General features: G+C 32.2%; 1 protein-coding gene and 2 long non-coding RNA genes across 4 annotated transcripts; 1 reads left to right on the top strand and 2 right to left on the bottom strand.

The window, feature by feature from the left end:
- The first annotated feature begins 70,040 nt into the window (after positions 1-70,040).
- Positions 70,041-131,325, top strand: LOC121130598 (sodium/hydrogen exchanger 3). 2 transcript variants are annotated; one of them, XM_040726339.2, is made up of 15 exons: positions 70,041-70,110; positions 70,193-71,291; positions 104,077-104,340; positions 116,813-117,012; positions 121,951-122,207; positions 124,226-124,443; positions 124,511-124,644; positions 124,702-124,919; positions 127,359-127,568; positions 127,647-127,788; positions 128,789-128,929; positions 129,025-129,187; positions 129,255-129,470; positions 129,765-129,812; positions 130,797-131,325. In XM_040726339.2, exons 2-15 carry the CDS (start codon positions 70,991-70,993, stop codon positions 131,006-131,008), a joined length of 2,724 nt encoding a protein of 907 aa, XP_040582273.1. In that variant the 5' UTR covers positions 70,041-70,110; positions 70,193-70,990; the 3' UTR covers positions 131,009-131,325. The 2 variants fall into 2 exon arrangements, with proteins under 2 accessions (XP_040582273.1, XP_071749910.1); XM_071893809.1 differs by lacking the exons at positions 70,041-70,110; positions 129,765-129,812 and having other exon boundaries at positions 70,190-71,291.
- LOC139907320 (uncharacterized) lies at positions 120,020-120,543 on the bottom strand. The gene is made up of 2 exons (XR_011783838.1): positions 120,189-120,543; positions 120,020-120,129 (listed from the first exon to the last, which is right to left on the bottom strand). It is a non-coding gene; the product is annotated as an uncharacterized lncRNA (long non-coding RNA).
- An 8,561-nt stretch (positions 131,326-139,886) lies between the features above and the next one.
- On the bottom strand, positions 139,887-141,523 carry LOC139907323 (uncharacterized). The gene is made up of 3 exons (XR_011783855.1): positions 140,855-141,523; positions 140,663-140,802; positions 139,887-140,600 (listed from the first exon to the last, which is right to left on the bottom strand). It is a non-coding gene; the product is annotated as an uncharacterized lncRNA (long non-coding RNA).
- Between the last annotated feature and the right edge of the window lie 2,656 nt (positions 141,524-144,179).

Below are 144,179 nucleotides of genomic sequence, written 5' to 3'. Positions count from 1 at the left end.
GTTTAAAAATTAGTTTGCGTATTTATGCAACTACCGGTATGCCAGTTTGATTTCATAGTGTTTTGGAGCTTCAGTAAATTAATTACCTTGGATTGGAGTTCACAATAAAAATCTGTTTGTAAGTGTAAATATTAAATCATATGTAATATCTTGCAAAAATAGAGCAAATAAAGATACAAAATCCCGATTTACGGAGAAAAAAAAACTTGGAGGAGGCGTACACGGAATTATAGAAGTATTTTCGGAATCCCGATAGAAATACCGGATTTTCATTACTCAGATTCATGTCATTTATATTTAATGTAGATAAATTCTGAATATGTCACCCAGTTTAAATTTTTTTTCAATCCATTATCTTGTTTAATTGCACAATTTGCTGAAAAAAAAGTCATTTTAAGATAGCCTTCAAAACTACAAATAAAGTGTAATGGATCAAATATAAACTATAATGGACTTAACAACATTTATTTATTTATCATCTTATCAAGTTTCCATGTAATTTGTTAATAAGACATACATCAATTTTAACTCGACATTAGCACGTTTAATCTTTATTTCCGTACAATATTAATGTACTTTGTCAAATTTTTAACCCCTCTTTTTTTTTTTAATAATTCTCATTTATTGACTGGAGAACGTGGGAAGACATTCATATACACTAATTTCCTACCCCAAAATCTGTGATTTAATAAAACATGATATTTCAATTAAACAACACAACCTACTTAAACATCAAGAGAATTATAGAGTACGGTATTGTGCCAAAGTTGATATTTTTAAATACCTTCAATTGAATTGTATAATAGGAAATTCGACACTATGAATACTCTCCCCACGCTCTCCAGACAATTAATGAATATATATATATATATATTTGAAAAAAAGAAGATGGTAAAACTTAAGACAAAGTACTTTCATATTGCGCAGTAATTAAGATTGAATGTGCTAATATCGGTTGTATATTGATGCGTTTCGGATAAACAAATTAAATAATTACGTTAGGAGATACTAGATAAATATATCAATTAACGTCCATTATACCTTTTATTTGATCCATTACAATGTAGTTGTGACTTGGAAGGCTATTTTGACATTCTAAACCAAGTAACGGACTGAAAAAAAGACTAAATAAACTTTATTTTAGCCATCATGAAAGATAACAATTATAATTAAAGCCTTAATCAAGAAAAAAAGATGTAGAAATCTTTGGAAAAATAGTAAACAAGCTACATCTTGTTCAATTGTTCAAAAATGAAAGGAAAGAGTGAACGCCGTTCGTTTTCCGTTCAATATCAACGCATGTACTTTGTGTCTCAGTCCGATCGTTATTTTATGGCAACTACAACAACTCTAACCATTTCAGTTGTTGAAGTTTTATCATAACCTCTTTCAAAGAGCCAAGATACCTGAAGTTCGATGTAGGAAGTGTGTTGTTATAACTTATTAATATACGTTCTATCGATCATTAATGTTTTTATTCATCAATGTTAGCTAGGAATAAAGAAAGAAAAAAGATAGCTAGGAACTAAGATCAACTAATCGCTCCTTAGGACCGTTGAATGTTAAAAAAAAAAAATGGGAACGATAAAAAAAAGACTAAAAAGGGGGAAGCCTGCTTAGTAAATCAGCCCTAGAACCGACCCAACACTAATAATACTTAATTATTGCAACTCTATCTGAGAAATTAAAAAATATATGGTGATATTTCAAAGCTGATAAAAATCAACGTTAGTGTCGAAAAAATCCACCTTTCCAATGGTTTTATTCCTTTTAACTGACGTTTTGTTCTTCATTTGTCCAGAGATGGTAGGAACTTTTTAATAAGGCATGCTATACAGGTTTATCTATGATTTTTGGTCAGATAATTATTTTAATTGTAATTGTAAATTAATTTCATATTCATTTAAGACTCAATTTATAAATCGTTAAAAAGCAACTCCAACTAATAACCATGGATTTGGAGCAGCTATATGCAAATATCCAAGGCATTTACAGTATTATTTGTCTTTGACACATCTTCCAAAAATTTCTCCAGTCTACTCAAGCATCCGTCTATCCAAAAATCATTTAATTTTTAATAAGTGATCCTTGCTCGGTAATGGGTTTGAATGGTCAAAATTAGGAGAAATAATTCATAAGAGCACTAATAAACATATAAACAAATGGGTTGCCTATGTATTTGCTTCAATAAAATTTCCTAATTTAGAGTATAGGTAATTGCTATTATTTGAGATAATTATAGAAGCAATATAGATGTAGCCTACTATTACATCTGGGACACTCAATTTTTGCATTTTCCATACAACATAACGAAGGAACTCTAAATAAGGCTGATATATATTGGATATATGAAGCACTACTGACTGGTTAAATATAGGACACCGCCCTTTCCTTGATATAATTCTTACTCCATAGACAGCTGTTATTGTATCAACTCCTCTTACGCCCTTATACTTCGAAATATTCTTTCTTGCCGAGCAGTCTGTACGATACATCAAAATTGAAATTTCTAGTAATAGTGACGTTATAGACTATAATTACTTGAAGAGTTTGTCAAAAACTGTCTTATCTAGGAGTCGGCACGATAAATCAAATTGAAAAATCAGCAAGTCCGATTAGATGAGGGTCTAACCTTGTATTTCTATTAACCTTGCTGGTAGGCAAATAACCTATTAATGATTGAATATTATTCCTTCATTACTGTGAATATTTATAAAAGTAAAAATATGTACCCAAAAAGAAATGGAAAAGGAATGTGGTCATCCTGACAACTTGGAGAATGTTATGGAAGGACATAGCAATCATTATTTTTTATTAAATTAATTTTAAGCATCTTTAATATAAAAGAAATAAGCTTAAGTGCAACTCCGTATCTAGCAAGGACATAGGGAGAAAGTAATCCTTTTCCAATCCTTAGTTATACTCAGAGCTTAAAAAAGATATGCACTTATTTTTCCTCAGTGTTACTCTCTGTCACTTACGAGAACACACATTTATGGTTACACTCTATACTAAGACGTCATCTCCTCAAGAATAAAATAATAATAATAACAGCTTAAGAAAATAAAAACGCAACACTGTTCAGGGTACCAAGAACGACAAAACTCGCCTCCCAAAACATGCTTAGGATTTACAAACCTAGTTATATCTGTATAATCAATATATGACTTGTTAAAAATAAACTAGCCTAGGTTCCATACTCTTGCTTTAAAAACAATAGCAAAAGTATACCGGGGGTTTACTGAAATCTGAAGACTCACTAATTCAATCATTAATGAAGGAGGTTGCTGTCAACCTCCTTCAGTTTTTCTAAAGATGTACATTTAATATTTTTAATGCTGCCAAGGGTATGAGTAGTGTTGATAGATTAGACAATTAAAAAGTTTAATTTGAATGCATAAAGATCTATTTCTTTTATATGAAATTGAAGTTCAAATATGGAAGAAAATATTCAACTTCTAGAGCGGAGTCACATTAATGACATTTTTAGCCTTCGAATGAGAAAACAAAAATAACAGGTTGTTTGAATAAAAAGGGAGACGTTGTGAAACTGTGAACACAATAGAAAAACCTTTATTTGCTTCTTTTGTCGCTATTAAAAAGGTGTCTCACTCTCCAGATCCGAATCCCTGAATGGAAGGGCCAAGGAAAAAACTTCAGAAAAAAACTAAATTAACCAAAAATTAAATATGGAGCTAACTAACCTCACTCACAAAGGCCGGTAAAAATAATTTGAATTGAATTTGAGCCAATCAAAATGAACAATTTACGGTAGCTCACCCTCCACTCAAGAGGATAGATATCCAAAGAGCTTGACGGCCTCTTAACGACTGACAATTCAAAATGATGTTTGAAATTGTTACCGTAACTCCCATAAAAGCCACGCAGGAGATGTCATCATTAGCACTATTCATTAGCAAATATAGTAAAAAGTGAGATGTAATAACTAGACTTGCAAGCAATTTTTCTAGCGAGCAAACGTTACATCAACTCTGAGGGGATGAGTAAGGATGTGAAAGTTGTCGAAATCCTTGTGACTCGTGAGTATAAATCAAAAAGAAAAGTATATATTTTAAAATCTTTGATAGGCAACATATCTGTGTATAGAGATTATCATAAAAACTATAGTGCTCCTTTCTCGGTAATGGGTTTGAATTGGCAAAATAAGGAGAAATAATTAATAAGAGCAGTAATGTCTTGCAGATTAGGAACTTGTTCTTTTTTGAATTATGCTCATGAGCATGTCAATTTTACATCCTATTGATGAAGCCTTTTACCCCTCACATACCCTATTTATACTCTCATAATTGCGTAAACTTATCAACAGATGGGTTGCTTATGTATTTACTTCAATAAAATTTCCTAATCTAGAGTATAAGGAATTGCTATTATTTGAGATTACTATAGAAGCAATGTAAATGTAGCCCATTATTACACCTGGGACACTACTCAATTCTTGCATTTTCCTTCAGAGTTGAACTTCTGCAACGTCTTAAGTGAGAGATAGACATGATAAAACGGATACTATTGTCACTTCTCAACTTGCCCTATCTGCCTTTTTCTCTGTCTTCCATGATTTACTAGGGTCTATCTTACAATATAACGAAGGGACTCTAAATAAGGCTGATATATATTGGATATCTGAAGCACTACTGACTGGTTAAATATAGGACACCGCCCTTCCCTTGATATAATTCTCCCTCCATAGACAGCTGTTATTGTATCAACTCCTCTTACGCCCTTATACTTCGAAATATTCCCCAACAGTCAGGTTTACAAACTTCTTTTCAACTATATTCTACCCTCTTGCCCAGAATATGGAATGTCTTTGAAACTGTCGATGCCTAAGTAATAGGGCCTATTTTTTTTCTTTCAACACAACATTTTCAATAACAGGAGGGTTGATTTAAAAGTTCGTTAGTAGTAAAATATTTCTAATGTCTTATTATAAATCACTTATCCTATTGGTGAGAAGTTAAATTTTGATCAGACAAATATCAAAATAAAATAAAAATGGAATGCCTTTCCTAAACACAGAGTGGAATTTGTCTTTATTTCCTATGTATGATAGCTGATCTCCACTAATATAATTAAACATCGCAACAGCTTATTTGCTTCCCTATTAAACATTATTTAAATTGTGAGGGTTACTACGTCATTTTTTGGCTTCTTATTACACCATATTAGAAAACATATTTGCAAGGACTGTATATTCATTGTTGACTGAATTAATTTTTCTCAACGAGAGTTGTATCAATCAATAAATACATGTGAAGCAATCAATATATTTAATTCATTTTAAAATGTATCTTTAGAATGCTCCTGGAACGTCTTGCCACAATAAATGCAATTGTGTTGTTCTTGCAATAATACAATCAATTATTTGTATATTTGGTATTTGTTAATTAAGGTATGGTCAATTTAATTAATTTGGTTACTTACATGGATTATATAAGAAAAGTATAGTACGGATTTACTTTGATAATCAATGTCGAAAATCCAGTGTAGAATGGACATGTTAAAAAAAACGAAAATCAACATGGTAACCCGGACAATTTGAAAAATGTTTTGGAAAAGAGGAAGAATAATAGTTATAGCGCTTCATTAGATCAGCTACAATCAGCTGTGAGGAGAGAGGAAGGAGAAAAAGATGTAAAACAAGGAAATTTGCCAGAATTACTCCGAGTTCGATCCCCAATTTTACTCTGAGTCCAACAAGGACTTACAACTCTATTTCTGCAACAAATCCTCAGGGTTATTGCCCGTCTTTTATGAGCAAACAAGAAGGTTCGAACAGGTTTTAAATATAATTTAATCTATTTAGAAAAGGATATTTACTACTCAGGAATTAAATGTACATATGAACATGTCCAGGCCGGCATGTAAAATAAATTTAAAAAACCAAAAATGAGCGTCTTAATCCAAACAATTTGATGAATGTTTGGAATGTGAGCAGTTCAGCTGTCATGACGTTACATTAGTGCGCTACAATCTGCTTTAAGAATGAGTAAATAAACACAAATCCCCCACCGCCGAACATAGGCAAGGGGTTACTCGGATGTCGATTCTCAATTCTACTCTGAGTCAAACAAGGACTTACACTTATAAATCCCAAGTAAACCCTCAGTGTGCTAATTTTCGTTTTTCATGAGTACACACACTATTAACTACTGTATACTAAGAGGTTCTCTCCTCAAGAATTAAAGGATAATAATTGCACCTTAGTTAAATAAATAAAATTTTCTTCAGACAACCAACTGGAAATAGTCATTCTCATCTTCTAGTACCTATTTTGACTCTGAACAGAACAATACCAAAGATTTTTTTTAACATCAGTAACCTTATTTGATCGGAAATAACTAATTTAAAAAATTGTTATTATGATGACCATTACAATGATATATATACAGTCATTTTTTGAATCAGACACCGGGTGGTCCATTCAGATAGGAATACTTACTAATAAAATAATTAGCGAAGGTTGAGCTTGATTGGAATTAACTTTTATTTCGATATACTAAATCATAAGCAATTAGTAGTTACAAAAGAAAACAATTCTAGCCTCTCAAGCTTACGTACAAGGCAAGAAAATACTTGTATGTGATCCATGCAGTTGGGCGGCTCAAGGACAGCTGTTAGCATGTACGAAACGTCGGAGAGGAAGAAGGGATCTCTCAAAAAGGCCAAGCTGAACCTAGAGGAGTTTTTAAAAAAAAACCCTAGGCTAATCACCACAAGTCCATGAGGCCCCATGCAAGATATTTTAGGGGTTCACAACTGACTGCCCAGAGAGGTATGAAAAAAGTGGAAAGAAAGATCCTTATAATGGTGGAGAGGCCCCTTTTGACACCAGCAATGAAAGAACCCCATCTCTTTTGTTGCAAGACTCTTTTGAATTCTTTTTTGGCACTTTGGGGTCCTCCCCTATAGCCCTGATGCCAACCCCCTCGACTACACCTTTTAGATACATGTCGACGGGAGGATATATAGTGTCCTTCGTCCAAACAAAGAGGTTCTTTAAGCCACTGTGAGGCAGAACAGGGACAGCATGACAGATGACTACATCCGCAAGGAGTACCAGGTCTTTTCCTACCGTCTGGAAGCCATCATTGTCGTTAAGGCTCTCATGATTTATGATTAAGAGAGCTCAAATACACATCTATTTATAGTAATAATTTTGTATACATTCTATTCTTAACTAATAAATTATATCGTGTTGATGTTTCAAATTCAAAGTGCTCAGATTTTAATGGACCACTCGTTAGAGTCAAATATGGTTATTTGAATGGTTTAAACGAAACTTTTTTTTTTTTTTTTTTTTTTTTTTTTTTTTTTGAAACTGGGTTTCCTCAGTTTTCAAAATGTGTCTTTTTGATAAAGATAAAATATACTTTAAAATTTATGCATGATAAACAAATATTTAGACGTTGCCTAGACGACCCTAGAGTTACTTTATATGTACATATTTATGAAATAAGCTATTGTTATCAAGGTACTATTTTACTTTATCACTAATTACACAAATTAGAATAACCTATGAACTTAGAATGATGTACATATATCTTCATTATAAACTGATAAATTGTAGCGATAATAAAGAAATATACGCAGAGCAAGTTTTGATTATTCTTCAAATTGTGTCCAAAAACCGATGTGTTTTCCAAATTTCCTTAAAAAAAAAAATTCATTGTTAATTGAAGCTATTTTCATTAAAAATACTATAACAAATTATTACTATTTCGATTATGACCTAATAATGTTTTTTGTCTATATTAATAAAGCAAAGGTTGTCTGCATAGATATTTGGATGCTTGAGTTGTTTATAGTCATTTTTGAGTGTATCATAGGACTGTGTAAATAATGGAACTAAGAAATAGGAATGAAATCGGGCGTGTGTGTGTCATATAAAAAAGAAAAGAGAATGGTTATACTAGTATGAGCCTGCCCGTTCCACGAACACATTGAAGGAGATGCCTTTGGACACAAAATCCTGGTGGCGTATAGTCACTGTTTTTGTCTGTCGAATGATTTAAAAATTCAAATAAATAAGGTTTTTTATCATTTATGTTTGACTATTTGAATGGAATGTAAAAGTACCTCATTTATTCCAGAAGAATAATTAAAACACTCAAAAATCCTAATATATCTATCAATAAACCCTAGAAACTAAGCGAACCCCTCCTGGGTTGGATAAAAAAAAGTTTAAGTTCGTCAGAATGACTCCTGGGCAGGTATTGTGTACGGAGATACGGGGGATTGTGTACAGCTGCATGGAAGATGACCGTACAAATTTGGACTCACACGTGAACCACTTTAAAAGTGGAAATGTCAAGATGCAAATTACTGAAGTTTGGTAAATGAAATCATCTATAACAGTCAACAATCAAACGAATACAACGTAACAATCCCCTCAGTATGTTACTTTGCCAAATTTATAATTTTTTTGATTTTCTTCTGGATGTTTTTTTTAAATTACAAATACAAAGTTTAGTTTATTAATATAGTAACCTTTGTTTACAAAAGTTATGTAACTTAAGCCCTGTTCAAGCCAATGTCACTAAACTAACCTACTCCTAACTTCCCTTGTCAGAAATTTAGACCAAAGTGAAGATCGCTTAATACATGCACCAACTACATCATCTAGTATACTGTGTAATAGTGTTTTTGATCAATAGAATGCTTTTATGCCATATGTACTCTAAAAATTAGAAAATTATTAACACGTTTTTTCAAATTAATTCTATAATGTCACTATTTGGCATTATTGAATTGGTTGAATTCTCAGCAATATTGATTGAAATCTGTTCGACAACCTTTTATAAGATTTGCAGCAATCCCGGACCAATCAGCTGGTTAATGCAATCTTCCCTTCACTTCTAATTTTTAATATCAGAGTGTTGTACAAAAATGGTATACCTGAAAAAACTGCAGAGCAGCAGTGGAGGAGGAAGATTCAAAAGTTTATTTTTGTATATATAAGATTAAAAAGGGTGTGTAAAAATGAACATAATTTCGCAGGCGAAATTATATACAATTATATACGCATTTTATACAACTCTATACACTGTATAGACAGTAGAATGTTTGCTATTTTTTCAAGTTTACCAAATTCAAAGTTATTATGGATCATGAGATGTGTATATGTGTTGGTAATGACCTCTTAAATGTCTTTTTCCTGTGCTGTCAAAAACCGTTACCACTGAGTCGCTGAAGGTCCTGGACAGCTTCCATGCGCTTTTTTTCTGTTCGGCGATCTCCTTGGTTTTCTCGTCGGGACTCCATCGTGAAAACGACTCGTGATAACGGTATGGACAAAAAAAACAAGATATTCAGAGTCCTCGGAACTTTCTGTAGAAATTCACTCAAGCTTAGTCTAAAACCTCAGATATAAGGCAACAAAGTATTGAGAATAATTTTTGACCTTGTATATTTTGTTGTAAATCCTAAGCATATTTAGCGTGCAACTGTTATTGCAGTTCGCAACCCCTAAATAACGTTACTTTTTTCTCAAGCAGTTATAAATATTATTGCATCCTTGAGATAAGACATCTAAGTATTCAGTAAGTACTTGTAAATTCTCTTATAAATGAGAGTTTCTTGGGGAGTTATGTTTTATATTATTAAAGAAAATTTAATAAATCAGGTCATTGCCTGTTACTACAGCTAATATTTCAAATAAATGTCGAAAAGGGTGACGCATAGGAAAAACGTTCCATTAACTTGTTTTCCCTTTATGATAGTAAGTTGTTGATTTAGGGGAATAGTTGTTAAAATATTTATTTAAGATCAACTCCTTATATAAAATTTTTATTTTTTCTAAGTACGTGTTTTGTATATTTAAAAGGAAATAGGGGGGGCGTTCTGCCACCTTTCAAAATTTATTGATCATGTTCAAACCTCTTAATACTTATTATATTTATCAAAAGGTGCATTTTGAAACCTTAGGAGCACTAGGTCCCCACAAAAAGCTTTCTTAAGAGCCACTCTACGTACATAAGTTCAGCACTGGGATTTTAACGAAATTCTTGTTCTTATCCAGATTGTAATCTTACTGAGTAGACTTGGGATTTGTGAGCAATCGCTCAATTGCTTAAAAAATGGCTCACTTTGGGTTTTTGTTTTTAAAATTCCTCATTTTTTCAGACTGGTATTAAATAAATAGAGAAAATTTGGATGCTAGTTGGACTACAAAATAGCTTTGATAATATTATTGGAGGGAAAATGGACATGAAAAATCCTTTCCCCATCAGGCAGGAAAATAATAGAAAAAGCACTCCAAGGTGAATAAAAATGTATTTCTATTTTGTAATAGTAGTATTTTTCCTTCTCAGCAGTAGACATCAAATATCAGTAATGGGTATTAATTATTAAATGTCGTCCCAGATATAAGGATAGTAAACATGGAAAGAGGATGTAAATAAGAAATTGATGCGTCGTAGTTGAGTATAAACATTCAAAATTGTACTAGTAATAATTAGATATGTGAAAAATATAAAAAGCGCTTCAAAATTTTATAATCTCAACATCAGATATTTACAAATTACTATATTTCTGGTCAACTAACTTCCGGCTTCAAAAATTTCCCTTGATTTTGCTCAGCGTAAACACTCAATATATATCTCTTCACATTTGAACAACTTGAGCAGATAATTCGTCAATTTGAGTCTATGAAACCAGTAGTTTTTTGTCTTTTATAAATTCAATTTTAATATAATATGTGGGTATGTTAGAAATGAGGGAGTGCTCTAATCTAATCTTTTTTCTTTCCCACGTATTAAGTTGCTCGAACGGCTGATCAATAAGAAGTTTATTGACACATAAAACTGCTGATTGGCATGGTAGTTTGGAGTAAAAAACATACAGAATGGTTAATGGATTAAAGTTAGTAAAAAGATGGAATTAATGAGCGAAATATCTTCTATAAATTATTTTGGGATAAATATATGTGTAACTAGTAAAAAGATGGAATTAAGGAGCAAAATATCTTCTATAAATTATTTTGTAATAAATATATGTTTAGCTGATGAACTGTCTAAATAGATATTAGTATAGTAAAAGTTGTAGAAAATATGAGCTAAACGCATGTAACATGTTTTATTGGTACAACTTTGAATATTAATTTTTTATATTTTACAAGGCTGATGAGAACATGTAGGTATAAAGTAATCCCTTATGGGTTCCCCCATTATTTATTTGGGAAAAACGATGAATTTTTGATATTATTTTCCACAAAAGTTTAATATTTCAAATTTTTTCATAAAAATTTATTTTTGTATGCATAACCAAGCTCCTCTCGCAAAATATAATCTTGCAGACGCCTCTGAACTAGTTTGTGGTTAATTAGTTTTACTAGAAGAGTTTATGGGGTACCTCTAAAAAAAAGTGACCCTAACCTTGCTCTCGAGCATCCATATTTAAAAAGAGTATATGTCAGTAACCTGGAAGTTATTAATTCTCTTATTAATTACTTATCCCTACGATGAAAATTAAAACCTTTGAAAAAGAAAGAAAAATTAGGGAGGAAAATCGGTTCTATTTTTTAGCACGCCCGTTTTTTTTTCGGAATTGGTAATTTAAAGATACAATTTTCCTTTTCCTTTATTAGGTCAGTATTATTTAACTCCTGGCTACGTTGTTCCTTTTAATGTATCACGCAGCCTCTCCTGTAAAATCATATAGAAAAAAGGTCAACAATCATCTGGTGGTTGGCCAAATAAGTCAAGCATACCAACATCCATTATATATTATGTAATACCAGACTAACCCTGTCATATTATTCCTTCAGTATTTTCAAAATGAATTACATATCATTAAAATTTACATAGTATTTAAATTCGATTCATTTGCTAACCATTTGTATTGTGATTTCTTCATAGAAATAATAAGATAGCCAAAATTGTTTAGGAGCATAAGTTTAGAATAACTCGTTATTACGTTTATTTTTCAAAAAGAATAAATTAGAAAATAGCCATGAAGTATCAAATCAGACGAGGGAATCGAGAGCTAACACAAAAATACATAGGATATTTTTGTTTTACTAAGGTGATGCCGTGTGAGGTGAATTTAAAGGAGATTTTAGTTGATCTAATGAAACATCGGAACAGCTAAGATCCTCTCCTCCTGACAATTCTATAAATTGTCAGGATTCATATGTTGATTTTCGGTTTCTATTTTTAACATGTCCAAAATCACCGCGATTTTCATCAATATATGGAGGCAACAACTTATTTTTGATGGTAGTTTGTGTATTGTGAGACAGCTGGGTTATTTTTAAGTATAAAGTTTGGGTAGATGAATTCAACTGCTATAAAAAGGTATTAAGTAAAGATGTTTTTTTGGATTTTTTTTGAAAAAAAAATCCAAAAGTGTTATTTTGTAGGAAAAACATTTCAAATATTGAATTTTTCCTAAAATAAATTCAAATTTTTAATTTTTTCTCTAAAATTTATTAAAAACCATAGCTATTCACAAAATATCAAATTTTTTGGAAAAAAAATTCAAATATCAAATTTTCTTGTAAAGTTTGATAGAAAAACCACACTGATTTTTCGGCAAAGATATTTCAAAAATTAATTTTTTTTCGAAAAAAAATTAAAACCTTCACAGCTGTTCACAAAAAATCAAACTTTTTGTAAAAACATTTCAAAAATTAAATATTTTCTAAAAAATATTTCAAAATTTTTTTGGAATTTAATGTTTAAATATTAAATTTTCTAGTAAAAAGCAAAAATTCCTTAATTTGGTAGGGGGGTGGGGGGTTGCTACTGACCCAACATTCACCCCCTTTCAGACACCCCTGATCCGTTGAGTTAACTTAATTGATTAAATGACCGGCCAAAACAATATTCCAAAGGGAATAAAAAAAAATTATATTCTTAATGGCATAATTAATTTGTTAATACTATCTTTTCTTTTCTAACTCTGTTCTTGTTCCGTATCCTCTCCACTACATCCATGTTTGTTAACAGCTGAATCATGTTATTTTCCCATTTGTCGTCTCTATATATTTTTATGCCTACATATGATTCAAACGTATTAGACAACACAGAGCACTAGGGTTTTTTATAGTAATCTCTCACAGCAAACATGACGTCTATCAAACTTGCCAACATATACCCTTTGTTTTTTTATTTACACTCACGATGACTTAGACAATTTTACCATCTCTTGTTACAATAAGTCCTTGTTTCACTCACAATCAGAGTAAAATTCGGAATCGACATCGGAGTAATTCTATGGCTAGATAAGGAGTTGGATTTAGGTTAATTTTCTTCCTATCATAGCTTCTAGCAGTAAATCTAATGGAACGTTATGACAGTTAAAACAGTTTCAAATTGACATGGTTATCATGTCACTTTTCGTTGCTGTTTTTTTTTTAAACTTAACAACCCCTCCATTTAATTTAAAATGGCAACAACAACATTAATAACGCTCTCAAAGTATATGGAATAAAACAATTGTTTCCAAAATAAAGTTGATTTTATCTACTGAACTTTGATATTATCTTTATTTAAATGTAAATCCTCTTCACTATTAATGTTATTGACTTGAGTCTTTGAGAGTCAGTCACCTATTCCTTTAAAATAACGATATGAAAGGTAACTTATATAGAGTCATCACTCTATTGTTACATTACATTACTCTGTGACTTTTTTATCGTTGACAAAAATGCTTTAGTAATGATGTTTTTGGAAAATAAATGTACCCCAGGTTACTCATCAAACGAGTTCATTCAAATATGCACTTATATATAATTATAATCATTCATGCAAAAAAGCCGTTGATTTTTTCCCATGTCATCATTGTTTTTGGCATTTCCAGACGATACATTAAGGGATGTCATGATTTTTTATGGTTTGTGTAATTTCAAACATTTTTAAATATACTTTTTTCTATCTCTAATAACAATTATTTTTAATAGTCATACATGCATACGAAAAGACGTAGTATTAATTTAACTTTTAATGAGCATTTCCTGAGATTTAAATCTTATCTTTCTACCGGTCGGATTAGGGAGGTACGATTAATGAAGGGTTTTTTTTAAAAAACATTTCCAGTCATTCTATATTACAGAGGGGGGGAACCCAAAACTTGGAGCAGTATTTAATTACAATTGTATCCCCCTCATTTTTAGTTATGAGTTTTATTACGTAACCAAACGAAGGATGAAACAAAATTACACAAGACGGGTTTTTATCTCGCAATGCGAGAGCTAATTCCTTCACGCCTGTGTCAGACCAGAAAAGACTGCAGAGATCCTTGGCATTTCCATCCAGACTGACTACATTAATTGATATGGCACCCCTCCAATACAGCCAAAAAACCCTAAAATTCAGAAGCAACAAAATGTCTTATTTCTAGCATACCTACATGTGTCCTTCCTTGTGTCCTGACGAGCTACAACAAAAAGACAACGCGTGTGGGATTTCCTCCTCGCATGTGTCCGTCCAGGAATGACTGTAGAGCCGTAAGCATCTCCATCTGGACTGTCTACAATATTGATAAGTTTATTAAGATGGTGCTCCTCTCATACAGCCAAAAAGAACCAAAACTTCTGCAGCAACAAAATGGCTGACTTATTGCCTGCCTCTATGTGACCCTTCTTGTGTACTGACCTCAATCCCCTGGACTTTGTAGTTTGGAGCGTCTTTAAGAAGAAATTCTGCAGGTCTCACATCCAAATTTGGATTGGCTATGAGCATCCATCATGACAGTGTGTTACACGGGCATTGACACGGCCTTCATCGTCAAGAGCTGCCAGTCTGTTATCCGCTGTAACGAGGTTACTACTGCTTGAGGTGATGGAGGACATATTGAATAAAAAATAGCTAAATTCAGTACTTAAATATATCAAAAATTAGTTTGGAGTTATCTTTTCTTTTTGGGGTTTGGGTCCCTGTTCTGGAATCTGTATTCATTTTCTTTAAATAAATGACATTAATCTTCTTTAAATAAGACACTCCAAAAAAGCATTGTTGTGTTAAATTAACGTTCGAAAATCGGCTCGAAACTGTAATGATTTTTAATGTGTTCGAACTAATTATGCCCTTTCAAGTAGTTCAGTCGAGATGGATCTCAAAGATAAATGAACTCAAGATCGGTCTTACAAAAAAAAATCGATCTTGACATATTCTATCTATAAATGAATTATTGATTAGGTTTGAAAATTTTTGTAAGATGATGTTTTCTTGATTTGGTATCGTTACGGATCACTTGTTCTTCGACATTAAATATTTTTGGTTTTTGAAAAGCTGTACAAAAATCCGCTTTTATGTCATGAATCCTATATTATAATACAATATAACAGTTGAAGAAACGGAGAAAAAGGATGGGCAAAACAATCTAATTTGATACATTTTGCATATTTGAAATTCCCAATGTTTGTATTTTTTCTCGGTCAACAAAGTTAAACTGAGGTCATGTTTTTGCTTCAGTTTGTATTGTAGTCAGGTGTACGGGAAAAGTTACTGATTGATTTCGATCAAACTTGGTACGTCAAAAATGCATAATTGACCATAACTTTGGAACAAATTCAGATCCATTATTCAATTTAATGGGGGAGTTTTACGGTTTACCGAGTGCCTATCCTAGTTTTTTTGAAAATCCTCTCTTTTTTTGGAAAATAACACCACTATCGTCATCTCCAATAGAGGCATTAATTCGAGGTTACAAATATAGACAGTGCAAACGTGTTTCTTTCACGGTCATAAATACGCAAAAAAAAAATCAACAAACAAATCAAAATGACAATTGCATTTTATAACATAAGTACATACTTAGTATTTTTGTTGAGTTTCGGCCTAAAAGTCCTAGAACTGTCTGAAACCGCTATGATTTATAGAGGAACAAACTAATTCTGTCTGGACCAGCCTACAAAGGCATGTTAATTTTAGATTAGGTTCCAAAAAAAATCTGTCTTGATCAGTCCCATTTAAAATTCGACCAAGACAGATTTAATGGATGAATTGTTGATGTTATGTATTGTCCAAGGGAGTCCACAGGGGGTGGGTTTGTGGGGCTGTATCCCTCCCGCCGCAAAATGTATAATTTTTGGCTTTTGACTAGAAAATGTAATATTTGAAATTCATTTTTTCAATTTTTTTGTGCAAAAAATATAATTTTCTGGGAATTACTCTAGATTTTCGAAGTTTTCATTTTCAAAATTTAAAATTTTTTTCGAAAAATTTCTTATTTGATTTGTTTTTTTGAACAGCTGTGGATTTTTGAAATTTTTCCCTGCGATAACCTAATTATATTTGAAATTTTGTTCCAAAAAATGTCAAACAAATATATACACATATTTATATTATCCTACGGACACGCTTGTTTTCAGTTGTTCTTCAAAGACTTAGATTAACGTCTTATGAAGTTAAATGTAGTGTTGTGTCCGTGCTCATTTAGGACGAAAGACTAAAGTTCCTTCAAGTTCAGTCTCGTTACGGTCCAGTTCCTTCCTACAAATCCGTCCCATAACTTATAAAGTACCGTCCTTGAAAATCTCACATAACTTTATTTCTTCTTTGTTTAATCAGTGCCCAAAGACAGAAGAAAGGGACAATCCTAAGACTGGAATGAACTGAACCCAATAAATAAAGAGATATACAACAATAATTAAAAGAGTTACGTAAATCATATTTTCACAACTTATCATCAATTAGTCGGCCCATAGATTAAGACACAAAAAAGTTGCTTAATATTTTGACACTTAAGAAATTTGTCCACGATTTGAAAATGATTGAATTTATATCTATAGTGGTGTGGACAGAAATATAGGTCCAAATTGGACTTAAAAAATCACATAAGACCGGCGAAAAAAAATCGATCTCAGGCCGAGTATCAAAGCTAAACAATTGCTTCATAATACTCAAAAAATGATAATCCGATTTCATTAAAAATTATAGTGTATTTTTTTTATCCCTAACTAATCTTTTGTCGCCAAAAAAAATATTATATATATATATATATATTATTTTAAAAAATAAACCTAATTAGACTACGTTTAAGATCATTTAGGGTGGCTCAGCTCCCCTCACATGATGAAAACTAGCAAAGTCTGTTTCTTGGATTAAATATCTACAGAGTAATAAGATATATGAGTTACCATACAGAGAGACAAATTTTGTTCAATTAGTATAGAAATAATTTGCCAAATGTTACTTTAAAACATAGTAATCATATTGATTTGTCCGAAATTGCTGTATATCTGAGTTTCAGCCTAAAAATATGGGCACACTTCAAAAATTTATTTACAAGTAAGTACTCACCTAATAGACAATATAAAAAAACCTTATATCAGGCTATAGATATTCAAATATAATTACAATAAAGTTATCTAAAAATGCCCCATAATAAGTTTTTAAAACTTTTATATTGATATAAAATAAAAAAGAAGGCGAATTTTCCTCACGGACAGTTATCCCACAGCGAACTTAGTCTTAGCTGTTAATTGATCAACTATTTTCTCGCTTTAGAATGCTCAGAGTGTTGGATCTACAGAGCTTAAACTAAATAATGAACATATCTATACTCAATTATGCTTATCAGGAGTATTTTGGCCTAGTTAAAAAAAAAGAAATCCAAAATCAACTTGTTAACTTTGATATTTAGAAGAATGTTTTGGAAAAGATGCTCATGACGTTTCATTAGATCAGATGTGACAAGGGAAGAAGGAGAAAATAAACATTTAAAATTTTTTTTGTAGATAACTTTGGATTTATGGAAAAATTTCAAATTGTTTTTATAAAAATTAAAATTTTGGATTCTTTATTCTAAAAATTCCAAAAGCCAAGCCCCCCTCCCCCCCCCAAAAAAAAAATAATAATCTTGCGAATGCCCCTGGTATATATCAATGATATGTTGTTGTATTCAGTCTAAAGGAAGTTCAAACCTCCGGAATTAAATAATAATAAAAACAGCGTAGGAAAAAAATGTATCCTTTTATTAATAACTATCCATACTATCAAATAGATAACATTCAAAATATATCTAACATCTTCATTTACTCAATTTAAATTAAATCTTGCTAAGTAGTAAAAATATCTTTACAATATTTATTAATGGTACATATTGTATATCAGAGTTGTAAAGAGTGGTATACTTGGCGCATTATCAACTCAATATGAGTCCTTTTTGCGTGTGTGTGTATGTATTTTTAGAGGGGTTGATTGAGATACAACAGATTTGTACTCGAGCCCATAATCAAATTACTCTCGTCTAAGTCCAGAATTGTGTAATAATTCTTAATGCAAATAAAACATTAATTACTTACAAATATTATACTTGGTTTACCTAATTAATGCTTAATTTTGATTACAACAGAGTTAGATGTGATACCAAAAATTGACAATTGTGTATGTAACATTCATAGAGATCGATTTTTGGAATTTAGAGATAAGGGCATATTTTTGCCCTATTGGGTATATCTTACTTCAAATACAGATACGTAACAGAACGAGGAACATCTATATTGCATTATACTAAAATTATATAAATATACAGTGTTGGGTTTAAAAACTTGGATTATCGAGCCTTCTGGCCTTCATGACCTGTGTCAAAAGGTAACGTGGAGTCCTTGTGTAAGAGTATAACTCCAAATCGCCTTTCACTGCCCTCCTGATGGTCTTAAAGGTACAGAGTAGTTGTTGGCACGGCTATTCATCGATTTAGTGAAGTCCTCCTTGATCTTCTTCTCCAACCAGGATATGAACTCCGGACCCCTCTTTAAATTCTACTTTCACCTTTGTGCGTTTTTGGAGAGGTCTTTTCCATTATTTTTTTTCTTGGTCACCTTGAAAACCAGGCTCCTAGAGCACTTTACAATGTCCATAATCCTCACCACCTCAACTTCAGCATCTTAGAGATCTGAGATGCACTGCCTTTTGGCTTTTCACTCACTCATAATGACGACATCACTAAATGTGTAATATATTTTGTGTATAAACTAAAAACTGAACCAGAATGTCAAAAAAATGATCCCTAAACCTAGCTATATTATCGAGAAAATTAACTTTAATTAGCAGTCCACGTTTCCCTGCCTAATCCTTTTATAATTTAAAAGTGTATTATTTTAATTAATTATGCATCCCATTGGCAATAGGCAATTATCATCCTTTTTCAAGCAGACCAAACAATATTTGGTCATCAATCAATGTGGAACATTTGCGTAAAGCCATAAATTAAATTGAAGTATTCAAATAAAAATTACATCGAAGAAACGTCTTTAAATCATACATTTAAATATAAGCATTAGTCGGAAACTTTCAAGATATTAATGATTTCATTGATTATTTCTTCTTATTTTTGAATATTCAATATAATATTATTGGGGAAGTATCACTATATTTTTTATAATCATCTCTATCAGCAGATATGTCGTCTATCAAAGCTGTTAACATATACTTTCTTTTTTCCGTTACTCACGAGGGCTTATAAAACTTTTGTATACATACTCATCGACTCCTTCCTAATGTAATAACTTTGCTCATAATTAAAATTGCTTGTGAGTAACTTACGTGTGACCATATTTATTTATAAACAATAATGATGGAATTTCAGGCCTAGTTTTTATATGAGTAACTGTGAAGGGAGGGGATGTAATAATTTCAAAAATAATATTGACTCATATGTAATTAAGAGGCTATCGAGCTCTTTGTATCTTTATCCTCTTGAGTAGAGGGTGAGCTACTGAAGACTTTTTCTTCTTAATATACTCTATTTCACTTCAAATATTTTTTAACCGCCTTCCCTTACTCCACATTGCGAGTGAAAGAAGAGTGCTCCATAATTAAATTTTGGTTAATTTAGTTTTTATGTGAAGTTTTTTCCTTGGCCCTTCCATTCAGGGATTTGAATCTGGAGAGTGAGACACCTTTTTAATAGCGAGAAAAGAATAAAATAAAGTTATATAAGGTTATTCCATTGTGTTTGGGGTTCACAGTTTCACAAAGTCCCCCAAAAAAATTTTTATTCAAAAAACCTATTATTCAGTGTGTTCTCATTCGAAGGCTAAAAATGTGATTCGGCTCGATCAGTTTTCTTTCTTTTGGTATTTTAATTTTATAAAAGTAAAAAGTAATCTTAATAGTTTTAAATTACACATTTCAATAGTAAATTCACCATTTAACCCTTATACATAAAAGTAGGATTGTCGCCCTTAAAAATAGTAAATATATATGTATAGTACAGTTTTTAGAGGGTATTGATAGTATTTGTAGTATTTTTTGTTTCTAAGTAAAGAGGAGTTTATATATTTATATAGTTTCAGTCTTCAAAGGGCGTTTTTTACCTCCATAGACATCTGAAAATGACTTTTTTAACAACGCTCTATTTTGGTACATGGATTCACAAGTTACCATTGTAAAGTTATGTTTCTGAACTTTATAAGTTTTATCAAATTTCCTTTTCTCAAGTGATTTATAAGAAAATAATCCTTATTTTTCATTTCAAAAAAAGACAAATTGTAGACCAACAAACTTCTTCGGATACCCAAACGATCAGAAAAGCTGTAATTACGTCTAAATCGAATTAAATAGGTACCAGTTCAAAATCTTGTTACTAGTAGCTGAAGTAATGTTGATTACTTCTATATGGGTCTCAAAATCAAAGGTACAGAAAGAGAAGAAATGAAAACTTCCATGCAAATACCATAACAAATATTTTTGTTTATTTAGCTATATATATAAATTCATTACTCAAATGGCATCCATATTTATTAAGTGTAAAAGTGTACACGGTAAATAGATTTACGTTCAGGAATCAGATTCCATTGTACAATTCAATGAGTTCAGACTTATTTCCCCTATACCTTTTTTTTTTAGAAGACACAATTACCATTTTAAGTAAATCCCTCAATATTGACTGTTTCATAGGAAGATGAAAAATATTCCAATATCCATAATACTATATCTGTTTTTCACCCCTCCAACCCCTCTGTCGGAACGCCAGTCAATACCACGTATCTGACAGATATGTAATTGGCAACAATATTGACGGGTCCACATAATTTCCAGTTTATAATAACCTACAAACAGTACATGTTAAAATTGTATTGCATTAGTTTAGAAATTAAAATCGTTCTAATGACCCCCGTTTTGTAGTTTTCAAGAACTGGGAAGGACAGACGTTCTTATTTCTAGTTTGCTCTTCCTCACATCAAAGTTACTATAAGATACTTTGGCAAAACATGATCCCGTCATATCAATATAATTTTGTTATTTGAGTACTTGGAACCAAATAATTCAATAGTTTTTGATCAATAAAATATGAATATTAGGGATCCCTTTAGAAATATGTTTTTTGTTCCCTTTATAATATTTTTTTTGATAGTTAATGGTAACCTCACATTTTAATGCTTTGCACTATAATGAAAAACTAGGCGAAAAATAATTCGATATCTTCAATTTTTCGAATAACATCGAATTATAATACTAACTTTGTCTAAAGTCATAAACAAATTTTATGGTAATGCTCTAACTGATTTAGTACCTCTTGTTGTTTCAATAATAAATCCTTTAAACCATCAATTAGATTAATTAATTCTATACAATGTACTTTATCATCAAAACGAACCAAAATTTGGTGTACTTTTCTCATCTTAGTATGGGTCAACAGTTTGTTTGTTATATCTTTGCTTTATTTAAAAAAAGAAAAACGTGAGCAATTTTAGAGAACCTTACAATTTTAGTCAAAAGTTTAGGAGTCAAGAGCTTTCTCCGTATGCCCCTTAAAATTTATAATTTTTGGGAGCGGAATATGTTTTCACTATTTAAACTGATTAAGAGGGTACGAGAATGAAGGTCATTAAAGTGTTTTAGACGGTGGAATAACGGATGTAGCCAAACAGTGGCTTGATCAGCATTATGAAGAATCCTTACTGGGAAAATGAACTATTATTTACTGCTATAAAAAAAATCCATCAAAAAATGTAAGAAGCATTGGAATGTCGTTCTTGTTTATGAATAAAGTGGAATTATTTCTAAAACAAAAATAATTTATTTTTTAGTTGGATCGAAGAGTGATGTGTAACATATATGCAAAAGGTCCGCAGGATTATGTATATATATATATGGAGGGGGAGGTGGGGAGGCTTAATTTTTGAAATTTTTTCCATTCAATTTCAAATATCAAATTTTTTCGCAAAAAAGTTTTGTTTTTCATCATTTTTTAGCCTAAAAATGGAGATATATTGAGTTTATAACAAGATACAGCATCAACAAAGACATTTTTAATCATAAAAAACACTTATTCCTACGTTTTATTAATTCTACTTTTAATTTCGGGAAAATTTTAGTATCAAAAAAATCACTTGGAACGATAAAAGTACTGAATTAATAATACCAGATATTATTTGAATATTCAGATGGCAAAGAGAAAAATCTGGGTTCAGTTTTGGTATCTACGCCCATAGATAAATTCGATTATTGTCTTTAATTCATTGTTACAAAATTTCGCAGCCTGATAGTTTCTCACTGTTATGAATTAAAAAAAGTATTAAATTTCCTCTGGATTTGTGGTTCAAATAATTTTTTAATTATGATAGAATAACTTCCATAATTGTATCTATATTTTTGACGCCCATATTGCCAGAACAGAATTGTTAGAACCGCCGCTTTGCAGTTGCATTCAATACTGTATTAAGACGCACATTCCCCACCACCTGCTCTGCCTTTTTACCTTGATTGTTGTGACACTGAAGAATGTATCAAATTTTCTCTTTTTTACTTCCATTTTGGAATCCTTCAACACACAACAGTCTTCACCAAACACACAAAACTGTATATCAACTCTTTTTAACTTTGAAGCATACTTTATGTTTTTTTATGCAATGTATTAAACTTTTGTCTTAACCTAATATTATGAGCACAACTTGAAATAATAAGACGTTAAGAGAATCCTTTACTCTCAAAACTTATAAAAAAAAAAGATTTATAATGTAGTAAACCCCACTATTTTCCCCCAAGATTCTGTACATTTTGAAGACGTATATACAATATATTGTATATGACTAGATGTGGATGTAATTAATCTCCCTTTTTTTACAATGGGAAAAAATCATTATCATCAGACACTCTTCGGAATGAATAGAATGTAGGTAAGAGAGTTTGATTGTAGACACACTGTAATATATTTATATTGTGAAACTCTGTCGAAATAGATCCTTTGATCCATAGATAAGGACAAAATTAAATGTTGAAAACGTTTTGAAAAAAATAAAAAATAAATACGTCAAAAGTTCATTGACACTTACAATAATTTACACATTCTTTATAGTTTGAGATTTTGATATAGGTATATATGTGTGTCTAACGATAGCAAAAGAATGACTATTAGATATACATAGAGCAGTGGTTCATAAACCTCTGATAGTTAGCTGGGATATTATATGCACCAAAATTTATGAAAAAGGCTTCCTTAGCCATTGGATATTACATTTTATCAGCAATACTTTTTAATATGATCATAAAACAATCAATTTGATTATTATATACAGATCCTTGTTTATCCTTGATAATGCTGGTTTTGGATTTATATGAAGCAATTTTTAATATTGGTTTGGTGATTTTTATTTGCCAAAATTATTTTCTATATATTTTTCCGTTCAATGTCTTTGATTCTCCTGTTTTAGAATGGTAGGACTGAGCTGTACAACAGTAGCTTAGCAATTCATAATATTAAGTTCATTAAAAAGTTGGGAGAGGTTTTTTTCTAGATGTCTTTAGTGAGCTATAACTATAACTAAAAGTATGCTTAAAAGTTCATATACAGTTTTGTTTTTGGTAAAGCCAGTCATGTGTTACAGACTTCCAAAATGGAAGTAAAAAAAAAGATAGAATTCGATAAATTCCAACGATTCCGTTCTGGTAATATGTAACTCGAAAATGTCGATAAAATAAGTTGGACCAGTATGTGCAGGGGCATCCACAGGAACTGGGCTGGAGGGGAGGTACTGTAAAATAATTATTGAAAAATTAATTTTCTGTGAAGGGATATGGATTTTTTTTCCAAAAAATTGAATATTGGAAATTTTTCGTTTACAGGCGTGGATTTTCGATGTTTTTTGTGAATAGTTGTGGATATTGAAAACATTTTATATTATTATTGTACACTGGATGAAGACTGTAGCTGCTGATAGACCTGACACATTCCAGAAAGACACTGCACCAGTACACAATGTCTGGAGAATAATTGAATGCTTCAAAACCAAAATGCATTACTTTTAGTAATCTAGGGTATGGCCTCTAAACTTCCCAGATTTAAATCCATACGATTACTATGTTTAGGAAAGGTTGGAAGCCAGTGCCTGCAGGACTCACTATAGTAATATTACTTCCCTAATCAAATCCATCACCTCAGCAGCCAAGAATCTTGATAGTATGGAGGTAATTTAATATCTGAGATCTTTCGAAATTTCTCTTTCCGATTTTCCAGCGCAGAGAGGGGGAGAATAGATTATTTTTGTCTTATTGAAAGAGATATGATTATTGATTTATTTCATTGAAAAACCACCAAGTAAACTTTGTGGCGTATTTTTTCCTCTGTGTACTCATTTGACATGGATAATTAATTGTTTATAAACCATGTAAAAGTCTCCTATTATCAGATTGAGTTGAAAGATGTAGAAAATATCTTCTTTTTTTTTTTACTTTTGAATGATGAAGAATTTACCATTCCGATGTAATTTAAAGATGCCGACAGAAGAGATATCAGAGTATCTTGGATCCAAAGTTGAATGTCATTTAATTTAATATATTTGTGGGGTTTCAACATAAAAATAATCTTGAACATCAATCAAGAAAATAAAAAAATCCTATAAAATTTTTCGGAATTAATTTAAGTATACATACAGCCCAATATTTCAAACACATATTTGAGTCCATTGTATACATTGTATTCAAATTTTTGGGATAAACAAGGATAGTCAAAAAAGTTCTAGCTATAGATTAGAACATCCATTTGATTTAAGGGACTTATATTGTTCTCGATATGGTTATTTTCAAGCATAAAGTCTATTGACCCTCATTATTTTATTCTGACGATCAATTAGGCCTACTTAAAGTATTCCTTGTAGAGCGCTCAAAGATTTAATAAGAATTTTTTTAATAGAAATTGACGATAATTAATTTGTCAAAGAATACAAAACGTCATGCACACTCAATTTTGAGTGTTGACGGCCCATATTTCAAAGCATGCTCAACACCCAATTAAATCAAGAAGCGGTAAGGAGTATTTACGTCCATATTTATGTACATATAACATAAAAGCAAGCTTGGACCGCAGAAACTTTTTTCGTAAATCCGTTCTTCCCTCAAAAAATTTGGTTCACCCACTAATTCATTCTTTCTGTTTATCCATTCATTTTTTTTAAACCAACGGACAGGCCTCTGATTAATTTTCATTCAAAATGTATGTTTTCTTTTCCTCGTGAAACGGTACTTTTGAGGTACAACTCTGTATTCCATGTCAACACATGGACACACTTTTTGGAAATTTTTGACAACGTCATCACCTATTTTGATAATTTTTAGTCAGGATATCTATCCCAATAAAAGAAACAAGATTTGTCAAATTTTAGAGGGGTGATGGCTCGTTTGGGAGTCCCACAAAGTTTGGCCCCCGTCGAAAGACCTTCGAACTTGAGTAAGACATAAATCCATTTAGAATACAACGATTTCATTTTTCTTTTTGCATTTAAAATACTTGTAAGATTAAGAGCTTCAACTAATTTTCCTTAAAAATGGTATATATAAGCAAATAACCCATGAAAACACTATTGCAAAATATAAGAAAGGCGCCCTAGTCAAGCTTCAATATTTTATTTTACCAATTTTTTTATAAGAACTTTAACCTACTAATATTTTATATTTGCAAAAAAAAATAAATAGATTGGGATCTCAATAGGATAACCTTCATTTAGGACTATAACTGGAAAATGTGATAATTTCCATGATTTTAACTCCGTATTTTTATTTTTTTAATATGGAGTTCTGTGATATCACTGACTATCTATCCCCTCTAACACAAGCCAGTCCCGTAATCATAGCTTTTTGTTATTGGGTCCTGGTTGTAGTGACTATAGATATCATTAAATACTACCATTCAAAAAAAATATTTAGGGCCTCTTCCCACCCTTGATTATGGCCATGAATATGATTACCATTGTGCACTCACTTTGCACTAAATCTCAAGGCCTAATAACATAAAATCTTTAAATTAAACTCAATAAAGGGGATTGTAAATCTTAGGGATATTTAGCGTGCTATTTTTTGATGTTGTTCTTTGCCTGAAGAGTGTCTTTTCTTCTTATCTAAAGTTGTTATCATTATTGAGGAGCGCACATCTAAGTATAAAGTGGTACAACAAATGTGTGTGCTCATGAAGGACAGGGTGTAACACTGAGGAGCCTTTGGGATGAAATAAAAAACCGAAAATTAATGTAGTCTCCCTGACAATTGGATGATTATTTCGGAGGAAAGTATCATGGATGTCACGATGTTTTATTAAATGACACGGGGGAACCATTAGGGGGATGGAAGATTTTGTACAAATAAATTGAAGACAATGCTCGAACTTATCTCTGAGTGCCGAATGCAAAACTAATCTCGGTCTTTCTCTCATTTATCTTACTTCTGAAATGTCTGGGATTAGTGTATTCAGGAATATCATATTAATATTATTTGTATATTTTAAGCGATCCTATTTTTCTAATTCCATAAGGGATGACGGTTGTAGAATTCATCAGTAGGAAAACTACCAGACTTCACAAGGGAGTAGAGAAGACTCATTGGGATGAAATATCAGGATCAAAAAAATAAATAAAAATACTAAATAGAACAAGAATCCTTGGAAAAACATATTTTTTAAACAGTTATTTTTTTAAATTATAGATTGAATATTTTTCTATAATATAAGCTACGATATTCCTCATCACTATGTATTATGAGTAAGTTATAAGGGTCTAAAGATGAGTCTCGAAAAACAGGATTTTTCACCCTAAAAATGGAGATATATTGAGTTTACAATAAGATGCAGAATCAATAAAAACATATTTTAATTATTTAAAAAAAAACCTTTTACGTTAGGGTTATTAATCCTTCTTTTAAGTTGAGGATTGTTTTAAGGGTAAGAAATGAGTCTAAGGGATAATATTCCCTAAGTCCTATGATCCCAGATATTTCATAATTCATATGACTGACAGAAAAACGGAGATCCGTTTTGGATTCTATGCTCAAAAATAAATTATTTTTTCCCTTGAATTCATTTCTACAAAATGAGCGTTCGTCTGTGTTATCTACGAGTAGTTATGATATGAGATAAATAAAACCACCAAATCCTACCCTCTATCCAGCAATTATATAGCAGGAATGACTCCATTCTCAATTCTACTCCAAAACCAATAAGGGCAACCCCTTATATATCCGAAAAAATCTTTAGAGTAATTCTTCGTCTTTCACCCAATAGGGATTATTTTATATTGTTCCTTCCTCAAGAAAAAAAAAATAGGAAGTATGAAAAGAGCGAGTTCTTCATATTTATTTGATCTCTGTTCATAAGTGTAAGTCCCTGTTGCACTCAGAGTAGAATTTAGGATCAAAAACGAAGGGATTTATTTCTATGTTCTTGTTGGAAATGGATTTGTGTTTATTTCCTTCCTCTTGTAGCTATTTGCAGATTGGGGGTATGACATGGGCCCCGATTTAATAAAACGTTAGGCTACTCTCCTTCCCAATAGTATTCAAATTGTTTGGGTGCCCATGTTATTTTTAAATGGAAATTCCTGTATTTCTTCGTTCTGTCGTAGATCAAAACAGAGAAAAACCCTTTGGAGATTGGGACCTTGAACCAAGACCTTCGAAAATGGACGTATGTCGAGACAATGATCTACAAAGAAAAAAAAAAAAGACTGTTATTAAAATATCAACTAATTATTATACAAAAATAAATCAAGTTCGAAACAAAGAAAATAATACTTTTCAAAATATTCACTTCCAATAATGCAAAGTAAGCCGTCTACGATTAGCAATTTTTTATTTAAAAAAAATATTTTTTAATGAACTTGATCAAAACAATCATAGTTTCAATCCGATTGACTCCCATAAAAATAAATAATTATAGTTAATTTCCAAATTTTAATACGTTATAACTAGTGATGGGATTGTTGGAGAGTGCGAGATCAGAGATGCTAATCTGTAGCATTTTGGAGATATTAAAAAAAAAAAAAACAAAAAATCAATATGGCAATCCTGTAATTTTGAAAAAGAGAGCAGCTTGAAATCAGCTACAATCAACTCTGACAAGGGAGAAGGAAAGGAACAAGGATATGATTACTCCACGTCGATCTTCAATTCTACACTGAACCTAAGAATGGTGTACAATTATAATTCTGTAACAAATCCTCGGGGTTATTCTCTGTCTTCCATGAGCTCAGTCCAATATTTTATGAGGTTTCGTATTTAGATCGTTTCTACGGAACAGAACAAGAAGTTTACTCCTTTGGAATTAAAAAATAATTATAGTACTTAGGGGGGAAAAAATCACTCTTTCGGTTGTCAACTTCAAAAAAACAGGCAAGCTAAACATAAAATAGTTGTATTTAAAAACTATGGCATAAACTCTAACGAAATAAACACACTTTCCATTTCAACATGAGAATAAGGTTCAAAGATTTTAAGTTTCTTATACTCGATTGAATTTTTGGCTTTGGTGTTCCTTGAGGCGTCATCAGTTATACTATTTAAAATGACTTTTGGAATAAGCCATCCACTAGTTCCTTAACAATGTAAAAGTTATTACTCTTTAAGAACTGTGAGTAATTAACCCCGTATTTCTATCAACCTTGATAATTATAACAATCTATTAAAATATATATAGAAAAAAGAGCACACGCACCAATACTCTTTTCTTTTCTAAACGCGAAACTTTCTCAACAAAAATTCCATCCCTTGTCATGACTTAGATATAAAACTAAAATAAGAGTCCCTCTTCTGATTGATAATTTGTATTAGTCGATGTCAAATGTCAATTAGGTGTATAAAAGTTGAAAAAAGCGAAATATTCATTTTTCTAAAAATACATCAATTGTTTGGATTTGATAATGGGTTCATAATAATGTTTTGAATAACGATTTTGACAAAAATTCTAGCAATACAAATAATTATTTTCATTCTATTAGTAAAAATAAATAGTCAATAGTTGATGTACACTATTAAGTTTGTCCACAGGGGCTGGGATGGGCGGGCCACTAGAAAATTATAACATCAGAAACAAAAAATCTTATATTTGAAATTTAATAAAATTTTTCTAATTTTTTCAAAATAATTTAATTTTCTGTGAATAGCTTGTGATTTTTGATTTTTTTTTTTCAACATTCTTTATTTGGTTTACAGGGTGCGTGTACAAAATCTACCACATTTTAAAGACGACATTACTCCATCAGCTGATGTCTCCTCCGTCTGTTTTTACTGTTAAAATTGTTCCTGGGTCATAGGCTTCAGTTATTGTTTACCATTTGTAGCGATAGCATCATTTTAAGTGCCCAAGAAAAGTAATTATGTTCAATGAGAGAGATTGTAGGTACGCTACTATTCAGAATATGCTTAGTGATCACATGAAATTAAGGCATGCTAACATCTCTGGCCTTCTGTCAATGCCACTTAGAACACGGTCAGAAGTCTCACAAAGCAGCTGGAGGAGTCATCGGACCCGATGGACGTTGTTGATAGGAAGAAGAAGGACGAGAAGAGTACTAGGATTGTCCAGGACGTTCCCAGGGTCATGAAGACCAAGTTTCCGGCCACTGGCATGGTCTTTGGGGTCGTATCAAGTGAAGGGCATTTCATGTCGCCCCACATCTTCGAGACAGGCCGTGCATGTGGCAGCAGGACTCGGCTCCGACCCACAAAGCTAAGCGAACGCAAGAATAGCCGAAAAGCAATGCTTTTGCGTTCATGCCCTTTTCCTCTTGGCCTCCCTCATCACCAGATTTGAACCCGTTGGACTACTTGTACTGGTCCTATGTGGAGAACATGACCAACCGCTCCTCCCATAACACCAAGCAGTCTCTCATCACCTTCATCAAGGTGAAATTCAGTGAGATAGAATCAGCGCAGATCCAAAATGCCTGTTTTCGGTTTCGTAGCCACATTCAGCGGGGTTTGGCCGCAGACGGCGGATACATTGAATAAATAGCTGCTCTATATCCTAATAAAGATATTCTTTTTTATTTTGTCAATAAATATTATAAAATAAGCTTGTAGTTGTTGTTTTTTGAAGCAGGAGATTTTGTCCACGCACCCTGTATGGTATATTATATTATACATACATATATAAATAAACCGGAGCAATTGCGTAAAAGTACATAAATAAACGTTAAATATAAGCTATAGCTTATATTTAATGCTCCAGGGTAGAATTTCAACTATTATTCTAAAAATCAATCTTTAAAAAAAAACAACGGTAAACATGCAAATTAACAATTATGATAAAAATGACACGCTTTTAAAATACTTCGAGGATTCCTTGAAGTTGATAGAATGTACCAGATTTCTTCCCCTGCAAAATTCCATGACTCACATCCTGATTGATGAATTTTAATTGTGAGAGGCATAGCAGCCTGAAGCTGCCAAGATGATACATCTCAACTCATCCTCCTGAATAATCTGATAGTTATTCAGCTGGAAATGAGGGATTTACAATTTAGAATTGCAAAGTCCAGAGCCTTGTTAACTCAGAAGTTCCAAAGTTATACAGCTGAAGCCAATGGAACAGTATTTTGCATACCTTGTTACCCCTATATTTTCTTTATATTATAATAATAAAATAACTGCATAAGGCTATATAGTTACCTGTTGTTCTTAATCTAATTATCTTATATAGAGCCTTTTCAGAGACATCATCAGTACGTAAAGAAATTGATGATACCTTTGAAAAGATCATTAAAAGCTAAGAAAGATGTATTCATAAAGTTCTTCATGTTGAAATAAATCAAGTTTCAATATATTTTATATTATTTTCAATACATGATTAAATATTTTGTAGCATTCTGACATCTTCACTTATAACAGGCAGGTACTTTTTAATGTATGTATTAGTTTGAATGAGGTGTTGCCATGGGGACAGGGCAAAAGTTTAAACGCATGCTTTTGGTTTGCTTGTGATAATGAGGTATCACTGTGAAAGAGTGGATGAATAAACTCAAAGCTGGTAATCAACTCCAAAACAAACCTATTACACAGAGGAAGAAAAAACTTTCAAAAGCAGATACAAAATCCCAGACACAAACACGTCAGTCTAAAGGGTTTTTCATGAAAAACGATTTTATTTTATTTATATACACGAACGTTATAGATTTTGCCAAATTTATTTATTCATATAGATTTATGCATGAAAATTTATTTTCTCTAATGTGACCACTAAGAGCACGTTTACAGAAGTCCACTACTTTTTCCAATAAATTGACCAACATTGCTGCATTTTGCATTTGATATTTTCTCTGAGCTCTTTTCACGTCTCCTGCTTGTTGGTGTAGACCAATGACTACACGTCAGACCAAAAGTAAATAATCTAAAGGCGTTAAATCACACGATCAATTGGCTAATTTCTCGAAATAACGTGATCACCAAAGTTTGCTTACAATTAATCGATTCTAACGTTTGACCTCTGACAAGTAGCACCGTCTTGTTGAAACGCCATTTTGGTCAAGTGTATAACTTACCATTAAGGCCAAAAAAAGCAGTTATCGTTGTGCGACAGCGATTTCCATTTACAGAAACGTAATAATTGTCATCATTAACGAAAAAAATATAGCCCAATGATCCTTCCAGACTGAAGTCCACACAAAACAGTATTTTTTTATGGATACAATGATGTCCGTCGAAGCAATTGTGGATTGCTGCCTTGCATATTTTGCTTATGAACAAAGCCATTAGGCAAAAAATGAGCTTCATCATTGAAGATGATTTTGCAATGGAAATCAGTTATTTTTTATCACGTTTATTTTGATAGTAAATTTCGATAATTTGCAATCGCTGTTCAAGTGTATATCGCTCCATGATAAAATGTATACTATTGAAGTAACTAAATGTCAAAGGAAGAACCGGAATATGGTGCTGTTTATTCCATAATGGAAAATTAAAAACCTTTTACTAGGAAATTGATGCAAAAATCAAGAAGAATGGTTATCAGATGTACCATGAAACTTGTAAAACATTTGAGGGAATATCTAAAATGTTTTCCGCATGTCAAGAAATATATGTATGATCCCTTAAAAAAGATATAATAGCGGAATAAATACTTAAATAAAACCTTAATTTATTTGCTTATGTAACCAACCTTGAGTTTTATACACCTTTTGATGATACGCATTGACATACATGAAATAAAATTATCCAAAATATCAGGATATATTTTTGATCAGACCTACTCCACATTTTCAATCAAAGACTTTTCACTTGATGATGGATTCTAAGATATGAGACTATTTTGGACAATGTCTCATAGATTTTTAATTGGAAGCAAATCTAAATCTGGACTGGTTCTAGGCCATGTACCTTTACGCCAAAATGAATTTCAAATTCGTTAAAACCAGATCCTTTGTCCATTGGGAGTGATAAGAAGGAGCTACGTCCTATTGAAAAATTTCCTTGGACATGTTGGGCCAAGTTTCATCCCCAAAGTTGATTATCTAATCCTTTGTATTGCTAGTTCAAGAGTCTTCTCTAGAATATTTTCCGCATAGTATTTGGCTGTAACAGTTGTTCCTCGAGGCATAATATGCAACTCACTCAGTGCTCTGTGGTTCATAAGTCCCTATACTTGAATTTTGAGGAAATATTTCACAGTTTCAGTCTGATCAACGTTTTCCTTACTACAATCCCATACTCCATTAGTTTGGGGATTGGATGGTGGAACAACTGAAATGGGGACTCATCAGAACATAAACCCTTCCTCCCATACAAAATGCTCTCCTTGTAGGAGTTAAGGTTTTTTTTTTCCTTTTGAATTTTGGTTAATTTTGACTGAAACTGGTATTGTTGTTAACGTACTGCATCATTGCATCATAATTGGAGGAGACAACATTTTGAGGTCTCAAAGTTGATTTCATTTCTACATAAAATGCACAAATTCCCAATAAATCTTGATTAAAATACATCAAATGCCTTTAAGAATAAAAAATGACTTGCCAGTTTCATTGTTATTCTATAGGGTGCCAATGATAAGCAGTGATATTTGAATATAATCAAAGTAGTATGTACTTAAAATCCTTAAAAAAATGGCTAATTTGTCCAATTATTGAATTATTCGTGATCATTTAGGGATGAAAAATTAGGAAACTTAGAAAAAAATATCATATTTTTTCGATTGTAATTGTTCATTTGTTGTTTACACTATAGAAATAAGATATTATAACGATATAATAGTATATTTTCAATACATTATAGGGTCAAATATATAATCAAACTAGGTAATAAACAGGCAGTAAGGTTACAGTCTTTGTATTTATTGGTACCATTTTGACGGATACAATAGTTCACTATTTTCCTTTTTATTAAAGAAAACAAAGTTTTCATTGTAATGAAACTTGGTTGTTTAGGCACGAAAATGACCGACATCCACAATACCAACGTAGCGTGAAAATGTCTTTAAGCATCTTGAATGTGGATCTATGGACAATCAAGTTATAATAGGTGAAATAAACAGCTCTGAACCTCTTTTCGCTTCTTTTTTTTTTTTTGACAAAAAAATTATGAAATTGGATATTGAGATTATGCCATTGGTTCAAAACGTTTTTGTAGCTAATCTTCAGTTCCTGGGCAATGGAATAAGTGCTCATCAATTTCCATTATTTTTTAGATACATTTTCTATGATTGGCCAGAACGGAATGGTTGGAACTAGTGTTGTGTTGGTCCTTATATAGAACCGAGGACCGCAGTCGAGTCCGATCCCATCCAGTCCAGTCCCACTTGTCGGCCATAAAGAAGGTAAAATCGATCCCTCGTGACGTCAATGAGGGTGTTTTCCTCCTTTTAATTAGCATACAATTATAGATATATACATTATCATAGCAATAATCTACATAATTATTTCCTATATCTTATTTGCTAATTAAACCATCGATATTTTGATGAAAAGTTCAAAGAAATGAGAGTCCTAAGGAACAGTCCTAATGACAAACAGTCCTTAGGGCCTGTCCCAAAGACTTACAATCCTAAGGACCAATAGGGCCGGTCTTTTGACTGGCCTGAACTGGACCAAATAAATAAGGACCCACACAACACTAGTTGGAATCACCGCTTTGCCGTTCCATTCGATACTGCATTTGGTCCTTAAAAGCATAACTTTTATTAGCCCCCTGTTCACCTTAGTACATACTGAAGAATGTATCGAATTTATTATTTTTTTTCCCTTCCATTTTTGACAGCTGTAACAGCTGTTCATCAAGTTCAAAACTGTAAATGAACTTTTATTTACATATACACTTAACCTTTCAGCATACATTTAGATATTAGATATATTTCACTAAAGACATCTAGCGAAAAACGCTTAGAGCTTTGTACTTAGCCTAATAGTTACTAAGCTCTACACAGATCCTTATCATTTAAGGGAAAATAGTTTGTCTACTAGTAATATTTTTTTATTAAAAATATAAATATTAATAAGATTCAGAACTGATACACTCAGCTTGTCATCGATACTATTTGATCAATACACTAAAACCTTAACCAACCACGTAGTTCTACCATATTATATAATTGTTTGAATGGAAGGTGGAATATCTGACGAATAATATTAAGGACGTTCCATAAATTTGAAGTACATAGAATAGACGCAACGGAAAGATACATTTTTTTCTTAGTACTCCTTTGAAATTATCTCATTTCTTCTGAACTTGATTTTGTTTTTACTAACATGAAAGATAGCAAAGGATTTCTTATCGATGAGTTCCTTGTAATTATTAATCGATACAAACAAAAAACAACATGTGCTTGTAAAATAATTTTGTCATCTGTAGGATCCTAGATATTTAAAAAATTGATAACATCATTTTACAATTTAATAACATGTTAGACAACTTTAAACAAATATTTTTTCGTAGAAAAATAAATGCATCATTGCACCAGTTACCAAAATCTTCAATTCATCTTATCAGTTACAAGGGGTAGTAACCAGGATTGTCCGGAGTAATTAAGCGTCCTCGGCTAAAGTACAAATTTTGCTTCCATAATATAGAGAAGGGGGCACCAAACTTTTTTTCCCACCTGTGGGCCGGTTAAATGAAAGAATTGTATGAGCGGGCCGCATAGTCATTCTGTTTTGTAACTTGTAAGAGTGACAGATTCATATTCAGCCCACTTTCTCCTGAAGAAGTTCCTTTGAGTTTCTAAACTACATTTAATGGACTCATACTTCTCAGAGTATAACGTTCCAGAAAACTGATGGCTTTCTTCATTGTGACGACGAAGATTGTTCTCTTTCAAAACTAATACCCTTTTGCTACATATTAAGCTACCCTTCTGGTTTGTTTCCACAAAGAAATACTTTACTCCCCACTCTTAATTGAAAACAAGACACTCGGTGTTCACTTCTCTTTTCAATAGCCATAATGAAGAGTGAAGGAATCGGGATCTGAAGATGAAATAACGGGAAAGATACATAGTAGTGGGATACTCAAACGGAGATGGAGAAAATGAACGTAGCTCCTCCTATATGTGAACAGAATATATATTTCTTGAAATGCATAGAACACGAGAAAGATACTTTATAGTTGTTTAAAAGATCATAGGGAGAATATGCACTACACACTAGTCAACGTAAGGCACATAGCTATCAATATCTTCTAGTTTTCCAAACAACATATTCTAATTTAAATTGTATCACACAGTTTCGCCTCCAATACGTTTTATAAAGCAAATTCAAGTACGGTCGGGCAGGCCAGATTAACTAACGTCGAAGGCCGGATCTGGGCCTCGGGCCGTAGTTTGGTGACCCCTGACATAGAAGATAACTCCTCCAGAAATCAATGCGACTTTTTGTAACTCCTCAATACTTTTATCAATGCATATGTGTTCTCTCCTCAAGAAATTAAGAATAATAAAAAGAGTTTGATAAAATAAACTAATATGATGAGATGACTCATGAGTATTTTAATCTTAAAAGCCCTCACTAAGAAAAACAAACAAAGTTTATTTTAAAATACGAGAGTTTATATTTAATTCAAATAACTAATCACAAAAGAAAACAGAAACAGTTATCTTTCTATACATGTACACGCCTGCTGCAATATTTCATTCATACGAATACATTGTTATTTCTGTGATCAAAGATATTTTTATGATTTACATAAGGGAGCACTATATACTGTAGAACCCGTTAATTTTTTCATACATATATACAGACAAAATTCTGAATTCTTTTGCTTGATATAAAATAAAAAATAAAGAACGTAAAATTTTAAGAATTATTCCGCTGCATGTTAATATCTAATATAGCACCCTTTTTTTTAAACGAAATTATATGGTTCAGGGAAGAAGAAATATTCAAGTTGAACTATATTTGCTTAAATTTCATATTATTGTCAAAAATCCTTTGTCTTATGCTCTCTTTGTTTTTTTTTTTTTTCCTTCTCAAAAACCTAATAATCTCCTTTTTTTATAAAGTGAGAAAAACAGGGATACAGTGTCGGTAATCAAAATTTCCAACTCTTAACACATTTTTTTTAAATGATATATTTTATAGCCTATATGCTTACTATTGTGTTATGCACTCACAATATAATAAAATAACAATACAAACAACCTCTCAATACAACGTTACTTTTTACCCTAATGGCTTTGTCTATTCACAAAACTAACTAATGAACTCGCATGGCTAGTGGCTATGCTCTAACCAACATAATAATTGGGACTACATACATGTTTGAGAATTGGGATTGTATAGACTATAAAGTACATTTGAATTTTGTGAAGTAAACTTATAAATGAGTTAACTTCCAATTTTTATAAATTAATATTATATTAAATAACTATAATTTATAACTATCTAAGAAAAAACCTCATGAACACTTAATCTAAGCAATAGATTATAAATAGGTTTCATGTACATAAAGGATAATAATTTTTGTAGCTGGAGTCGGTACAAATTTCCCAAATCCTGACTCCGAGCCCACCAAAATAGGGACACAATGATACTGTTTCTCTAGCCCTGTCGTTAAGATACAGTCAGAATCATTTTTAGAATTTTAGACTCTTAATTTTTTGCCCAATATTAAATAGTCGTTTGTTACTCATAATTTTTTTTTTTAGAATTGTGCTATTTTAAAGCCAAAATGGCCTTAATGGGCAAAGAAAGGGTTACCAGAGCCCCTTCAGGAGTCGTAAGAACCTACAAGAAAAATTTAAGGAAAATGTATTAATTTTTTTTTGCCGATACACCCACAATACACATTTGCATTGAATATGGTAGATGGATAATCATCCCTAAATTCTGATTTGAGCATTTATTTAGAAATTAAAATTATTTTAAAGAAAATGTAAAACCATGAAATTCTACTAAATTATTCAAAATTACAGACAGAAATACTAAAATACTCATTTTTAAACAGTATTTTCAGTACCTCCATCTTGGTGAAAGATATTTAAACCTTGTTCAGATATACAGGGAGTTAAGATCAAGCCCCAGCACTTGCTGATAATGGCAATTTTGCTATCATACAGCTGTCTGAGGGTGTCTTTTTTCTTTTTTGTGCCGGAAAGGTTGTTGTACCAACAAATTCTAGTCAAGTTTTGGGCGTTGCTGTACATATAAAGAAGATTGAATTGATAGAGAAGCACCGTGTCGATGAGTTTTGTCCACAACAAAACATGTCCTACAGCAGTCCTCATCTTAATCCTACTGATTTTTTTTAGGTTGGGCTACGTTGAATCTAAAACAAATCGAACATATAATGTTATCAATTACTTTCCTAATTCCCTCCATCAAGGAGACAATGAAGAACATGCCAAAGAACTACCTACAAGGCACTTACTCCTTCTTCCGGGCCCAAATCCAGGCTGGGATTGTTGTGAAAATGCTCTTTACAATAGTTATATATACAATTCAAACCAATTTGTCAGAAAATCCCCTAAAAATGTGGCCCGAATGACAATTTAAATATTTTTGAAAAATGGACCTATTTGAACTTAACATCCTGTATATTAAGCATCCAGCGTAAAACTGACCATGATTCTTTTAATATGCCCCCCTGAGCTTCACATACCCTCCTGTTACTTTTTAGATTACGTAGTGAAACAGTTCTAAAATATTAAGTGCAGACTCAGGCCACAACAGACATACATTCAAACTTTGCTTTATTAATATATATCATTTTTTACGAGCACATTTATTTTGATCAATAACTCCTAGATTACGACTTCTCGTCTGTTGATGTAAATCTGATCTCGTCTCTTATTAGTGTCCTCATTTTTGATTTCTTAAACTTAAGCTGTCAAATTCCTTGAACTACTAAATAGAATAGACAGTTTTTATTTAACGTTAGCATTGTTGAAATAGTAATACGTGGTCATTCTAACAATTTGAAGAATATTTGGGAGAAGAAAGCAGCTTAGCTGTCATGCCGTTTGATTAGAACAGCTGTGAGCAGCTATGGGAGGGTCTAAATAGATAAAATCCCACACTGTATGTAGCAAGGACATAGGCAGGGTTTATCAAATAAAAACTAACTAACTTCTAACTAGGGATAGGATTTCTGGAGAAGCTAAGAGGAAAGGGGGCGCGAAATTTATCGCAATATTGAATACATGCTCTTTTTAATATCAGCTGCCTCATATATATTGGGGAGGGGGGATAGGAAATGAATTTCATATAAAATAGTATTATTTCTAGGAAAACAGTGTAAAATTATATTTAAATACGTCTTAGATAAGCGGTCATTCCTGTTTCAAAGATAGATATTAACACCACGATGATTCATCTAATAATAAACCAAAAAAAAAAGCATCAGGACCAACAACTTTTCCTTTTCTCATCCCTAAACTATGTATTTTCTCTACAAAAATAATATCTCTACTATATACAAGGGATGGGATTATTGGCTTAGTTACCGTGAGAGAAAAAACAAGCCCAGAGAGAACATCATACAAATTATGATAACTTTGACAAACGACATATCTGATGACAAAGTTTACAATAATCCACAGAGTTCCTTTCTCACTGAATCGTTAGCATTTTCAAAATTTAGAAACAACACTCCTTACTGCTCATAACTATTGTTATGTTCGTCTAGGACCCAAGAGCATGGTGTTGTCTATTTCCATCCCATTCTGTCCCACTTGTTAGTCCTTGAAGGTCGTAAAATGGATCCCCCGTGACGTCAATGCGAGGGTTTTCTTTTTCTTCTTTTTTTTAAATTATTACATTATAATAATAAAATAACTTATAAAACATAATTAAGTAAAAATATAAAATGTTTGTATGACCTTGCATTATAATTAAAGCAGGAATATATACTTTTGCAAGGTATTTCTTAATACACATATCATACACCTTGATAAACCATCTATATGTTGTAGGACAAATCCCAAGGACTTCCATTACTAAGGACTGATAAAACGATAATACGACTAAAATTAAATGAGCTGGGCTGAATAAATATTGAGCGACCCAAAACTACTTATAAATCCTCAATGTTACTCTCCGTCATTTATGTACATAGACACTCGTGGTCAAACTTTATACTTAGATGTTCTCTCTGCAACAGCTTTAGAAAAGTCAAAATACTGCTCAGGTTATGCACTCCTTTTAGGTCGTCCTATTTTCTACAACTCTCGAGATGATGTGATCTATTTCCTAACCTTATGCTCTATATTGAATAAAAATAGTATCACACAAGTAGCCGTTCCTTCAAAAAGAAATAGATAATAGCCCCAAAATCATATGATAGTTAGCCAAATAAGTCAATTATTCCAAATGCTAAATATCCCTTAAGTAGTACCCCCAGACGTATCATTATCCACGGGATATTATTTATCCATTAATAATTTCATTATATTAAAACCCTACATAGTATTTTATTTTTAATTGACAGGAAATCTGGTTGAAACCCCATTGGAGGAAAGAATATGATATAACAGATAAGTATTAAACAATACTTCACATCGAGATATAATTTAGATTTGTAGGAATTATGGGCCAAATTCCCTGTAATTAAGAATATTAAATCAATTACTATGAAATAATTATCTCAGATCTCAAGAATTGACATAAATTTGGGCCTCTGTGGTTTCACTTTTTCTACGAGAGGTTGAGAGAACATAAAAACAATCTTGAACAAAAATGCAATGGCTATATGAATATGTAATTCTAGCAAGTCCGATTACGCTTATACCAGAAGGTGTTCATGATGATCTAACCCTGAGTTACACTTTCAAAAACAAATATTTAATGACAGCTCCATACTCAATTTGGTCCATTTTCACAAAAGCACTCACATCAAATCCCTCAAATGACTATGGCATAACAATTGCACATCCAAAATGGCTGAAACTGTGATGAGTAACTGACAATAGATGCAAGAGAGATGTGATTAGTTTTCTATTTACGAGTGCTCCCATCTTCACCGTTCACTTTTCAAAGCACCCTTAACTTTTGTATATACAGTCCAATATGTCACAGATATATTTGAGTCCATTATAGGCCTTATATTCAAATTTATGAAATGAGTTAAGATATCCAAGAGTTGTAGGGGAAGTTTTGACCCCTTATTTGACTTAAGAGAATTATATTGGAGCCCAATAGGCCCCTTTTTACTACTTCAGCACGTACAAAGTGTAGTTAAGAATGATTTGTTGATGGAGATTGACGATAATTCGCCGAAAAATATAAAGGTTATCCACAATCCATTTTGAAACAAAACATTCCATGTTCCTTTTTCGTTTGATGGGCCGCATATGTAATAAATTAAGTACTCTTGTTACAACAAGAGTACTTAATTATTTGTAATCTAGAAATAACAAAAATCCGGCCCATTATATTTAACACAATTACAATAACTATTTTTAGAATTACATTGTTATCATTATTAATTATTATGTGTTGCAAAATCGGGAGATAATTTCACTCTGGAAGATCAAGGAATAATTTGACTCCTTGATATATGACCGACTTTTAAGGATCAACATCCGGATTGTACCTTTAAAAAAAAAAACAAGAAACTTTTCTTTAATAGTCAACATATTTCATTCTCCCATCAAATTGCTAATTGAAACCTACTCAGAGTTGTGAGTCGAAAGATGGATTGAACATATTAAATTTTAATTCTTACTCTTTGCTCAACCCAGCGTACGACATTTCTTAATGGTGGGGCATGGCATAACACCCCCAATTATCTATTACTTATAATAGTAATAATTAGTCCACTTTTCTTGGAGAAATGTGATTCAAAAATGTAATAACTTTTATATAAAGTAAGTACATATAGCACTTGAATTATTTGTGGCTTCAAATTGTAATAGAAATATTTCTTTAACTGAAATTTGTCTTATTATTTACTTAATACTTGCGTATGAAACTACATAGACCAGCCAGACAATATAGTCCACAGGATTATATTGAGGAAGGGACTAGTTTTTTGGATATTTTTTGGAAAAAAATCAAAAAATAAAATAAAATTCAAAAGTTAATAGCTATTAATAGAAAATTAAATATTTTTGAAAGAAAGTTTTGAAAATTAAAGTAAATTTTAAATATTACATTTTTGTGAAAAAAAAATTGGAATATTAAATTTTCTAGGAAAAAGAAAAAAAATCCTAAATTTGGGGGGTGTACAGCCCTCCAGCCAACCCCTACAGACGCCCTGATTGTACATGATCTGTTTAAATTTAAAAGTATTCTATAGAAATGATATATTTATTAGGTTATCTTTAGTAAATTACTACGGTTCTTTATTTATTTTCCCGCTCTTTTTTTAAATATGGGCCTGAGTTTCTATACTCGGTATAGAGGGCGCTCTCCTTTTCTCTAGTAATTCTTGCCCTATCAGACAGTAGGTATTTTTTTGGTCAATTAATGTAGACAATAATAGTTTAAGGGATCTTCATTTGGCCATTTAGTTAGAAGTATCTATTAATAGTGGTCATATTTAAGACTGAAAACTACAGTACGGTCCAATTGAGTCTCTATTTAGTCCAATTCAGTTCTGCAAATTCCCTCCTAAAACTTAGCAAGTTCAAACCTTGATAATGTCATTCAACTATTTATAATCTTTTTCATCAGTTATAATACTTGCCGTCCGAAGGACTGGTAGGATTTGCCCAAGACTGGGCTGAACTATTAATACTTCAAGGCGTCCAATTGCCATTCTTAGATATAGTCAACTGATTGGCAATTATCAAAATTGTACCCCCCTTTAGCGTTTTTGATATTTTACAGACATTTGCTAAGTGTGTATAGAGCGTTTTCAATCACGTAATAAATTGAAGGAGACACCATCTTGGGAGAAGTTGATATGTTTACAAACAAAAATGAACAAATTTCCAATCCATCCTGATTAAACTCCATCAAATGACTTATTGAATAATAACAAAAAAGTCTCAAAAACCCCTGCACTGAATACTACTTGATGTAAATTATCAATAGTGTTTTTTAAACAATAATATGTTGTTGTTTTATTTTTTGGGTTTGGTCTGAAAATAATTTTATTAAATTCAGGTACATTTAGGGCATTTATAAAATATGACGTCTAAAATCATCTGTGAAATATATCACGTGTTTTAAAATTACAGTAGATATATGTACGTTTACTCACAGAGCACAAAATGGTTTTGGATTTAGAGGGCTCTAAGGCACTTGACCCATTGTGTACCCTAGTGTTTTTGTTGGGTTCTTGTGCTTCGGTTTTGCTTGGGAGAAAAATCCAGTTTGTGGAAAACTTTTTTTTAAGGTTAATGTTATTATTATAATCCTTATAATTGGGGGGGGGGGAATTAAAAAAAAAATGAGAAATTACTTTTTTTAGAAAAAAAATTTAAAAATGAACACCTGTTCATCATTTTTTTCCTTTTTCGGGCAAGAAATTTCAAAAATTACATTTCAAATACACAACTTTTTGAAATAAGTATTTTTTGGGAGAAAAATTTCGAAAATTTAAAGTCATTCATAGAAGGTTAAATGTTTTGGAAATATATTATAATAATATTTATATCTTTTGAAAATTTCAAAATACAAAAATTAAATTTTCCAGAAAAAAAGCAAAAATAACTTAACTTAGGGGTCAACATCCCCTCCAAAACACCCTTTGTGTACGCCCCTGACCGAAAAAAGTTACAAAAACGCTGACTTAGTCCATTACTTTTGTTCATGCAGAGTGTCTGTAATAGTAACTATGAAAGTATTGAACAACATCCCTTTTGAAATTGTCCTTCAGAACATTCTACTAAGAACAAAAGACCTGTCAATTCATCAATATTCGTAATATCCATAAAGGTGTTCCGCTTCAACAGAAATCGTTTGACTTCAACAGGTTGTCATGAAATGGATTGGGAAATCTTTCATTATTTTTTTCATAGTCATCATGTAAGGATCAGCAGATTTTATTGATACACATGACGTTGTGATAATGTTATATGTAGAATAGAGCAAAAGTGTACTCCTGAATGAATACGGTAAAAAAAAATGATAACTGTTGGCACTAGGAATATCACTCATAATTTTATATTAATTTATCTTTAAAAATCCCAAGAATAAACACCGAAGATTAATTTTGGACACAGACAACCAACAATTGTCCGTGTTGGACTAAGGAGAAGAAAAAAAAAGCACCATTTTTTCAGCATACAAAAATATATTTCACTCCTTCTTGGAAGCCTTTTCAATCGTAGCTGATTATAACAATGATTATAAATTAAAGAAATGCATAATATGTCACTTAAATATTTTAATTTAAAGAAAAACAGGTGATTGGGATACAGTAAAGGCTGTAGTTTCCTCAGGATTTCCTATTTAGTTCTGCTCTCTTTGTGTTGAATTAAGAAATTAAGAAGTCTCAGAGTCAATCAAATGAAGAATATATATGCAACCGTATTTGATTGAGTAGCATATACTTCTCTGTTAATATCCAGAAATAGGCAGTATTTCCATTTGTCCTTTTTGCGATTTTTAAGCCCCACATTTTACCTGGTAGGTCCATCAGTTGAAAGTGCTGGAACTTTGGCACTACAGATCATAGCTTTGAGATTTCCTGATTGTTTAAATGCAACCATTGATGGATATGGGAAGATTTTTTTCATAGTGGGATCCCTCACTAATGTGTTTCAGTGTTTCTTACTAATCTGGTGGGGGAAACACTTGATAACTTGAGGTAATATGTGATGGGGATTATAACTCAATTACATTCCACTTTGATACTGAGTTGTAGTGCTTTGTCTTCTTTGTTATGGCCATCAGACAGTCTTCAACAACTCTTTCAGAGTAACTTCTTCTCATCAACATCTCCTTCAGTTCCACTTTCCTTTGTTTTTCTTTGTGTTCAGGATCACTTCATATCCTAACAATGATGAGGGGCAGACTGTTAGGGATATTTTTAGGGACATTTGTTTTTCTTTGTGTTCAGGATCACTTCATATCCTAACAATGATGAGGGCAGACTGTTAGGGATCTTTTTAGTGACATGAACAGGAGGTGAGGAAGAAGGAAGTAGGTACTGAAATAGGTCACATTTTCCTATACAGGTCAGTCATCAGCTTGCCTTTTGATGGAGACAGCAGTGTCAAGGAAAGTACTAGATTTCTTCTGGAAGTCATATGAACAAGGGAATCTTAGGGTGGGGTGAAGTTCATTGATCTTCTGCATGAAGGTCTTGAATCCTTCCTCTGTACCAATCCATATCAATAGGATGTCAGCAATGAATTGTGTAGATAATGAGAGCATTTATTTGTCTTTTCTTGTATTCCAGGCTTCTTCTGAACATTTAATTCCCTCTTCATGGGCTATGTTGGAGTAAAGGCCACTGACACTGGGAAGGCATGGTTAGGAAGTATTTCACCTTTTTGGGGTTTTCCATGTATTTCAAGAAGTGAAGAGTGTCTTTGACCAAGCTTGGGATATCCTTAACCAGATCTCTAGGAGAGTGATACACAAGCATTCTCATGTTCTCAGTGATAGAGTTGTTCCCACTAATGATTGGTATTGAAGGAGGAACTTTTGTCTTTACTGCTTTGTGAATCTTGTGGAGAAGGTAAGCCTGCCTTGTTTGTTTTTTTTAAATCTAAAGCTTTGATATCTTCTTTGGAAATGCTATCAGTGACTCCAATTTACCACTCACATAGGACCTGTTATATTCTTCTTCAATATTATTTACTGATAAGTATTTAGAATCATTTTCTTTATGGGTTTGAAACCTATTTTTGTATCGTTGATGAACATTCCCCTGTTCAAGTTTCGTTATTAAGGCTATAGAAGGCCGGCAGTTCGAACATGTTCCACTCTCCTTTTCAATATTATTTTGCTGCAGTGTAAGTCATACCAAACGAGAACGAGCTTGAACTAGTTGAGAACGACTAAATGAGTATTAAACACCTGAGATAAAAAAGTTTGAAGATATAATTAATGAAATCAAAGGAAAGTAATAAATTAATGTTGCATGTCATGTAATGTCAATATCTCAAGATCTTGTGATAAATTCCGAGGATTGGCATTTTTGTTTGGAACAGACTGAATGATACATTTGTCTTTAACATTTACATCTATCAGTTCTGAACAACAAAGTAAAAGGTTCTTTAAAATGTCATCAAGAGAGAATCTTTTACGCAAAATGGAACTCTTTCATTCATGATTAATAGTGTTGGATTCAAGGTATAACTATCAAGTTCGAGTTTGTTTTGAGCTTGGATCGTGTTTGAATAAAGTTATCCAGCAAATAATCTATCTTTTTTTTTTATATTGAATTGAATAAATCTAAAACAAAAATTAAGTAGGCTGTACATCCTCAATAAGGTAACAAAAAATATGAACCAATTAGACTAAAGAAAAATCTCGGTCCAATAATATGAAAAAGAAAATTTAAAAGGAATTACTCAGTAAAAATGTAATCGAAACAGTTGAAGAAGTGATTACTCTGAACTTTGGTCATTTGAGTTCGAGTTGAGTAATGTTTTTGGAATAAAATTTCGCGGGAATTGGAGTAATATTCAGAAAATTCTAGACTTCTTTTCTCGATTCCAACCGGATAAATAATCAAAAACTAAACTAAATTTTGGACAGACGTTAGCAAATCTGATGCAATTTCTAATCTTTAATATAAACATCACCTACTTTGATAATGACCTTGATGCGCAGTTGGAAGCTCAGACATATGGTAATAATGTCATTGAGGCTCAATACGCATCAATGGAAGCCAAAAGTGCTTTGAAATTCGCTTTCTTTTGCCCTAGCCACGACATGCGGACCGAAGGAAAAGTCGAACGGGTTGTCATCTGGCGACTATGGTGGGCAAATGGGTTTTGTCCGGAATGGAATGTTGGTCTCCAAAAAGGAGTGTGTAACCTATACTGTGTATGCCGGTGTACCATCTTGTTAAAGCTGGTCCCGATGCCAAAACCGTCCTTAATGGCGTTCTTGACGTTACAATGGTCTACCTGTTTGTCAAGTTTCGGATCTCTGTTGGTGTTTGTTCCGCAGATAGAGAAAGAAAAGTTAGGGGTAATAAGGTATGCAAAATACTGTTCCATTGACTTCAGCTGTTAACTTTGGTATGCTCGTCGGAAAACATTCCGCCGAAACTACCATAAATATATTTGGTAGATTTTTTATCTGGACCTCTAACATTTTTTTTATTATATTAACTCTTCTTTTTCTTTTTTTTTTTTTTTTTTTTTTTTTGGGGAGGGGGTACAGACAATTTGTCAGCTGATGGGAAGAACTATCCATTCCTTTCATGTGTTTTTATTCCTATCTTTTATAAGTGACCGGACTTGAACTACGAACCCAGTAATTATTAGTATTTATTAAAAACAATCTTATTAATTTGATAATTATCTATATGCCTTGATAATACATCATTAAATATAATGAGATAATAGGTTTTATACAATGTATATTCTATTGTGAAAGGTTGGGTAAATCCCGAATAATCGTGATTCAAAATAATTACTCTGATGGAAAAATTCACATGCCTTCAATACATAGGTACCAAAACTTAAAAGAATTATTTAGTATTATCCCGTATTTGAAGGTCGTTCAGTGGTAATTAATTGATTTGTAGATTAACTACCATATTTTTTTTTTTTTTTGATGAGATCTCCTGAAAAAAGAATCAAAATTCATTCGTGTTTTGTTTTCGAGATTGATGTTATTACATAATAAGTTCCGTTATCACAAAAATAGTGAAGGAATTATAGCGAATGTACTTGAAATCAAAAAGCCTTATCGCTATGAACATTTACTTCTTATTAATTAATCAAAGTTAACATCAACTCTTTCTTCCTTCTATCTAAAAGGATGTCCTATAAAGTAAATCAGGGCATTTCAGTATGGCAACATAAAACCTTTAAAAAATTTAGATGGATTCAAATTTAGAGCCATCTAGTGATTAAAAAGTAATGTATGGATGTTGAAAAGTATAACATATACATACTTTGATCTATAACATAAAAATTCAGTCATATTAATGAAAACACAGAGGTTGTTTTGCATGTAGCATTGATCATGTATAAAGGATGGGATGTATATCATGCTCATTGTAGTCAATGTTGTCGTATTAATGAAATACCGTTTGATTAATTAAAATCTGAACACTTGCTAATTCAGTAATTTGTGGATTTAAATTAATTCATATTTCTATATAGTAAGACATAAACAATTAATTACAAAACAATACAAATCTGAGATCTACACCTTATGTACAAGTCAAGCAAATAACACTTGAACGTGATCGACGAATATTCATTCACGCACTCCAAGCAATTGGGCATTCCTGTCCGGGTAGTTGGTATAAACCCATGGTAATAACTTCTCCGTTGGTTTCTCGCGAGCGTCCAAAAGAGCGTGGACCAAAATTCGTTGGTCACTTTCAGATGGCATTTGGTCACTTCTAAGACACTTTGTATAATCTAGTTTTTTTCTTTATTTCATATTTTGTTAATTTTGAGTATTTGACCGTAATCATTTTACCGTATTCACAAAAACCTTGATTTATATAGAAAAAAGAAGTGTAAAAATTTTTCCCACTGTATATTATAGCATAAATAAATCATTGCGTCTATTTTTTCGGTCTTAAAATGGTTGTTTCTTCACTTCAAGTACTTTGTAATTCCTTTTTGTAAATGGAATTACTTGAATTGAAGACATTTTAATTCAATTTGGGTATAAAGAATTCATATTAAATAAATGTTGTTTCTTAGTGTGAGGAATTCAAATCATTTTTTTTATCGGTGTACTTTAGCTGAGAGAAAGTAGGGAGAAGAACCCAAAACAAATATATATAAATAAACATAGACAGTACTTCAACTTGTAGGAATTTTGTGCCTCCGACTCTTGGGAAACACTACATATGCTTATCAAGAGGATGAAGGCACTCTTGAAGGAATTGAAATATGATATGTTTGCAAAATGAATGCATAAATGCATTAAAAATGACTTCAAGTGAAGTAGGCCCATTATAAACCTTAAATTATAAGTGAGAATATATAACTTTACCATAAAATATATATTTGATGACGAAAGCTCCCAGTACAAAAATTCTAGAAATGAAACATCCAAGAATCAGGAATCATAATTCCATAATCTATACAAGGGTGGTCTAAAATTTTCCATCTTAACAGGGATACCATATATTTTTTCTGAATTTTCGTTTTTCAAAATCGTCTCCTTGTACCTCTACAGCCTTCTCCCAATTATGCTCCAGACTATTTCAGTAATCCGTCCAAGTAGTCCTCGGCATTTTTCTCTGCAAAATAATTGTGTTACAAGACTCGTTTTGTTTTTGTCTCAATTACTTCGAGTTGGATTGGCTTATACGAGTCAAATTTAAACACATCAAGCCTTATATAAGTATGTGTGCTATTGTTTCAATTTTGGTTATACTCTCAAAAATAAATATTTAATGACAGGTCCATACTCAATTATGCCCATTTTAAATAAAATACCCACATCAACACATAACCCTTGTGATTCCAAAATGTCTTAAACTTTGGCGGGTGACTGTCAACAGATGCTAGATAGATATGACTTGCTTTTCTTTGCCAGTGCTGCCATCTTTAGGTTGAGTTCGGAAACTTTTACTACCATCCTCAGATATTTATTTTTTTCCCCGTCAAAAGGGAATTCACCTATGTGGCTTTCGGCAATAAAGTTTTCAGCATTGTCTGTGCACGCAGTATCCCATCTCTGCTAATTAGCAACTGTTTTGAGTGCTATTTTTTTGTTTGCGAGTACAATATAGGGAGTAATACAAATTCGCTGTATTTTTTTAGCCGGTACGTTGTTTTGGAGTTGGTAGTCTGAAAAATAGATTTTCTTTTCCTTAACAGTTTTCATTATTATTTAATCTCTGAGTAGTGAATATCCTCTCCTAAAACGGATTGAATTTTAATTGTTTGCTTTAGAGAGTACTCTAAAGACTAATGTACTCATCAGTCATTCCAACATATAAAATTCAATCCGTTAGAGGAGAGGATGTTACCTACAGAGTAATTAAGCATTAGCTAAAAGAAATTTTGGGTCTTTTAGCTAACACTTAATTACTCTGGTAATAGGTAATACTACTAGTAATAAAATATAATTATTAGAAAAAGTAAAATAAGTTGGTTGTATAATTTGCTAATAGGAGTTCAATATGTATTTTAAAAATCTGTAGAGGGAGTATAAAAAGATTCTGGAATTTTAAAGAGAGGAAGGAGATAACTTCATTTTTTAATAGCTATTGTTACGGGTAGTAGTTCAAAACGTCGACAGACAAAAAGTCGAATGGAAAAAACGTCGACTGTAAAAAGCGTCAACTGACAGGATGTCGAGCGTACAAAAGGTCTACCGGAAAATATTACATTTCAAGATATGAAAAGCTATTTCTACGACATTTCACTACAGACATTTCCAGCCCAGCCCAAGATATTTACCCCCCCCCCTCTACATAAACTAACAGTAAGGAACCCTCACAAACATCCATTTATACGTCGAAATTTGGGGCTACTTCGGGTACCGCAGTGCCTCAAAATGGATGAAACACGAAACAGTCTCAAATTTCGGGAGCCCTTTCGGCGTAAAAATGGAGGTGGGTTAAATTTAAATAATGGCTGTGGGTTTCATTCCATTTTGGGGCCAGGCAGTACGGGAAAACAGCTCAAACATTAGTTAAGTACATATGGGTTGTGAGGGGCTCTTAGTGGTTGCTTAAATAGTGGCGGTGAGGTTCATCCCATTTTGGGACACGGGGGTGACTGAAAACACCCCCAACATGTCAAAGGGGTATTGGGAGGCACCTTATTGGTATTTTATATAGGAATATATTTAGGGCGGGAAATGTCTAAATGGGGTATATTGCAACACTATTTGGAGTAGCCCTTTATTTTATATTCTACGGTCGACCTTCTGTGAGTCGACGTTCTGTCTGGTCGACGTTTTGTCTATTCGACGTTAATACCTCTTAATTTGTAATTGGTAATCTGAAGAATGAATTTTCTTTTCCTTAGCAGTTGTCATTGTTATTTAATTCCTGAGTTGTGAACATCCTTTCGTATGCGGGTAGATTCAATTATATTCCAATCCTAATTAAATATTAGTGTGTGCTCATGAGATACGGAGAGTAACCTTGAGGGGTTATAATTATAAGTCCTTTTTCAACTCGGTGTAGAATTGGGCATCGACATTGGAGTAATTCTAGCAAGTATCCTTGTTTATATCCTTTTCTCCTTCCATCCCTAATCACATCTGATTGTATACGATCTAATTAAACGTCATGAGCCATATTATTTCTCTCTTCCAAAACCTTCTTCAAATTGTCAGGGTTACCATGTTGATTTTTCATATCATATATAATAAATATTAAGCTAGAGAAGTACAATATCAACAACCATTGTGGTTTGTTGCCATATCATATATATGCGTACATAATTAGTCCCTGGTGGATTCCTATCAGCAGCATATCTTATTCCTTAAATCATTCACAACCCATCATATTAAAAAAAACTGAGGGGATTATCTATAAACTCTGCGTGGGCCATACATATATATGCCTATAATATTTTAAACCTATATATGTATATACACATATATTTTTTTTAGATGATCCGCTCTTTACCATATGTTATTCTACTTCCTAAACCTTGAAAGTTAACGCTTTAAATGATTATTATTACTAATGAAAATAATGAAAAAAATTCATTTCATGATAGGGGATATCACGTGAACAGTTCCTTGGATTTATAATATCTACATAGTCTCTATTCATATAAGGATGTATGTAGGTATAATCAGTTAAAGCGCCTCTATATACCTAGATATTGACTTTTTCTTTGAATAGTTACTTTCTTCTATCTTGGAGCAGTGATTCCCAAACTGTTTTAAGGTGGACTTTTAAAATATTTGGTTAGAAAATGTGCGACTCATACACTTTTCATTGAGAAATGAATATAAGATTTCAAGTGCCTTGTATGCAAATAATTACTTAAATGACATATCAACAGTATAAAATTCAACCCAGAGGGAAATAATATAAGATATTTGACTACATTGAGCAAAAGTAATGACTTTAATTTATTTGAAAAATCATATGCAAGTAATTACGTATTTTTTGCTTTATAAGAAGTGCTACAAACAATCGATTTAAGCCAAGTATGCCCTGTTCTGTTTGATGTTTTGTTGCTCACGAGAGTCCAACTTCATAATACCCTTTCGTTGAAACCCTTGTCCCTATGGGCAAAAAAATGGGACAACCAATTATCACAGGTATCCATTGAGGCTAAATTTGTACCCCTAAGCGCATTGGTCATAGACAAAAATAGATGGTAGTTACTTGGTTCCAGATCCAGACTGTAGGGAGGATGCATAGAAACTTCCTAGCCGAGTTCCAAGAGCTTTTGGGGCGTTATCAAAGCTGTGTGCGGTCTGGCGTTGTTTTAATGAGGTTTTGTTATCTTCTATTCTACAATGATATCCGCTTAGGTTCGATCACCAGCTTCTAACGGTAGAGTTATTCACAGTAGAGGGAAAAATTGAGTTGGAAAAATAAAATCTGTGGAACCACTGTTGAGCACCCCACAAACAGTAAGAAGATGGGTCCTGTATACATTGCAAATTTCCTGGGTCGCTTTTGTCGTGTTTTCTTTTTCATGTATTAAAATGTGAAAATTGTTTTTTGTGAATAACTTTCCATTTTTTGAGAAAAATAATAAATGGACACTTCCTTTTTCTTCTTAGTATTTTTCTAGGATTTTTTAATCCCCTTATATCAGAGTCGGAAAAATGCAATGTCAGTCGGGAAATTAGAGAAAATATAAGTTTTTGTAGGACTCGTGACGCGTATTTGAAAGTAGTTTTAGTATGAGATTGCAAGAATATATATTTATTTGAGGAGTTTATTAGTGTTGAGACACAGTCCGGACCGAACTTTTTTTTGGTTCGGTCTTAAGTGATTTTTTCTGTATCTATTTTTCGGTCCAGACCATGGGGCCATAACCGTCTACTGATTTTTTTTTAGGTCTCACTTGTAGACCAATGTTTTCGGTCCTACAAATGGACCACTTTTTTTGGGGTTCATATATTATGAGAGACCAAATTTTTAAATTGTCTAAATCAATCGGTATTGTTTTTTTCAGAAAAATATCAAGAGTACACACTATGCCCTAGAACAAACTCTGCATACATACCAAGAGACAATGGGATTCAAAATGCTCTGACCTCTCTATTTTTCAATTTCATATGACGTCATGTTATAAATAATTTATCCGTAAAGTCGGTCTAGACCGATTTTTTTTTGGGACCGAACTAGAACGATTTTTTTCTTTTAGACCGATCTAGAGAGAATTTTTATATGGGACCGGCCCAAAAAGAGCTCCTTTCTTGGACCGAACTAATTCGGTCCAACAAAAAAATAATGCTCTCAGACCGGTCTAGAATTTCCACACCGACATTCAACACTAGTATTGAGGTAATAATATTTTAATATGAGAAGATAACTGAGTCATTCTCAAATGGTTTTGTTAACCACCAAATGACCAAAAAAAAGTATCTGATATCTTTGGTATACTAATCTGTTTTGAATTTGATTTGAACCGCGGAAAATACTTAAATTAGCTCAAAATCTTTAAGATGGCCGTTGCAAGTTTGGGGGGAAATATGTAGAGTGGAGCCAAAACTTCTTCTTTTTTTTTAAATCTTTGGAGATGAAAAATGGATGCTGATATTGTGCACTTCCATACTATTTCATTTTAAAAATAGGGCTCACTCTAAGGTACCTTCAGACAACCATGTAAAATATACATTAATTGACCTCGTTCTAAGCCTTTTACATAAATAAAAAATAGAAGATGAAAATCTTGTCCCTCTTTATTAAAAAACATCATGCCTTCCTAATAGAGAACCTTTTTTTATGGGGGTATTATTATACGTACTTTCACTGCGTGACACCCATTAGTGACTCTTTTTAAGTAACTTTGCTGGATGAAATAATAACTAGTAGTGATGTAACGGTCCTTAAAATTTCCGTTCCGAGCTCTATGAGGATCTTTAATTTAACGCTTTCTGATGATCAATGGATCATTATATATATTTCAGTAGTTTTGATCCGTTTTTGAACCGGTTTCTCCATGAAAATGGATATCTGGCTCTATCTGAACAAGATTTTTAGTAAAAAATAGTACCTATGTGATCCCATGGATGACGAAACGGTTAAAAGAAAATTCGTCTCTATTTTTTAGGCGAGGTAGGTGGTTGCCAAGTATGTTAGCCACTGAGCGTCACTAAGTATTTGAGCTGGTTTCTTCTTGTCTGTGGTGTGTGTAGTATCCACTTACTGTCATATCTTTGTTAAAGTCTAAAACCCTCCATGCTCTACTTTTTTCAAAGAGCCATCTTGATTTTTTGAAAGGGGGGTGGAAGGTAGTATCATTTAAAAATGATTATTTATAAGAACTCTTAGAGATATCCGTGGTTTGCCATGAGCACTGAGTAAGTAAAGAAAAGGAGCAGAGGGGTGCTATTTATTTGCAATGAGGAAGGGATGTCATAGTCACGCAGCCTTTTAATTTTATTATAAAAATATTAAACTTTGCCTAAAAAAGTAGGAAGCCAAAGGCCACTAAACTCCCAGTACCAGTGGAACAGTGTGGTGTTGTAGAGGGTTACTAGCTCCTTCAGGTGTCTTCTACTTACGTCCTAATTAATCTTTCACCCTCTCTCCCTCCTCATTTTTCGGATTTTTGTATGTATTTTGAGAAATTGGTTCGCGGGGTGAGACACTTTTTTACAAATTAGCTATTTTAAACTGGTTCGGACCTGCACTCTCTGACATCCCTAATAACTTCCATGTTCCACTTCCATATTTTTTTGTATAAAAGTATGTATGTACATAAATTGTATGGATTATAATATATCTACCTAGAAACCACGCCCTTAAGACAATGTCTGTCCTATCCAATGTACCTACTTTGAAATAAAAACAACCTCTGTGTTGTTGAATGTATTTTACGAAATAAACTTCCTCATCATTATTTTGTCTAGTTTTTTTGTTTTTTCAGGACGTGAGAGTAATAAATATATATAATCACTATGTTCTCTACAAGTTGGTATTTTATGCCAGCTGTAACGAAAAAAAAGCTGATTGTACAGGTAGGGATGTGTACATATTGTTACCTTTATTGTATCTCAGAACCTCTCCTTTAAAAAGAAAAAGAAAAAGGCTCAAAATCATTTGGTTAGTTCTTTTCAACCTTGAAATTATTACTCAATCATTGTTGTGAATTGTTCACGGCTTAACAAGGGCTAGTTTGGATTGTTCCAATCAAAGTTCAGAACAAGGGAGAGAGGGGGAAAAGGCAATGAACCAGATTGTCTATCTTTATGTCAGTGGTAATATCATAGATATGTGCCGTGGTATATGTCATTTTAATTTGAAAAGAAATTTTGGGTCATGTTGGGCCATCTTTATGCCTCTTATACCTTCCCGAATATGATCCTTACAATGTGTCAAAAAATGTACTTTTTATATATATATATTTTTGTAGTATTCTGTGAGTCAATACTAAATAGTGTGTACCTTGTTTTTAATACTTTAAGGGCTCCTAGATGTACTCAATGATTTGCAGTTTCCATGTTTTATCAAAGATAATGTAAATTTAGGCTACATTTTACATTTTTCGATGTTATCTTTGATAAAACACAGAAACTGCAAATCATTGAGCATCAATGATTTGTGGGTTTATGTAAGCTTATCCACTGATAAAAATTTTATATTTTAGTATGGGGTTGACGTCCGGAGACTAACTAGGCCACTTCATGACCTTAATATGCTTCTAGTTGTTGCTCACCGCCCTATTTTTCGGGTCATTGTTGTCCACGACTCATTTTTATTGCCTTAATCTGAAGGAAGGAGATTGCAGTCTAAGGTTTCCCGTTACATAACCTTAGACCATAATTTCTTTCGATGCGCTGGGGTGTCATTTACCTTTAGCAAAAAAACATCCGCCAAAACATTATGTTTCCATCACCTGCTTGACATAATAAATAATACATTTGTCTTCTTCCAAACACTTTTTTGTCATATAATGTTTGTCACTGCTAAAATTGTAGACTGTTCTTTTCTTTGTCAGTAGGTAAAAGATACGAAATTGACAAAGGATCCATTACTTATCTTCTCCACTCTTCACATTTGCGAAATCCCTCCTCCCTAAGTTTAAATATCCTCTTTCCATCAATGGTGGCACTGAAAACTAATTAGGAATGAGTAATTTGCATCATTTCCAGAGTTGGACACAAAACTTGGAGTGAAGTTTAATTACGGGCTTTCATAAGGCAAACAAAGCTGAAAATAAACCAATTTTGTTTTTATCCCAGGTGTTTAAGTGTAAAAATATGGGAGTAACAAAAAAAATATAAGGCGTGTCGATCTCCTACGCGCAGAAATCAATTCCTAGAAGGCTGGAGGGACCTTTTACATCTCTATTCAGACTGCCAACAACATCAAGAGGTCCATTATAGCCTCATACAGCCAAGAAGAAACAAAATGTCTGCAGAAACAATATGGCTGATTTATTGCCTGTCTTCATGTGCTCCTTCTTCAGCCCCTAGCTCAACCCTCTGGACTTTGCAATGCGTCTTGGAGAATAATGTCTAAACTATAGGGTAAATGTTCAATACTCAACTACTGCCTTAATGATAATTAATGATGAAAATCAATTGTATTTCGGGCATCTTCATAAAAAGCACAAACAACATTGTAACCCTGACAATTTGAAGAATGTTTTGCAAGAGAGGAGCGGAGTTGGCATGACGTTTGATTAGATCAGCTACAATAAGTTATGTCGGGGGAGGAGGGGGGGATGGAAAAAACAAGGACATTGGCAAGAATTACACCAATGTCGATCCCCAATTCTACTCAGGGTGCCACAAGAACTTACAATCATAACTCTAAAACAACTCCTCGGGATTACTCTCCGCCTTTTATGGACACACACAAATCGTCAATCAAGTTTAGAATATTATTGAGTACAGTAGGAAAAGAATTTCACTACTCAGGAGGGGTATTCTCATAAGTGCAGGGTGCAAATTGATAACAGTCCCAACAAGAGCTAGGGACAAACGTTCCAAGTCTCCAAAAGGAATGAACAAACTATTTTAAAATTATGTCCAGCTTTATAAACAAGAGATATGTTATTATAGCCTACTTATTTTTTTTTAATTTGTCAACTTTAAATCAATGTAATGAATTACTCTACTTTTGTTTTCCTTTGTGAGTCTATTCAAATAATAAAATAAGTTTAAGATATAAATACATACGTAAAATTGACCAAATTTCCTAGAGAAAAGTAATCTAAATTAGAGATCCCACCCTGGGAGCTATGACACAAAAAAAAACAGCACAAATATTAGTACATATTTAAAACATGTTGCAAAATTATCAAATGAAGAAATATGGACATTTTTTTAAAATTCTAAATGAAGTAAAAGTCAGTGTATTTTGAAATTGAGTTTATAAGATATTTGCCTTCATTTATAGAATCAAAATACTTCAGAATAGTCAAGTAACACATTTCAAATTCTTTTGGATTAAAAAATATATAAGAAGCAGTCGTCCAGAAATAAGACATTAAAGTGACGCTGAAAATTTGGGTCCAAAAAGGGACTGGAACAAGTAGATATATCTCATGAAGGGCTAAGAATTATTTGCTTAAATTTGGCACACTTGATTTACTTATAAATTTGAACTTCTGTGCTAAAAATAATTCAAATCAGATTTGACATAGAATGACCAAAGAGTTAAATAAAGATTGCTACAGATGACGAGAAGAAAATTATTTTCAATTCCAATTCAACAAAAACGATCCAGTAAAAAAAAACCCCAGGATTTTCAACACTAACTATCATCTTTAGAATATTCAGAACATTTAGTCTAAACATATCTGCCGTCCTAATAATAATAATACCATATCCCTATGGCAGGATTGTGAACAGAACGTTAAAAATGATATTTTGGCCTTCTGTTCAATAGTACTTACCAAAATCCCAGTTTATATTTTTTGTTACTTCTATTAATTATGATTGAAAGGGTGGATAAAACAAAGTAGAACGCTCAGAAGACCTATTTTGTGCCAGTGGCATGGGGAGGGATCTGAAGGGGCACATTTTGAAAGCTTTTATCAAAGGTGAAAGTTTCTAGTACTCTACCTTGGACTCGAACCTAAGAACTGGATCAGTTCAACAATTCTTAATCATAGGGCCGAGGGGCAACATTTGTCTGTAGATGTAAGCTTACGTGTCACTAAAAATTTAGGAGTTAAGTTCTGCTGGAACACATAGTTTCACTCTGGGTAGTTTGACTTTACCCAGGGCAAAGACGACCTCCTTGAAAACTCAGTCATTTCGGGAACCAATACGGGGATATCCTCTTCCTGTCTAATGCCATGATACCCAGCATCATCGCAGAGGGAGAGAACTTAGTCTGATTGACATGTAGAACCTCATCGACCACATAGGCGAGGTAGCAGTCCTTCCTGTAATGTATTGACTAGTCCACCGCCCACTTTCTATTGTCTTGTTGCTGTGCTGGTGCGTGATTCAAATCAGCTATACATTGCCCTTTTGCCTTCATCTCGATAATGAATGAACAGATTGATTTTAGTGAGATGTAGCTCATTTGAACGCTAACATTCATGGAATTATTTTTTCAAAATCTTGAAACCTAGTTCTCAAAAGAGACTTCCCTAACACTATCAAAGCGGAATTCACGATTTGCTATCCTATACTGGATATGGTACTACCAAAAATTAATGAGTATCGCTCAATTGAGTATCACTCAAAATTCTTGAGCGGAAGAGCGCTCATTCTATGGAATAACGAACGAGAGGGAAAGGGCATTTGCCATTTTTAGAAGAACGATAAAATTGCCCAAATTTTTGCTCATTTAAATCAATTTATCAGCAAAGGGTTACCCGGTGTTGCTCGGCCAAGGAGGGAGTGGAACATCACATTGGCATTGGTGAAAATAAATGAAAAATTATTCAAAAAATAATTATTTACACGGGATTATTCTGTTATTTTAATAATTTTTCCAGCAAAAACAGCCGTATGAAAAATCAAAAAGATTTTATTTATATTTGCCTTGTTTATCTTAAAATTCTAAACTAAAAAGATTTACTAAAAACAATTTATATAATAGGTAAATTTCTTTATATACAATCTTTTTTGCTGTTTTTGTCCATTTAATGTAAATATAATCAAACCTGCGCCCCTTTTTGACACTCTTGAAAATGCAACAACTAATTGAACATGTGAAAATACTGATTTTGGGGAAAAAATCAACTTATTAGCGAAAAATCAAACTTACCTTCTAGAGCCCGAGAATCTGGTCTTATCAGAATGAAACAGGGCTTTAGGTACGTAATTTAGAATTATGAACAACTTGTATTTTCTGTCTAAAGTCTGTATCTGTCTCCATTTTTGAAATAAATGTTGTACGTCCTTCTTTTTTTTAAATGGACATACATCACACCAGAGATTACTCCATGTAACGGGTAGCCCATTTAGCGGTTGCATTTTGAACTACCACTTTTTTGACGTCTGACGGCTGTAGTAACATTCTCATTGTGTCTAATATTTTGTAAAAGGTCTCTGGTTTACGAAATGGTTAAGTTTACGCTCAAAGAAAATTGGGAAATACTGAAGACTTACTTCCAAATTGGAGAGTCTTCAAACGAAACTGCAAGAAAATTACGTTGGTCGAAATAAAGCGCCTTCCAGGCAGTTTGTGGATAAATTTGTGAAGCGTGTGCGCGAAACTGGTTCGTTAATGGATAAAACAACGTGTTCCCGTGTTCGTCCAGTGTGCTCAATCGAAACATTGCTGCTGTTGCGAAAGCAAAAAAACGAGCAAGGAGCTGCCGTTACGGTCAATGGTGAGCGCTATCGGGCCATGTTGGAAGATTTTTTGTTTTCCCAAATGGAAAAGGAAGACATCGACGACATTTGGTTCCAACAAGATGGCGCTACGTGCCACACAGCCAAAGTTACAGTTGATCTTTTGCGCACTGTCTTCGACAATCGCATCATAAGCCAAAACGGCTACGTCAACTGACCACCTCGTAGCTGCGATTTGACTCTGTTGGACTATTTTTTGTGGGGAACCGTCTAGGATAAATGTTACGCCAACCATCCAGAGACGATTGACGATTTGAAACACGAAATTGGAGTCGCCATTGCAGCTATTGAAGCTCACACAATCGAAAAATGTATTGACAAATTGGGTCGACAGAATGGGCCACTGTAAGCCCAGGAACGGCGCCCATATGAATAAAGTGGTGCTCCATTATTAACCGGAATGTAAAGGCTTTCAAATAAATTAAAAATTATTGAAAAATATCCGTCCATCTTTTTTTTATAGCAATATCATTCATGGTAGATTTAAAACCAAAAAACAATCTGTCAGAATTAAAATTTAAAAATTTTTAACATCGTCATCATTTTTTTCATTAGTTTCCGACGAGAAAATTTCCTTCATCTGGGATATAGTTGTAATTACCAGCCGAAGAAGGAGGAACAGACAAATCTTTTTTCTTCTTTTTTTTAGGCTTCCAGGAACTCTCGGCAGCTCTGATAGTAATTTCCACCTCCAACTTGCCGATACCAACCAAATCGACGCTCTATAGAATCAGAATTGAATCTTCAAAGTTGAAGAATTTCAGCTTTTCCTGCATTCAAAAAGTATTCAGCCAATTCACCCTCGCCCAGTGATATTTTATTAACTGCATAAAAGGTTATCAGGGTAAATCCCTTTAAACCAGTAGCCTTGGAATAGATGTCCCCCCATTTTGTAAGCCATTCTCCAAAATGAAATGAAAAAGCTCTTTGTCATTTTCTAAAATGAGCTTAAAAGAAGAATCCTTTTTGGTTACATGAAAAGAAATCGAACAAACAGTGACACAATCCCAGAACCTTTTTAATATCTCCAAGAATTTTTCCGTTTCTCTAAAAGTTTTCTACATTCTTCTTCTTGTGTTTTTGTAATATTCTAGGGCATTAATTGTGGATTTGTGGAAAAGTCAGACACAAAAATTGACCTTACATTTTTCAATGTGTATGGGAGAAATAAATTTATGACATAGTTTATGCGGATATTTTTAGCGAATACATTTTAACAAATACATTTTCTTGACAGGATTAAAATCTACATGAATAACAAAACCCTCGTCGTCATAGGATAGACATCTCATTGCTTTATTGTTAACAAAATTATTGTAAAAGTCTTTAAAATGTGAATTGAATAAATAGAGCAAAAATATTTCAGAGTATGGATTCCAGATGAAGGAATTCCAAGCTCCTTACACTAACATTTTCTGTTAGCGTCCAAAATGACAGCGACTGTGTCAAATCCAATTTTTGTAAGAAGTTTTAAAAATTCCATGAAATATTCCTTAATAATTGTGAAGCTGATTTTGGTGATGGGGATCATGGCGACCATTTCACTATATCGACCAAGAACACTCTTTATCATGAAGGATAATAATGTTTTTTTTTGAAAATGATTCCCTCTTTTGACAACCATACATTTCCCTCCAACGAATTCTACCCTCTGAGTAGAATAAACTTCATCAATGATACGATCTTATCTTTGGGTTGAAAGTTGTTATTCTTCTTTGGAGGTATTCACTAGTCAAAACGTTAATTCCACCATCAACATTGAATGGACTAGAAAGTTTCTTTAAATCTTTAATAGAAGGCAAAACCATCACTCCTGCCTCACAAAGTTGATTATAGAGTGCAGGACTTGTGTAGAGTCGTATATCCTGATCACGCAACACACATATTAATTATTTATATACTATGTAGGATATGATAATATAATGCTCCGTTGTTGTCGAAAAAGATCTGATAATTCTAATTCTCTTACTATGATAATAACGATGGACTGGGAAATGTACTAAATTTTATACTACATATACAAATCACACTATGTCCATCTGCATAAGTAAGGGGATTCACAAAGTCTCCCCATACTAGCCCCCCCCCAAAAAAAAAAAAAAATACTCTTACTATTGGTTCTTGTAACCCTATTGCAGCCTTATTATGAATTTATTTTAAAAAATATTGTATTGTAAACTCCAAATAACATACCAACATGTAAGCATCAAAAAAGTAACCTAGATAAGAAGTCCATTTTATATTTTTGTTAAAAAATTGCCAAATCGAAATCAGTGACATACCCTGATTTGGATTGAAAGAGGCACACATGCAAAATTTCAGCCTCATAGGTTGATAGATATTATTTTTTTATGTTTCTGTATCTTATGAGATACGTTAAAAAATTTGATATTTAAAGAATAATTTAAAAGATTCTAGTAAAAGACGGTTGAAAGTATGTCTCAAGAAAAGCTAGAATTTTTTTTCTATTCTGTCTCTGTGGCTCTCTGCTGCCTTTGCCTCTCATGTAGCCGGTCACTCTAAAAAGACTCAGACGTCAGTTCTTTCAGAGACACTACCAGCTCCTTCGTGTGCGGATAATACTTTGGAAGATAAATCTGTCTTTTTTTTGTATACGAATTATATCAACTGAAATAGGATTTTCTTATATTTTTATGTTTTAAATTGACATAAAATCTCCCAATCTTACGTATGTATAAATTCAAAACTTGAGAACCCTGTGTTCGACCTAAAACTAATTACAAGGCTTAAATGTATGAGAGTGCTAGAAATCTCTTGATAACAATTTCCTTAAGACAGTGGTTCCCAAATTTTTTGTAGCCAAAGCCCGCCAAAGGACAAATAAAAATTTATTTACTTAGTTACTTCAATTGAAACCAATTATTTGGATTATTATAAGCTATTGGACTTTTATTATAAGATCAATTCAAAAACGAGTTATATCCTTGAAATATTGTCGTTCTCTTATCTCAAATTGACAACAATATAGAGAGTTTTGGAGTGGTTATTTTTTTAAATTAAAATTCATTCTTTCAGCAATGCAATGAGATACTTTTAAACTTTGTGTGAATTTATTCGTCTTGAAGCTATGAGCCTCGCAATAGGAAGTACCTATTGCCCACCTTAAACAAAGATAATTTGAGTTATGTGTATGATGCAGACATTTTTTTAATTGTTTTTAGAATTTTTTAACATTCGGCTTTAAAATATACTAAAATAATTTATCCCCATCTTTAACAACGAGGGCTTTTAGCAGCTTTGAACCTTAAAAATAACCAAACATAACAAAAAATGTATGGGCTTTTTATGAAGGCCACGAGACCTTGTGAGAAAAAATAAGGCCATATTTGGAATTAAGTGATCAAATTATATTAAATTGAGCATATGCGGCTCTAGTGCACTAAAAAAAGTGTGATTTTGTTGGTACATTCTCAAAATTTGAGGTGACCACCCTGGGGCCGTCTGCAAGGGGTTAACTGGAGGTTTGTAGCACCCAACGAAGGAACTTGCGCTTATTATTATGTTTGTTTGTTTTTTTGGTCAGGAAGAAAAAATTGTACGCTAAAATAGCGGTAGAATTTTTTTTTCTTAAAAATGGTAATTCGGGAAATTATGCAGCAGAGCCAAAAATTAGAATTTTTTCTAAAACGTTTAATTTATCAAAGTTTTTTTTACAAAACAAAATAATTTTTCAATTCTTTTACAAAAAATTTAATATTAAGTACCTATGAATATAATTTAATATCAGATAATTAGTTTTTTTCCAAAAAATTTAATTTTCAATTTTATTTTACAAAAAATTTAATATTTTTTGGATAAATGTAGATTTTATGAATATATACTTTTTTAAATTTAATATTTGATATTTATTTTTGAAACTATTTTCTCTAAAAAGTGTAATTTTTCAAAAAAAAATTACAAAAATTTAATATTTAGTTAATACTGTGAGTATTAGATATTTCATACCTGAAATTTTTCTCCAAAAAATTTTATTTTCAATTTTATTTTATACAAAATTTAATATTTTTTGGGGATTTTATGATTATATAATTATTTAATTTAATATTTCATATTTCATTTTTGAAATTATTTTCACAAAAAAGTTTAATTTTTCAAATATTTTTTACAAAAATTTAATATTTAGTCAATAATGTAAATATTAGATATTTCATGTCTGAAATTTTTTTCCATAAAATTTAATATTCGATATTTCATTTTTTTTCTTTTTCCACAAAATTTAGTATTTTGTGGAAAAATGGGGATTTTACTAATTTTTTTCAAAAAAAAAATCCTAAGACATAGCCTTAGAACCCTAATTTCCTTGAACGCCCTGTATCCCCAACCCTTTTAAGTGGCTCCTGCAAAGACCTCTTACCTAAGATAAATGACTACTACCAAACCCCCAACTAACATCAATGATTCCTGTTAACTACGACAATAAACGATCTAAATTCTATTTTTTTAATCTTGAACAAGTGCAAAAGAGTACTATTGTGTACAAGTGTATGTATGTATGTAGCGATCGCTATAGAGTTATTGTGCCTTTAAATAGAAAATAAATCTAAGTGTTAAATAGTGTTTCTATTTGTTAATCAAATCAAAATTGTAAAGTGTACACGTGTGTTAATTGGTAAAATCTTTAAAGGGTTATAACGACGGATAAGAACCAAACATTTCTTTATTATTTGAAAGCTACATTTAATGACATTCAATTGTTCATAATGACATCTCTTGATAACTCAATCACAAGGTGCCGGAAGCTACGGCCGACCCAGGTGACAACGCAATGATCCAGCATTGCGTTATGTACTGGTTCTAGTCTTGCACTATTAATTTACATTCCCTGGAGGGATGGAGTATCTCAAAGGAAGAAATTATGCTTTCCATCAAGACAGTGCACCTCCCCACACGACCAAAAAAGTGCAGGATATCTTAGCACACCATATCCTCACTTTGAAAGACCGGATTTTTGGACTGAACCCATGCCATTACTATCTTTGGAGGAGGGTTAGCATTTGTCAAGTGCCATTTGTCTGTGGAGGCCCTGAAGAAGTCCATTGCCTGTACAATGGAAAAGTTGGATCCACATGAGGTTGCCCGGGCCTGCCAATGTGTACTTTACATTATATTAGTGCAAACAGAACTATATATAGTGCATTACATCTTGGCTTCTATATGTTGCGTGATAAAATATCCTTTACTTCGAAATAGCTATGTGGGCGTAGCTATAAGCGTCTCAACTACTCGAAAAGTATAGTTTACTCGAATTTGTGATAAATTTGACGCCATGTGAAAGATCTGCAAGTAATATTTTAAGGTGAGACCTTACTGAAAAACGATCCCCAGGGTTTGCACGGCCCTGCAATAAGAACAGACACAATATTCGTTCTACCCCGATCTTGTTCGGTTGTTATAAGCCTTTCAAAAAATTTCAAATTTATTTGGACCACCCTGTACAATTTGTATAATGAACATATTCTCAGCCTCATTCGAGTTAAATGCTCATTTAGGATTTAAAAGTAGAACACATTACGTATACACAATTAATTATGTTGAAAGAGGGATTTTAAGTACCATGAAGTATAGCCACAATTATGTATACACTCCATCACAACACTTCCTTGTTGATTGTGTTGAATTCTTGTAGTAGGAACGAGGGAATATCGTTGGAGCTTTATTCCTGTTTATTCTTTTGTAAAAGAGGGTATTTATAAAAGTCTATGTTTGTTATTTTGTATAAAATCCCAAGGAATCATCGCTTTACATATATATTGTACAACAATAATTCAAAGTAGTCCGTGTGGGTCCTTATTTAGAACTGAAGACCGGCCCAGTTTAGTGTCAGTCGGTCCAATTTCAGGGGTGTACACAGGGCGGTTGCCTCGTCAGTCCAAAAAAAAAAAAAAAAAAAAATTACGAGAAAATTTAAAATTTGAATTCTCTGTGAGTAACTATAGATAAATGAAATTTTACTCCAAAAAATGTAATATTTAATTTTTTTTTTCAAAAAGTTTTATAATCGATATATAATTTTAGAATTTTTTTTTGTGAAAAATTCTGGATTTTCGAAAAATTTCCCAAAAATTTAATTTTTGAATTTTTTTGAAAAAAAAATTCAAAAAACGAAGCCCCCTCCAAAAAAAAAAAATTATACATACCCTGGCTAATTACAAGTTATTTTCGGGCATTTTTCTATTTGAAAAAAGGGTTGAAAAGCTGCGAAAAAGTTGTTTGATTTAGTTTTGTCGTCATGTGATTCTTGATGCCAAATACCAAAAATTGCTAGTTTTTTATAAATTGCGGAGGGGAAAGTTGTCCGATTATAGTATATTAATTGTCTGAATAATACCTAATTCAAGTGGCAATCGTACCAGTGACCGATTTTTTCCGATGTTTAGGTCTCAAGATATTTTTTAAGGTCAATTTGGACCGATATTTCGATCCACCTGTAGACCAAAATTTGAATCGTTTTCAAATCATAGATTGTTATTTGGGTTTTAATATTTATGTAGACCAATTTGTATTATTCTCAATCTATTAGTGATGGGGCCATTAATCGGAATTGGAGAATCAGGTGTTTTTTCTGCAATCGGAATCTAGAAAATAATGTTTAATTTGCATTTCTAAAGATATAAAGAAAGCGACCATGTAAATTTTTTACTCGCGTCTTACAATTTTATACATATTCTAATAAAATAATTTACGATAAAAATGCTCGAAAACGGAGAAGAAACAAATTCAACAACAAACTAAACGTGAACCAAAATGTTCCATACACATGGGGTCGGTACAGATATTGTTGTTTTAGATGTAGTTTTGTAAAAGGGATCTGTGAAAGCTCGCCTTTGCAAAATTTGTAATTGGAATGTTTTCCGTAGGATTACTCACCCAGGGAAAATTTGCCTTGGATAAAGTGCGCTGGGAAACGGAATCACGTTCCTTTATTTGATATAAATATTAGGGATATGTCATGAGCAAAACTTGTAATTTGCTAGTCGAGTGTTATAAAGTAAATATAAAACGACACAAAAAACTCAGGTCGTAGAGATAAAAGCCGAGTGCTACTCGGAACTCGTCAAAAACTCGGAATCCGTCAAAACCTTGGAACTCGTCAAAACTTGGGGTTCTCTGGCGGGGGTTTTTTCGATCCTATTATAACATTTAAATCTTCATAGATCGACTTCTTTTCTCTGTGTAATTTATCATTTATGTTTTTCCACAGGTAGAACAACGGAACGCTAGTAAAACCATGTTGAATTTCGTGCAATGGGTTCCCTTAATCCCAATTCGTTTGGAAAGTAATCTTTGTTTGATTTTTTTTAGACAAACAGGAGTAATCGACATTTGCTTGGATTTACGCAGTTTATTCACACTCAAAAAGACATAATTTTGTATTATTCAAAATATCAAAGAATCGGTATCGGCAATGTTTACTATAATCAGATCAGAATCGGCATCTGGAATTATTTTTTTAAATCGTCCCATGACTATAATCTAATCTCTGGTTTTCTTTCCTCCTGATTTATGTGACATCATTGTAGGTATTTGTGAATAATTTTGAAACACAACTGATGTCATCAACAATTCATTCATAAAATCAGTCTAGACCGATTTTTAAATAAGACGTATTTTATTATAAGACGGATTTGAACCAATTTGTCTTTGGGACCGATCTAGATCGATTTATTTTTGTTTTTGGGACCCGTCTAGAATGAACTTCTTTAAAGTACGAAATTAGTTTGATTAACTAAAATAATAACGATCTCAGCCCTCTCTAGTATATTCAGAATTTACCCACAAGCAAATATATAAAAGGCCCAGTTATGATTACACCTAGAGTGGAAAAGTTATCAGTCGATCACAATTAACCTATGCAAAATTTTACTCTTCTGTTTTGTAAATCAAAGTTTGAAATGGGGGAAAATGAGTTATTTGGTCCATTAAGATTAAATTAAAGATTCCTCTCTATTTAGAAAAATATTTGTAAAACTGTTTTCAAAACTTTTGGGGCTTTTTTTTTTTGAATAAAGAATAAAGGTAATTTTGACCCAAAAAATAAAGAAAGAGTTAATAATTTTGATTAAATGATGGGAGTCAAAAACTATTCCCTTTCTCATCAAGTTTAATAGAAATACAAGGTACGACTGATGTTTGACTTCCAGCACGCTTTTAATATTGACGTCATAGACTATGAGTGGTTGAGTGTTTTTTTTTCAAAATCTGTAGATCTTGCCCAGGAGTGAGTGCGATACATCAAATTGTATCGTACCGATTCCTGGGCCAGATATACAGATTTTGCCCAGGAGTCGGTAGGATACAATTTGATGTCAAATTTATGAAAATTATTGCAAAAGTGACGTCATAGACTATGAGGTGTTTCATGGTTTATTAAAATCTCTCTGTCAAGCCCTGCAGTCGGTACGATACATCAAATTGAAAATTCTAACAAGCCTGATTACATGATGGTCTAACCTTGTATTTCTATTAACCTTGCTCTTTCTAGATTCTCAACTTGTCACCTCCATATATTCTTTATCTGTCACGGATGTCTTTATATTATTTTATCTATCCACCTTGCTAATAAACAAATATACAGAGGTTTTTGTTGTCAGCTGTCGATGTTTTTGCTTCTTTAATCGGAAACAATATTCTTGAATGTTGATTGGCTGAATTAAAATTAGCTCTTATCAAGCTATTAAGAATGATTAACAACTATATAACAATAATTTCACAGGTGGAAGGAATCGGACAACTACCAACAGATTATGAATCTATTTTCTGTTTCTTTTATGGAAGAAAGGTTGTCTTATACAATAAAGGAAACGACATACTTTTGCTTTTTCTTTTCAGGTGAGGATCATAGAATAGAATAACCTAGGTTTAATTCTATGGGTTCCTACATATAAGGGTCCAGGATAAAAGTAATTATGATTTAAAAATGTAACAAGTGTAATAGTAATAGACCTTTATGACAAAATTAAGGTCATGAGCATGTTCTTGGTCTAAAATCACGTTTATTATTGTTATTGCAAGTCCTAAAACATGAAAATAACATTTAAAACCTTGAACAGATACAATTTTGGGCTTAAACCCTTTTAAAACAGTTCACGTTTATAGGATATTTGATTAATTCAGAGTCATATTCGGTCGTGAAAAGAGACAGAATATTATTATTTTTAATATTTCAATTTAAAATCATTTAGAACTAATTATAATCATAACTATGATAGATTTTTATTCGCTTGCCTAACCTCAATGTGTAGAAAGTTATAGATTAAAAAAGTAAATTATTGTGTTATTTGTTAATGTAATTCCTTTATACATAATAAAGATGATTCAAAATCTTCAATAAAGTCTGAATCAGTTTTTAAATCTTGGTATCGGAGCATCCCTAATGTAAGTATATAAAATATATAATTCAGGTTCTTGTGACTTGTGACACACTGCTTATAAACTGCAAGGGAAACTACAAAACGCAGTGACTGTTACTTCTTAATATTAGTTTGTCTCTAGGAGTGTAGAGCAACTCTGCCTTCTACGAATGTCTGACAAAGTAGCAGAAGAACGATTGAGAGTATTAAAAACTCTTTGACTTCTCTGAAAGATTCCAAGCGTCATCACAATCATTCATCCAGCACGGACCCTCGTGGACAGAAAATCCTATAATATTAATAGCTATTATTATTTTATAACATTATACCTGTCGAGTAATACTCACAAAGTAACATTATATAGTGATGTGCCACGAGACCAAAACCCGTAAATTGTTACTCGAGTTTTATGAAGTAAATACGTAAAACGTGGCTATAAAAAGACGAGTCAACCTCGGAATCAGACAAAAACCTTGGAACTCGTCAATATTTGGGATTCTTTTCGATCCTATTATAACATTTAAATCTTCATAGATTGAATTATTTTCTCTCTGTAATGTATAATTCATGTTTTTCCACAGGTAGAACATGTTGAATTTTGTGCAATATGTACTCTTAATCCCAATTCGTTTGGAAAGTAATCTTTGTTTTATTTTTCTTAGACAAACAGGAGTAATCGACATTGCTTGGATTTACGCAGTTTATTAGTTTATAGACATACGACAAACTTAAATGGGCAAATTTGATTTACAATCTACCACCTACTAATTCGTTTGGCATATCCATTGAGATCTATGCTTTAACATTCCTCTAGCAATTGCAATATTTTAGTACTAGAGTATTACCTAAGTAACTATCATTATCTTCTTTATTTGTATAGTAGTTACGCCTTAGAGTAAACTAATTAAACTAAGATTTAAGTGAATCCTGGAAAATTAATGAAGAAAACAATTTTTAAATTTAAAGTTTCAATAATTCTTTAATGAATATGATTTTCTTTTAGGGAACAGATGTGTTAGAAAGAGTAACGAGTATACCTCTATTTTTTTATTATAGAAACTCAAAAATAATCATGCAGCATAATTCAGCAGACGGCACATCACTAATATTATATATACCTAGTACTAAAAAGTAAGACAATTGAATATTCTCTTTTCTCTCCTAGTTATATATATTACTTTTTCCTACCCATGCAACAACGACCCTCGTTTAGTACTTATAGTAACGACGTGTGTCATGTATTCGTACTAAGAATATGTACTCTCAAAGACTAAGAGCAACAATCAAGAAAAGTACATACCTTTTCCTTCTTTACCGAATAATAATATTGTCTACAATTCCTACAAGAGCAATCAGAAAAACAAGAATACAGAGTCCCTCTCCTCTCCCTCAATGATTCCCCCTCTTCCTACTCGACCCGACTCCGCTTACTAACAAGTACAACGACGACTATTACAACTACTGACATGAAAACGCACTCCTCAATGTTGAAGGACATGAAATACACACACACATTATTCCATTCCAGCAGTTGGAGTTGTTGAAGTACTAGGCGCTGCTCTGTTTCTTTGTGAGGGACGCTTAGAGCCCTACATACAGCACAGCAGCGACTCACTGACTACAGGTGCTCTTTTCCTTGTCTCTCTTTTTTATTATCGATTCAATCTTTTTCGTATACCATGGACTATTTCTATAATAGCTTCTAGTCCTCCTTCGAGAGAGCCGGTTGGTGTAGCAAGCGGAATGTGCTCCAAGTATTTTTTTATTTTTGAATCCCTACCATAGTCCCTCCGGACTCTACATACTGATACGTACTACCTATTTATTACGTTCAAATCTACAAATCAAATCCCTTTCGTTATTTTTCTATCCATATTCTATACTTGTGTGCTAGTGACTGTTTGTGGTGTGAATGAAGGAGGCTCATCAGTGATTTCCTTCATTTATTTGATATTTCAAACGCAGGAACTCTTTATTTTTATATTGTTGTTCATATTACAATCGAACCAACATGGCCCAAAGTACGGAGACTCCTCGTAAAAAGGGACTGCGTCCCATTCATCTCCTATTCTTTGTCTTATTCATATGTGTTCGCTCATCCTCCAGTACGAAAAGCCCCATTGGCTCCGTCATGGATCAAATAGTGACTCAATCACCAGGATCTGCAAACACTGTGGATAAACAAGTTGAGGATCTAGGAGGTCATGGGACAGAACATAAGAGCTATGAGATTTTTCACATGGACTTTGCGAGGGTTCAAATCCCATTTATCATTGCTCTCTGGATTTTTGTATCTTCATTAGCTAAAATCGGTAAGGTATTTTTTTTTTTTTTAGTTCATTTTTTAATATGTAGTGTGTTAACATTAAAATAATCCAGAACACAAGTTTATTTTTTTTACTTTATATACAGCCCAATATTTCATGACATATTTGAGTCAAATTATAGGCTTTGTTTTCAAATTTGTGGGATGTTTTAAAGTACCCAATAATTTTAGTTATAGTTTAGAAGCTTTATTTGATTTAACCGACTTATATTGACCCCCAATATGAGCCCTTTCAAATATAATCCATCATTTTTTTGTTTTGTGACATTCAATTTTTACTAATATAAGTGCAATTTAGAACGTAGCCATGAGGTTAGTAAGAATAATTTGCTGATAGAAATGGACAAGTATTTGCCGTAGAATACAAAATCTAATCCATAGTCAATTTTGCGTTGACTGGTCACACATGTAGTATTTACATCTTAAAGGAGATTATACGTAATTGATTCTAATAAAGAGTTGAATTTGTTGCTACAGTAAATATTAACTCCCTACTGTTGACTAAATCATTATTTACTTTGAACACAAAAAAAATTCTAGCAATTTGTCACAAACTGATAATAAATTGATTTTTATTCAATTATGTATATGATCTTAAATGCCTTTTTCAAATTGGAGACTTTAAACTCACAAATTTTTAAATGATATAAATCTCTTACCATGTGGTTAATAAATACTATACTATATCAAATCAATCAATTTCAATCTGATCAACTTGTTAAATGTCTGAGTAATTTTCACCTTAAATGTGAATGTATGATTTTGAGACTTAGAGATTCATATCACTACATATGTACATCAACGCCATATAATAATCTTCTCTTTCACCTGACAATATACAACACATACATCCAAATAAATACTAAAAGAGGCCCACTAAAAGGTCGATTTATTGAGATTTTTTTAATAGTCTCAACAATCTTTATAATTACTCAAGTTTTGTGTCTTCAGCTCATACTTAATATTTCGTTGTTGTGTTCATCATGGCCTTTGTTTTTTGATTTAATATACATTCATATATTATTTAGTTTACCTTCAACCATTTTTTGGCATGCTTATGCCTAGACTGATGCATGGAACAGTATAGAGATTCAATAGATTTTTTATTTAGAAAATGCCGCATTGTCATGATGACATCTGTGTTATATCTCTCAACCTTTCTTTCAAAGAGAGAGAGAGAAAAAAGGGCCAAAAATTACTTCATTGAATGTCGTAGCTACTCTCAACTTTATTTAATGGTAGGGATATTGAGAGTTTAAGGATGTTGCATATGGGTTCAACACATCATCGTAAATTTGAATTAAGAAGTAGCTATGAGATCAAGGGAATAAAAAAAATCCCACTCCTTATATGGCAAGAACATTGGGAGGAATGACTAGTATCGATCACCAATTCTATTTTGAGTCATACGAGGACTAATGATATGTGTTCAAAAAGTAAAGTTACTTTTAAAAATGCGTGGGCAACGTATATTTGGTATCCGATATTTTGTTGACGTCGATCAACAGCTGACTTGCGATGCTCATGCATGATTATTTTTTTCATAACTAAGCAGTTTCGAAACAAAGTTCTTTGACACTCGTCTAACAACTTCTTAGATAGTCATTCGGCTATTTTTTTAAAAACATTTTCCTTCGTTCCTTCAACGTGCTTGGGTTTTGAGGTGATGATCGTCATGGGTATCTTTCCGACCATCTTAGAAGAGTTTGTACTTCTTAAAAGAATTTTTTTTTACTCAGAACTGTTTCACTGTATACCGCTGTCAACATTTCAAGTGTTTTGGAGCATTTAGTTACTTTTTTTTTAACACAAAATTTGATGTAAATTTTTTGATTCACTTTTTTCAGATAGTCAAAAAATCGGCTATTTTTTAAAATACCTCTCCATTATGCCTCTCATAAACAAACCAAACATATTATGTAGTTTTAAACAATAAATATCAGTATGTTTTTATTAGAATGTACTAACATAAAAAAATCTAGCATACCAAATACACGTTCCCCGTAAAATTTCATACAACACTGACAATAAATATTAAATATTCATCTAATTCACCAATATGATATTATATATGAGAAAGGAAGAAGGTGTTAATCACTTCATACTCATGGATTGAGGAACAAGGATTATCAAAATATTAGGCAAGAACAGGGATTTCCTCTTGGTTATGTTCCAGAAAGTGTCAAAAGAAAAGGCAGTATGCTGTGGTGCGGCAACCACTGAAGGGATTGGAGGACTTAGTCAAAGGTGGAGTCTTCAGAGTGTGATAGGAAAACTGTAAAGCTCAGTACTGTTGGAGTAATCTGAAATTGCAATAGAAGGATGGTCTTGTCCAAAGAAAACGAAACAGGCTGCATTACGAATTTGCCTATAGGACTCGAATTCTCAAAGTTCTCCAAGCTATCAACCCAAATTATGAGAACCATAACAAGTGGCTCTTTCAACGAATTTGTATGTGTATTTTTCTAGTATTAACCAATAGCATTTGAATATGTAACTACGTATTTAATAAATAATAATGGTTTTCAGTGATATTTATCCAAGAATATTAATTTTACAGCTAAATATTCATTTCAATTTGACATGAGAATCTGGAACCAGTATCATTAACTTGTAAAACATATATTATTGTAAATTCATTTGTCAATGTTCAATTCCATTAATTTATTAAATATAAGTAAATACATATATTTAATGACGACAGAAAGGGCTTTAAAAAAAAATTATACATACTCATGTAATTAACTAATTTGGTTCATTTTGCTACGTATAGTTGGGAACAACTCATTAGGAAGACCCTCAAGATATCGGGTGCCTTATATTTCTTTTAATTGTATTGTATCTTAAAAGTTTGCCATTTGTGAAGCTGTTTTGTATATTTAACTCTAGATTTACGTTTCAATTACAGAAAAATGACGTCTTTTCTTTTGATCATAGTGGAGGGTATTAGCCAATTTCTGGTGATCTAAAAATACAATAACAATTTTTCTAAGGCCCTTAAAATGTATTTTTATGAATAATATATATATATATAATCAAAGTAATGATTTCGATCGTTATTTTCTGCTATGTTTGTTCAAAAAATACACCATTTTCAACTAATTTATATCAAATATAAATCCATTTAAAAAATCAAAAAGGTACTAAAGAGAATTTACATTATCATTTGAGTTAGATCTATCAATATGTGATAAAATAGATATGTTTAATTAGTAAATGTTTAAGTCATACACCTTTTCCAAACATTACAATTGTAATGGAATAAAATAATATATGTTTACTTAGGATTATCGCAACATGAATATGATAAATTAGTTATTACCTTAATGTTGAAACATATCAAACATAAGTCATACAAACATTTGGATAAATGGAGCGACGTATTTTTAATCTAGATGTGCTTTTCGTATGCTCAGATCAATCTTCATTCATTGAAGACACAAATACTTCCATGTTCTCTAAGAATTAGGACAAAGCAAGAGATTGAGATGCTTAATACCACCTCAACAAGAGATGCTCGATTTCTGATATATACGGGTACAATGATGGGATGACAATTTATCCTAAGAAGTGAACCAAATTAAGCTAAGCTTCATACAAGAATAGAGTGGATTCTTTCCTAGGGTAGGAATCTATTCATCTATATATAACAATAAATATATTCAAGCGTTGAAACTATGACGGGATTCATTAACTTTGAGATTAAGATATAAGGCTCTCGATGTGAAATATTAAGTAAGATATATTCATTACAAATGTTAATAGGTACTACAAAAATCCATGAGTAACGGGAGAATGGAGTGATTAGCTTTTCTTTCATTCGAACCGCTGTCGTCTTTGTTTATTTTTCTTTTATCTTAATACATAATATTATATTGGCGGTAGATATTATATCAGTTGAAAAAAATCTTGCTATTTTTTCTACTAATACACTTTTCCTTTTTTTTCCTGCTGCCATTTTGATTTTTTTGACACCAAAAAATGGAATAGATCAGATTCTTCCAGGCTAAATATTCAATATAGAGCAAAACACTCAAAGGTGAGGGCCACCATTAAATATTTATACAAGTCATAAATATTATGGACGGGGAAGATTTATTATTAAAGGAAGAAAGTCGATGGGTTTATATACTTTTCTCGTTCCTCTCTTGTCACAGCTGATTGTAGCTAATCTAATGAAACGTCCTAAGTATTTTTCTTTCTCTCCTTCAAAACATTATTCAAGTTGTCAGGATTACCATATTGATTTTCTTTTCTTTCTTTCTTTTTTAAACATCCCCATTCTGCAGGGGACTTTTATCACTGCTTATAACTCTCCAACAGCTCCTTTGTGTTATAATTCACCGGCATTCATGAGCAAAGACTCTTGTTTATACATTATAGTTGAATGTTTCCTTCTCAAAAATTAAATAATAATGTTAACAGCTTTAAATAATTAAAACACTGCACAAGTTACCTATTAGGACAACACTTGCACGCTAAAAAATCCCTAAGTTGTACAAGAAATAAAGATAAATTCATTAAAACTCCTAGTTTACTTAATTTAACATATGTATGGTCATACTTAAATATATTTATTTGCAAAAATATGATAGAGGGTATCGTCATGAGCCAATATTGAATTGAACTAAATATATCTTATCCATAAATTATCTCCAATCTATGACTTGTATAAAATAGAATCATTTAATATTATTATATGTATAGATTAGATTGTTTAGAGAAATGAGGAGAGGTGTATCAAATATGTTCTAGAATGTAAGGGCTTCTATTTGGTAATTTGAACATTATTTTTTATTTTCCATAACATTTGTCATACTGATTTAATTTTGGAAGAGAGAACAAATACGTCTAAAGTAACCAAGATTACGCGTGCACATGAAAAACGGGGAGAGGAACAATGAGGGTTTGCTCAGGAGTGCCAGTCCTTGCATTACTTGGAGTAGAATTAAAGTTTGCCGTTGGTATATATTTTTTTTAAATGCCCTAAATGCAAACACTTTAAACCCCTATTGATAGAGTTGTAAAACATATAACATTGAACGAGTGCAATAGTTTTTTTAGTCGCAACCTGAAACTTGTTTTTTATTTTACAAAGCTCTTATTATTATTCTGGTGTTTTTTTTGTTTTTTTTGTGTTTTTTTTAAAGAGAAAACATATAAGTATAAAGTAACCCCTATTACGTAAAAGACGAAAAGAGACACTGAGGATTTGATGTGTGATTATAAGTTGTAACTCCTTGTTGCACTTCAAAATCAACATATGAGTAATTCTATCCTATACTTGCTAACTATAGACCAGAGAATGGCGACCTGGGGAGTAAACACGGCCCTCTTTCTCACTCAATTCGGCTCTCAAATAGTTCAATAATAATTAAAAAACAAAGTAAAACAAAATGTAATTATACTGTTGACCGATAGAGAGCACTATACCCAAACAATAGCTGGCTAGTTTTCACAAGAGAAGAAAAAAGTTAAGGGCCATGGTCACTTGCAGCGGCAAAAAGAAAAAACTCGACCCAGATAATTGCCCTTTTCAGCCAAAATTTAGCAGAAGGCTAATTCTCCACCAATTTCCAAGGGAAACCAATGGGGCTTGCTTGCTTGGAGATATTATCTGGCCGAAAAGATTACTGCTTTTCCAGGATTATTTTTTTAGGGGGCTGGCCAGCTTGGTTTTCGATTTTTTTTTGAGAAAAAAATCAAAAAAATAAACTGATTTTTTAAATAGAAATTTTTATATAATTTTACCCAAAAATTACATTTGAAAAAAAAATCAAAAATCCACAACTATTCACAAAAAAAAAACTATTTTTTGGGGCAAAATTCCTTCCCATCTGACCTCGTTTGAGAAGAAATTAAAAAATCTTGATAATTCATTTATATGCTGCATGCATTTCAGTGATGATTCCTTTGTGACATCCACGTTAATGTATCAGTTGATCCGGGAAACAAATTTTATAAGAATGTGAAAACCTAAATCCCAGCCAAATATTAATTCCCCTAAATCTATTGAAAATGAAAAGTCTTTAAGAACTCTTAGAGCAGAACAAAAGAAAAAAAGTGATAACTTGAGTAATTTATTGGAGTCCTCGACAATATCTTCTGTTATTCGCCATAAGGTTAAGGATCTAAAATATTAACTAAAAGACTACGAGTTAACATTAACTGCTAACAAGAATAGACTTGAAAAAGCCAAGGAAGAGTGTATTAGAAAGGAAGTGTCTATTGAAACGCTATTAAACTTTGTAGAAGAAACTCAAGAATAAAAAATCTGCTATAATGATTTGCATCAACTGATATTTTAAGAAAAAATGTCGTCAGGAAATGATTCATTTGAAAAATTTATATTCGGCGGCACACAAGAGCTTTAATGCTTGAGAAGAAGAGAAAAATACCTAATGCTTCCCAGTTATTATTTTTCAAAACTTAAATTTTTCAGAGAAAAAAATTTTAAATTAAATTTTTTGGAGAAAAATTTAAAAATTTATAACTATTCACAGACAATTAATTTTTTCCCCTTGGAAAATTAAAATAAATTTCAAATATTAAATTTTTATAAAAAAAATTCAAATATTAAATTCTCTAGTGAGAATCAAATTTCCTTAATTTGTGGGGGGTGGGGACAGCCCCTCCAGACACCCCTGATAAGTGTTAGGGTTTTTAGTTTCTAGAAATAAAATAAGAGTACTTGAGGAATTTCGAGCTATCCTCGTTAGTGTCCCTAACACTTCTTATTCGCTAACAAACTTGTCCATCAAAAAATGTGCTCGAAAAAGAAAAACATGTAGGTACATGAACTTAGTTTTTTGTTTGTTTTTTTTGTTTACTTTATATAGCTGGAGTACAAGCTGACCGTAAACCGTCATTAGTTATTATTTTTATTGGACGGAACTAATTCGATCACGATCAACCCTAAAGGTAAATTCGGTCAGGTTAGGTCTTACAAATAAATTCAATCTCACTTAAAATTTGATATAGACCGACTTCTCTATAGATAAATCGTTCATGACGTCATTTGTGAATATCGAATGGCAATAACGTCATGTGTTCATAGATTTTTTTTTTTTTAAATGAACATTTGGGTTCAAATCGATCTAGAAAAAATCAATTAAGATCGAACTGGAAAAAGTGCGGTTTTGGACCGAGTCTCAACACTAATAGTTAGTATACTGCTGTTTGTACAGAACTAACAATAACTAATAACAATGAATCCGTTGAATCCTTTCGTCCTTACTCAAGGCTAATGTATTCATTATAAAAAAAATTCAATTTGACACTCTTTATATCCGGTAAATATTTTAATTGTTGTATTAAAGGAGTCAGCCACTTTTATAGCCGTCCTTATGGGGGAAAAAAATACACATGTTGCTAAAATGACTTAATTTTTACAATTAAGTCTTTATGGCATTCCTTTTTTTATGAGGTTATATTTTTATTGCATTAAAATTTATAACGTTACTCAGATGGGCTTCAAAACTTAGAGTAGCACTTAATTACGATTTTATTCACGTTACTTTTAATTACAAGCTTTGATTACGGAGCCCATCTACAGCTGAAACAAAAGTAAGCAGGTTTTGTTTTGATCCCATGTTTCTAAGTGTGCCAATTTACGAACAGCAACAAAAGGGTAACTCTTGGCATCTCCATCCAAACTGTCTACAAAATCAAAAGTTCATTAAAGCCCATCATACAGCCAAGAAGAAACAAAATCTTCTGAAGTAACAATGTGTCTGACTTGTGCCCGTTCCCCAGCCATGAATATGGTGTCTTGGAGAAGAATGTTGTATGCCTCACCTCTCATCCATATTTGGATCCGCTTAGAGCTCTCATAATGACAGCATAGTGCGCCATGGGCGCAGCCTTCAACTTCAACACCTGTCAACCTGTTAGACGGTGTGTTGAGGATGTTTGAGTTGCCTTTTTTAATTCTATAGACATCGTATTTTTCATCATTTAGTCAAATTGCTGCAATTTTTGAGTCCCCACTCTGCCAATCAAAAAAGTGTTGGAACACTGATGTGTATTTAGTCAAGAAGTGATATATGAGAGGATAAAATTTTTTATCCTAATTAAATGGAAAAAAAAGATAGCAATATATTTTGATTGATGTTTTTAAGATAAAGATGTATTAATGCTTTATAATAAGTGTTACAATCATCAGTTATAAGCTTAGTTTGTCCCGGTCTGTTCGATAACTTGTTGTCAACGAGAATCCAACTTAATAATTCCCTTCTCGTAGAAGCCTTGCATCTATTGGCAAAAACTCAGACAACCAATTTCCACAGGCCTCTATTGAGAACAAATTTGTACCCACGGGCACGGTGGCATAGACAAGAACAGTTGGTAATCACCTGATGCAAGATCAGGACTGTAAGTTGGATGTATAAAAACTTCCCATCTGAGCTCCTGGAGCTTCTGTCGCGTCATCAAAGATGTGTGCGTCCTGAAGTTGTCTGGATGATGTCTTGTTGTCTCCTATTCACCATTGCTGGCCGCTTCTGTTCAATCGCCAGCTTCAAACGGTTCTCTCCCAGTCTCACCAAACACACAGCAACAAGTCCCTTGCAATCAATTTCTTGATTAGCCACGGTCTGGTAATGTAAAATATGAGCGAATTTCTTTCTTTGAGACCTTCGTACTCGATTCAAAATAATTCATGACTAAATCCGTCAAGTGCAATACTGTAGTATAGACTCACACCTTTACAAGGCCTGATCGTTTGATCCGATCTGACCAATAATGAACGAATGATCATTGTTTTTTTCATATAATGACTCCTTATGTTATACATATTCAAAAAAACCTATCTAGAAATTGCCTAAACAATAATATGATTCTATTAATATACAAACCATCTTATCAGCCTATTTTCCATACTTCTTGAATTAAATCGACCATGTTTGTTTTGCTTCAATATACATATGCACATATATAAATTAACCTAATAGTCTATTCAATTAGAAATGGTGTACCACTGACGTAATTAAGAGTCTACTTTAGGAATGATGTAAATCCCTTATTCTATAAAATATGACCTTAAAGGCCTGATGGATTTTTTTCTAACTGGCAATCCGAGAGGTCTTTATAGACTCTCACACTTTTTTTAACTCACTACAACAACATATCTCAATTTAATAGAGTTATATCCCAAATAAGACCTTACTTTTTCTCCGCTAGCCTTCAAAAAAAGGTCATACATTTTTTTCCTTATCATTTTTGGTTATTTTTATGGCTCAAAGCTTTTGTAAGGGCTTGGTGTTGAAGATAAAGGTACGTTCTTTGAATATATATTTTAAAGCCCAATGTTTACAAGTTAAAGCTATTTTTAAAATACATGTACCATGCTTATGACTCCAGTTATCATTGTTTAAAGTTGAAAATAGGTGATTTTTATTCAGAGGCTCGTAGCTTCAAGACGAATACATATATTCAAAAAGTTTAAAAGTATCTCATTAGATAGCTGAAAATATAAATTTTAATATAAAAAAAAAGAGCTTCCCCAAAAAACGTTCTATATCGTTGACAATTTGAGAGACGTCCACGACAATGTTACAAGGATAGAACTTGCTATAAGAAAAGTCTAAGTATATAGAATGCCCTAGATGAGAGAGAGAGAAAATGATGCTCTAGCACTTTGAAAAGGTAAAATAAAATCCCTCTTGAGAGTAGGATCCCGAATTTGGGATCGGAGTTCATCAATGAAGAAGTGTGGTTGTACGATATGAAATTCCTTGTGAGCTTGTGAAGTGCTTGGAGATACAAAATCGTCATTCGGCGCACGTGAATAACAGAAAGTAACGCAGAGGAATTGTTTGAGAGTTTTTAGTGCGAGTCCCTGTTGGACTCAGAGTAGAATTGAAGACCTGAAACGGAGTAATTCCACCATATGACATTGCCAGATACGGAGTGGGATTAGGGTTTATTTTCTTTCATTCATAGCTGCTAGTAGCTAATCTAATTCAACTCTTGACAGCGCTTGTTAAATCCTCTTAAAATTGCCATGGTTACCATATCAATTTTCCATCATTTTTTAGAGTAATTCGACTGGTCATAATTTATAGAAATCTACAAATCTGTTTATAGGAAATGAGCATAATGAAGTGTACAATATATTATACATAATATGCTAAAAATGAGCGAAAATTGCAACTACATATACTTCCTACTTGGCTTCAAATTTATCCACACACACACATTCAAATGTATATTGTGTATTGGTTTCAGCACATTTATTTTGATATGCGGGATTATTATACCATTATACAAATAATGAATCATTAATTAATATTGAAGTTCTTCGTTGATCATATTTCAAAAAGAGTCCTTTGATATTTATTGTATTTTTTGTTAAGGAAGATATTAAATTCCAAAATATTTAGTTGTATTTGATTCTAATTATACCTATGCAAGGGGTGATTCCATAAGAAATGGTTTTAATAACGCAGAGTCGTCATTGCTCAACAACAAAGTGTACAAAGGCTTCTTCATTGGTATTTTTGGCGGATAGCCATAAATATTTGGGATCATTTAAAACATATGGCATCGATCAACGACGTATTTATTCACAATCGTGGAGAAGGTGCTCGACGTGATATTGATGAAATTGCAAACTTGTTAAACCTGGACAGGTCCTTTGTCTGGAGAGTCAGGCAGAACGGAACTGGAAGAGTTTGGAAGTGATTATGAATCGAGAAGAAAGCGTGCTGATCACAAGATGAACTCATAATGTTTTTTTTACTTTATTGAACACATGCCTCTAGGCTTATTGGACCTCAACCTCATGGACTTCTTTGTGTGGAGCAGTACACCCAAGATTAATAGAAATACATGGTTAGACCATCATGTAATCGGGATTGCTAGAATTTTTAATTTGATGTATCGTACCGACTACTAGGCAAGGGTGGCAGATTTTGACAAAACACGATATCGCTCAAACAAAGTGACATCAATATTAAAAAGCGTGGTGGAAGTCATACATCAGTCGTGGAGGCGTTATTATAAAAATCCGAACTAAAGTCCAAGGTATGGGAGGAATTTCGGAATCTGGAAAATGACACAGCCATCAAGACCTGCTTCCATTTCCGAGGTCAAGCCGAAGACGTTATTGAACCCAAAGACGATTACATTTATTATACTATATTGTCCATTATTTATGATTAAGGTCGGCTTGAAGAAGCACAAAGAAAGGGCACACAATGAATAAGAAGGAACGGCAAGTTTCTCAAAAAAATAATTATTCAAAAAAAAAATTTTTTTCAAAAGTTCAAATTTTAAAAGAGGGAAAGGTCCCGCATATTTATCTTTACCCTGGAGACCTCCTTCCCCATACAACCGTCCCTGGGTATGAATTAAACATGTGTTAGATCACATGCATATTTACGTATGATGAAGATGCATTAAATATGTACTAAAGATGTGTACACGTCCGAATCAAGTCACGAGTCAAATGCAAGTCGTGATTCTTTTCCTTTCAAGCCGAGCAAAAGTCCTAGTGTAATAAGAATCAAGTGCGACTCAAACCTACAAAACAAAATGCACCCTTTAGCTTGAAGAGATTTCCTTGGCAACATGAATCCATACCCCCTTTAAAAAAGATTTTAGGGTTGAGGGTTCAAGGTAATTTTGTATTTACCGCCTTTTTATGTTATTCTATTATGGGTTCGAACTATACTCAAAATAATGAAATAAACTCATTCAACCTTATAAAGTATAAACAGTTCTTTATTATTATTTACTTTGCTTTTTTTCTTTTTTTCTTATCTAATAGATTGATTGAGTTACGAAACTAAAATTCGAATCGATAATATAAAATCATAAGGAAGCGGTTAATGTCATATGGCAAAATATCCTCTAGGCAAAATTACTAATGTAGAAAATATTCGCCGGTGTAATTGGCCGTTGAGATACCGTAAATGTCCTTTATTTTGACCATTTCCCCGCGTGACAATTAGTGGACTGCAGAGATTTTCGTCAAATTAAGTGGGAATCACCTTCGTGAACAATTATTTTGAATGGAAAAAGGCCGAGTATGTACTATTTCTACGAGTTACAGAGATGGGAGGATTGGTAGAAATGGTGTGAATAGGAGACTATGTGTAAAAAGTTATAATCCCATAATTTGCACCTAAAAAAATACTTTCATTTCAGGAACAGTCCGATACGTTCATTAGAATGTTAGGAGTCTTAACATACTGTTGTTTCATATTTTTTATCTGGCTTCTAACTTCCTTGTCGTTTTTATTTATTTCCCCCACATTTGGTCGTACTACGTAGATATAGAACCAGTTTTCATTCGAACAAGATATCTAAGTAAAGTATATATTCTTCAAGATACTTGACGTTAAAGCAATATTAAATATAGCAGACTCAGGTTTTTCCATCCATTAGGGGTGTCAGGGATACTTTGATTTCTTGGTTCAATTACTCATAGCTGGTTTGGATTGGACGCCCCAAATTTTAACTAAGGAGATTTACAGCTGTTTGCTATTTTTTGAAATTATTATTTGCTGATATCTAGGGTTGTAAATCCAAAGCATCTCTTAGCGTTCGGGTTTTTCTACTTGCCCAACTGAGCAGTGTTTGTTGATACATATTTACTAAAACTGTTATCAGTTATTTTGTTCATTCTTACATAAAGTGTAATTGCGAGCGTGTGGGATCATGATTGAGGGAGAGTAAGAGAAAAAACAATGGGAAACTGAGTCTATTAAAACAAAAATAATATTTACATAGATTGAGGTAAAAGGCATGGAAAAGGCGGTTACCTTCGGCATGCTTGAGGGATATAATTTGATATCTTATGTAAACTCGGGGATTTAAAAGTGTGTGTTTCTTTTTTTAAATAGAGATGCAATATTTTGAAAATAACTCTTAGTCTATGAGTTAAATAGTTTGAATATTCAAGGGCGTCCGCAGACGGATGACTGGAGGGGTTGTAGCGCCCCTTAATTAAGGATTTTTTGCTTTTATTAGAAAATTTATTTGTTGAAATTTTTCTCTAAAAAATTTAATTTTCCATTTTTTTACAAAAGATTTCATTTTTGGAGTACAGCTGTAAATTTTTGAACAACGTAATCCAAAAATTTGAATTTTTTGTAAAAAGCTGTAAATTTTTCAAATTAAAAAAAACAAAAAACACCTTATAATCTTGCAGACACCCTGATTTTCATTCGATTATTACCTCTGCTAACGAAGTTAGTTTGATTGGAGTTTATGTTTGTTTGTTAGTTTATAGTTATAAGTAGTGATATGCCGGTCATTATTTAGTACTAAGGACCGCTGTCCGTTCCATTTCTGGTCCCATCCAGTCTAGTCCAGTCCTTATAGAAGGTCAAATCGATCCCTCCTGACGTCAAAGAGGGTATTTTTCCTCTTTTAATTATTCTGTTATATAATAGGATAATTATTTAATCAAGTAATAATATAATATTTTTGGCAAAATATGTGCAATAATCTTAATACATGTTTCATATATCTTATTTGGCTCAATGAACCATGGATATCTCTATGAAAAATTCGAAGGACCGATAGTTAAGGACCGGTACTATGGACCAATAGGACAGGCCCTAAGACTGAACTGGACCGAAGAAATAAGGACCGAACAACATTAGTTAAGTCTTTGATGCACTCAAAGAATAATAATTGAGGATCGAAAACGGAGTAATTCCTGCCTTTGTATTTTGTATAGAAACAAAGTATATATAAGGATGTGAAAATTGTCTAAATCATCGTGACTCTAAGTCTAATTGTAACTTTTATATTGTGAACTTTGATAGCCGGCATATTTTACTTCACATGGAGTGTTTATTTTCTCAGTTTCCATAATGCTTACAATTTACAACTCAAGTTATACCAGTCCATCGTCCTCAAATGACCTTTGAGAGAACTATCCAACACGCTCAATGTTGAAGTTTATGTTTTTGCTTCTGTTCGTTGGTTACTAGGGTTATGTCAAAGGTTCTAGATCAATTTTGATTTCTCTGCATCACTAGTTTTTATACGATAACTTGGAGAAATGTTGACAAAAAAATATTGATTTTTTTTTCTCACAATAATCCATCATTATCTGTCATTATTGAAATGTACATTTTATGATATTAGCTTTTAATATCTTCAATAAAAAGTATCTTTTGAAAGTGTACATTGTCTTCCCTACTGTAACCAGAGAACTTTCTCTGTATGTAAAGGAAATAAAGAAATAAACGTACCTGTATATATGGTATATATAGAAATGACTTGTTTTTTTTTTGGGTAATAAGGTGTTGGGTATGAAACGTTTTGGAAGCTCTTCTGGATTTGGGAGGATAAATATGAAGTTAACTTTTGTATAATTCTCCAAAGTTTTTATCATTAGCAATCATGCGGAAACCTCGGATCTTTTAAAATAACACTAGTTTATACACTTATGTTATACCTGGGTAATTTCGATTCGGATCCACAGCCCGTCCTATATCTTCTAGTATTGTCTCAAATCTTAAACTAAACCCAATACTTGTGGGTCAGTCAGATAAGACCGAGCTATATTTGGAGGGCATCGCTAACTCTAATTAATGTATGTAATTCATTAACTCAAAAGCCTCCTCATATAATTGTCTATTCTCGCCTTGACAACTAAATTACTCAGCAATTCTTTCTTCAAACAAATCTAAAATCCAATTAATGGAAAGTCATCTGTATTTTTCATGGTACATATTGATGTTTTTAATTATTAAAGAGTTTATTTAGAATAGGTACAAAGAAAGGATTTTCTTTTGAAAGACGCAAGAATAAATAATCTGTTTGTTTTTGTTTTTCAAATTAATCCTTGAAAAATATCGACCATAATATTTTTGTTTTAACAACTTATGCCCGTCTGTTGAGGGACATGTTTGTCCTAATACATATATACTTTATAAATACACTGGTGCTTGACGTAAATGCCTTTCAAAATTGTGGTCTAGAATGTTTGGAAAAGAGAGGGCTTTAAGGAACACGAAGATAAGCATATTTAAAGACAAGATTTCCTAAATTTTGAACAATTGAGATTCTATTTTTTTGGTCTAATAACTAATTGTTCAACTTGCAAGCTGTACAATTATTTATATATATATATCTCATTCCCAATATATCTTTTTTTAAATTCAAATAACAATATAAAAATAATGGGAAATGCAAATGGGCCTACAAGGGCGTCCGCTGCGTGTGGGGTGTAAATAAGGAGACTACTCCTAGTCTTGGGGACGCAGAGAGTAGTAGGCAGTTTTTAGTGGATAATGCAGTTGAAATACTTCTGGACATACTCAATTAAATCAATTTTGCACCTCCAAAAGACATGTTCTTCATCTACAAATTGTAAAAAATACATCTGTTAGCCAAAACTAAGATATTTAAATATAGGCAACAACAAAAAATTACATAAAATCATATTCTAAGGAATTTTGAAACATTTTTTTTTTAATCTCGGGGTGTATAATGTCCCAGTTCGTTAACATGTATATTATAGATTTAACTTATAGGGCATGAACAAACTAAAAATATATATATATAAAGGTTAATAGAAATACAAGGTTAGACCATCATGTAATTTGATGTATTGTACTGACTCCTGAGCAAGACAGGCACTTTTCTATGACGTCACTATCACTAGAATGTTCAATTTAATGTATCGTGCCTATTGCAAAACCCACCATCACTCATCTACTATGACGTCAACATTCAAAGCGTGGTGGAAGTCAAACATCAGTCGCATACACACTATGGGTTAACCAGGTATTTCTATTAACCTTGATATGTATGACCCAAAAGGTGGAGTGATAGTCTGTAGCTGGTTATTTAAGAAAAAAATGGTGTATCCAAAGAATAATTTACACAGCGCCCTCTGTGTGAGTAATATATCATATGTTTTATTAAATAATATTCTCATTGAGGGAGTGGTATTATTTAGAAATCGATCCAGATTCCCTCTCTGTCGTTTTGTTTAGAAACTAATATTAGTAAACAACAATGTATGTATGTCCTATTGAGACTTGAGTTCTGAAATGAACTATTTCACATTCACATACTTATCATTAGTGATGTGTCAGTCCTGATTTATTTGGTCCACTCCAGTCCTATTCTTAGGACTGTCAGTCTTTGGGGCCGATCCTTAAGGCCGTCGTTCCTTGGAATTTTTCACAAAAATATCGATGATTTATTAGGCGAAATAAGATATATTAAATATTTATTACGATTATAGCACATACCTCAATATAATAAGAATATATTATATTTATACTTAGTTATTATATATAAGGGAATCATTCAAAGGAGGAAAAACACCCTCATGTATGTCACGAGGGATTGATTTTGCCTTCTTTAAGGACCGACAAGTGGGACTGGACTGGATGGGACCGGACTGGATTGGACTGCGGCACAACAAAACATATCATGATAAAAACTACACTACCTTTCTATAAGAAACTATTCCCTTAGTGTAGTGTGTCGTTATTAAATTTTGATTTATGAAATTAGAGATAGTTAAATTAAATAAATTTCAAGTTAATTTATTGCTCATTCTTAAGTTTGAACGCCTTAGTCATTTTTCAAAAGTTAAATGTCTTGAGAAATAATTTCAAAAACTTTTAAAGCTGTCAACAAAAATTAAATTTTTGACAAAAAAAAAATGCAAATATTAAATATTTTGAACCCCCCTGACATTATCTATTATTTTTTTTTGGGGGGGGGATTTAAAATCCCCAGCCTGTTTTAGGTATGGATTTGCTTGTAGAATCACACCCATGATAGTTGGGATCCACACAAGCTTAATCATATTTATGTATGCCTTTGTGCAAATGTTGATCTACTTTGATTGATTCCCATTTTTCGTTTATGTATATCTGATGGTTTCTCAAGGTTAATTCTGAGGGTGAAATAAGGAGGGAGGATCTTCGAACCACTCAACAGGTATAGAATAAAGGAGAAATTATATCAAGTCGACTGTTTACCCATACTTTAAAAGTATAAAGCAATAAAAGTCTATGTATAGACTTGATGCTAATAATAAAATACCCAAGATTTCATCCATGAAGAATTCAATATATTTTTGATGCCTCCAAAGAATGTGAAATACATTCATGTCACTATTGCACGTTTTGATCTATATTGGTTCTCATAAAATGTAGAGATATGTTCTATCTGTTCTTATTGATGACTGAAGACTGTCGAGTCCTGCATATTAGCTCTAAGACTTATTAAGTTTGGTCTTTGATGAAGTCATGAAACTTTATTTTTTCTTTTTTTATTAGTTCTAGTAATAACAGTTCTAAGACTAGGGTGTCCGCAGGGTTTTGGGGTAATAACCACCTCTCCCCAAAAAAAAAAAAAAAATCGTTTTTACTAGAAACTTTAATTTCCTGTAAAAATCCATGGATTTTTAAAAAATTTCTCTACAAAATTTAATATTTCAAATGTTTTTCCAGAAAGTTTAATTTTTTGTAAACAGCTGGGGTTTAAAAAAAATAAATATTTTTTTGAGAATAGTAATAGATTTTTGAAAAATGGATTATTAAATTTTTTTTCGAAAGAATTAAAATTCTTGTGAATAACTATGAATCTTAAAAAAATCGAAAAAATTGAATATTATATTAAAAATATTATTCCTGGATTGTTTTTCACAAAGAATTCCAGAAATCAAGCCCCACTCCCCCCCCAAAAAAAAAATATATATATATAGTTCCAAAAATGTCACTTTCATCCTAAATGGGTTATGAACAAACTTATATAAATATACTTATACTATATATATTTTGTTTCCATCTCTGAACCGCAAGGTGGTGTCATTATTATTGTCTATGTAAACTAACTACTGGGAAGGGTTGGGTCTATTTAGTGATTGCTTTTGGAGGTAAGAAATTGCGTCAACTTTTCAAATGTTTCAGGCTTCCAGGTTAACTTTACATAGCATAGCTATCAATCTCAACCAGGGACCGTTTGTTTGTCAGTCAAAAATAATTGATATAATTTATGAAAATAAAGTTAGGTACAACCACTTGACCCCCACTCAAAGTGTCATACTTAGTCGTTACATAACTAGAAAAATGCATACTTTTGAAATGTGCATTCTAACTTATTTTCATTTAAAGTCTTTTATCAACATTTTGATACTAACGTTAATTTTGTTTGGGCTTATCGCATTGTGTAGAAGTCCATTTAAAAAAAAAAAAAAACTTTGTCCATTTTATAATATGATGAATTATATTTTACATGTACAACATGTTCCATTTTGTATCGTAGAAAAAGTATTATCTGTATACGAAGAAACAAGTCAATCAAGGATGTGCCTCTATTAAGCGGAGACTCTTGTATATAGTTGACTCTACGTTAGAAAAAGTTCGGGTAACCTAATTTAGAAAGTAAAAAATACTTAGAGCTCTTGAAACTTCATGTTTAATGTATTGAATGATCCTATACAAAAAGTTCTACCTATTTTTTTCTTTTGAGGAACTTTAATTTGGGGATTTTTTTAAATTAATATTTTTTAAAGCATATATTGCCCATAAAAACATCCAATCGATTGTATATATTTAATGTAACTTATACAGTTTGGTAGCCCATAGTATAATAAGTACATATTTTAAAGAAAATGGTATCACATTTCAAATAGAAAAGTTAAAAAAGACCCATACTCTATTAAGTAAACAACGCACATACTCCGAATTGGACGAAATGACGCAATCATATATATTTAAAAGTGACGTCATCATTGATCCATCTTCTATAATTTTAATAAGTCAAGTTTAAGACCTATACTTGGCCTAAATTTTAGAATAATGTCAAAATAATCACGTATTTTAAAAATATTTGAAGTTTGACTAAACTCATTCAAATGGATAACTTACATAGATATTTTACTTTAATATTAGTGAAAATAATTCCCTGGAGAGGGCGCTTTAAAATCTGTAATTTTTTTTAAATAACAATGCAGAAATCCCTCCAATCCGGTGTTACATGGTTAGCCAATTGGAAATAAAGTTGTGTAGCGATGTTATAACATATTTGGAATTCATTTTAGGGTCATATATATTATGGACCTTGGACAATACAGTTGACTAATTTTCCTTCATTTTAATGGGGAAAAAAGGGTTTAATTATTATACAACTTGGTTGTATAGGCTCCCAAAATGGGTGACATCAACAACCCTGACGTCACTTGAAAACGCTCTATACTTAGTGTTGTTTTAGTCCTTATTTATTTGGAGCTGAGTACAGGTCCGTACGACGACAATCAGTACTAGAAGTTGAGTGACGTTATCAAGGACGGAACAATAACAGTTTTAGGACTTATATGCAGGATTGAACTGCTGTCTTGAATCTTGAAAATAAGGATCAACATTATACTATCAATACTTATTCGTTACTACTCGTAGTACCCGGCAGTTATAAAGCACTCCACGCACACACAAATGTTGTGTGTGCAATATTTAAGATATTTCACACTCTCAACAAATTATGGGTCTTACTCTCCGTTTTTTATGAGTACACTCACATGTAGCTACTCACTCAATACTTAGACTTTCTCTCCTTGAGAGTAATAAGAAAATATAATATGATTTAATGAGCAAGGGAGTACTTCAGTTCGTTGCTAAACATCATCTAAAGTAGTCATATTAATTATTTATATATTTTATATAAAGTACTTCCATTTTTTTCTCATTAGAGTTGAACTAAACGCCTGCTTGAGTTGAATCAAAATAACTTTTTCAAGACAATCAGCAAGATTATTTGCAAAAGAACATATCTTGTACTCAATTCAGTCAACTTGATTACTGATAAAACAAATTGTATCTCATGGTCACATAATGAAAATGCCCTAATTTCCTTAATGGAACATCCTTTTAGATTGAAGGAAGCTAAAGTTGATGTTTTAATAAATACCCATGTTCTTATTTAGGACCAAGGACCGTGGTCTTTTTCATTACCCCTCGTCGGTCCTTGAAGAAATTAAAATTGTTCCCTCATGACCTTAGTGAGAGTGTTTTTCCTTTTTATAATTATCCCGTTATATAATTAAAAAATTTATATAAACAAGATAAAAAAAAATGAAAAAAATAGTATTATTTGCAAGATATGTGCAATAATGCGCAATAATCCTAATACATATTTAAAATATCTTATATGGCTTATTAAACCATCGAAATTTTCATCAAAAATTCTAAGGAACGACAATCCTAAGGACCGGTTCCAATGATCAATAGTCCTAAGGACCGATAGAACAGGAATGGACAGAATAAACCCTATGTAGGAGTGTTACTTTATTTTATTAATAGAGATTAAACCAATTAAATAACATCTGCTCCATTTTACGGATATTGAGGGTCCTTTGTTAATTTGTTCATGCCCTGTGGACGGCCGTTGGAGCATCATTCATTTCATTTTTTCACATGTCTCATTTACTTGGTAGATACATATCCGAGAGTGATCCATTTATGGACACTTGAAATATCTAATTACTAATGCAGCATGAATCAATTAGTGTTTGTAGTTTTTCATTTTGATATACCTATTTAATAAGAGTAATATTTATAATAATGGAGTTTGAAGTGAAACTTTTCTTCTCTCTCTAATCATGTGATTTACATTGCTATGTTGTTTTTTTATATGCCCATCTATAGCTCTGTTTAGCCGTACCATTATATTCAAGTATGTACAAGAAGGTAAGAACATCTCCCCTTTTCACCTTTTTTAATGTAGTATGATGGACTTATTCCTACTACCACAGTTCGAAAAGAGAGTTTTGAATGTTTCTTCATTTGGATGCAGCTCCACCTTACTATGTACGCACTCTGTGAAAGTGAGGAACAATGGGATTTTGATGACTCCTTGTACATACAAAAATTTTCCTTCCCTTAATAATTCTTCCTTTTTTATCAGTAGAAAAACAAAAAAAAAAAAAAAAGAAATGTTAAGTCTCTGAAATAAACTGGATTCTATTATATAACTATAAAAAGTTACACATGAATGGGATGCCGTGTGGGTTTCTCTCTAAAGGAAGAATATGACGTCACATTCAGTCTCTAAAAGTCGATATATCCTATATATTCCCAACTCCCCATAGTCACGTTGTTTAGCTGGTACTTGGCCAAATTGCTCAATTTTGATATTATGAGTGCTCATTTTTCTTAAGATCATAAGTATATTTAATATATTTCTATGATTAATATGACTGTAGGTATTTGAACTCTATAATGTGCCATAGAATACTTGTATTTCTTTTAGAATAGTCAATTATTTCATGATCCTCATCCCAAGTTCTTAAAGCGTCGTTGACGTCACAAATTACGTAATAAACTAAAAGCCTTGACGTATTGGAGGCTTGATTGTCGATGCAAGTAGGTAATTATTAAGTAAAAGGAACAACTTTTTAAAGAAAATCTGAAGAAAACGTCAGCGAATATCTGAAAGAGAACAAAAAATTGTTGTGAAATAGGATCGTGGGTTTTTCTATTTATAAAATTTGGTTGTTTACGTGGATAACAAGATGACCCTTTTCCAGAATGATTACATCATGTGGAAATCCTTTGTACATTCCTCTTTGATTTATAGAAACTACATACATATTTGTAGTTCAATTTTGGCTCCCAATGTTGTGTAATATTTGAATTACTCACACTTACTCAATATATGGAATATTTTTGGGCTGATGTTTGATCCCTGTTGTTCTTGACAAGTCAATTGCTATACTCAAAGTATGAGTTGTAATAATACATTGTCAAATCCCACAAATATAGTTATAAATAAGATCTCAATTTGGTTTGAGGCTTCAACTCTCAATTGCGTGTTAAAAAATATGACCTTAAACAAGTGAATCTTTTTGCAGTTACAACCCTGAGCAGTGGTTTATATTTATTTTACAAAGCTGTTATCATTGTTATTTAATTCTTGAGGAGGGGGCATTTGAGTATATAGTGCATCCCGGCAATCCCGGAAAAGAAAATTCATTCTTCAGAAACAAAATCAAATTCCAAAAAAAGGGGACACATCAAAAATACAGACGATTTACATCACTAAACATTTTATACGTTCGATATTTTGATCTAGTACCGTTGTAACTCACCTTAACTCTAGTGCAGTGGTTCCCAAGCTTTCTGGTGCCGGTACTACTTCATAACATTTGCCAAGTTGCGATAACTCGAATGATAAAATTAGTTGCGTGTATTTTCCTTCACTACTTTTTTGAAGCTAACTACCATAACTTGAAAAATGTATCTGATTGTTGGTAGATGGAACTCCTTAGCAATTGGTGATTCTGAGAAGTAGCTAATATGAATCTTCAATAGCTTCTACATTTTGCTGCTGGTACTTGCTGCCAAAATCAAGCTTTTTTTCTTTTGAGACCATCAACTTTGTTCTTAAAATACTGGATATCCATGCCTGCAAAGTGAGGATATTTAGCGTCAAAATGGCGGTTCATCTCGCTGGGCTTCATCGATTTGGATGACATAATTTTGTTGCAAAAATTCTTCACTATATATTTTTTTCCTAATAGTTGTCTCTCGATTCCTCACGCATTTATATCCATATTTGAGAGAATACAACACAAGGGTATTCATTCGAGATCATACAACCACATTCTAGAAGGCCTTAGGCAGCCAAAAGTATGGGAACCGCTACTCAAGTGATTTGATTACTATGTGACTATGATAAAGTCATTTTTAAAGTAAGAGGGAGAGAAATGATGATATATGATGGTTACAAACGTGTAATTGCTCCACTTCTAAGGACACGCATTGTAATTTGAAGCCTTATATAATATGCCTCTAATGATTTTGTTATTCCTCAACCTACTAATCATTTTTTCAGACATATTCCACGTTTCTCTGTATATGTAATCTGCATATAAAGGATTCAACAATGAATTTGCAGAAATAAGGTACACATACAGGGTTGATTGGGTTTCTATGACATAATATACTGACGTCACATAAACGCCATTTTTAATATTTCGCAATAATCTCTTGATTTTTTTATTTTTTTTGACAAATTCCTTTTTTTATTCAAATGTATTTTTACACTTAGTCGTGTGAGTATATTGAAAAAAAAACACTTATTTTTTAATGTTCCTTTAATTGGTGATTAATTATAAGTAGACGTCATAGTATTAAATTTACTCCATCTCACTTTAATCTTCTTTGAAGTCCACATACATAAATTATGTTTCCTTCTCTAGGACGACACCTTGCAACAACCTACGCACATTGAATTCAAGAAAATGATTTCTCCCGAGCTCTTGTCCATTGAGCCACGTCTTTCCAAAACAAAACTTTAAATCAGTTGACTGTGAGTGGAGTTATGTTCTACTAAAGTTTCAGGATCCTTCAAGAAGGGCTGTATTATAATTTACAATTGTATTTGTAAATTTTGTTGCTTACACTTTTCAAAGATTCGAGGAAATGGGCCAATGGGCATGTTGCAGCTATTCCCGATCTACTCTAACCTATATTCTTCGTACATTGTTTTGTTTATAAATATTATGTATCTGTTTATGCTGAGACTTGATTCAAACGATTTTTTTGTTTCGGTAAGGTCTTAAGTATTTTTTTTTCTCTTCATATTTTTGCACCAATATTTCTGTCTAGCCCGTAATCTCGGACACTAGAGCGAAATTTAATCGTTTTCAAATCGTGGACCAATCTTTTTGGTATCAATATAGACATTTTTGGTCTCAATCTTTGAACCCATTTGTCTCCACTCCAGATTATTGAGTTGCTGTAATATGTTTTTTGCAACACATTTAACATCATGACATTATTGTAGGTCGATGTTTACCATCAACAATTCATCTATAACATCAGTCGTTTGCCCTGAAGGCAAACTCGTGATTGACAAAACATTTCCAAGGCACGCCTTCCTGAATAAATGAGACCTAGAATACGTAAACAACATATAATAAACGGAGCTATAAAGAGGCATGCCCAGGATTGTATTTTGGAGGGACTTGATTTTGAGAGGATTTTTTTTTTAAATTAAAATTTGTTGGAATTTTTTTTTTTTTCAAATATTGTCAATGCCAAACACGTGCGATTTTTGTTTGTTACTTATGAGGTCCAAGATGCACCACGCTTTGGAAGGACAATTTGTCGAGTACGGCCTTCATGTTTCATGTCAAGGAGTCAAACTTTAAATAATGTAACATTTACTTTTTCTAGTAGCACTGCCTACGTGGCACATTAAATGGTACCCTGCGGCAACCCCATTGATAACCCTAGATCAATTTTTTATTTTAGCTCCGTCCTCACCAAACCTTCTTTAATTACCGAATTAGTTCCAACCATCAAAAAAATAAAAATCATAACAGTCTCAGACTGATCCGGGATGTTCAGATCCGTTCCCAACACTAATATTATAAGACTTATAATATCTATGTTTGTACATAAGTATATACGGAGATGAGAAAAGGTCACGAGTTCACCAATTATATTATCTAAGAACTCATTTGTCCTTGAGTACAACAACACTGAAGAACATATATGGGTAAATCCAGTTGTGTTTACTTATAGATATGCATCTAATCAAAATACGTATATAAATTATAAAAACGTTATCCAATGATGCCCATTAAATCAAATAATAAGTAATAAAATATGATAATAACATCCACAGGGGTCTATTTAATTCCCTCAAATACTTTAAAAACTCCAGAATATTCATATATAGGGTTGATTTTATCTTGTTATACACATTGTATTATTATTAATTTAAATTTAAATAAGATGTTTTGTGAAGGCATTTATTTAACGAAATTTATCTGGTAGTAGTGATCAACACAACTTTTATTCTACATGTGAGCCCTCAAGTCTAATAATTACCTCAATAGTGGACGCAAATCCCTTGCAGACCCGAGCTTGCTACACTTCTTCTTGATGGGAGCCTCTAGAGACTAAGCACTCATGTGAGGAGTAGACACAATATTGTGGTCCCAAAAGTACGGAAGGTGTCTCTCAGGAAGACCTCAGTCGTAGGCGGGAGGAGACGGAGCTCTGTCTTAAGTGAAAACAAAGTTGTCCTCGAATTTTTATCAAGCCTCACTTCCTTATCCAGAAGTTCGATGTAAGTATCTGCATCGAACCGCTCCTCCCGCTGCACAACAATGGGAGGGTATACTTCATCTTTGGTGTCCACAACGCCCAGGACCATGGTTCTGGCGAAAGACATGTTTCACGTATAGAGTACGTTTTTGTCCAATCAGATACAAAGACACCAAGTACTTAACAGAATATGCTAAATAGATTGATGGGTTCTGAAACTGAAATTAAGAGAGGGATTAGAAATGTCAGTTCGACGTATAAAACCGAGAAAAAAATGAGCTAGGAGGGCCTTAAAATCTGTTGGCTGTGAGCCAATTCTTATCAACAATGTAATTATTATTTAATAATTGATGTGAGTTGTTTATAAATTAAAAAGGACTCATTCTCATTCAACCAATCAACTTTCAGAACACTAACTAGGTGAAAAAAAACAGTAACAGATTGATAACTTGATAACCAAAATCAATCTATGTTGTGTTGTTTCATCATCAAGAAAGACAGTTCTTCATTTTGACAGAGGAGGCGCTGTTCAAACGGGTTATAGAAGCCATATACGGAATATAATATACATACTAACTTTCAAAAAAATTCCATTTGGATGTACACACTTATTTTGTACATAAATGGATTTTTTTTAATATGGTATGCATGGAATTACACAGTTACCATGACTCAAATATAATTTGACATTTAAAAAGTCTTTTTCTTTTTTTTCTCTCCCTCTTTAATAATAAATTTTTTGTCTATTAATATATTTATGCATTTAAACATACATCACACACCTCGTTCTTTTATTGTATCACGCAACCTGTCCTCGAAAAAGAAAACGAAAGAGGGCCCGAAATGATCCGTACTTTATCTCTTATATACTCCCAGACTATCACTGTCAGTTACAGTTAATTAAAATCTACATTCAAATTCGCTTCTGTTCGCTATAATTTTGCTTAGTTATATTTTATTAAATGAGTAGCTATACACTTGTATTTGTGTGTGATAGTCAAAATTTCTTCATAGAAATAATAGAATAGCCGATATTAAACATAGGACTTGATCGAAACGGACTATCAGTATATAATAGCTTATTACTTTGTTTATTTGTCAAAACGAATACATTATGAAATATCTATGACGTATCAAGCGAGTTTAGGCAATCGAAAGCTCACAACAAAATACTCTGGGTATTTTTGAATTGGCGAGGTAACGCCGTCTACATATTGGTGTTGCTGCTTATTTTCAACTAATCCAACGTGAATTGTTAAAAAAGTTTTAAACAGCCACCAACTGATGTTGGGGCCTTCCCGCCTTTTTCCTTTTGTACGAAAGGTTCCATGATGCAATATAAATACTGACGTGCACTGCATATTTATGGTGTTGTGTATTCACCATCTATCTAAATAAGAGGAACGGGTCCGGTTTATACCTGGAATTTCTATAAAAAAAGTTCCTATATCTTATTCACACAAACAGGATCCCTATGATTAAAATTTTAAAAAAAGTACTAGGATCCTTATTTATTGTCGTCTACCCGTTTTTGTTAGGGTATATTGGCATATTTTTATCAATATGAACGGTTAATTTTGAATCTTCCCTTTTAATGTATTTAATCTTTTAATATTGTGTGATGACCATAAATGCAAATAATATGATAATGGTTGAAGGCCCATCTTTTTGTAGTTGCTACCTGAAAATATGTTAGTTCTTTTCTCTTCAAAGTAGTTATCATTATTCTTGAAGAGAGAACATATAAGCATTAAGTAGTTACTTGTGCGTGAAAGTTATAACACTGGTAAGTTATAAGCGTAAATCCTTGTTGAAGATCGACATCGTAGCCTTTGCTACATACTAGAGTTTCTTACCATTTCCACCATATTGTAGCAGCTGTTCTAATGAAACGTCATGACAGCTAAGCTGCTCTCCTCCCAAACATTGATCCAATCATAAAGAGGATCATCAGATTGGCCCTTTTCTTCGGGTTTTTTTAACATACTGAGAGACATAGTTTTGTGACGTCATTGTCAGTCGTCTTGAAAACTCAGCAAGTTGCATAAAGATATAAATAGATTCACCATGATTCATCAACAGGGTCTCAGGAAACCCCATCCAAAAAAGTGGAGGTGGAGGGGGGAAGCAGTTATATGGAAATGACGTCATTATTTTGATGTAAGACCATCACAGAATTCCTCATTGTTATTATTGTCTTTTTAAAAGTGCAATGTCATTCTCCTGTTGTGGCGCCTATGAGGAGGCATTACTCCTGTGTAACTTAGTTGTAATATTGTACTATTCAGTACTTCTGAAGGTTTTTTGTTATTAAGTCTAGTAATTCTACAAATTACTATCGAACATTAAAATACTCGGGTAAATACCCTGTTTCAAAAAACAACTACTCGTTTTCACCTCAATATATGCGTTAATTTATTTATACGAATTAATCCTTACTTCAAATTTAATTAACAAAAAGATCTTTGTAGTACGTCATCAAGAGCCTTAAAAATGCATTTAATTGGATATGATATATATTCATTCTTTTTAAGGGACTCCAAAGGATACTCAATGCAGATATATATATGTATTGAAAACATAACAAATTGGCAAAATTTGGGTGTGGTTATTATTAATCAACTTTTTTTTAAATTTATGGGAAGTCTTAAAAAAGTAGTTTTAAATTGTTATTCTTGCGAAAAAAGGCCTAGTTAGGTAGTTCCCGTGCCAAAAGTACCTATTCTGTTGTTCCATTATTGTGTTGAATATAGTGACGTGGATTCTATTTATAGCAATCAATAAATTGATTAAGAGACTGTTGATATTTCTCTTATTTGATAACTCATCTGCGATACTAGAGGATAATCTCAATCCCTCCTTTACCAAAGTTAGGATTGAGTATTTTGTTGAGCACGAGAAAAAAAGTGGGAGTGATTCTGATGGTAGTACTGCGTTAGGACCCTATAATCTTTCCAGCCGATTCCTTGCTTCAAACAGATGCCAAACAGAATGAAATATACCCATCTGGCTGAAAGTTGGTGAGTGTTCTTCCAAGAGATGCCACTAACTAAACATAACCTATAAACGCGCCAGTAGTAGCATCTCTCAGACTGTGCATGGACTTTTCAAACGATCCTCATATATTTAAGGGAAAAAAATATTATTTTATTAAACAACGAAGATTCTATTAAAGAAGGAACAAAAACTATTTTACCTTTTCTAAACTCTTAAATCTTTATTTTCTCACCGTTTTCCTCAAGCCTACTCATTATGTAGGACTTTTTATTTAATAGTTAATTATGTTCACTATTTAAATTGAGAAATATGTTGAAAAAGAGATCCCACGATGTGATGATAATCCTTTTGTATCTCTCTAACGTTTCTCTAAAAACAAAGATTGAAATAAAGCCGAAAATCAATTCATAGTAAGTGCTAGGGATATACTTGCCCAAAATCTTGATGTCTCCCTAGGTCTTGTCCAATTTTTGAGTTCACCCGAGTTCGAGTTTTTCAAGAATTTTCAAATATGTGGCCCAACATACAAAGCAATTTAAAATGATTTTCTCAAAAATGAGTGCGGATTACAATGTGTATTATTTGACGAATTCTCGTTTATTTTCATGAAAAAACTATTCTTACTAAACCTTACTTCAAGGAACCAAAATTAATTGATAGATTTTTATTTGGAGACCCTAATATTGGGAACAATGTAATCTAAAATTAAATATAAAGTTTCTAAATCAGGGATGCGCAACCTTTTGATTGAATTGCCTCTTGAAATATTGTAATGGGGCACATAACTGTTTCAATTAAATTTCATGAAAAATTGTTTCTTAAAACAAAACTAATGGAAAAATATTTATTTCAAATTTAGACCAATCTAATTTTTCAAGGCCAATCTGGGTGGGTCCTGATTCTTAGCTTCGCTGCATAATTTGATCTAATCACTTTTTTTTAAGAATAATAAATCCGAGAATTTTTTTTTCTTCTTTGTTAACTCATGAAATTTTCAACAAGGTGGGCCGAAGGGGCTGAAAAGCTGTAAATCTTTTAATTTTTCCACCAAAATAAAGTTCAATTTTTTGTAAATAGCTGCGAATTTTTGAAATTCCAAAAAATTAAATATTTGAATTTTTTTTTCTTCAAATTTTTCTGAATAGCTGAATTCTTTTACCACAAAACTTAAAATTTTGAAATTTTTTTTCCAAAGAGTTAAATTTTTTATTTTTTGTCGTAAAAATTTTAACTTTGAATTTTTTTTTTAAAAACAGTTAATGTTATTCGAATAGCTGCGAGTTGTTTAAATTCTTTGTATATACTTTTTGATTTTTGAAATTTTTTTCCCAAAAAATTTCATATTTGAAATTTAATTTTGGAACTTTTTTGTGAACATGAGTAGATTTTTGAAGAAAAAAAATTCAAAATGCTTTTATGTTTTACTCAAAATATTTTGATTTTTTGATTTTTCCCACAGTAAACTCCCCCCCCCACTCCCCAAAAAAATAATAATAATAATCTATATACACTCCTACGGACGCCCCAGTGAGATATATCTTTATTGTGATAGATATCTTAGTGATAATATTTAACCATGTTAATGATTACATCATATTGAACCTTTAATCCTTATTCCCAAGCTAACTATTTACGTAGCTATGTGTACTCGTAGATCGTGAATGCCTACAAATATTTAATGTATAATATAACCTTTATCCATGGAACTACGTACAAACATCTTATACACTCCATGAGTTTGAGGAAGGAATTTGTTATACAAAATATCTATGTACTTAACATATATATAATATTTACCTTCTAGCTAATCAACAACAACGAAATAAACTGTTATTGCATGAGAAAAGGTCATGCCAACAACGTTTTAAATGCATTAATGCACAGTTGTACTATGTATATACATACAACAGACATACTTAAAATACCCTAAGGACAATTGAGTTGAAAGGATAATTAACTAGGGAAAAAAACCATAAATTATGTGTAATCATTCATGCAACCTCGATCAAAAATGGGAGGAACCTTAACTCGGCGTTACCTTTATTTTATCACGCAACCTTTCATACGTAAATATGCCTGGGGGAAAAGCCCCGAAAAAATATATATTCTCTGCGAGGAGGTTTTTTTTATAATCTGTTGTCATTATAATTAACTCTTTTCTGATCAAACATTCACTCATGCTCAGAAAGACGGAGATGATTAACACTGAGGATTTGTTGGGTAGTTATTATTGCAAACCCTTGTACTGAAAGTAGACTTAAGGATCGACATCCGAGTTATTCCTGCATACATCCTTGTTTAATACTTACACCCTCTTCCTTTGTTACAGCTGATCTAATTAAACGTTACGCCAACAAAGCTGCTCACCTTCAAAACATTCTTCAAATTGTGAGGGTTACTATGATGATTTTGAGTTTTTTTTCACATGACGAAAATACATACAATTTTCGTCAATAATAATCATTCTGGGAGTTGCATTAATTTACTTCAAAATGGTGGGGCATAATCGGTCTCTGTGTTTACAACATAATATAAATAAAACCTTCGTTCTTCCTTATTATATAATTATTATTCAATAATTGTTGAGAATTACTCACTGAACCTTAACAAGAGCTAATTGTAATCCAACCAATCAAAGTTCATTAAAGTAAGGAGGGGGTAAATAAGCTGAAAATAAACTGGTTTAGTGTTCACTAATTATAACAAGGACTCATTAACAAATATAATTAAAGAGTACTTTATAGGGTTATCTAATCAGAATACTATGTAAACCTCTCACGTTGTTACCTTTATTGTGGCACACAACCTTTCATACGAAAATATGCGGGAAAATTCTCCAAATCCTTCTGCACTATTTAATCATTATTGAATAACTATGGAAAATTACTCACTAAACCTTGATAGTAGCTAATTCAACCTATCAATGTTGAGGCCATTGATTAGGGAGAAAGAAGCGAGCCAAAAGGACAACTTATAACAAATATCGTGTGTATGTTTGTGTCTGGAAGGTTACGCAGTGATAGGGCACACCAGGGGCGTTTTTAGATTCCATCTTTGCTTTTTTCATATCAAATCTATTTTTGGAAAAATTTCGATCGGTTTGAACCAACTTTTGAGTATGAAAAAAAAAATCCAAAATTGAAATAAAAAGGATCTGCATTCTTGCAAAATTTTATACTAATTGCAAATATGTGACTATATTTGATATGCAGTCGTAGGTTACTGAGACAATGAATGCTGTTAACAGGTTTTAAAAAACCACACACTTTTTTTTATGGGTTTTTTTTGAAAAGGAATAACATTTTTTTAATTCTTTTTTATGCCAAACTGACTTATTTGAAGCATTAATAATTAATATGATTGTATTTGCTTCTATAATATATTAAAAAATGATGGTTTCTTCATCTTTAAATTGCATTTTCTCAGAATCATCAAATAATAGCTCAAATTTGAACTCAGCATATAAATTATTGATTTTTGTCATACTCAAACGCGAGTAATTTTCAGAAACATGTCGAGTTTTTTCAAGTAATACTATAATTTAACACAAATTATGATTATGACAAGCAATTTATTGAAGTATAAAATCATTTTTGACATTTAATTTGAAATACTAATAAGAGTATGTCGCTGTAAAGGCAAATATGTATATTATACAAACATCCTTCTACCATGATTAAAACGTCATTTTTGACCTATATCATAGATTCAAGTACTTACTTCGCATCCGGAAATATTCATAAAAGAAGTGCCTCTTTATTAAAGTGTTAATAAAAAATCCTCCATAATAATTATATTTATATATATACTTAGTAATTGGCTTTGAGTCACGGTTTTTTATGTAGAACTGAGGGATTTTTCCTAACAATTATTTGATATAAAGCCATTATGTATGACTCAGAGCTACTTTTATCCTATCCTACATAGTATTAAAATAATTTATATGTGTGTCTAATGTTCATCCCGCATAGAAAAGCAATGATAAAAGCGAATTTATAAAAATGGAGACAGACACATACTTTAGACACAATATAAAAGTGGTTCATAATTCAGAGTTACGTACGTAAGGCTATATTTCCTTATGATCAGACCAGATTCTTAGACTCTGGAGAGCAAGTCTGTTTTTCTCAAATAAGTTGATTTTAGTCATAAAATAAGATGTATTCCCCGTGTCTCAAGGTTTTTTTAAGGTATGGGTTGTTGATTCGAAAAAGCACTACAAAAATTAAAAATACTAGAGACAAATTAATATAATAACGGAAAAAAGAGAAGCCAAATATTGAATACGAATTAAAAAAGAGAAATAGTTAATTGATAGAAGAATAAGATTCGAGAGTTAGTCTTAATATGTATCATCATTTTATTTGAAGAAGGAACATGGCAATGGAAATAAATAAATCACAAGGTCAAACATTTGAAAAAAATGCTTTATATTTGTAAAAAAACAAAACAGTATTTTCATATACTCAATTATATGTTGTATTTTCAAGAGTGTGTTCCATTATTTTTCCTCTAATGGACAAAAAACAACCAAAAATGTTGTATACAAAAAGGTTTTACAATAGATATTTACCTGTTATATAATGATAGCTTATAGTAAATCGTTTTAGTTTAGAATTTTAACATAGACGAACTAAATATAAATAAACCAGTATTAATTATTCATTGGCTATATTTAAGATAGCGTGTTCGCACATAATATACTAATATATTCATTAATTTCTTTTTCAGGCTTTCATATGACACCAGTTCTTCCAACAATATTTCCAGAGTCATGCCTCCTTATTTTCCTTGGAACCATGATTGGACTCTTGCTCCTCTATGCAAGCAAAACAGTACCAACTCTTCTCACACCCGATATATTCTTTCTATTCATGTTACCACCCATTATTTTCGATGCGGGGTACTTCATGCCAAATCGTCTCTTTTTCGATCATTTGGGCACCATTTTACTCATGGCTGTCGTTGGAACAATCTTCAACGTTCTTACAATAGGTGAGTATCTTTAATAACTAGAGTTTTAAAAAATAATACTTAAAATGATAGCCATACAGGGTGCACAAACTATCTGTGCCTTTAAAATGTTTTGTTGTTTTTTTAAACGCAATTTTCTCTCAATCAGTTATTATATTTAAAAAAAAAAAAACAATATTCTAAAAGTTATATAGATTCTAATATATTTTAGTCAATAAAATCACACCTCCAGCCACAATTATAGTCTCTGTAGGAGGATGAAATCGTAAGCAGGACTTTGCCACTTGATCCCTAATCAAATCCTGGTTTTCCTAATAAGTCCGTCTTTGGTGTTGCATGGGTTCTGATTGTCTTGGCGTTAGATCATGCATAACACAAAATGATCAATAGGATACAGATCCGCTTAGTTTGGATGTCAAACGTCTGGCAAGATGAAGTTGTTAAAATTATCTTACAACTATCTCAGAATTTTTTTTAGGGTTGACAGGGAGCTGAGTCCTACTGCCACCACCTGTAAGGACTCCCATTGGCAACTCATTTGATCGGGGGATTCACCTTAGTCTCTAGTATTGTTATGGTGTCTCTCTCGGCACGGATTCCAAGGATGGCTTGCTCCGTACCTCTTCCAAATATTTAAGACAACAAATTCATCAATATTTTACATTGGGCAGGTTTGAAAAACTATATAACAAAGAAAAATCAGCTGTCTAAGTACCTGAGGATTGAGAACGGGAATAGCATGAAGAAGTGTCCAGGAGCTAGCAGGAAGAAAATCCTTGATCCAGAATTGATCAAGAACCCTTTGGAGGCAGACCCAAATATATAATAGCTCCTATAACATACTTGGGTGAGGATTAGAAGACATTGAGGAACATGGCAAAGAATCTTGGCGAACTACAATTAAAAGGATACATGGATCACGGCAAAAATAAAATGATACAGAATAATTTAAATAATTACATTGACTTCTGGTTCAAGAACATGTGGCCTCCATACAGCTCAGATCAAAGCCTGTTGGACTTTGTCTTCAGGCTACATATTGAATAGAAAACTTATCAATTTTGTCACTCCAATATCGACGCCTTGACGTTTCCTAGGCACCAAGACGTAAACTTCATATGGAAGTGTTGCCTTTTCTTCAAAAGAAGACTAACGGCTGTCATCAATGCTGAGGAAGGACTTTGCCTTCTGGCCGCCCATTGAATACAAAGCCTATAAAAAATTTCATTCCAATATTGACGCCTTGAGGGCCTCCATTGTCGATTGCAGGGGCAATATAAATTTCATAACGAAGTGCTACGTTTCCTTCAAGAGTAGCCTGAGGGACGTTACATTGAATAAATTAGTTATTTCAATGTATGAATATAATTTTTTTAATAAAGCTTCATTAAATTTGGACATGATGTCTCAGAAATACATCTGATTGAAGTTACAGCATCCTATTGTAAAGATGCTAAAGCTATTATCATTATTCATGGAGAGGAAATATCTTAGACTAAAGTGTAAATAATGGAGACTAACAATGACAATTTTTTGGACTCAAAGGAGAATTGAGGATTGACACCCAAGTCAATCCTGTTAATGTCTTAACTAGGTCTGTCATAGTGACGTGTATCTGATCTAATAAAACGTCATAGCAAAGCTCATCTCCTTCCAAACATTCTTCAAATGATATCATTCATTTTCCGCGGTTTATTTTACTTCTAAAGGGAACACCGTATATGTTTGCCCTCAAGTCATACATTCTATCTCAAAAATGTATACAGAGGCAGTAGAAAGTGATAATCTTTTAATAATAAAGAAATAACCTCGATAAATGATGCAATGTAATGACTATATTATTGGCGTAGGAGGAGAAGGACTATGAGTCGATATCTGTGAGGATGAGGACGTAGGAGATCACATCTCAGTATGTAAAGTATAACGAATATTTCTACGATGTTATCTCTTCTGGCGTTTGGATTAACTCCGAGTCTCTCTATTCCCTCCCTTCCCCCTGTATACTCCATAAGGGAGGAACTCCTAACCTTCTCCACATCATGATCATCCAAAGTGCTAATTGTCGGAATATCTCGAAAAACTCTCATAGTATATATATTCCAATAGTATATTCTTCGCTTTGCAAAGTTATTTACTTAGTATATAAAGTTTTCGATAATTGAATTTGAACTATCCCCTCTCGTTGTCTCCAATTTTGAGATAGAAAGAAAAAGTATTACGTGTGGATATAGTGAACCCCTTTTAATATACGTATAGGTCATATTTTTTGCAACTCTATTAAATATGACAATGACTTAAAACACAAAGTAGACAGAGTTATTAAAAAATACATTCATACGGAGGAGGAGTATTTAAGACAGGTATACTTCTAGTAGTAGTATCTTTAGTAGGATTGTTTTTGTTTTTTCCAAAGACATTAAGCCTATGCAAACTAACAACAACTTCTTTTCCATTAGTATAATTTACGATCTATCATATTTACATAAGAGTTAACTTTAACTGTAAATGGGATTAATAGAAAAATACTTCTTCAATCAGAAGATATCTGATAAAAGGAGTTAAAAACTTGTAATTAAATTAAGTGTTTGTAGTCAAAATCATGGAGTAGTCTTAGGAGTTAAACCAATGGAAAACGAGATTTATCTACAAAAGTATTAAAGTTGCCTCCTCATATAAACTCTATTTATGTCAAAAACGGAGGAGACGGGTACATACATACTTTAGACATAAAGTAAAAGTTGTACATAATTCTGAGTTATGCCACTTAGATTAGATAAGATTCCTGGGCTCTGAATGGGATGAATAAGTTGATTTGATCATAAAAACAAGATCAATTCCCCGTGTCTCAAAGTATTCTTAAGGTATGGGCTGTCCATTCGAAAATGTCACAAATAAATAATAAATCCATAAAATAAATTATTGTACTAGTTCAAAAAGGGAAGACGTATATTCTATAAGAATTAAAAAAAGGGGAAGAGGAGGATTAGCGAGTTAGTTAGTCTGATTAAAGTTGAAGAAAGAACACATTTCTAATTATAATGGACAAAGGCATGGAAGAACCTCAAATGTTGTTTATCGACAAATTGTACTGAATTCTAGAGTCATTTTAAGCATTAATTAAATAATTCGAAAGCTTCAAGGAAGCTTATTTTTGTGATTTCGTTTAAACCGATATTTCCCTGTAGAAATGATATCCGACTTTACCAAAAATCATAAATGAATCCCTCCAAAACGTCGTAATGGTTTTTTTTCATATGAAATCACAAATGATATCATCAACTATTTATTGAAATATCGATTCAAAATCAATGGAAGATCATTCATTTGAATTTATATTTTAAGTATATTTTGTGCCAGGGGCGTGGAAATTCGGCGGAAAAGGCTTTACAAACTCATTTTTTAACGGAGATACTGACTTGAAATTTTACAGAAGTTGCGTGAATTTATTTCAAATCTTTCCGTAATTAAAATTTCTACCTTGCCTTTGCCCCCTTCTGCGGAATTTGGATAGTTATCACATAGCAAAAATTTTAAATGTCATTATTTTCAAGAAAGAATCCATTTCCTTCTTTTTTTTTTTTGTTCAAACTTAGTTGTTAAATGATGACTCTAAAATTTAAAAAAAAGTTTTTTTCTCTACTAAAAAAAATTATTGTCATTTATATGTTTTTAAAAATGTCTAAATTATAAAAAAAACCTGATGACGTAACACTTACATAAATTTTTTTCCCCCCACCCCCAATTTTAAAATATGAACAATGAATTGACGTCATCCACCTTTTATAAAAATTTTAGGTCTTGACTTTCTTTGTAATCGATTCTTGTTCTTAGGACTGTTCCAAATCAAGGTTAATAGAAATACAAAATTAGACCATCATGTGATCAGACTTGCTATAATTTTTAATCTGATGTATCGTAACGACTCCTGGGCATAATATACAGGTTTTGACAAAACACTTGAGCAATTAGATACTATGACGTTACTATTGCTAGAATTTTCAATTTGATGTATCGTACCGACTCCAAGGCAAGAATTACATATTTTGACAAAAGACTAGACCACTCATACACTATGACGTCACTATTAAAAAGTGTGATGGAAGTCAAACACGTTGTGCTGTAACTTTGTATTTCTATTAAGTATGATCCAAATTAGATCGACCCATAAAAAGAAATCAACAATCTCGGTGCAAATCCAATATCAATACTTTTAAATTATTTCCAAATAAAACTCTTAAAATGCATGATGACAGGTTATTCATAATTATACATACATAAACGATGCCAAGAGGAAACCAGTTCAAGTCATGTCGCTGCACTAATTATGTAATACTTAGAAGGTATGACGAACGTCATCTCCAATAAATATTTTCAGCGGCCTCTCCTTAAAAATATATCTACATAATATTGTGTCGTGGTACTTGTACAATAGACCGGTTTGATTTTCAACTTTTTTCCAATTTCAATGATGGCATGAGCGGAAAAATGTTCATATGCTAAAGAAATAACCATTGGAAAATTGTATTTTCCGAGAAACAGAGGTCGTGTTACATTTATTAACCTTACACAAACTAGTGGAAGGGTGTACACATGATTATATTTTGTGGGTAGGAGCTTGTTTTTTTTGGAATTTTTTGGAAAAAAATACAAAAATAAAAAATAAATTGAAAACTTATTGCTATTCACAGAATAAATTGTATATTAAATTTTTTGAGAAAAAAATTTTAATATTAAATTTCGTGGGTTAAATATCAACCAACTATAACCATGCATAGGAAATTAAATTTTATCGGAAAAAAACTCAAAATCTTTAGTTTCTTGAAAAAAAATCAAATTTTACATTTTTTGTAAAAACTAATTCAAAATTCCGTAGCTAAATATAGAAAATTAAATTTTTTGGAGAAAAAAATTCGAATATTAAATTTTTGGGGAAAAAAAAATCAAAATCTTAGTTTCATATATTAAATTTTTGAAAAAAATACGCATATTACATTTTTTGTTCAAATAAATTAAAAAATCCATAGCTATACATAGAAAATTAAACTTTTTGGAGAAAAATTTCAAATATTAATTTTTTTGTAAAATAATTCAAAAATCAATAGCTATTAATAAAAAATTACTTTTTTTGAGAAAAAAAAGTTCAAAAATTCAAAATTATTGACAAATAAATTTAATTTTTACTTTCATTTCGAGTAAAATTACCTGTCGTTTTATGCATAAAATTATTGTAATAAACTTTTTTAACTTATAAAAGTTTCAAAAAGTGTTGTTTTTTGTAAAATTGTCTTAAGGAACAGAAAAAAAGAAAAAAAAGGTCAGGAAAACTTGATGCTCCGCGTATAGTGCGCAGCATCCTTTTTTCACATTTTGAGAAGAAGAGATCAAATTTTTTAACTTATTCTCTATTTTAGATCCATAAAGTATCTATAGAAAAAAAAGTATTAATGTTTTTTATATGTTAGAATAATGTTCATCATAATTTATTCACGTACAATAATGATTAATGCTGTATTTTAATTTTTATTGAGAAAATAAATAACTTTTGTCTCTTTTCAAACTTTGAAAAGGATGTGTGCTACCTATAGATAATGATGGCCTTAGTCAATTGAATATCTTCATTGTCGTAATTTGCCTTGACGACTTTAAACGGTAATCATGACTTAGTTTCAGGTATATAACTGCATGTAGTACGTGTTCATAGTAGTACATACAAGGTCATGCACTAATTGTCTTTGGAGTTACAATATAAATTGTAATCTGCATGACTTCGGCTTAGTGTTGTGTTGGATTTGAGGGTAGAGAAGGAAATACGAGAGTTGTTTGAAAAGTCAGAGAGATGGCATTACTGGTGCAAGTCCAACTCTCAATTCTCAGGGCTATGTGAAGTAAGTGGCACCTCTTGGAAGAACACACATCAACTTTGAGCCACATCAGTCTAATTCTGTCTGTTTGGCATTCTTTTGAATCGAGAAAGTGGAACTATTTTCAAAAAATGGACAAAAAATAATTTTGTGAGTTGATTAAACTTTATAAAAGGTCTCAAGAGACTAACAAGATGCTTGATAAACATATTATGGGCACTCTGCACCTTCGATAAGAACAGTTTATGAGTGGTTTCAAAAAATTTGAAGGGCCCATATAGGCACAAATGACGATGAACGTTCTGTACCCCCTGTTGAGGCCACTACTCCAGAAATAATTGATAAAATCCATTAAATGTGGATCCGTGAGATTGCTAGTGCCTTGGGCATGTTGAGTTGGAAACCTATTTCAATTAATTTTGAGCCTACAACTGCCTAGGTATGAGGTGGTGCATTGTCGTCATGGAAAATGACTTTTGTGGGCCAATCCCAACTATTGTCATCACTCAGACTTTTCAAATGCCGCACGTATTTATGTAGATGGAACAAGATGTGAGAATGATTGAATAAAAGGTTCAGCTGACAAAGGGGGTATAGTTTGATGTTACGTTTGTTTGTTTTTCTTACATTATTAGTAATGAATCGGTAATTCCAACTAGAGAAATAATATTCAACTCTGATGGTGTGTCAATGTGTCCAAGAACTGATGACTCGAATCATCTATAAGGATCTAGGGATGGGGATCCTCAAGGTTCGTTAAGGCCAGAATATTATGGATGAAGCATTGTGAAATAACTCGAAATGTATTAGAATTTTGCATGTAGAGAGGCTTTATTGTCTTTTCAGAGTAGATGAAATGGGGCCTGGATAAAAAAATCAACCGACAAAACTACTGAATCTTCCCCTCCTCATTAAAAAGTGCCTTTTTACACCTTCGAACGGTTCATAAGTGGGTTAATAATCGATCCCATATAGTTTGGGCAGGGGTTTAATGTAAAGGCGAAAAGCTTTACTTGGTTTTTATCATGGAGGATCTCCGCATCAAGACGGGTTATTACATTTCATATATTTTGGAGTCTTTACGAATAATGAATATGTAATTCAAATTAGAGAAATGATATTCTACTATGTCAGTGTCTAAGAAAGTTGACCAATCAACTTATTTCCTTTAATTGCCTTTAAAATGATAGTAATATATCTTTATCTTTATTTCAGAAAAAAAGGTTGTGTTATTCCATTAAAAGTGCATGTACTGATTGGTCCATTGAGATCTGAAGATTTTGAATGTTAAACTGCAACAAGATCAAATTTATTAATTAAGGATAGAATTTCAACAAAATTAATACTATAAATAGATGTGTATCACAGCTCTCGTAATCATTAATGTAGCCACCCTAAGAAGCAATGATGGCTTTCAGGCGGCGGTGGAAGGTCTGGCATTCGCAACTGATGTCATCCTCCGTCATGGCGTCCTAGTGCTGGCTGTCAGTGGATTTGAGGGACTCGGTGTTTGGATGACGGACACTACAGTCCATCCCCTCTACATGCACCCAAAATTTATAGTCAAAGGGGTTGGGATCAGGGGTGTAGGGAGGCCAAAAGTGTCATAAAAGAGTTCACTTAACTTTCATTGCTGGTGTCAAAAGCTGGCTCTCTACCTTCACAATTTTCTTTCCGCCAACTTCTTCGATAGCTCTCTGGAGAGTCTGATGTATAAAAACAGAGATCTCTAGCTTAGGCCCTCATGAGGAAATTGTCCTGAGATGCTTTGTTGAACTCCTCCGGGTCCTTGTTGGTAGACCCAACTGCTTGGAATGTGTGAATGTAAATTTATCGATCACGTTCAAGTGTCATCTTCTCAACTTGTACGTAAACTAATGTTTACCTCATGTTTGTTTTGTAAATAATTGTTTGTGCATTAATAACTCGAAATATTAATTAATTTCAATCAATCAACCTTCATTAATTCTTTGAATTAGTATGTGTTCATATTTCAATGGACCACCCGGCATCTTGCATAATGAGATGGGATTCTCCTGGGTGGCTCCTTCAATTCACTGATGAACTCCATTTCCCTCTCATACTGTGTAAGAAACGGCCTCTTCTACATACGAGGGCGATCTCAGAAGTACCAATATTTCAAAGGCAAATTTCGGTTAGTTAATTGCTTTGTATTCAAATTTGTTGGATTAGTTAAGTTACCCAAGAATTTTAAGTATAGTTTAAAACCTTCATTTGTTTTAATAGAGTTCTATTATTTAAATAAAGTGAATGAATTTTTAAATTGCTCATTGTGTTAATGGATGAGTTTTTGACATTTTAAATTCAATTTGTGGAGTCTTCAAAGGATTAATCAAAATAATATGTAAATAAAAATCAGTCTAGGTTGGTTTTGTGTTGACGGTCAAAATACATATATTATTTATTACCCAAAAGTTATGCTTAAAAAAGCATGAATAATTACTTTTATCAGATCCATAATTTAGAAGCTATATTTCATCAAATAAAATATATGCAGACTTGCTTTGAGGGTTATTATGGCTCTAAAAACTTTGTGAATCACTGTAGTTTTAAATTGGCATGCATAAGCATCATTTATCAGATTATATATAACATAATAAATCAAAAATATATATAAAACATTAGCCAATACGCGTATCTCATATCACAAGTTCGAACAATAGAGATCAGGTCTAATCCTAGCCCTATAATGCCCACTATGTAGATTGTGGGGATAATTTTCTGGTTTTTCAGCATTAGAACTTTGAGTCCTTATCCATTTCTAAGAATCAAAATATTATGTTTTTTTAATCGGTCAAAATCCAAGATTTTAGAATTTTGTCTAGATTTTTTTTTTACATTCAAAGTAACAGATTGACTATTTTTATTTTTTTTAATCTTTTTACTTTTATTTAAAAGGCTATCAAAGTTCTTGAATTAATAGAAAAACACTACTATGAAAACTTCAAAAGTGTTTTTTAATCACCATTTACAAAATGTAGTATATTTATACGTAAATCATTAAGTTAAATCTGTTTTATTCTACTTACTATGCGTTTAAAAATAAAAAAAGTCAACTACATTAATTCAAATATCTGGGACCTTAATTTAACCTATCTATTCAAAACTTTGCATGGGTATTGTTATAGATATGTTAATTTAGTCCCTAAAATGCCCACCCTTATCAACTTACATGCATTCCAGGCGGTGTGGAAAGCAACACAGATGTATGCTCAGATGATCTCATACATCTGTCTTTATGGTCCTAGTGTGGCCTAATGGTCATTCATAGTTAATGGTAACGGTATGCACTGTAACTTTGTACGTGGTATTAATACAAAATCAACTTTAGCCTGATCTCAAGGCCTAACCAGAAATTTTATCTCAATTAATGTGGGATTATTTGAAATATCTATTTAAGCTTTTTTAAATTAAGTATGATCTGGCCTTGTAGATCTTAGGGATATCAAGGAATGCCCTATTTTCGTGGGTAGTTAAATTTTCCGCGTTTTTTTTCTTCAACTAGGTTGACACATACCCACACACTCAAATATATATATATATATATATACATATATGTAATCAATACTAAAATGAATTAAATAATATTTGTGTTTAGAATAGAAAATAAATAAAATGATAGTTTGAAATTAATTTTCTCTTTAGACCTCTAAAACCTTACAGAAAAAAAAAGAAATAAACACCAAAACGGAAATTAGAAAGCATAGTACTTAAAATTAAAAACTATTAGATGCCAATTAAAAGGTCTCATTGGAAACAAAATATATTTAAGAATTCCCTACTACACAACCTGATATATTCTTACAGTGTATTTTGTAGATATTGATGATGGTTCCTAAAGCCTTGTTATGTCTTATCGAAGTAGGATAAGTATTTGATAAGATTTGATGAATCATTCCAGAAAGTACCATACAGCTGGGAATTCTTTAAACAAAAGCTGCATATCTAGCAGTAGAATATATTAAAGTAGTCATCTCACACTTTTCTTGCTGATAGTTATAACACAAAGAATGGTTTTCTCAATAAAACACCTCTAAAATTAGATTTGATATTTTTCAAAGCAACACTGGAAGACCATTTTTCCCTGTTAATTGATCAATGATGTGCTAAAATATATATATAAATAAAAGAAACGGAAAATGAACATATTAATCCTGACCATTTTCAGAATGTTAGCTGTCTGGACTTTTGATTAGATCAGCTGCGAGAAGCTGAAAGAAGAAAGAAAAAACACAAATCCCCTACGTTTATAAGCAAGGACATAAAAGTTAGATTCTCAATTCTACTTCATGTCCAACAACACTTGTTACTCGTGAGGAGCAAACCCTCAGTCTTACTCTTTGTTTTTATAAGTACAAGCACTAGTTATTACTTTATACTTGGATGTTCTCTCTTCAAGAATGAAATAACAATTATAGCAGTATGGGAAAATATAAAAAAACCTCTTACGATTACCAACTAAAAAAAAGCCGCTCCCGCTTTCTATGACATATTTAATACCCCCTCCATGAATAATTAATCTATCGGTTATGCGTATATTTACAATTGCATCCATGAAGTTTTTTAACTAAAAATTCATCCAACTCATCCAATCGAAGATTCTTGAACACATGTATCAAAAATAATACGTATGCAGTGGTTTTCAAACCTTGTGCACTGATACACCCATTTGCTTCCTCAAATATATATTGCGTCAAGTCCAAATGTGAAAACAATGGGATTATATTAAAGTTGTGGTTATTTTATTGCAATTTTCTGCCTCATATATGTGTGAACCAGGATTTTAAAACCTTGCTCAATTAAGGGTACAAAAGAGAGTTATTTTTTTAAGCATTGATGAAGAAATTGTTGTGACGTTAGTGAAAATGAAAGGTGTGGAAGAGACTTTGAATGTGTAACACTTTATTACAAGTCATAATGCCCGGCAGTAACTAGCCTTCCAGGATATTTATAGGTAAATAAATATCTTCAGTACATATGTTTTAGATACTAAAGTGAGGGGGGAGAAACGGACTTAGTAATGTTACACAACAGAAATGAGAGTTTATCTCTCAATTATTAGGACGAACATTAAAAAAAATCCAAAGGTCTCATCAAGTTCATGTTCCTCATTAACAAATGAATTAATAAAATTTAGGGATATAAGATACTAGCGATAATGTGTTGGCAAACAGACAAACTTTGCTTCCATCAAATATAAAACAGTTCCCCTAAAATATTCAGCGTTATTATCCATTCTTCACGAGCATACTTACACGTAGTGACTTTGGTTATTTTCTCCTCAAGAATAATAAAAAAAGAAAAACAGCTTGAGGTGTCAATATTAATATGTCGTGATGAGCCAAGGAGTACTTTAGTTTTTAGAGGGCTACGTGGCTAATCTTTAGCTACACACGCTCGTTTTGAAAAAATGAGTTCTCAACTCACATTTAAGATATAATAAAAAATGACTGTGCATAATCCAAATATGCAGACAAACTTTAAGACTGTGGTATTATAACTGGGCTCAGACTCTAAAGATTAATTATTCCAAAGGATGTTTTTTTGAACATTTCCTTCCGTATGAGGCTAAAAGATCAGAAAGTAAGAAATTTGTATTGTAAATCGTTTAATGGTCCATGGATTTATGATTGCATCACTGAAGTTTTGAGCCAAAAACAATATAATCAAACTCCTCAAACCGTGTTCTAATCTCATGTATCAATTACTAATATTTCGTACAGGTTGTATTAGGGCTAATTATACCTACTAAGTGATTGATAAAGGATGAGGAATTAATATAATATATTGAGGGGATTTTAAAGCAAAAGAAAAAAACTCCCTTCCGGATACATAATAACAAAAAGAACCCATAAACTGTTGTAAAGATTGCATTCGATAATTTAAGATATTAAAAATATGGCAGTGATTGGTGCATGTTCAACGTTAAATGTTTATATAGTGCTGAAAATCGTGCGTATTTTGGCTATGTTAAAAAAATCGAATTGACATTGAAGTCAGAATATTAAGGGTGATTTTTAAAAGAGAAATATCGGTTTATTTCACTCTCTGTGAATTTTAATTCCAGAACGAACTGTTCTATTTAAGATATCTTGTAAAGCACTTTGTGCCCTTGCTTCTGATTGGACAAAACGGGGATTCTATAGGGGCTTCCTTTCGAATATAAGCCTATCAAATATCTCCTTATATACCAAGTAGAATGGTAGCCTATGTTTTGTGTACATTTTTGTAAATTGACTAGCCCTGTTGGCTAGTGGCTAATTTTAACTACCTTCGAGCCTTGCACTAGTCCACACTCAATTTTGAGAAAATTCGTTCTACCTTACTTTTGTGTGGACTGGCCAAAACTCGAACTCTACCAACTTAATTTTTTAGAATCCAATCTAAACCAAGTTAATTGTATCCGGGATGCCTTTTGGATTCAAATTTTATTTATATGCTATTTATTGAATGTATTAACCAATTAATAATTATGCAATAAAATATATGTAGATTTAATATACAACGCAGTTGGTACTTTGTACATACATAGAATTCAATTTCAATAACATGTGATGACAATGAATATATTATACATAAAATAAACATAATTAACCTTGAATATTTAATAGGTGTTGCTCTTTGGGGATGTGGCCGCTCTGGAATATTTGGAGAAGATCCGCCAAACATATTAGAAATGTTGTTATTCTCTTCACTCATTTCCGCCGTGGACCCAGTGGCTGTTCTGGCTGTATTTGAAGAGATTCATATTGATGATATTTTATACATTGTGGTATTTGGGGAGTCGCTTCTCAACGACGCAGTCACTGTGGTAAGTGGGTGTTCCCAGAAATATTTCTGTTATATGTACATATTTATTGTTTTTGCTAAAGAGCATCAACTATCCTCCTCCTTGTAACTATTCCTATGAGGAACAAGGAAGCTGAAGTTGTGGATGCGTTGACCGGGTGTGGTTGGTTTAATTTTTTATAATTCGCCCCTTTTTTATGTCGACCTTGAGGTTTTTACATATCTATATGTATGTGACTGATATCCTGGATTTTATATATGTTTGTATTATGTCTAAGTTTTATTTTTGTTTAAGCAATTTCTTCTTTTTTTTCCCTCATAAATTATGATGATAACAAACAGGGACCTCAGGTGATGTCAGTCTTAAAATGGCGTCGATCTCATTTTCAAAAGTGAAAAAAAAAAACGGGGAAATTTCTTGTCAGTTGCGCAAGAAGAAGCAAAAGTGATTTCAGAATTGTATGGAATTGATCAATCTAGTCTACATCGCAACATAAAAATGGTTGCTACAACAATCAGTATGTCCTTGCTGCTTCTCACAAGCTTGTCAAATGTATGCATGATGACGGCATCCTTAATATTCTTCATTCGTACAAGGACGCAGCAAATATTATTGCTCCATATCATCAACGTCCGTTTCAGCAGAACAATTATTCTCAGCCCTTTGTCATATAAAAACATAAACGAAGAACCGATTCAATGAAGATCCTCTCACAGGAGTTCTAATTTTGAGCATGGAACTTGAAATCAAATGCTTTATTGAGGATAATAAGATGGAGGAGATCATCAATGAGTTTGCGAAACTAAATAAGGCATGGTTGCATAATTTCGTGTTGCATAAAAATATTGTTAAAGATAATATTAATATTTTTGTTTATTATTTTATCAACAATGATTCAATTTTAACTGAGTTGTTCTTTTTGTAATTTAAACACATCTACCTGGGTGATTAAAAATTTGTTTTTCATTCACTCGGAATATGTATTGTCGGACTTAAAATAGGCTTTATTATCCCTAATGTCAGAGGTCTGGTACGTCTATGGTACGTAACAAAGTTACCATCATAATAAGTTGTTTAGTGTTGTGACTATCCTTATTTATTCTGCTTAGTACAGTAAAGTCCTTCAGACTTTGAGTTCTTCGGACTGTCAGTACTAGAACTCTTTAAAAAGTGAAGAAATAAAGTTGAGGGACGTTATCAAGGAACGAACTTTATAAGTTTTAAAAGTAAACTGGAGGACTGGAGTATTCAGCCCTCAATAAGGGCTGACGAAAAAAATATGCAGACAAATTATATAATCGGAACTTTGCCAATTCAGCAGCATTTTTAATTGCATGTTTGTTTGTTAAGTAATAAGCAAAAGTATGTATCAGATCAAATAATTGCAAGACATTCCCCTTCACCTCATATACAAAATTATACAGTTTCATTATATTAATATATAGTAGGTACAGTATGAAGGACCTCATCAACAAATACAAAAATAAAATTGTTCACCTCAATATATAGTTTGTCATAAATTATGATCATAATATAAAAAACTGCGATATTAGGGGAATATCAAAGACATATTTTACTACAGAGCTCGAATGGCTCACGCAATCTATTAAAAGTGCTTTGTATTTTCTTTAGTTACATTCAATACATGGAAGTGAAGTGAAGAAAATATTATCCTGTTTATTTGGTTATCAATTAATTATAATTATAACTCCCTAATCAGAATTAGAAACTCGAACATGGGTTCTAGTTAATTCTTATTAAATTGGAACTTCAAACTCCAGGAGGACTCGATTTGGACAAGAAAAAATAAATTTCAGATTTGACTAGGACTCAATATGAAAATCTCGTAACTCGTCTAGAATTCGTCGTAAAAATCGACAAGGTTCAGATTTTAATAAGACTCAAGGCTTGAAACTCACTAACTCACGTGCTCAAAAACTCGTGACTTGACTTGGAATCGTATTATATTGGACTTAGTTTTGAGACTTCACTCGAGATTATCTCTCAATTAAACACTAATTGCACATAGCTCTTATTAAATTGGGACTTCAAACTCCACGAGGACTCGATTTGGAATAGAAGAAAGAAATTTAAGGGTTGACTGGATGTAAAAGACTCTTAACTCGACTAGAGCTCGTAGACAAAGTTAAAATTTTGATAGGACTCGAGTCTTGAAACTCATTAACTCACGTGTCCAAAGACTCAACTTCACTCGAGCTTATCTCTCAACTCTACTAGTTGTTTTGCAAAATTACTTGTGAACAGTTACGTTTTTGAATATGAATATATATTTTACTAAAAATGGGGACGAAATGACAAATCAATTAATATGTTAATGTTACAACTACTAGGAGATAATGGAGATTTTTTTTTTTGGATAAATGACAATTTCTCCCTTTAAATATATCTTTTCATTTTTTACTGGAATGTATCGAGTCATTAATTATAGATTTAAAATTTCTCATCATGACATTAAAGAACTTGTTTGATATATGATGAAAAAAATCCACAAAGGAATGACCCTCATCAGATACAATTGTTAGTATGGAACTAAACTCTGTTTGTTCTTGGATTTGAATAAGATGTATGTTTGAAAATAAGTCATTTGATTAACTGAAATAAAAAAATAATGCCCTTCTTTCATCATCATTCATAATGTCCATATATAGTTTAGCAGCGAAGACACAAGATAAATATACTATATATGAGAAGGTGAAACTGATCCACCTCTATTATTCATGTTTAACAAATTTTCTTTTAAATGGTTGAATTCTACTAAATCACTCTCTGATAGATCAAAAATTGGTGGAGAATCACTGGACTTAAGTAACTTATGACATTCTTCGCATTTTGTGACGTTGATAATGGACTTGCTATATATCCGGATATATAATACCTTTAACATTGTGGAAAATAGTGTTGTTGATGTCAATATTTGGAAGAGCTTGATTCACAATTTGTGAAAATTGATCCGGAAAGTTCTTGGAATTGCTATTTTCCATTTATTCATCATATCTATATTATTTGAGAATCCATTTAATGTGATTTTCGAATTAATTTCTTTATTTTTATTTGATCGGTATCCAGTTCTACAATCGGGAACAGTGCATGTGCTATTTGTACCAATTTTTCAACTTGCTACGAGTATTAAAAATGAAACGATGATAAATGAATAACTTAGCATTCAATAACTATACTTGACTATAGCAACTAATAAGAAAATCAATAGCACGAAGTTCTTTTGGAATACACACTCTTGTTTTTAGCGTTCAAGTCCTGAGTGCGTGTGTATTCCCCCAAAGACATCTTTTACTCCACGGCGAGTAGGAAAAATTCCAAACACCGTTTTATACGGAATCCGCAGCGGTTGAAACCCTGTTATGCGGAAACCTCCTGTGTACAGATGGGTGAAATTATTGGTGCAAATCCTGGGAACTTTTTAACTCGCCCGTTTTTTCGGAATTGGTAATCTGAAAAATTTATTTTCCTTCGCGGTTTTCATTATTATTTAATTCCTAAGTAGTGAAAATCCTTTCCTAAATAGATTCAATTATAATACTTGTTGGACTCAGAGTAGAATTGCTTATTTCCTTCTTCCCTCCTCCCTTGTCAGCTACTGATCTCCTCCAAAACATTCCTCAAATTGTCAGTGTTGATTTTTGGTCGTTGTTTTATTTAACATGATCATTATACACAGGATTTGCTCACTGGATGGAACTCTAGAGACCTGTAATAATCAAAAATAATTTGTATTCCCACATGAATTGACTGGTTCAAGTCCTTCCTTCTATAATTCAATGACGAGGAATCAATGAGAAATTGTATTTCTGACTTTTTGGAAACTGAGCAAAGTATATTATAACTTACACGTTATTACTTTGTTTATGTATCAAAATGAATAAATTAATTCCTAACCATGACTTGTCAATTGAAACGAGGTAATCGACAACTGACAATAAAATACATAGGGTATTTTGTGTTAGCAAGGTAATGCCGTGACACATTAATAAAAGGTCGTTTTCGGTTCACGTATTTGCATGTGATGCGGAACCTTTAATAATTTTTAAAAGCATGATAATTGTTCTTTAAGGTATCTTATTTTTTTAATCCTCTTAAGCAAGGTGTTTGACGACTAATCTGTCATGGTTTTTAAATGTCGTTTCATAATGAAATAATGATTTGTAATATTATCATCTTGCTCCGTATAATCCATAGTCCTTACTTCTTGACATTTAATCCTTCATAAATATATAGACTGGTTTATAAACAACCTTTTCTCATTGTTTGGACCAATTTAAGTTAATATAGAGATCAATAATTAATATTTGTGAGATGTTGGCATTGACAAAGCGAGTTAAGGCTCAAGATTTCTTCATTGTGAGATATAATGAGATCATTTCTGTGTTTTTGAATCATTAGTATTTCCTTTAATTGTTGACCGAAATAATTAAAATTACAATTCAAGTAAAAGCTTAGTTTCAAACTAGATAGTTGTGATTTTATAACAAAACTGAATGAGTTAAATACTTAATTCGAATCCAACCAATCAATATAAATAATATAACTAATAAGAATAAACATCGATAATTGACAACACAATACAATTTATATTTTTATGTTAGGAGCTAACACGATGCTGTGGTTATTCCACACGGCCTTTCCTCACTAACACAAAAATGCACAATATTTGGTTGTCAGCTCTCAATGATTCTGCTTCTTTTTTCGTAATCAATATTCAGAACGTTGATTGGTTGAATTCAAATTATTTCCTTCTTAATTATTTCTTTGGAAGATGGTTCGGATCTCGTATATTTTCGGATAATATAAGTTTACTTAACCCATAGCCGAGTACTTTGACACGTTCTATCTCTAATTGTTATAGGATTTACAAAATTAAAATAAAAGTTACAATTATATATTTGATCTATAAATCTAAAATGATTTTTATTCCATAAATAGGTACTATACAGAATGTTTGAGGCCTACAATGAAATGGGGCAAAGCAATATTGAATATACCGATATATTGGGTGGTTTAGCAAGCTTTTTAGTTGTTGCATTGGGAGGAACGGTCGTGGGGATTATTTGGGGCTATATAACAGCATTTGTCACACGATTTACAAATCATGCTAGAATTCTGGAGCCCATATTTGTTTTCACAATGGCCTATTTATCCTACCTAAATGCAGAGATTTTCCACATGTCCGGGATTCTTGCGTAAGTTTATCATTTTCTGTATTAACTATTCGTTTTGAATATTTGTATTGGTTACTATATCGAAATATCTTATCAATGGTTAGGATTTAAAGTCCTTCTCATAGACTTAAACTTAAGATTCTATCGGTCCTTAATCAGGGGCGTCCGCAGGATTTTATTGGGGGCTTTATATTTTTTGCAAAAAAAATCCAAAAATGAAAGTTTAAATTTAGTTATAGAGAAAAAAGTGATCTATGTCGGTTCTTATTTAGGGCGACGGCCCGGTCCCGTCTAATCCCATTTGTCGGTCCTTAAAGAAAGTAAAATTGATCCTTTGTGACGTCAATGAGTGGGTTTTTAATTATTTGATTATATAATAAAATAAATTTTCGTGTTCTATGGCATAAATAACAATAATTTTTGTGGATTTTATCCGACGGCCGTACCAAGATAGGTCTTTAGATGTAATTAGTTGAAGAATTCAAATGTAATCCACACTCAATTTTGAGAAAATTCATTCTTGTGTGTTGACGGTACACAATTGTTTTTTTTTTCAAATGACCTTTTTCAATGCTTCCTCCTCCTTAAAACCACCACTGTAGACACAGTAAACATTAATTTTGTATCTGCCTTGATAAGTTGACAGTTCAAGGATAATGAAAACGATATTATATGTCGTTTTGTATACGAATGACTTCAATATTAAACAAGTTGTTTCTCCACATATTTTGCTTTTTATCTTTAAGAAAAAAAAGTTCAAGATCAAAATCTTCCCTTTAAAAAAAAATATATGGCTGTAATATTTACACACCATCAAAGTTGAGCAAGTCTTCTACCCGTTTTGAGTTTGAAATTTTATGGTTTTTGATGTAATTTTAAGTGCTAACGTAGGATTAATCTAAAAATAGACATGGAAGATAAAAAACCAAACAACATAAGAATGTTTTTCGTTTTTGAGTTAATACTGTGTTGTTCCTTATTTAGAAGTGAAGACTGATGTCCCGTTTCGTACAGTTCAGTCCTCCATATCAGTCCTAAAACTTAGAAAGTTCGATCCTTGATGACGTCCCTCAACTTTTATATATATATATATATATATCAGTTCCATTACTGCCAGTCTGAGGACTGGACTAGACCGAATAAATAAAGACTAAGAGAACTAATGTAGTGTTGTTCTTTAATAAGGACTGCGGTTCAGTCCAGTCTGGTTTCTTCCAGTCCCACTCGACTGTCTTTAAAGAAGGGAACTTAGATCCCTCGTGACGTCATTAAAATATATTTGTTCGTTTTATATATGATTATAATGAAAATATGAATATTTAGTGCAAGATATATGTACTCTTTGTATAGATATCCAAAGCATTAGACAGCAGAGCTCAATTGAGCTAAGAATTAACATCAAAAAGCTTGAGAGATAAAGAATAATTCTAAAGATTGTAAGAATGGAGGGTTGAAGTTATGTCTCAAGATAAGGTAGAATCTTTTCTTCCATGCTGTATCTGCTGTTTCGATTGACGAGTTTGCCTCTCATGTAGCTGGGCACTCAGATATCGTTCAGAATCTTTTCTTCCGAAATCTTTATTTAATTTTTCGTAAACTAATCTGTTTCGATCCCAAAATCTTGCGCAAGCATAAGTTCAAAAACTTGTTTTGTTTTTAATTATCAGTAAAGGTAGCGCATTTTCATTGGACATTTCTAAAAAGCATGGGGAAGGGCTCTCACAAAATTAGTAACCTTAGCGCGCTCATTATTTCTTTATGGAACTAATGCTCTGGATAATTCATATATGTTATTTGTCCTAGTAAACCGTGGACATTTCTAAGAAAAATTTGAAGGACGGGTACCAACGATTTATGGTCCTAAGGACCCATAGGTCTGTTCCTAAGACTGAACTGTACCGAATAAATAAGACCCAGCACCACGTTAGTTAAAATATTTCGTATTGACGGGAGGACCACATATCTAAACTATTTTATCTTTGTTATGCAAATCATAATCATACAAATTAACTCTCAAACTATTTCATTTCCTTTCCCAGGATCACCTTTTGTGGTATCACCATGAAGAACTATGTTGAACGAAACATATCCACCAAGTCCCAAACTACACTCAAATATGCGACTAAAATGTTGAGTGGGTCGTCGGAAACTATTATTTTCATGTTTTTAGGGGTAGCTACAATTGATGAAACTCATACATGGAACACGGCCTTCGTATTATTGACTATCCTCTTTTGCTCGGTGTTTAGAATCATTGGTATAAGGACAATCATATTAATTATTTCATTCCTTATGGGATATCTATATATTTTCTTTATTTCCAGGTGTTTTGCTTTTATCCTCACTTGCAAATAATTATCGATTGCACAAGTTGAAGGCTGTGGATCAGTTTGTGATGATGTATGGTGGACTCCGGGGCGCTGTTGCATTCGCACTTGTTCTACTTATTGATGCAGAAGTATTTATAGACATATTTTATATGAAAGTACATTTAATTTCATATACGTGTATATAGAGAATTCCTCATGCGCCCATGTTCCGTACTACGACAATTGCCGTCGTTTACTTCACTGTATTTGTTCAAGGCATAACTATAAAACCCTTAGTTAAGTATTTGAACGTCAAAACATCTTCGGAGAAGGAGCCAACCATGAATGAAAGAATTGCTGGAAGATTCATGGACCATATTGTGACTGGTATTGAAGGGATTCTCGGAGAATTTGGTAACCTTCGGTAAGTGGTACATATATATTAATATAAATGTTTAGTGAAGGATTTGGAATTAGATAAGTATAGATTACTGAAGGGCGCTGGTGTTGCGTAAGATCACGTTAGCTGTTTTCTGTATATTTTTTTGAAAATCCGGGAGGAAAAAAATGATTTACATTATCATAGCATAAATACCTCCAACAAGAGCTGACCTTAATTTAAGTTGATAACATCCTCTTTAAATAATTAAAAGTCAAACATTTTCCAACCCAACCCTGTACAAGTTTAAGTACTATGAAGAATATATTTACTTATTGCTTCCCCTCATACCATTTTATGAGTTAGTCTACTGTAAATTACTGGTTGTTAACCCAGGAATTCCTTTTCAAATATAATTAATTCACTCTCCGAAAGTGAGAGAAAACATTTCTAATCATCTTATTGCCATTGATTAAAATTGTTTCTAGAAGTTGTCAATTTTTTTCATAATTTTCTGTCGAAAGGACTTAAGTATTCATAAATACTTTCAAGTTGGACTCGGTCTTCAAGTCAAAGCCGGGCTCTGACTCGCCCTTAAATATCAGTCAGCCCAAAGCCCTGTTAAGCTCGTGTACTCACTGTGAAAAAGTTTAATAACCACTGTTTTAGAGCAATGAAGGTCTTTCTATAATCACGCCCTGTCTATAACTATTTAAAGCCGTATGTCACACGCATGTTTGGGTTGATGTATTTAAGTACCTATTTTATGAGCCAAATAGGAAATCATCTTTCAAGGTTTGAAGGCCGTTCTACTTATACATATCACTGATAATAATTGTTATCAATTATCTGTATAAATACATATAAAATAGAGTTTGTGGGTGCTCACATCGATAGACCTAAGAGGCTGAAACTTTGCATGAGTCCCTATTTTGAATAAGACAGGGGTGACGATTGGGGGGTTATACTAAGGGGGCTTATTCTATACCTAAAACATAAAAAATTGTTTGGAGCTCAAGGAGACTAGATACTGATCCACGTATCAAAAAACACAACTATAGGAATGAAGACGTGTTCTAAATTTATTCAAAATTGAAAAAGTTATGGGGAGTAAAAGGAAATCGGTGGAAATTGCAGTTTCATTTTTTTTTTTTTTTTCTAGTGCAATTTCCGGAACATTTTATTACATCTTTTTTGCAATATTTCCAAAAATAAACAAGTTATCGAGTTAAATTTTTTTGAGGACATTATTCTCTTCAACTATTTTTTTTTTTTTTTTTTTTTTTTTAAGTATGAAAAATAATTTTGTACTCCTCTATACAATGCAAATTAAGGGTTTTACTACTTTTTTTGCAATATCAGTGCAAAGCATTTTTTTTTTTTTTTTTTTTTTTTTCAAATTTCGATTTGACAATTTTTTTTAAAAAATAAAAGAAAAAATTTTCTATTTTATTTTATAATTTGAAGTTTATAATACCAATATTTTTTTAAAAATTAATAATGATACATAAGAAATGAAAAAAAACCCTCTGTCAATGTGATTCCCCGCTCGCTCCTTATTAGAATAGCGAGAAGCGTTGAAGCATCCAAGAATTAGTAACTGGTTTTTCTAAATCTTTCTCAACAACAAAAATAACTCTCAAGCATTGAACCAAAATTGAATATCTACTACAATATAATATTATAGTTTTAGATCCCCTGAAAAACCGCAAAAGCTATTTATTTCTAAAATGTAGATAGATATAGGCGTTGTTTAGAACTACGAGCGACGTATCTAAGACTATTTTTCATTCTGATCAGACCAGATTCCTGGGCACTGGAGTGCAACTTTGTGTTTTCGCTATTTTTTGCTTATTTCGTAGATTTTTCTTCGTAAAACAAGATCGATTCCCCGTTTTCTCAAAGTTTTTTTAAGGTATGGGTTGTAGAATCGAGAATACAATAAAATAATAAAAAAACCGAATGATTGTACTAACGGAAAAGGCTATAATGTATATTGAATACGAGTTAAATAGGGAATTATTAACATGACTACCGAGTTAGTTTCAGTATGTATCGTCATTATGTTTGATGGATGAACAAGTTTATAATTATTCAAATTTTAATGGCCAAAGGAATGGAAGAACTTCAAATGTTGTCTATCGACAAGTTTTACTCAACTCTGGAGTTATTTAAAACATTAATAAAATCTATAATATGGATACGTTCTAGTTATACTTCATTTACCAGAGCTCTTTGACGACCCGAGTAATCCCGGATAACCCTATACTAGTAATACAAATATACTAGCAGTCAACTTGAAATATAATATATTCTTCAGTTATTACTTATAAAAATGATGTTCAAACTTGTTTATAAAATTCTTTTATTAATTTTTGTTATTTCATAAGGGTAAGTATTATTAAAATAATAATTATTTCAATCCCTATACCCTGATTTAAAGTAATTGAATTAAAGATGTTTTATCCATTTCTGATCATTTAGTATTCGTGATACCTACAAGAGATTTGATGCCAAGTATATAAAACCCTGTTTACTTCGAGACAATCACGCAATGGATCACAAAATCATTGAAACTTTTGAAAACTTAACGAACAAAGATGTGGCAGAATATATGAAAAGAAACCCTACTCAGTTCGCGGGTCTTTCTAATATGGATGGAGCCAATCCTATTGCTCCAAGTTTGACTGAAGGGTAATGAAATGATTTTATATATTTAATTATGCTGAAATGAACAGTCAATAAACGTGAATTATTCCCCTTTAATTACAGACAAAGTATGAGTACTGCTGGGGATAATTGGAATAACAATTTGGATTTGAAGGAGTGTAGCTACACAACTTCCATGAAGGACATGACTGAAACAAAAATACATCATGTTTTGTCAGAAAATTTATTTATGCCCAGAGCACGAGTAAGTTATATAAATAGAGCTACATAAAATATGTCCTAGAAAGTGGGAGCTAATTTTTAGTTGCAACTTGAACAGACTTTTTGATTTTCCGAAGCTGCATTCATCATTATTTAATTCTTGAAGACAAAACATATAAGTATGAAGGTGTAACATTTGCATCTACTTATGAAAGACGTGGAATAACAATGGCGTTTTGTCGGGAGTTATAAGTATTGTTATGTAAGGCCTTATTTAGGACTGAAGCCTGTAATCCCGTCTGAGTTAGCTACAGTTTAGTCATGCATATAATTCCTAAGAACTTGTAAAGTTTGGTATTTAATGATGTCACTCAACTTTATTTCTTCTTTTTTAATCAAATTTCCATATTGACAATTCGAAGGACCGGTCCTTAGACTGGACTCGCACCACAACACTAGTTGTTGGACTTGGAGTACAATTGAGGATCGATATGGTAGTAATTACAGCCTATATAGTTGCTAAATACCAGAGGCTTCCGCAGGGGTGGGTTGAAGCCCTCCCCCGTTCCCTATATAAGGAATTTTAGCTTTTTACTAGAAATCTTTAAATTACGAATTTATTTTCAAAACATTAAATATTCCTATTTTTTCCAAAAATATGAATATTTGAAATTTCTTGTGAACAGCTGTGGATTTTTGAAATTTTTTTCAAAAAATTTAATATTTAAAATTTATTTTTTCCCAAAAAAAAACTTTAATTTCTGGAGTTTTCTTGAAAAAAACTCTATAAGTAAAGACCATCCCCCCCCCCTCCCCCCAAATATAAATAATTTGCGGACGCCCCTGAATATTGAGTGGGATTTCTGTTTATTTCCTTCCATTGAAGGCTGCTTGCAGAGCTTAACTCCTCTACACCCGAAGATCCTTCAAATTGTCAGGATGACCAAGTTAATTTTATTTTTACATACCGGCAGGACATATTTTGTGCTCCACTGGATCCTTTTAGATTCACAATTCGAATAAATAATTATTAATTTTTATAGCCAAGAAGAATGTCTTATAGCCGACATGCTGTTGATGAGAAGGATATTGCTTTCAATCACGATATCAATTTTAAAGTTCACATGCAAGTTCGTCGAATGATGAGCGAAAATCAAATGCGAAAGCGAAAAAGGCCGAAAGTGGTAATGATGTCGAATATTTTTTTGTTTTATCATATCAAATTTGTCTTCATCTATCTGTAAGAATGTTACAAATGCCTACTTGATTTGTTTTTCAGGCTGATAAAAAACACATGCGAGTATTGGGATCTTCAAAACAATTACGAGATGATCATGTTCATCAAATCATTAAAGAAACTGTCCATGAAGAGGACGAACATTCACGTAGTTCTGATGATGACGATGCTGGAATTAGTTTTGCTCCAAAAGGCACTGTAGCAAGTAAGTACCTAAACAGTCTCTTGGACATAATATCCCACATCTACTTTTTTTTTTTTTTTTTTAATAGATGGCATTATTAATCCTGCATACATGAAGGATATAAGTGAAAAATATGAAGAGGAAAGTGATGATAATGAGGAGCCCTCTCTCAAGGCGGATCTTCCATGGAAAAGAGAAACAGATAACAAAGTATGTATTGCTCCTGTCAAGCAAAGAGAATTTCCAACGTGGATTAATAATAACGAGTATATCAAGTACGGGTCACCTTCAGAAGTCTTCATTGGTAAGTTTGATATACATTTATTTATTCACAAACACGTAGTGATTCAGGACTGGTGCTGCCAAGTGGACCTGGCCATGGGTTACAAGGGGATAATTTAACATCTTTTCTATATAAGCTGGTACATGTTGTAAGGAAAGCAACGATCCCTTCGTTCCCTCTAGTGTCAGTCCTGTAGTTATCCCTGATAATAAATAAATAATTAATTAGTTATTTTATTATTGTCAAATTATGAATTCATGATACAGATTAATTAGTAGACGTTATATTAAATTCACCATCTTATATCTATGTTAGAATCATTAAACTCAAGAAGTCCTTCGATTGTAGATGACGACGATATAGGTGATTGCATATCTAAATGCACCGAGTTTTTTATGTGACATCACTTTTTGTTTTCATGTTTTTGAGTCGATATTTGCACCAATTTGCACTCTTTGTATTTTGTATGTATATGAGGTCCATCAGCACAAAAGCAAGCTAGGATTTAAAAATTTAAGAAACTGCATAACATTTGTATTCCTCAAATTAATAATTATATTCTAATTAATCTTTATTAAGCGTAGCAAATTGCACTTAAATCTCGTAAAAATTCCAAGTATTACACTTAAATTTTATGGTAGATTGTATTTGAAAGGTCATATTGGAGGCAATTAAAGCTTCATAAATTAACTGAGTTGAATTAAAATTTTACAATCTCGGAAGTGAAGGCTATTCAACATTGTTTGTCCTCTCAACTCAACATATAGAGCGTTTTCATTGAACCTCAAGATTGTTGATGCTAATCATTTTGGGGCCTAATAATCCAAGTTATATAATGACGAAACCCCCCTTTTTCAGGAAAACTATTGGATGTCAAAATGGTATTAACAAATTAAAGGACTTAAGCCTGACTGTCTATAAAATAAATTATACAATCTATCCCTAAAATGTATCAGAAATATGTTATTACATCGCTATACAATCTTATTTCCGGGTTGTAGATAAAAAATTATAATACAAATCTAGCTATTTTGTGGATTTTCACTCTGTTTTTATTCATAAAGCCATTTTATGAAGTTTAATGAAGATTTATTGGAAATTTGAGCATTTAATATCGTACAGATATCATTGCCTTTGAGACCCCGAAATGGAGTTTCCTTCAATTATAATCCAATTTATGACGTGAATAAAAATGCTCTCTAAATTACTAATACTTAGGTCCTAATTTCCCCAAATATAAGAGGATTTATATTTATGAAATGAACAATGAATTGCTTTTGTGTTGAAACACCCCCAAATATCTCATTTGATGATATATTTTTTCTAATTTGTCAAATTTTCTTTTAGGTGATGCTCATTCCACGGAGCCCCAAACTGTGATTGAATTTTATGACAAAAGAAGGGATTCCTCAACTTCTATACCTGGTTCAAATTCAAGAAGAAGTTCTGAGAATCGAATCAAACCTCCTACAATATATAAACGCCGAAATAGTCATAGCTTAACCTTTCCAGAGTCCCAAGTGGTGCGGGTGAACTTTGAAGATGAAATTAATCGATGATGATAAACCATTCTTTTCATTTTTTTTTTTTTTTTTTGCATCATTTTTTTACTCGGATTGAAAGAATTATTATGACTAGATACTCTTCTTCGAAACGTCAATTACGTCTTTAGATCATATCATTTACGTACTTAATATATCATATGTAATATATTTTTAAATACATCCCTCCTAAACGCGCACTTTTATCAACCTGAAATATGTGTACTACATAAATATTATCTTGTATATGTAATCTTAATGTGTATTCAATCAGTAAAACAAAAGATTCATTTAACGTCTTGACAAATAAATTATATATATATATTTAGTTTAAACCTTAGTGGGTATTTTCTCTTTGAACAAATTATATAACAGTAACTATGACCTTCGGTAAAGTAATAATAATATAAAATAGGGAAGACTTACTTAAATAATTATATGGTGGTTCAAATTATGTAGATTGCTCAGGATTTTTATTCCCTCAAGGGGAAGCCCAGTAAGAATTGTTGTTTGCCAATGCGTTTTACTTTTCTATACATGAATAATTTAAAAGCAATGATCCCATTAATATTAAGTATGCAATCCATATCATTAATTTGGCTTTCGACTAGTGTTAGAATCTAGTTCAAGATCACGAGTAGTTAGTCTAGGTGAAGTTAGGATATTATATTATTGGGGGCGGTAGTGCAAAAAAATGGTGATATTATTTTATTACATTTAAAAAAAAAAAAATTACTGATTGTTTAAGCCCCACCACCGTCGCGTTTCTAACAACGCGACGGCCCTTTTCTAACATGCTATAATACACACGGGTTGTGTAGGTGAAGTGCTGAACCCCAAGGCAGGTTAAGTTCTCCCACTTCCTTGAGCATCAAGGACCTCTTGTAATATCAAAAATACACCCCGGCCCACGGGTTGTACAGGTGATCTTAGTTAAAGATGTTACATCATTATTCGTGCGATATGGAAGCTTTAGGATATAAGGAATGTTGAACATACATTTGAAGTTTTGCGTTAAGTTATCTAGTGAGCTTGAGGGTATTAAAAGGGATCCTTGATGCTCAGAGAAGCGGATGTGCAAGAGCTTAACCTGCCGTGGGGCGGAGTCTGTTTTAGTATATAAGCTGGATTTTTTTGATTTTTTATCATTCAATAGTTTGCTTACCCGAATATTACAAGACAACAATACTACCCCAACCTAAAGCATTAAACCAAGGAGTTCATCGAAGGTTAACGTCATTATGAGCGGGAAAAAATATCTTGGTCAAAATTCAGAATCATTTCCTATTCCTTCGTGAATAAGTAAATTACTGAACTCTTTATACTTTTATTTACTTCATTATTCATATACCTTTTGCTTGAACAATTATGGAAAGGGAATTATGATTCAAAATTATTTTCACATACAGAATGGTCAGCAGGTTTCTAATTAGGAAGATATTTTAGATTTGGAATACATTTTTTCCTTCTTACGAATTCTTTAGGATTTTTGGGAATAGGAAATTTAATAAAGCGAACGTTTCCTTGAAGCTTTTGGAAATTTGACTCAGTTCTATTTTTGCATCCTCAGACACTAGAATGATTCATTATTTAAGAGTAATTTGTATTAAATTTGCTTAATAATAATATGTAAATATAAAATATTTAAGACAAAAAAAATTATATAAGTGAAAATTTACAATAAATAAATGAGTGACGTCATAGAAAAGCAACAAATATTGGTCATACTATTTCCTCCGGCTAACGGTGCTCACTGCACTACTTGGTTTAATGCTTTATTCTTACCTTATCAACACAATAATTTTACCGGGCAGCCTCGATATCCTTCCATTTCTAGTCAATAGCATTCCTAATCCCTATGCTTCGAATGTCAAAATTGTAAAATTAGAGAATAAATATACAAAAAAAAAAAGGTTAGAAATAAATCCATCTTAAAAATTTAGAGCAAAAGCTAATTATGTAGTAATGTCCGGCGATATTACTCTTTATTAAGAGCATCAAAAAAGATATTTTCCCCGTTATTTATGCTTATATAACAACATACTGTTATCATGAAGGATAATTTAATTGCTAATTATAATGATACACCCAATGTAACTACCTAATTATCATACCCAAGTCTTTAAGTGAAGAAACTAGTCTCAGACAAACTAGTTGCGAACCATCCAAAGCTTTGTTGTGACCATTTAAGCAGTTGTTTTTGCCATTGAATGTGTTGTGTATCATAATTCTTGATATGTTTAGCTAAAATAGAATCATATTTTATGGTTAGATTTAAAAAAAAATTGAATACTTACTGTGAGATAGTACAAAATTCAGAGTTCCATTTCGATATACGTAAATACTTTTTACTGATAACCTGATCGTCATTTGGTGTGGATGACTCAAAACATTTTTATATGTATTTCTATAAATGACATCAGTACCAACATCCTCCATTAATTTAATGATGGTTCCTCGGGAAGGGATAGGTTTACCCGTGTATTTCTCCATAAATTTTTTGAACATAGATGATTAGCAATGGATAAGGTCATATTACATGCAATAAACATCTTTGTGAGATCAGAGTTAAAGTCTGACTTGATTGATTCATCATTAACTTGATTTTTTAGATGAATATCCATGCTCTTGATATGAGATGAGGATAATGAGTGGCGTGTAATTCTAGATAGGAGACTAAATGCACATTTATATCGACAAATCCGACAAACCATCTGTTTCTCATCCGGTAAGAAATTCCTGGGCCTCCATTTTCAGAAATCCAGACAGAAGGCGACGTTATTTTAGGCATTTTATTCAGTTCTCTATCGACTATCACCATCTAATATTATTATATTAATATTGAATAATAAAGGCGGAAATAATAACGTTCTTGATTGATAGAAGAAGATGTATATTATTTAATCAATGATGCCATAAGTATTTCTTCTCTTCTCCTCGCACGCTTTTCTATTCTTACCAAAATGATCACCCTTGCCTATAAGATAATATTAAATATTTAAAAAGGAATGTAAATTCCATGATATTAATTTCATAAATTTTAATTTTTCATTGGGATTAAAATACAAAATTACTTGTTGGGATACAAAGTTAATAGAAATACATTTCGATTAACCTTGTTGTGATCTTAGATTACCGTTTTTATTAACCCGTTTCATTGTTACAATCATAAAATAATCAAGTGTTCTACATTCAGCATTCCAGTTTAGAAATATGAAAGAATAATTCAGCGTAGGCTGAAGGGAGTCCCCTACATAAGGGGTAGAAGAACGGAGAAATTACTAGAATTACATAGTTGGGTCATTAAATCGTAAGCACTTTCAGTATGTAAAATGCAATCCATCAAGTTACTACTGGAACCTGTGCAAGATGTATCGCTAAAATACAAAATGATGTCGGCTCTGCTTTAAATCTTATGTCCTGGTTTGTAAATCCTGAAGTGTGTTTATTATTTTATAAAGTTGGTAGTTATTTGATTCCTGGATAGGAGAGAATATAAAGTGATACCAGGAGCATGGATGATCATGAATTATTGAGATTAAGGATGAGGAGCTATAACAAATGACCTGGTTGGACTCAGAGTAGAATTGAGGATCAAAAATCAATTCTTGCCAATGCCCTTGCTCGATATGGATTGGAACTTGTGTTCATTTCATTCATTTAATAGCTCCTAGCATATAATATCAAACATTCTTCAAATTGTGACTGTGATTAAAAATTAATTTTCAGTTTATTTTTTTACATACTGAATAGGCTTACGATTTACAAACCTAACAAAAAATCGTTGAATGAGTCTATAAGTCTCTTGATAAGGTTCTCATATCTTGGGTAGAGATCTACTGGAGGTATGAATTGCCAGTTATAGATTTGATTTAAGTCCCTTGAGTGACTGCTAGTGCAGCCTGCTTCCTACTCTTCAAATAAGAAAGAAACTAATGAAGAGACAAAGAAAATCTTTTATTTATGATAGCTCCAAATGACCTGAGCTGTACATATTTCCTCTCTTGCATTTCTCATTTCCTCGTGCTCTCCTACGATCCGACCTTTGAGTACCTCATCGAATCCTCTTCGTGATTTGCCTCACCATATCCAAGCACTACATCTACTGATACATCCTGGCATATATTAGATGTGTGGGGAAATATAGAGCATGAAAGGCACGAAGTGGAGGACGTAGAGAGAACACGAGGTGATCACAAGAAATATTATTCTGCTAATAATCTGTATTCCGCCGAGAACCACCTTTTTCCATCTGGCAGACTTAAATGCTACACTTCAGAAACTTCCAACGTTGCCAAGTGAAATACAGAGGAGCTAATCACAATCCTGATATACCCAAATTTTATCAGATTCATTCAAATTACTCACCTATTTTGGCTTACATTTTATTAATAAAAAAATCACCTAAATCCTCCGTTTTCAGAGGAGTCACATGACGGTCATAAACCAGCACCAAAGTTAATCATAGCTTTACAGAGCCCACTAAGTATAATACCAAATAAAGCTCAATCCCTTGAGTTTTGTGAATAGCAAAGGTTCTTGATACTCAATGAAGCCTTGGCTAATGACTCAAATTTTTGACCAGCAGTTCACTTGCACAACCCATGGGCTAAGGTGTATTATAGGATATTAGAAGGGATCCTTGATACTCAGAACAGCAGTGGCGATGGATTTGGATCCCCCTTGTGGAAAAACGGTTAACTAGTGTAACTTGTGGGACGGGATGTATCATAATATATTTGAAGGGGTCTTTGATACTCAGGATTGTATTGGCGATAGGTTTTGATCACCCTCCAAGACCTGTTGATCGAGGTATATTTGACAAAATAGAATGGAGATGACAATTTCTGACAATTTTCTGACTTTTATGACAACTTCTTATCATACTATAGTTTGATTGTCTGAATACAATAATAATGTACTAGATGAGGGATGTCTAGTCTTTTAATATAATAGGTATCATTGCAACTTGAAATATTTTAATAGGCTGTAGTACCTATTAAGTTAAATTTCTTGAAAAATGGTCATATAAAAGAAAACTATTCAATACAATTTGATTTCAATTTTGGACGAAATATACCAAATAAAGGAAAAATTCAATTTTTCAAGGCCAAACTGTTTAAAAAAGCTAAACCGGCAACCCTGTTAGAGTGTCAGAAAACACGAGATACTGTCGTCAACTATTTTTCAATGTTTGTACGTATTATGAGCATTCTACCCATATTGATGATATTGCGACAATTTTCCTAAAAAATACTACTTTAAGTGAGAATAAGTAGTGGGTTACACCTAAACATTCGGCGGACCCCAATGTTGTCCACGGTCCAGAGGTTGGATATCCCTACACTAGATTATTAAATTGTTTGCAATGAATTGTTTAATAATCAAATTACTCACAATCATTTTACTTGATAACGTGAGTGAAATGAAACCATTTGACCATTGACCACACTATTGGCAATTTTATAGATTGCCCGCGAAATTATGCAAAATGCCGATTTTCCACATTTCCCATAACATATACATATTATTCGCGTTGCACGTTGTTATGTTATTTATTTAAGAGAATAAGACAAAAGATGATTTTTGACAATAATATGAAGGATGAGGAAACGATAGTTTATCTTAAATATTTGTTCTTCTCTCAACCTTTTAATCCCTTTCAAAAAAAGTTTGCAAAGATAACATGAACCAACATGCAGCGAGAATAATTCTTAGAATTTGACAATTTTATTTTTTGTTTTATATGAAGGAAAAGAGTTTGGAATTAATTTGTATTTCTTTATGTCCCGAGCAAACCCAGTCTAATACATACTTCAAAACAGAGAATTCAAACGATTGAAATGAATTTTTGAGTTAGATTTTATTGTTAAAATTGGGAAATATATGAATGCCACAAAAAATTTCAAATTCATTTTGTTCCCTTTTAAAACTATTTTATCTAATAGATTATGGTTTAAAAAAAAACATATTGATACCAAAGTTATCTCACTAGCTTCCATATTAAGGAAGCTATGACCAATTTATCATTGAAATTTCACACCTTTTTTTCGTAGTGTTCACGTTATAACCTAGACCAAAATCTGCGATCTAATAAAATAAGATATTTCGGACATGCTACTAAAATCTACCATCACCACTTTCCCTTTCTAATTATTCTTACTTTTTTTTTTCTCTCTCTCTCTTTCTACCCCAAGAACTTTTTTCCCTTGACTCAACTAGATATTAAATATGCCGTAACATAGAAATGTTTACATATAGGAAATTAATGGAATTTGATACTGCAAATTTCTATTTTCTAATTTGAATTTGAATGAGTATGAATCAATGAAGTTGTTAAGAATGATGAATTATACTAATTTGGAAGAAAAACAAATTTTGACAATATAACCCCAAAATATTTTCACCACTTCATTATATCATAATAATTTTAATTAAATAAGTGAAGTAAAATAGACGTTTAAAATATATATCCATAATAACAAGCAGATTTTTTCTATAATAACTTCCGATAAACATCCAATATACTTCACTTATTTAGATAAAAAAATATATCATCTTGTAAAGCAATAACAAGATTTTTTCTTACCTTTTAATTCTCCGGTATTCAACTCCTAATTATTGGGGTTTTTTTTCCTGATTATCAGAGGTTCAGAGAAGCAATAGTTACTCATCTGTGTTTTCTCTTCAATCACATTACTCATACAGACACTTATAGTGGATATAACTCAATAATATGATCAAAAACTGTGTCCATTGAGAATTTCTTTCTCCACATATACTCTGAGAGATAGGTGGGAAAGAGATCTCTTGAAGTATTGAAAACACTTAGCTTACTCGACTCCACAAAGACTCAATAGTCTGAGTATGAGCTCCAGTCAAGGGGTCCATATAATTTCTATTATTCACCAGAGTAAAGTGTTGCATACCTAAGGAATGTACTCACCTATAGGACGCCCAATCGTGGGACATGACAGATGTTCCGGGTTCTATGTACTTTACGATGAGTGGCGACCGAGTAGCCACTCTTTTGGTCTTCAACCTCAACCATGAAACCATCCCCACTGTTTCTATCAACCCCCCAAAAATCAGATGCCCTACTGGGTGTCTACCTCTATGAAACTTTGTCTCTTTAAAAGAATTGTGACTTTTTCCAAAAAAAGTTTTTTTTTTTTTAATTAAATATTTTTTCCTACAAGATGCCCGACAACACCTAACCCAGGGGATCTTCGAGCTTGAAGGCACCCATTCGCAGCTTCTTCGGATGCAAGGGCATTGAAGATATCTGCACGGATGTTTCCTCTACTAAATTCGCGAATATAATGAAACTATGGGGAATTATGAGTATAGTAAGGACCATTGGTGTACTTTGAACAATCCAAATTTTAATGTTATTGATCATCATGGTGATATATTTATATATTGTATGATGGATGCATTTTAATATATTTGGTTGCTATAGGATTAATATCTAGTTGAGTCTAGAGAAACAAAGTTATTGGTATAGAAAGAGAGAGAGAGAAAAAAAAAGGAAGAAGAATTAGAAAGAGAAAGTGGTGATGGTAGATTTTAGTAGCATGTCCGATATTTCAATAAAAGAACACAACTTTCTTAAACATCAAGATACTTGAATAAAATTCTTAGGGCTGTCTAGAATCTGGGCCTGTCTAACTCAGACATTGGGAAATTGGGATGGAAATCCGTCTTAAGGAATCCGTTCACCAACTCCAAGGAAAAATGGTTGAGATATCATCTTGGAACCTCAACAATCTTCACTAAGAAATCAAAAGAAAATGAAGCTGATAAACTCTGCCCTTTCTGTGGGAATTACATTGAATCCTCCACTGCATTTATTTTACAAATGCAGTGGAATGGATACTGAGAGGAAAATTGTGGAAACAAAAATAGAAAAGGAATATCGATTAGAAATGAGAAAACAAAAGATTGGGTTGTGGCTATGCCCCCCACAACAATGACTCGCCAAAAAGCAGACTCAATAGTAACAAAATTTGTATCCAAAATATATTTTAACCGAACGAACGACAGACAAAGTCTTGAGAACGTCTGGTCTCGAGGATTTTATTGATATAGAGAGTTTAAAATATTACAGTCGTGTTAGTTTGCATGTTTTATTATGTGTTGATAATACAATATTACTATAATGTGTAAAAGTACGCAAAAAAAATATTATGTATATCACATAACCTCTTCATATCTTTATTTTTGTATAAATAAATTGAATTATAATGATAACCAATGTCATAAAAAATATTAAAGTATCTAAAAAAAAAAAAAAAACATTAACAATGCCGTTTATTTTGTGATATGTAATTAATTATTAATAAGCTCCTAAATAATAATTATTTTAATTATACTCAATGATGATCCATGTGCATTTTATCATTGTTTTGTCATTTTATAAATAATAAATAGTATTTATTTTTCTTCTGAAAAAAAAAATCCTTAATTACAGTATTGGGAAAAAGGTGATGTTTTTATATACCTCCAATTGAATTTAATATATATGAAATTCAAGTATTTGAATATCTTCTCACGCTCTCCAGACAATTAGTGATAGTTATTGAAAAAAAAGGAGAGGTTATAAGTATAGTTGATAATATTGTAGAGAAAAACGCGTGCAAGGAGGAGGGGGCAAAAAAAGACATATGGTATCATTGTTTAAAATACTGATGTGATTATCATCTGCCTGCTTTATTATGATTTTTGAGGGTATAACGAATGTATTTATTAGCAAAATGTTTAATGAAGATATACTACGTATAATTGACTTCGACGTTTTTTATCCGTTACAGTAGATTTGAAAACGTCACACTCCATGAAATTGTAATTCATTATGAACCTTATTCTCAGAATAATAGCTAATGAAACGACAAAGTAGAGTATTTGAAATATATTTGAAGCTCAAAGTTTAAAAAAGAAGGCTTTAATTAAATATAATCTACATACTAAAAAAAATAAACCATTAAACATTTAAGTTAAATATACAAAATTAAACAATTAAAATCATATAACTATTAATAATAATAAATTATAAATACAGAATATTGAAATAATAGATTGATCCAGATAATTTTTCTTGTTCTAACATCGGAATTCAGTTAAATATGTCATAACTTTAGGTTGCAATACACAAGCGAGACGTGGAGTTTAATCAAAAATATAATCACCCCTTTTCTTCATGTGGAAGTTGCTATATACAATTGTGCACAGGATAGATATATCTCTACCGATGAGATCTAACTAATTATTAATAATAAAGTAAATGTCAAAATCATAAAATTAGACAATAAATATATTATTAAAAAATATTAGAAATAAATTCATCGTAAAGATTTAGAGCAAAAGCTAATTATGTAGTAATGTCCTGCGATATTACTCCCTATTAAGAGTATCAAAAAAGATTTTCCCCTGTTATTTAGGTATGCTTATATAACAACATACTATTATCATGAAGGATATACACAATTGTTAATTATAATGCAACACCCAATGTAACTACCCTCGTTGTTGTGACCATTTAAACAGTTGTTTTTGCCTTTTATGAGTTTTCTGAACACCATTTCTTGGAGCCCATCAACCATAGCTAAGCCTTAAGTGATAAAAAAGTAATATTTATTGACTATGTAATATTGGAAAACCTAATTATCATACCCAAGTCTTAAAGCGAAGTAAGTAGTCTCAGACAAACTAGTTGCAAACCATCCAAAGCTACTACCCCCGTTGTTGTGACCATTTAAGCAGTTGTTTTTGCCCTTTACTGAGTTGTGTATCATAATTCTTGATATGTTTAGCTAAAATAGAATCATATTTTATGGTTAGATTTAAAAAAAATTGAATACTTACTGTGAGATAGTACAAAATTAAGAGTTTCATTTCGATATTCGTAAATACTTTTTACTGATAACTTGATCATCATTTGGTGTGGATGACTCAAAACATTTTATATGTATTTCTATAAATGACATCAGTAACAACATCCTGCATTAATTTAATGATGGTTCCTCGGGAAGGGATATGTTTACCCTTGTATTTCTCCATAAATTTTTTGAACGTAGATGATTAGCAATGGATAAGGTTATATTACATGCAATAAGCATCTTTGTGAGATCGGAGTTAAAGTCTGACTTGATGTATTCATCGTTAACTTGATTTTATAGATCCATGCTCTTGATATGAGATGAAGATAATGAGTGGCGTGTAATTCTAGACAGTGGACTAAAGGCACATTTATATCGACAAACCATCTGTTTCTCATCCGGTAAGTATTTTCCAAATTCCTAGGGCTCCATTTTCAGAAATCCAGACAGAAGGCGACGTTATTTTAGGCATTTTATTCAGTTCTCTAGCGACTATCCCCATCTAATATTATTATATTAATATTGAATAATAAAGGCGGGAATGATAACTTTCATGATTGATAGAAGAAGATGTATATTATTTAATCAATGATGCCATAAGTATTTCTTCTCTTCTCCTCGCACGCTTTTCTATTCTTACCAAAATTATCACCCTTAGTTATAAGTAAGATAATATTGCGCAGTAATAAAGATTGAAGGTGCTACTTTCGGGTTGAAATTGATGTACGTTGTGTGAACAAATTTTTTTGAAAACTTTCCATGATACTAGATAAATAAATGTTTTGAAATCCATTATTTTTTATTTTTTAACCATCCGCGATTTTGAAGGCTATCTTGAGATGACTTATTTTCTAGCAAATGGTGCGATTAAACAAAGCAACTGATTAAAAAAAAATTGACTAGGTGAAAGATTAAAAATGTATCTACATTAAATATAAGTGACTTCAAATTGATTCCCCAATTTAAATAATGAACATCCTAGATTTCTATGGGGATCTCCTAAATACTTCTAGTCTTCATGCAAAAAATTTCCTCTCCGTAAATCGGCATTTTGTAACATACATACTGGTGTTGGGTTTCCGTCTGGAAATTCTTGACCCGTCTGATACCTTTATATTTTTTGTTGGATCGAATTAGTTCATTTCAACAAAAAAGCTCGGTGTTGACCGTTCTCATATAAAAATTTGGTGTAGATCGGTCCAAAGGAAAAATTCGGTCTAGTTCTGTTCTAGAAAATAGGTCTGGACCGATTTTCACTAGCCGAATGGGCCTAGCTATTGTATGACTAAATAATTCAGCGGCTGGCCAAACCCGTTGACTGGCAATTCCAACTACATCTAAATGATCAGAAATTAATTTATGGCATATTGAAAGATTCTCATTATCCTTATCTTATGGTTTTCTAATTGTCTCGATTAAAATGAGAGTTCCATCCTCTAATTGAAAGCCCTGATCAATGACATTATGTCTGAGTAACTTCAGTAAGTGAAGGACATCTACAAACCGTTTGTCCTTGTTGAATGGATTAGAAAAATACGTTTTATTAGTAGATAATCTTAAGTCTCTCCAAAAGCGGATATTTTTGGGTCCTATATCAGAAAACATTCCAATAAATGATCCCATTATTTTCCAATACTTAAATAACATTGAAAAATTGCTCCTTCGTTACCGAACAATCATAGTTGCTTCCAAGGACTTATCAATTCTCGAATGAATAGGAACTGAATTCGAGACATAAAATAAGATAAATATTATTTATCTGCAAAAGTATTATATTGTATCGAAATAGTATCAATCAAAATTTTCATGATATCTGGAAAGATCATCGGATTTTTTTAAATGAATAGACGATTGAATTTATAACGAATAATAGTTAAAATAATTCATTTTTTAAATGGTCATAATACCCGCAAATATTTTTTACTACTTGACTATAATCTTTATTGATTAATTGTTACTGAACGTCATGGAAGCAAATGTTTAATAAAACAAAAACTAATACCTATTTATATATAGTAACTTATAGTTAGGTCATGGATTACTTTATTAATTCGCGACAGCAAAATGAAAAAATAACCACAAACTTTTTGTACTCAATATCTAAAAATGTTGAATTTGTTAGCTCAATTTGTGTTCCGATATGAAGAGTTCCACATACATTCTGCCACGTTATGAAATAATTTTTTAAGTAAATATATTAAAATAATGCTAAGACATACGACTTTATTAACCCAATTTATTCAAGACCTTCAATATTATACATAGATCTAACTAATTGGAATATCATATATACCAAATAAATCATTATAAATGTAAAAGCAAGAAACTGTTTCCTCGCGTTTTTAATATATTTCATAAAATGATAACTGTTTTGTTGGTTATATATATTTTCAGGAGTTGATGATTGAATCACACTGATACAAAATGAATCCCTGGAGTTATAAAATTGAACTTCTTATTCGTTGACATAATCATGGATAGGTAAACAGGATATAGCTCGAACCATGATCATATATTAATGTATAAATTCAAAAGTGGAATACTAAAATACTAAAGTCTGTTATGTTATCCAATTTATACAATGGCCTCTGATAGCTTAGGACTATGATCGATCCTGATGTTAATCCGTCTTGAAATATGATGAGCAAAAAAGCAGAAAATATAAACCTTGATTTAGCTGCAAAATATATTGGAATGGATTATTTGTTAAGAGTGATAAGTTAAATAGAATGGCTGAGAGATAAAATACTAATTTAGGAAATGTCGATACGGCCCACGATTTTATTTCACCTAAATATAATATCTTAAATATAATAATGGTTTTAATGAACACTGTAATTCTGCTGTAGAAGCTGTTGGTAGTATATTCCAAAACAAGGAATGTCTACGAAAGACGATTTTGCACAATACCTACATATTTTTCTTTGGAATAGAATAGAATAGCAGGCTTCCTCCTTGATCTTCGTTTCATCAAAACATAAGACGGCTAGGTTTTCATTTGGAACTTCTGTTCATTGTAATTGTTGAGAGACAATTTCGATAATGTTAGATTGAACACCAGGCATTGTTTTCAAATTTCGGATCCACTTTTTTAATGTTGATACGCAAGGAACCGGAAGAAGGTCACTGGACTGAATGTATCTGTAAGCTTTTGAGGAGAGAGACTTGAGTACCAGTCCTTGAATAATATCCTCTTATTCCATCTACCACAGTTATTCCTGCTGACGATAAGTTTACTTTGAACCTTAGTAAAAACATTTTCAAGTTCTCCTTTCATTGAGTCTGGAAAATATCATCTAGATTTTAGCTTC

Source organism: Lepeophtheirus salmonis, chromosome Z, assembly GCF_016086655.4.
Source record: "Lepeophtheirus salmonis chromosome Z, UVic_Lsal_1.4, whole genome shotgun sequence".
NCBI classification, from domain to species: domain Eukaryota; kingdom Metazoa; phylum Arthropoda; class Copepoda; order Siphonostomatoida; family Caligidae; genus Lepeophtheirus; species Lepeophtheirus salmonis.
Note: the sequence above shows the minus strand (reverse complement) of the source record. Positions and strands in the feature narration are given on the sequence as shown.

Coding starts and splice junctions, on each gene's coding strand:
- LOC121130598 (XM_040726339.2), top strand. CDS start 70,991: ATGGCCCAAAGTACGGAGACTCCTCGTAAAAAGGGACTGCGTCCCATT. Junction 104,341..116,812: donor CTTCAACGTTCTTACAATAG/GTGAGTATCTTT, acceptor AATATTTAATAG/GTGTTGCTCTTTGGGGATGT. Junction 128,930..129,024: donor AGCGAAAAAGGCCGAAAGTG/GTAATGATGTCG, acceptor TTTGTTTTTCAG/GCTGATAAAAAACACATGCG.